The 144,179-nt window shown below is 41.0% G+C and overlaps 1 protein-coding gene and 2 pseudogenes across 5 annotated transcripts; 2 read left to right on the top strand and 1 right to left on the bottom strand.

Moving 5' to 3' along the window:
* Window positions 1-37,356: 37,356 nt before the first annotated feature.
* Window positions 37,357-130,579, bottom strand: Aadacl4fm1 (AADACL4 family member 1). Of its 5 annotated transcripts, none has more exons than XM_087548500.1 (7): window positions 130,462-130,500; window positions 61,575-61,689; window positions 58,450-58,513; window positions 46,736-46,939; window positions 44,266-44,482; window positions 41,976-42,039; window positions 37,358-38,250 (listed from the first exon to the last, which is right to left on the bottom strand). In XM_087548500.1, exons 4-7 carry the CDS (start codon window positions 46,916-46,918, stop codon window positions 37,476-37,478), a joined length of 1,239 nt encoding a protein of 412 aa, XP_087404626.1. In that variant the 5' UTR covers window positions 46,919-46,939; window positions 58,450-58,513; window positions 61,575-61,689; window positions 130,462-130,500; the 3' UTR covers window positions 37,358-37,475.
* Window positions 70,504-75,888, top strand: Pkm-ps9 (pyruvate kinase M1/2, pseudogene 9; annotated as a pseudogene).
* Window positions 71,454-72,348, top strand: Rps4x-ps4 (ribosomal protein S4, X-linked, pseudogene 4; annotated as a pseudogene).
* Window positions 130,580-144,179: the final 13,600 nt, after the last annotated feature.

Genomic DNA, 144,179 nt, shown 5'->3' with positions numbered 1-144,179 from the left:
GGATGCCAGGGTGAAGAGCTGGGAAGAAGGAGATGGGAGGTTGAGGAGCACCCTCATAAAAGCAGGGGTAGGGAGGATGGGATAGGGGGTTTCTGGAGGGGAAACTAGAAAGGGGATAACATTTGAAATCTAAATCAAGAAAATATCCAATAAAAGAAAAGGGAAAAAGAATGCCTGGTGAAATACCTTAGTGAGTAACAATGCTTGCTGCTAAGACCAAGGACCTGAGTTCAATACCCTGAACCCGCATGGTGGAAGGAAAAAACTTATTGCCACAAAGTTGTCTTCTGATCTTCACACATATGCAATGGCATCGATTACCCCTCCCTGAAATCAATAACTAATAGATAAGGAAACAACATAAAGCTTTCTTATAAAATTCTGTGCACATACATACCGTAGCATATACATGCATGCCTTGGTGACCACACAAAGAAAATGGATGTTCTGTAGAAGCTGTCTTCCTTTTCCTAGTTTGTATGTATCTACTGAGGCATACATGTTAGTTGTTCACATACAGGTTCTTCATCAGCTGTCTTGTATATGCCAAAAGAATTAGGCCTTTTACTTCTCCACAGCAAAGTGTCATAGTACTCAGACTTGCCAGTACAGGATGCTGGAGAGACACTATAAGTTGGTCCCATTATTCTCTAAGATAATAGTATCTGTTTTCAATAATCCTTAGGCTTCCTTTAAGTGCTCTCTTTGAACACTTCATCTCCCTAGGACGGACTCCTCTGACACCCCTTGCACAGCTGGTACAGAATGGTATCCTTGCTCATGACTGCCTCTGTTTCCAGAAAGCACAGGAGAGGCCCAAAGTAGATGGTGTTCACAGTTTTGTTTCTAGGCAAACCTTCTCTCTCATTAGCCACAGCAATTAATCCACGCCACACTATGGTGTAAAGCTTCCACTGATGATCTGTAACATTTACTCCTGGATTCTGTGTATAAAACTGCAAGCAGCAAGTGATGAGATGTGGCTAACCTGACCAAGTATTATAAACTGTCATTAATTATTTTCATTACGATTATTAATGCATTTATTTATTGTACAAATAAAAAGATTTTACTGTTGACATAACCATAGTCACATATACTGTCCTTCAATAATTTTCACCTTCTCTGTGACCTTCCCCAATTCTGCTCCCTCCCCATCCCATAGTCCCTTCTTATTTCCCCTTATAATTTCTCTGATTTTCCTTTATTTTGCATCTACTTATGATAGAAAACATGCACTGCTTCTGTGTCAGACTTATTTCTTTACTATTACACTATTTGCATTCACTTTCCTTCATCACTAACTCCCCACTGCCTTTGACTTAATTAGAGTTTCTGCTGCTGTGACTAAAACATAATAACCACCCGCGGATCCCGGCCCGCAGCAGCTCTCTGCTCCCACACCCCGTGGGAAAGAGACCTCACCGCCTGGTCAGGTGGGCACTCCTGAGGCTGCAGAGCAGAAGAGACCACCAACACTGCTCACCCCTGCCCACATCCCTGGCCCAAGAGGAAACTGTATAAGGCCTCTGGGCTCCCGTGGGGGAGGGCCCAGGAGCGGCAGGACCCCTGCCTGAGACACCGCCGGAACCTGAAGGAAACAGACCGGATAAACAGTTCTCTGCACCCAAATCCCATGGGAGGAAGAGCTAAACCTTCTGAGAGGCAGACAAGCCTGGGAAACCAGAAGAGACTGCTCTCTGTACATGCATCTCGGACGCCAGAGGAAAACACCAAAGGCCATCTGGAACCCTGGTGCACTGAAGCTCCCTGAAGGGGCGGCACAGGTCTTCCTGGTTGCTGCCGCCTCAAAGAGCCCGTGGGCAGCACCCCGCAAGCAAACGTGAGCATCGGGACCACAGGTATGACCAACTTGTCTGTTGCAAGAAAGCTGCCTGGTGAAATCGGGACACACAGAGGCAGAACTCCTCTAGGACCGGGCACGTCCTGTGTTTACCGGGAGTCCCACACCTGCGGATCCCGGCCCGCAGCAGCTCTCTGCTCCCAGACCCCTTGGGAAAGAGACCTCACCGCCTGGTCAGGTGGGCACTCCTGAGGCTGCATAAGCTCCCGGAAGAGGCGGCACAGGTCTTCCTGGTTGCTGCCGCCGCAGAGAGCCCTTGGGCAGCACCCCGCGAGCAAACTTGAGCCTCGGGACCACAGGTAAGACCAACTTTTCTGCTGCAAGAAAGCTGCCTGGTGAACTCAAGACACAGGCCCACAGGAACAGCTGAAGACCTGTAGAGAGGAAAAACTACACGCCCGAAAGCATAACACTCTGTCCCCATAAGTGACTGAAAGAGAGGAAAACAGGTCTACAGCACTCCTGACACACAGGCTTACAGGACAGTCTAGCCTCTGTCAGAAATAGCAGAACAAAGTAACACTAGAGATAATCTGATGGCGAGAGGCAAGAGCAGGAACACAAGCAACAGAAACCAAGACTACATGGCACCATCGGAGCCCAATTCTCCCACCAAAACAAACATGGAATATCCAAACACACCAGAAAAGCAAGATCTAGCTTCAAAATCATATTTGATCATGATGCTGGAGGACTTCAAGAAAGACGTGAAGAACTCCCTTAGGGAAACACAGGAAAACATTAATAAACAAGTAGAAGCCTACAGAGAGGAATCGCAAAAATCCCTGAAAGAATTCCAGGGAAACACAATCAAACAGTTGAAGGAATTAAAAATGGAAATAGAAGCAATCAAGAAAGAACACATGGAAACAACCCTGGATATAGAAAACCAAAAGAAGAGACAAGGAGCTGTAGATACAAGCTTCACCAACAGAATACAAGAGATGGAAGAGAGAATCTCAGGAGCAGAAGATTTCATAGAAATCATTGACTCAACTGTCAAAGATAATGTAAAGCGGAAAAAGCTACTGGTCCAAAACATACAGGAAATCCAGGACTCAATGAGAAGATCAAACCTAAGGATAATAGGTATAGAAGAGAGTGAAGATTCCCAGCTCAAAGGACCAGTAAATATCTTCAACAAAATCATAGAAGAAAACTTCCCTAACCTAAAAAAAGAGATACCCATAGACATACAAGAAGCCTACAGAACTCCAAATAGATTGTACCAGAAAAGAAACACCTCCCGTCACATAATTGTCAAAACACCAAACGCACAAAATAAAGAAAGAATATTAAAAGCGGGGGCTGGGGATTTAGCTCAGTGGTAGAGCGCTTACCTAGGAAGCGCAAGGCCCTGGGTTCGGTCCCCAGCTCCGAAAAAAAGAACCAAAAAAAAAAAAAGCAGTAAGGGAAAAAGGTCAAGTAACATATAAAGGCAGACCTATCAGAATCACACCAGACGTCTCGCCAGAAACTATGAAGGCCAGAAGATCCTGGACTGATGTCATACAGACCCTAAGAGAACACAAATGCCAGCCCAGGTTACTGTATCCTGCAAAACTCTCAATTAACATACATGGAGAAACCAAGATATTCCATGACAAAACCAAATTTACACAATATCTTTCTACAAATCCAGCACTACAAAGGATAATAAATGGTAAAGCCCAACATAAGGAGGCAAGCTATACCCTAGAAGAAGCAAGAAACTAATCGTCTTGGCAACAAAACAAAGAGAGTGAAAGCACACAAACATAACCTCACAACCAAATATGAATATAATGGGAAGCAATAATCACTATTCCTTAATATCTCTCAACATCAATGGCCTCAACTCCCCAATAAAAAGAAATAGATTAACAAACTGGATACGCAACGAGGACCCTGCATTCTGCTGCCTACAGGAAACACACCTCAGAGACAAAGACAGACACTACCTCAGAGTGAAAGGCTGGAAAACAACTTTCCAAGCAAATGGTCAGAAGAAGCAAGCTGGAGTAGCCATTCTAATATCAAATAAAATCAATTTTCAACTAAAAGTCATCAAAAAAGATAAGGAAGGACACTTCATATACATCAAAGGAAAAATTCACCAAGATGAACTCTCAATCCTAAATATCTATGCCCCAAATACAAGGGCACCTACATACGTAAAAGAAACCTTACTAAAGCTCAAAACACACATTGCACCTCACACAATAATAGTGGGAGATTTCAACACCCCACTTTCATCAATGGACAGATCATGGAAACAGAAATTAAACAGTGATGTCGACAGACTAAGAGAAGTCATGAGCCAAATGGACTTAACGGATATTTATAGAACATTCTATCCTAAAGCAAAAGGATATACCTTCTTCTCAGCTCCTCATGGTACTTTCTCCAAAATTGACCATATAATTGGTCAAAAAACGGGCCTCAACAGGTACAGAAAGATAGAAATAATCCCATGTGTGCTATCGGACCACCACGGCCTAAAACTGGTCTTCAATAACAATAAGGGAAGAATGCCCACATATACGTGGAAATTGAACAATGCTCTACTCAATGATAACCTGGTCAAGGAAGAAATAAAGAAAGAAATTAAAAACTTTTTAGAATAATGAAAATGAAGGTACAACATACCCAAACTTATGGGACACAATGAAAGCTGTGCTAAGAGGAAAACTCATAGCGCTGAGTGCCTGCAGAAAGAAACAGGAAAGAGCATATGTCAGCAGCTTGACAGCACACCTAAAAGCTCTAGAACAAAAAGAGGCAAATACACCCAGGAGGAGTAGAAGGCAGGAAATACTCAAACTCAGAGCTGAAATCAACCAAGTAGAAACAAAAAGGACCATAGAAAGAATCAACAGAACCAAAAGTTGGTTCTTTGAGAAAATCAACAAGATAGATAAACCCTTAGCCAGACTAACGAGAGGACACAGAGAGTGCGTCCAAATTAACAAAATCAGAAATGAAAAGGGAGACATAACTACAGATTCAGAGGAAATTCAAAAAATCATCAGATCTTACTATAAAAACCTATATTCAACAAAACTTGAAAATCTTCAGGAAATGGACAATTTCCTAGACAGATACCAGGTATCGAAGTTAAATCAGGAACAGATAAACCAGTTAAACAACCACATAACTCCTAAGGAAATAGAAGCAGTCATTAAAGGTCTCCCAACCAAAAAGAGCCCAGGTCCAGACGGGTTTAGTGCAGAATTCTATCAAACCTTCATAGAAGACCTCATACCAATATTATCCAAACTATTCCACAAAATTGAAACAGATGGAGCACTACCGAATACCTTCTACGAAGCCACAATTACTCTTATACCTAAACCACACAAAGACCCAACAAAGAAAGAGAACTTCAGACCAATTTCCCTTATGAATATCGACGCAAAAATACTCAATAAAATTCTGGCAAAACGAATTCAAGAGCACATCAAAACAATCATCCACCATGATCAAGTAGGCTTCATCCCAGGCATGCATGGATGGTTTAAGATACGGAAAACCATCAACGTGATCCATTATATAAACAAACTGAAAGAACAGAACCACATGATCATTTCATTAGATGCTGAGAAAGCATTTGACAAAATTCAACACCCCTTCATGATAAAAGTCCTGGAAAGAATAGGAATTCAAGGCCCATACCTAAACATGGTAAAAGCCATATACAGCAAACCAGTTGCTAACATTAAACTAAATGGAGAGAAACTTGAAGCAATCCCACTAAAATCAGGGACTAGACAAGGCTGCCCACTCTCTCCCTACTTATTCAATATAGTTCTTGAAGTTCTAGCCAGAGCAATCAGAAAACAAAAGGAGATCAAGGGGATACAGATCGGAAAAGAAGAGGTCAAAACATCACTATTTGCAGATGATATGATAGTATATTTAAGTGATCCCAAAAGTTCCACCAGAGAACTACTAAAGCTGATAAACAACTTCAGCAAAGTGGCTGGGTATAAAATTAACTCAAATAAATCAGTTGCCTTCCTCTATACAAAAGAGAAACAAGCCGAGAAAGAAATTAGGGAAACGACACCCTTCATAATAGACCCAAATAATATAAAGTACCTCAGTGTGACTTTAACCAAGCAAGTAAAAGATCTGTACAATAAGAACTTCAAGACACTGAGGAAAGAAATTGAAGAAGACCTCAGAAGATGGAAAGATCTCCCATGCTCATGTATTGGCAGGATTAATATAGTAAAAATGGCCATTTTACCAAAAGCAATCTACAGATTCAATGCAATCCCCATCAAAAATACCAATCCAATTCTTCAAAGAGTTAGACAGAACAATTTGCAAATTCATCTGGAATAACAAAAAACCCAGGATAGCTAAAGCTATCCTCAACAATAAAAGGACTTCAGGGGGAATCACTATCCCTGAACTCAAGCAGTATTACAGAGCAATAGTGATAAAAACTGCATGGTATTGGTACAGAGACAGACAGATAGACCAATGGAATAGAATTGAAGACCCAGAAATGAACCCACACACCTATGGTCACTTGATTTTTGACAAAGGAGCCAAAACCATCCAATGGAAAAAAGATAGCATTTTCAGCAAATGGTGCTGGTTCAACTGGAGGGCAACATGTAGAAGAATGCAGATCGATCCATGCTTATCACCCTGTACAAAGCTTAAGTCCAAGTGGATCAAGGACCTCCACATCAAACCAGACACACTCAAACTAATAGAAGAAAAACTAGGGAAGCATCTGGAACACATGGGCACTGGAAAAAATTTCCTGAACAAAACACCAATGGCTTACGCTCTAAGATCAAGAATCGACAAATGGGATCTCATAAAACTGCAAAGCTTCTGTAAGGCAAAGGACACTGTGTTTAGGACAAAACGGCAACCAACAGATTGGGAAAAGATCTTTACCAATCCTGCAACAGATAGAGGCCTTATATCCAAAAATATACAAAGAACTCAAGAAGTTAGACCTCAGGGAAACAAATAACCCTATTAAAAATGGGGTTCAGAGCTAAACAAAGAATTCACAGCTAAGGAATGCCGAATGGCTGAGAAACACCTAAAGAAATGTTCAACATCTTTAGTCATAAGGGAAATGCAAATCAAAACAACCCTGAGATTTCACCTCACACCAGTGAGAATGGCTAAGATCAAAAACTCAGGTGACAGCAGATGCTGGTGAGGATGTGGAGAAAGAGAAACACTCCTCCATTGTTGTTGGGATTTCAGACTGGTACAACCATTCTGGAAATCAGTCTGGAGGTTCCTCAGAAAATTGGACATTGAACTGCCTGAGGATCCAGCTATACCTCTCTTGGGCATATACCCAAAAGATGCCTCAACATATAAAAGAGACACGTGCTCCACTATGTTCATTGCAGCCTTATTTATAATAGCCAGAAACTGGAAACAACCCAGATGCCCTTCAACAGAGGAATGGATACAGAAAATGTGGTACATCTACACAATGGAATATTACTCAGCTATCAAAAACAACGAGTTTATGAAATTCGTAGGCAAATGGTTGGAACCCGAAAATATCATCTTGAGTGAGCTAACCCAATCACAGAAAGACATACATGGTATGCACTCATTGATAAGTGGCTATTAGCCCAAATGCTTGAATTACCCTAGATCCCTAGAACAAACGAAACTCAAGACTGATGATCAATATGTGAATGCTTCACTCCTTCTTTAAATGAGGAAAAAGAATACCCTTGGCAAGGAAGGGAGAGGCAAAGATTAAAACAGAGACTGAAGGAACACCCATTCAGAGTCTGCCCCACATGTGGCCCATACATATACAGCCACCCAATTAGACAAGATGGATGAAGCAAAGAAGTGCAGACAGACAGGAGCCGGATGTAGATCGCTCCTGAGAGACACAGCCAGAATACAGCAAATACAGAGGCGAATGCCAGCAGCAAACCACTGAACTGAGAATAGGTCCCCTGTTGAAGGAATCAGAGAAAGAACTGGAAGAGCTTGAAGGTGCTCGAGACCCCAAAAGTACAACAATGCCAAACAACCAGAGCTTCCAGGGACTAAGCCACTACCTAAAGACTATACATGGACTGACCCTGGACTCTGACCTCATAGGTAGCAATGAATATCCTAGTAAGAGCACCAGTGGAAGGGGAAGCCCTGGGTCCTGCTAAGACTGAACCCCCAGTGAACTAGACTATGGGGGGGAGGGCGGCAATGGGGGGAGGGTTGGGAGGGGAGCACCCATAAGGAAGGGTAGGGGGGAGGGGGATGTTTGCCCGGAAACCGGGAAAGGGAATAACACTCGAAATGTATATAAAAAATACTCAAGTTAGTAAAAAAATAAAAATAAAAAAAATAAAAAAATTTTAAAAATTAAAAAAAAAACATAATAATGAAAAGAATGTGTGGAGAAGGTTTATTTCAGCTTACAACACTCAGGTCATACTCACTCACTGGGCAGAAGCTCAAGGCAGGAACCTGAAGGCAAGAAATGAAACATCAGCCACGAAGGAACACTACTTACTGGCTTTCTCTGCACAGCTTGCTTTCTCTCAGCACCCATGACCACCAGCCCAGGGATGGTACCACCGATTGTTAGCTGCACTCTTCTATGTCAACTTTCAATCAAGAAGAGAATGTACTACAGACTTACTAACAGGACATTCTGATGGAGGCATTTTCTCAGTCGAGTGTCCTGTTTCCTGAATGACTCTATCTTGACATAGAACTGACCTTTGTTATTTCTTCTAGGATATCTTGCATTAAGCTATTGACAGCTCAGTGGATGCTGTAGTTGCCCCCTCTTCTCTTTGGAGCTCTTCATGCAGTCATAAAGGCTTTCCCTCCTGGAGTAACTTATTTGTAGCAAAAAAGGACAACTTTCAGATGCTTGATTCTGAGTGAAAATAAAGCAACTACCTTCTGCCCCCTATGCTTTGTTTATGGTAAACCTCTTGCTAACAAATTCTCCATAAGATATCTTATTCCCCATTCTTGGGGAAATTTATGAGTATAAATGATTATTTTGAAACTATTTTGAGGAATATTAAAGTAGAAGGAGTCTATGTCTCACTAGTTAGAGGAATGAAATTCTCTCTCCTTTGGTGATATGGGTTATGCAATCAACACAGTTTGTGGCATCACTTTTGGAGTTCCCTTGATGATTGTTTTGTTGCAAATCTTTAAGACACATCTATTATATATTAAACAATGAATAGAGTCGGTAAAACTAGCATTACTGATTTTAGGAGTTCAGAAAATGAATATATGCTTAATGCTCTGGGGAATCAGGAACATTCCTTAAAACCAGTCATTTACTCCAAGGGCTACAGGGCAGCTGTTGAAGCCATGCTGCCATGAGGCCATGTCCTTAAGTCCTTTCAAAGTAGATTTCAATGTTTTTAGAATTAATATACACAAAAAATAAGGCATTTGTAATAACTTAAATTTCTCCCTTTTCACCAAGAATACATGGTGAAATGAATATGGCAATGAGGTTATCAAGAACAATTCAGACAGACAGACAGACAGACAGACAGACAGACAGACAGACAGACAGAAAAAGGGGGAGAGAGAAAGAACAAATTTTTTTTTCAAAAAGCACTTTAGCTAAGGAAACCAACCCTTTCTGTGAAGCAGAAGTGATCCTGTCAGTTTCATTAGCTATTTATGACAGGCCATGATTGACAAATTTTTAATTGTGTGTCTGTGGGTTCATGTCCCCTGCTATGGCAGGGGTGTCCTGACAGAGGCATATCAACGTCCACCTTCTGGGGAGTCTCTTACCGTTAACTCTTGAGAATCATTTTAATGAAATGGGTTGATGGTTAGCTTTCAGGAACCAGAGGATAAAGAATTAGAGCCAAGTACTGCAAAAAACTAATTTCCTCAGGTCTCCACCTTTCTAAGCATGCAAAAGATATGGGGTAGATCCTTCAGGGTTCTTCCCTCAAAAAACAAAAAAACAAAAAATAAATAAGTAAACAAACAAAACAAAGAGATATCTTCATGAAGTGCAGGAGACCCCCAAGACCTCCCAAGATCCCCTAAAATTATGTAGCTTGAGGTCTGAGCCTGGGGCAGAGCACCCTGGATGGATCAAACATGCAGTCAATAACCAGTAGAGTCTGGATCTTTGGTTATAAAGGATCAGAAATTACCTTAAAAAGTTTTTGAGATTCATATTGAAGGAATCATGAACTGTGCATCCCAAATACTGAAGTTTTCATAAGCTGAGGTCAAATGAAGAATGAAGTTATCCCCCTGACAGACTTGATCTATATATTCCCAGGAGTCAGGAGTCTTGTAATGTTGTTCTTCCTCTATATAGAGGCCAGCTGAAGTATTGCTTGCAGGAAGTGGTGAGCCAAATATTGTTGAATCTACTCACATCAAGAGCTTCTGGGGATTCTGTTTAACTGTAAAACATCACATTTGTAGAACAGTGAAAGGACTTGGGATGTATAATATTGGGATGGGCACACAATCCCATCGAAAGTTATCTAACATATGTATGTATGTAGTGTATATATATATATAATATTATATATATGTGTGTGTGTGTGTGTGTGTGTGTGTGTGTGTGTGTGTCGACAAATGTACGTGTAGGTACAACATAGTATGTAGAAAGGAAAGCAAGAAAGGGAAAATATTAGGTAATGTGGAAGAACTGAGTGCAGTTCTCAAAGACACTTGAGCTAAAAATAAAGATATAAAGGTAATTTCTTTTCAACTTCAGCTCTGTTGTTGATGGGTTTTTTAAAATCTTTATTAACTTGAGTATTTCTTATTTACATTTCGATTGTTATTCCCCTTCCCAGTTTCTGGACCAACATCCCCTTAACCCCTGCCCCTCCCTTTGTACATGGGCTTCCCCTCCCCATCCTCCCCCCATTACCACATTACCCCCAACAATCACGTTCACTGGGGTTCAGTCTTGGCAGGATCAAGGGCTTCTCCTTCCACTGGTGCTCTTACTAGGCTATTCATTGCTACCTATGAGGTTGGAGCCCAGGGTCAGTCCATGTATAGTCTTTGGGTAGTGGCTTAGTCCCTGGAAGCTCTGGTTGCTTGGCATTATTGTTCCTATGGGGTCTTGAGCCCCTTCAAGCTCTGTGGATGAGGTTTTTTATTTTGGTAGTGAGTAAAACAATATATTTGATAATGAAAGTGTAAAATCCAATGTGAAGCCCCACAGCTTCAGAATAGCTACTCTTAATTGTGTAGAAGTTCATTGAAATGTATAGCCTTTGGATCTGGTTGATTTTGCTGTGTATTTTTTTCAAGTTCTTTATGGTTTTAACTACAAATAAAAACAAAGAGTCTCTGGATAGTTTGTAATTTTAGAAGACCTACTGAACAGTGCTCTTTCATAAAGAATCAAGATAAAACAAGGACAGAAAGCCCAGGATTCCAGGTGATTGCTCACTTATTTGGCAGATTGCCTCAGTGATAAGGTAAATTACCTCTTATCAATCAGATATTAAGGTTATGCCATGGAAAAGTTAATCAGTTGCAAAAACAAGGGATCAGTAGGTCATGCATTAAAAGAGATTATGGTTCAGGTAGCATATTCTATAATTTGTGATTCTTTCTGACTCAGCTAGGGTTTGACTATGACGTTCTCTTTCTTTGCCAACCTAAGGATGGATGTCTTAGTTAATTTTATATTGCTGTGGTAAGACACCATGACCAAGGCATTTTGTAGAAGATAGTTTGTTAGGACTTAGTTTCAGATGAGCATCATAGCAGCAGGCAAGTAGGCATGGCACCATAGCAATAACTGACAGCTACATCCTGAGACATCATATATTGTTACAAGAATTTTAGGAGGGCTTTTGTGGTCATCAGATGATACCAGAAAAGTTGAGCTTTCTCCTTGGAGTTCTTAGTCTCATTAATGAAAGAACTTAAAGTTGGATGTGGTGATATACACCTGTAATCCAGTACTTGGGAGACAGAAGCAAGTGGAATTTTATGAGTTTGAGGCCAGCCTAATCTGCATAATGAGTTCCCGAACAGCCAGAGCTGCAGAGGGAAACCCTGTCTCAAAACAAACAACAAAAACTCACACCAAAAAACAAACAAAAACTAAATAAATAAATTTAGTAATGGACTCATATGAAGGTTAGAGTCAATTTTACTAAAGTTTAAAAGAAAAATGAGAGCCCAGTGCAGGCAAGCAATCAAAGCAGCTTCCTGTGGGGGAGGGAGGACAAGCAGCCAAATGGTAGGAAGGAGGCTTTAGAAAAAGAATAAGCCCCAAGTGTCAGAAAAGGCACTCTTAGGTTCTGATCAGCATCAGAAAGAGTGAGAAAAAAAGAAAAATATCTTCCTGATTCCGGCTTCAGAAATGTGAGCAGACCCAGCTGAACCTCACTGTAGCTTGTGGAGATCTCACAGAGGAGCAGGAATTCTGCGATGGACAAGTACTGTGTCTCATTAAAGGAGAATTGTTCTTCTTGTCTTTTTAGCATAGATTTAAAAAAGAAGTGATTTTTTTGGCCAGGTGTTTAATCTGCTCAACTGGAAGTGTTAGGTCTCCACCCAGGTCAGAAATTCTATTGTCTTGACCAGAAAATTTCTTGATGGACCTTCATTGCTACTAGGCCAGTATTAGAAATGGTTGTGAAACAAACAATAGAGCTGGTGCTTTAAGTCTCTGGAAAGGTTTTAAAGTCAGATGGGGTTTCTAAAAATGGAGTCTAGAACTGTGACCTTGAGTTGCTGATTGAGTAGGATAGCTTTTGTTTCTAGAGCATAAGAAGTCTGATATGGGATACAAATGTCAGTCAGTACCTGCCACTCAGTGTTTTGGCCTGTTTTATTAACAAGTAAATGGCAGTTATGTCCTTGAGTTTGGTGGCCACCCCTGAGTCATTGTATATAATTTAAAACAACAAGGTAGTTGCTTTTCTCCTTGAGGGTTCCAGCATCAAAACAACTGCTATAATTCCTGGCCTTTCATGCACATAGAGACCACGTGGCTTATTTATGTTTGCCAGGCTTGAGTTTCTTAAAGGTTTGATTCAGTTAAATGTGTTTCCTGTTCTTGTAGCATCTTACAAAAAGGATTTGTGATTAACTAAGATATTCGAATTCACATGTAACAGAATCTTGCCATAACTAGGAATCTGTGCAGTTGGATTTTGGAGAATTCACTTTGTGACTGTTCATGTTTCCTGCAATGGGAAGACTATGGTCTTTAGCAGATTGTGAAACTTGGATATACTTTGTTGTTTTTCTCCAAATGGGAATAGGCTGTCCCATTTAAGAGTTCACTCGAGTGTATCCATGAATGAAAGTATGTACAACCCATTATGGAACAGTATAATCTATAGAGGTAAGTCAATTCATGAGCCCTACCCCATTGCTGATTCTGGAGCTAGGAACAAAGTGGTTATGGTGTCAAAGAGGGCAGACTAAATAATGGTCCCTGAAAGATGTCTGGTTTCCAAACACTAGCCACTACTTCAACTGGAAAAAAGGGAGGGTGCTGTTACAGATTTGATTGAATTAAGGATTTTCAAGTGAGTAGTCACCTCAGAAATAGTGCCATATAACACCTCCTCCCATGTGACATTGGAAATGTCTATTTTGGCATTCTCCCTATCTCTCAGGGGTATATCCTTACACAATCTTGAAATGGGCCTATTTGAAACATACAGATTTTGGTAGCATAAAAACAAGGTAATTACAAATGAGGAAGGCTGTGAACTCTCTGGCTGTGGGATCATCATATGATAGAGACTTGAAGAAGAAGAAGGCTGGGCATGCTGAGAAGATTGGGCAGATAGAGGCTCGGACTTTGGTGGTGCAGTGGATGACCCTATGTTCTATACTGAGGCACATATTCTATCACTTAGAATAACATCAGAGACTGATATACAAGTATTTGATCAAGAGGCTGCTCGTTCAGTCTATCAATACCTCTCTGACACAGGGTTTGCAGCCAGCATGAAGAAGAATGCTGAAGTTCAGGTTCATCAGAACAGTATCAGCACTCTCCTTCCTGTAGGGTTCACTTCTGGGAAGGATCTAAAAGGACTGAAATATGTCCCCTATTACACATTGATGTTCAATATGCTTATCCTACTCTCCAATACACTCAAGAGCCACCCGTGACCTTGACATGGGCCACCCTTGACCATCGTAGGGTGCACAAATGGGAATATTTGGAATTAGTAAGAATGTGCTAGGCCACACATTCCTAACCGATATGTGGGTAATACTGGTTCCTTGATCACAAAAGGGGAGCCAGACTAACCAAAGGAAACAGAGAGTGTGTCCAAATTAACAAAATCAGAAATGAAAAGGGAGACATAACTACAGAACCAGAGGAAATTGAAAAATCATCAGATCCTACTACAAAAGCCTACATTCAACAAAACATGAAAATCTGCAGGAAATGGACAATTTCCTAGACAGATACCAGGTACCGAAGTAAATCAAGAACAGATAAACCATTTAAACAACCCCATAACTCCTAAAGAAATTGAAGCAGTCATTAAAGGTCTCCCAACCAAAAAGAGCCCAGGTCCAGATGGGCTCAGTGCAGAATTCTATGAGACCATCATAGAAGACCTCATACCAATACTATCCAAATTTTCCACAAAATTGAAACAGATGGAGCACTACCGAATTCCTTTTATGAAGCCACAATTACTCTTATACCTAAACCACACAAAGACCCAACAAAGAAAGAGAACTTCAGACCAATTTTCCTTATGAATATTGACGCAAAAATTCTCAATAAAATTCTGGCAAACCGAATCCAAGAGCACATCAAAACAATCATCCACCATGATCAGGTAAGCTTCATCCCAGGCATGCAGAGATGGTTTAATATATGGAAAACCATCAATGTAATCTAGTATATAAACAAACTGAAAGAACAAAACCACATGACCATTTCATTAGATGCTGAGAAAGCATTTGGCAAAATTTAAAAGTCATAATAAAAGTCCCGGAATGAATAGGAAATCAAGGCCCATACCTAAACATAGTAAAAGCCATATACAGCAAACAAGTAGCTAACATTAAACTAAATGGAGAGAAACTTGAAGCAATCCCACTAAAATCAGGGACTAGGCAAGGCTGCCCACTCTCTCCCTACTTATTCAATATAGTTCTTGAAGTTCTAGCCAGAGCAATCAGACAACAAAAGGAGATCAAAGGGCTACAGATTGGAAAAGAAGAAGTCAAAATATCACTATTTGCAAATGATATAACAGTATATTTAAGCAGTCCCAAAAGTTCCACCAGAGAACTACTAAACCTGATAAACACCTTCAGCAAAGTGGCTGGGTATAAAATTAACTCAAATAAATCATTAGCCTTCCTCTACACAAAAGAGAAACAAGCCAAGAAAGAAATTAGGGAAACAACACTCTTCACAATAGACCCAAATAATATAAAATACCTCAGTGTGCCTTTAACCAAGCAAGTGAAAAGATCTGTATGATAAGAACTTCAAGCCTCTGAAGAAAGAAATTAAAGAAGACCTTAGAATATGGAAAGATCTCCCATGCTCATGTATTGGCAGGATTAATATAGTAAAGATGGCCATTTTACCAAAAGCAATCTACAGATTCAATTCAATCCTCATCAAAATACCAATCCAATTCTTCAGAGAGTTAGACAGAACAATTTGCAAATTCATCTGGAATAACAAAAAACCCAGGAGAGCTAAAACTATCCTCAACAATAAAAGGACTTCCGGGGGAATCACTATCCCTGAACTCAAGCAGTATTACAGAGCAATAGTGATAAAAACTGCATGGTATTGGTAAAGAGACAGACAGATAGACCAGTGGAATAGAATTGAAGACCCAGAAATGAACCCACACACCTATGGGCACTTGATTTTTGACGAAGGAGCCAAAACCAACCAATGGAAAAAAGATAGCATTTTCAGCAAATGGTGCTGGTACAACTGGAGGTCAGCGTGTAGAAGAATGGAGATCGATCCATGCTTATCACCCTGTACAAAGCTTAAGTCCAAGTGGATCAAGGACCTCCACTTCAAATCAGATACACTCAAACTAATAGAAGAAAAAGTGGGGAAGCATCTCGAACACATGGGCACTGGAGAAAATTTCCTGAACAAAACACCAATGGCTTATGCTCTAAAAATCAAGAATTGACAAATTGGATCTCATAAAACTACAAAGCTTCTGTAAGTCAAAGGACACTGTTGTTAGGACAAAACTGCAACCAACAGATTCAGAAAAGATGTTTACCAATCCTACAACTGATAAAGGGCTTATATCCAAACTATACAAAGAACTCAAGAAGTTAGACCACAGGGAGACAAATAACCCTACTAAAACATGGGGTTCCAAGCTAAACAAAGAATTCACAGCTGAGGAATGCTGAATGACTGAGAAACACCTAAAGAAATGTTCAACATCTTTAGTCATAAGGGAAATGTAAATCAAAACAACCCTGAGATTTCACCTCAAACCAGTGAGAATGGCTAAGATCAAAAATTCAGGTAACAGCATATGCTGGCGAGGATGTGGAGAAAGAGGAACACTCCTCCATTGTTGGTGGGATTTCAGACTGGTAAAACCATTCTGAAAATCAGTCTGGAGGTTCCTCATAAAATTGGACATTGAACTACCTAAGGACCCAGCTATACCTCTCTTGGGCATATACCCAAAAGATGCCCCAAAATATAAAAAGTCACGTGCTCCACTATGTTCATCGCAGCCTTATTTATAATAGCCAGAAGCTGGAAAGAACCCAGATGCCCTTCAACAGAGGAATGGATACAGAAAATGTGGTACATCTACACAATGGAATATTACTCAGCTATCAAAAACAATGACTTTATGAATTCAGAGGCAAATGGATGGAACTGGTAAATATCATACTGAGTGAGGTAACCCAATCACAGAAAAACACAGATAGTATGCACTCATTGATAAGTGACTATTAGCCCAAATGCTTGAATTACCCTAGATGCACAGAACACATGGAACTCAAGAAGGATGACCAAAATGTGAATGCTTCACTCCTTCTTTAAAAGGGGAACAAGAATACCCTTGGCAGGGAGTAGAGAGGCAAAGATTAAAACAGAGACAGAAGGAACACCCATTCAGAGCCTGCCCCACATGTGGCCCATACATATACAGCCACCCAATTAGATAAGATGGATGACGCAAAGAATTGCAGGCTGACAGGAACCGGATGTAGATCTCTCCTGAGAGACACAGCCAGAATACAGCAAATACATTCGTGAATGCCAGCAGCAAACCACTGAACTGGGAACAGGAACCCCGTTGAAGGAATCAGAGAAAGTACTGGAAGAGCTTGAAGGGGCTCGAGACCTCATATGAACAACAATGCCAAGCAACCAGAGCTTCCAGGGACTAAGCCACTACCCAAAGACTATACATGGACTGACCCTGGACTCCAACCTCATAGGTACCAATGAATATCCTAGTAAGAGCACCAGTGGAAGGGGAAGCCCTTGGTCCTGCCAAGACTGAACACCCAGTGAACGTGATTGTCAGGGGGAGGGCAGTAATGGGGGGAGGATGTGGAGGGAGCACCCATAGTGAAGGGGAGAGGGAGGGGTTTGGGAGCTGTATAAGAAATACTCAAGTTACCCCCAGTGAACTAGACTATGGGGGGAGGGCGGCAATGGGGGGAGGGTTGGGTGGGGAACACCCATAAGGAAGGGGAGGGGGGAGGGGGATGTTTGCCCGGAAACCGGGAAAGGGAATAACACTTGAAATGTATATAAGAAATACTCAAGTTAATAAAAAAAAAGAAATACTCAAGTTAATAAAGATGGAAAAAATAAAAAAACATACAAAATCATCAGTAAACATCCCTGATAAACATTCATCCAAAAATCCTCACTAATACTAGCAAACTGAATATAGACATACATAATAATACATATCTACCATGTTGGAGTTGGCTTTACCCCACAAATACAGTGGCATTTAAAAAAAACCCAATGATATAAATGGACTTAAATGTAAAAATTCTCCTGTTCACCTCAGTAGATTCAGAACAGGGCTTTAAGAAGATATACCATACTTTCATAATAAAAATTCAGATAAACTAGAGTTGGAAGGATACCTCAATTTAATACAAATTATATATGATGTACCCAGAGCTGATAACCATCCTATGCAGAAAAACGTGAAGCAACCACATTAAATTCAGTAATAAGGCTGGGCTATTCACTTCCCAAATCCTTTCAACATTATAGTGAGAATTCTGGAATTTTGACTCCTTCAAAAATACAGAAATATTATAAGAGCATGCTCTTATTTGAATCCCATTTGTTGGGATGTAGGGCGGGTTCGAACTGCCTGTAATACCTCAGTATAATTTGCCTTGTACTCTATCAGAAGGATGCTTTTGCCAGCTGGAGATAATTTCTGTGACTGTGTGACATTTGGAATGCTGGGAAAATTTCAGGGACTATAAATGCTGGAGCCCTAGAGGCAGGGTTGTTCTTGGTCATTGCTCCTTTAGGGAGTTTGGGTGTGATTAACTTTTTTTTTCATTTTTGTAGCTTTATTGAGATGGACTTGACATCCACTAAGCTATATGTATTTAAACAGAGAAATCTGGTGAGTGTTTACTTCATCCTCTCTACCTGTGTCCCAGTATTTCCTCCACTCAGGATAATTGTGGATCTGGTTTCTACTACTATAGGTTGGTTTTCTTTTTTCTTTTTTTTCTTGGATTTTTTTAATTTACATTTCAAATGTTATTCCCTTTCCCAGGTACCCAACCATAAGCCCCCTATCCCATTCCCCCTCCCCTTCTTCAATGAGGGGGTTTCCCCTCTCCAACCATCCCCCTTTCTCACCTCCCTCTCTGACATTCCCCTACACTGGGGGATCCAGCCTCTCCTCACATTGGTGCACAACAAGGTCATATTCTGCTACATATGAAGCTGAAGCCATGGGTCTATCCATGGGTCTTTGGGTAGTGATTTAGTCCCTGGGAGCTCTGGTTGGTTGGTATTGTTCTTAAGGGGTTGTAGACTCCTTTGATTCCTTCAATCCTTTCTCTAATTCCTGCAACGGGGACCCTATTCTCGTTTGCTGCTGTCATTCGCCTCTGTATTTGTCATGCTCTGGCTGAGCTTCTCAGGAGACAGCAATATCAGGCTCCTGTCAGCATGAACTTCTTGGCTTCATCAATACTGTCTAGGTTTGGTGGCTGTATATATATGGGCTGGATCCCCAGGTGGGGCAGTCTCTGAATGGCCATTCCTTCAGTCTCTGCTCCAAACTTTGTCTCCATATCCCCTCCTATGAAAATTTTTGTTCCCCCTCTTAAGAAGGACTGAAGCATCTGCACTTTGGTTTTCCTTCTTGAGCTTCATGTGGTCTCTGGATTGTATCTTGGGTAATTTGAGCGTTTGGGCTAATAACCACTTATCAGTGAGTGCATCCCATGTGTGTTTTCTGTGTTTGGGTTACCTCACTCAGGATGATATTTTTTACTTCCATCCATTTGCCTATGAATTTCATGAAGTCATTGTTTTTGATAGCTGAGTAGTACTCCATTGTGTAGATGTACACATTTTCTGTATCCATTCCTCTGATGAAGGACATCTGGGTTCTTTCCAGCTTCTGGCTATTATAAATAAGGCTGCTATGAACATAGTGGAGCATGTGTCTTTGTTGTATGTTGGAGCACCATTTGAGTATATGCCTAGGAGTGATATAACTGGGTCCTCAGGTAGTACTATATCAAATTTTCTGAGGAACCTGCAGACTAATTTCCAGAGTGGTTGTACAAGCTTGCAATCCCACCAACAGTGGAGGAGTGTTCTTTCTTCACATTCCTGCCAACATCTGTTGTCACCTGAGTTTTTATCTTAGCCATTCTGACTGGTGTGAGGTGGAATGTCAGAGTTGTTTTGATTTGCATTTCCCTGATGAATAAGGATGTTGAAATTTTCTTTAGGTGCTTCTCAGCCATTTGATATTTCTCAGCTGAGAATTCTTTGTTATACTCCAGATTTTATTCCCCTCCCAGTCCACCCCCTGAGGGTTCCACATCCCATACCTCCTCCCTGACCCCAAACCTCCCCATCTCCACAAGGATGTCCCCACCCCACCCACCCCACCAGACCTCTAAACTTCCTGGAGCCTCCAGTCTCTTCAGGATTAGGTGCATCTTCTCTGATTGAACACAGACCAGGGAGTCCTCTTCTGTATATGTGTTGGGGGTCTTTTCTCGGCTGGTGTATGCTGCCTGGTCAGCGATCCAGTGTCTAAGAGATCTCAGGGGTCTAGGTTAATTGAGACTGCTCATCCTCCTACAGGGTTGCCCTCCTCATTACCTTCCAGCTTTTTCTTAATTCAACTACAGGAGTCAGCAACTTCTGTTCATTGGTTGGGTGCACATATCTACATCTGCCTCTTTCAGCTGCTTGTTGGGTCTTTCAGAGGGCAGTCGTGATAGGTCCCTTTATGTGAGTGCTCCATAGCCTCAGTAATAGTGTGAAGTGTTGGGGCCTCCCCTTGAGGTGAATCCCACTTTGGACCTGTCTCTGGACCTCATTTTGCCCCTTTCATCAGACTCTTCTCCACTTTTGTCCCTGCAGTTTTTTCAGACAAGAAGAATTATGGGTCAGAGCTTTGGCTGTGGGATAGCAACCCCATCCCTCACTTGATGCCCTGTCTTTCTGCTGGAGGTGGATTCAATAAGTTCCCTCTTCCTACTGTAGGGCCCTTCATCTTTCTGTACCTCTGTTCTGCTCTGTCTGTCCCTTCCCCTTTCCTTCCATTCATGTGTTACTTTTATCACAATCAATGTTTTAAATTCTACAGTTAATAAGATCCCATTTGCATGTCTATGGCCATTGGTGTTATTGTAGTTGGTTTTAATCAGTTTTAAGTCTATTTCTATGTCTAATTCGATGGTGGTATTATTACAGTGACTTCTTTTCTGTACTCTGAGTGGTTGATTCAGAGTTGAGCCCTCAAGAGAATGTTGTGGATCAGACCAAACTGGAAGCTGTAGCTGCTCCAACAGATCTTTTTGAAAATTGCATCAAAGAAAAAAGAAAAGTGAGAAAGTGGCAACACAAGTACCCCAAACACAGCAAGTCTCCAAAGAGCAATTCCTAAGGTGCATAAATGGTTGACACAGTATAGAAGTAACCAGAAGTATAACTTTAAGAAAGATCAAGTACTTTTCCTTTGATGAATATGAAGTGTCCTTCCTTATTTTTTGATAACCTTTGTTTGAAGTTGACTTTATTTGGTATTAGTACTCCAGCTTGTTTCTTGGGACTATTTGCTTGGAAAATTGTTTTCCAGCCCAAAACAACTGGATGGAAAAAAAGAATCAAAATCCTAGTAGATTTGATGTGAAATGAAGGGAAGATAAAGAATAAATCAAAGGGACATCTGGGTTGTTTGCAGTTTCTAGCTATTACAAATAAGGTTGCTATTAATATAGTGGAGTACATGTCCTTGTGGTATGGTGGAACATCTTTTGCATATATGCCCAGAAGAAATATAGCTGGGTCTTCAGATAGAACTATTTCCAATTTTCTCAGGAACCACACATTGATTTCCAGAGTGGTTGTACCAGCTTGCGATCCCATCAGCAATGAGAAGTCTTCTTTCTCCATGTCCTTGCCAGCATGTGCTGCCACTTGAGCTTTTCATCTGGGCCATTCTGATTGTGTAAGGTGGAATCTCAGGGTTGTTTTGATTTGGATTTCCCTGATGTCTAAGGACGTTGAACATTTCTTTTTATTATCATTAAGTTATTTTATTTGTTTACATTCCAAATGTTGCATCCCCTTTCTAGTCCCCCCTCCCAGAGGTCTTCACTCCATCCCCCTCCACTTTGGTTCTGAGAGGGTGCTTTTCTCCCCACACCCACTCCTCTTCCCTCACACTCTCTCCCCACCTCACCCACTCCAAGCATCCCCCTTTCCTGGGGCAAAAAGCAGTAAACAGATGAAATGTCATTTAAAGAATTATTAGAAAGTTCTTTGAAATCCTGAAAAATCTAGAAGAAATAGGAAAATTCCTAGGCATGTCTAAACTACCAAAATTAAATTGAGGCACTATGAACAATTTACACAGAGCCCTAATTAACAATAAAATTGAATTGTTTTCATGAGATACTGATGTGGTATTCCTCCAATTAACTAACGACGGTGTTTTAGAGAAGATCAAGGACTAGTGATCCTCAAACTGCTCTATAAAACAGAAAAGATCAGTGTCAAACACTCTGCACAATATTCCCTCATGTCCAAACCAGATAAGCACAAAATAAAAACAGAATACAATAGAAAATTTTCCGCAGTGAACAACTTTGTAAAACCTCACAAAATATTTGCAAACTGAGTTAACAAATCAAAACACCCTATGAGGATCAAGTTTGGTTTCATGCCAGATGTGCAAGGATGGATAAACACATGCCATTCAATTAAAGCAACACAGCACAGAAGTAGACATGGAGATCCTATCACATTAAGAATAAATATTTCAGAGATAAATTTTTAAATCAGTGAGGGTAGAAATGGCATCATCACCTCAATAGATACAAAGAAGGACTTTGACAATGTCTACCATTCATTCATAATGAAATTCCTAAAAAAAAGTATAACCACGTGTAGTCTTCAACACACGAACTTCTACTAAACCTACAACCAGTATTTACTACACAGGGAAAAACTGAATGAATTTCTTTTGAAATAAGGGATAATGGAAACATGTCCATCCCTTCCATTCTGTTCAATGTGTTACTTATTGTCTTAATGAGAACACTAGAAGCAAAAGAGGGAGAAAATAATTGAAAAAAGATTGATTGTCCCTATTTGAAAATCCAAGCTAAGTATGGAGGTGCAGGCTTTTATGTAATCTTAGGATTCAGGATTAACTTATGTAACCAACCAGGGAGCTGATGCAGAACTACTGCAAGTTTGAGGTTGGTCTTGACTACATAGTGATAAGCCAGAGAGGGCTTGTCTGAACAAACCAAGTAAACAATCAAGCAAACAAACAAATAAACACAATTCAGAACCCCAAACCAACCCACTTGATTTTTCCACTAAGGTGCAAAGGTACCCAGCCACTTCAGTTAATGGAAGTAGAGAAATTGGGTAGGCACATATTAAAGAAAAAAAAACTTTCTCCCTCTAAACTTTTCCCTTTCTAAACAACTATCAGTTTAGTGTGGGTCAAAACCTTAAGACCAGCAGCATCAAAACTGCTTGAGCAAATGTAGAGAAAACACAAGATATAGACACACCCATGGCCTTTGAGAAGGACTCTCATATCTTGGAGAACAGCAGGAAGAACTGCTAAATGGGACTGCACAGTCTTGAAAGCTTCATGCAGTGCAGGAAATAACCAACAGTCATTAGACAGTGCGCATAATCAGAGGCAATCTTTGTCCACTATGTACTCATCAGGGGATTAAAATCAATAGTACATAGAAATCTAAAGACTGATATCCATAATCCAAATCATCCAATCAACAAATGGGAAAATGAATCAAACAATATTTTTAAAAAGTATGTCTCCAATAAATATTAAAAAACAAATCAAAGCTCTCTGCTCCCAAACCCCGTGGGAGAGAGACCTTACCGCCTGGTCAGGTGGGCACTCCTGAGGCTGCAGAGCCGAAGAGACCACCAACACTGTCCACCCCTGCCCACATCCCTGGCCCAAGAGGAAACTGTATACGGCCTCTGGGTTACTGTGGGGGAGGGCCCAGGAGCGGCAGGACTCCTGCGCCTGAGACACCTCCGGAACCTGAAGGGACAGACCGGATAAACAGTTCTCTGCACCCAAATCCCGTGGGAGGGAGAGCTAAACCTTCAGAAAGGCAGACACGCTTGGGAAACCAGAAGAGACTGCACTCTGCATACATCTCTGACACCAGAGGAAAACACCAAACGCCATCTGGAACCCTGGTGCACGGAGGCTCCCAGAAACGGCGACGCAGATCTTCCTGGTTGCTGCCGCCGTGGAGAGCTCGTAGGCAGCACCCCACGAGCAAACTTGAGCCTCGGGACCACAGGTAAGACCAACTTTTCTGCTGCAAGTGACCTGCCTGGTGAACACCAGACACAGGCCCATAGGAACAGCTGAAGACCTGTAGATAGGAAAAACTACATGCCCAAAAGCAGAACACTCTGTCCCCATAACTGGCTGAAAGAAAACAGGAAAACAGGTCTACAGCACTCCTGACACACAGGCTTATAGGACAGTCTAGCCACTGTCAGAAATAGCACAAGAAAGTAACACTAGAGATAATCTGATGGCGAGAGGCAAGCACAGGCCCCAAGCAACAGAAACCAAGACTACATGGCATCATCGGAGCCCAATTCTCCCACCAGAGCAAACACGGAATATCCAAACACACCAAAAAAGCAATATCTAGTTTCAAAATCATATTTGATCATGATGCTGGAGGTCTTCAAGAAAGACATGAAGAACTCCCTTAGAGAAACACAGGAAAACATTAATAAACAAGTAGAAGCCTACAGAGAGGAATCGCAAATATCCCTGAAAGAATTCCAGGAAAACACAATCAAGCAGTTGAAGGAATTAAAAATGGAAATAGAAGCAATCAAGAAAGAACACATGGAAACAACCCTGGATATAGAAAACCAAAAAAAGAGACAAGGAGCTGTAGATACAAGCTTCACCAACAGAATACAAGAGATGGAAGGGAGAATTTTAGGAGCAGAAGATTCCATACAAATCATTGACTCAACTGTCAAAAATAATGTAAAGCGGAAAAAGCTACTGGTCCAAAACATACAGGAAATCCAGGACTCAATGAGAAGATCAAACCTAAGGATAATAGGTATCGAAGAGAGTGAAGACTCCCAGCTCAAAGGACCAGTAAATATCTTCAACAAAATCATAGAAGAAAACTTCCCTAACCTAAAAAAAGAGATACCCATAGGCATACAAGAAGCCTACAGAACTCCAAATAGATTGGACCAGAAAAGAAACACCTCCCGTCACATAATAGTCAAAACACCAAACGCACAAAATAAAGAAAGAATATTAAAAGAAGTAAGGGAAAAAGGTCAAGTAACATATAAAGGCAGACCTATCAGAATCACACCAGACGTCTCGCCAGAAACTATGAAAGCCAGAAGATCCTGGACAGATGTCATTCAGACCCTAAGAGAACGAAAATGCCAGCCCAGGTTGCTGTATCCTGCAAAACTCTCAATAAACATAGATGAAGAAACCAAGATATTCCATGACAAAACCAAATTTACACAATATCTTTCTACAAATCCAGCACTACAAAGGATAATAAAGGGTAAAGCCCAACATAAGGAGGCAAGCTATACCCTAGAAGAAACAAGAAACTAATCGTCTTGGCAACAAAACAAAGAGAAGAAAAGCACACAAACATAACCTCACATCCAAATATGAATATAACAGGAAGCAATAATCATTATTCCTTAATATCTCTCAACATCAATGGCCTCAACTCCCCAATAAAAAGACATAGATTAACAAACTGGATAAGCAATGAGGACCCTGCATTCTGCTGCCTACAGGAAACACACCTCAGAGACAAAGACAGACACTACCTCAAAGTGAAAGGCTGGAAAACAACTTTCCAAGCAACTGGTCAGAAGAAGAAAGCTGGAGCAGCCATTCTAATATCAAATAAAATCAATTTTCAACTAAAATTCATCAAAAAAGATAAGGAAGGACACTTCATATTCATCAAAGGAAAAATCAACCAAGATGAACTCTCAATCCTAAATATCTATGCCCCAAATACAAGGGCACCTACATACGTAAAAGAAACCATACTAAAGCACAAAACACACATTGCACCTCACACAATAATAGTAGGAGACTTCAACACCCCACTCTCATCAATGGACAGATCATGGAAACAGAAATTAAACAAAGACGTAGACAGACTAAGAGAAGTCATGAGCCAAATGGACTTAACAGATATTTATAGAACATTCTACCCTAAAGCAAAAGGATATACCTTCTTCTCAGCTCCTCATGGTACTTTCTCCAAAACTGACCATATAATTGGTCAAAAAATGGGCCTCAACAGGTACAGAAAAATAGAAATAATCCCATGCGTGTTATCAGACCACCACGGCCTAAAACTGGTCTTCAATAACAATAAGGGAAGAATGCCCACATATACGTGGAAATTGAACAATGCTCTACTCAATGATAACCTGGTCAAGGAAGAAATAAAGAAAGAAATTAAAGACTTTTTAGAATTTAATGAAAATGAAGGTACAACATACCCAAACTTATGGGACACAATGAAAGCTGTGCTAAGAGGAAAACTCATAGCACTGAGTGCCTGCAGACAGAAACAGGAAAGAGCATATGTCAGCAGCTTGACAGCACACCTAAAATCTCTAGAACAAAAAGAAGCAAATACACCCAGGAGGAGTAGAAGGCAGGAAATACTCAAACTCAGAGCTGAAATCAACAAAGTAGAACCAAAAAGGACCATAGAAAGAATCAACAGAACCAAAAGTTGGTTCTTTGAGAAAATCAACAAGATAGATAAACTCTTAGCCAGACTAACGAGAGTACACAGAGAGTGTATCCAAATTAACAAAATCAGAAATGAAAAGGGAGACATAACTACAGATTCAGAGCAAATTCAAAAAATCATCAGATCTTACTATGAAAGCCTATATTCAACAAAACTTGAAAATGTGCAGGAAATGGACAATTTCCTAGACAGATACCAGGTACCAAAGTTAAATCAGGAAAAGATAAACCAGTTAAACAACCACATAACTCCTAAGGAAATAGAAGCAGTCATTAAAGATCTCCCAACCAAAAAGAGCCCAGGTCCAGACGGCTTTAGTGAAGAATTCTATCAGAGCTTCATAGAAGACCTCGTCCAATATTATCCAAACTATACCACAAAATTGAAACAGATGGAGCACTACCGAATTCCTTCTATGAAGCCACAATTACTCTTATACCTAAACCACACAAAGACCCAACAAAGAAAGAGAACTTCAGACCAATTTCCCTTATGAATATCGACACAAAAATACTCAATAAAATTCTGGCAAACCAAATCCAAGAGCACATCAAAACAATCATCCACCATGATCAAGTAGCCTTCATCCCAGGCATGCAGGGATGGTTTAATATACGGAAAACCATCAATATGATCCATTATATAAACAAACTGAAAGAACAAAACCACATGATCATTTCATTAGATGCTGAGAAAGCATTTGACAAAATTCAACACCCCTTCATGATAAAAGTCCTGGAAAGAATAGGAATTCAAGGCCCATACCTAAACATGGTAAAAGCCATATACAGCAAACCAGTTGCTAACATTAAACTAAATGGAGAGAAACTTGAAGCAATCCCACTAAAATCAGGGACTAGGCAAGGCTGCCCACTCTCTCCCTACTTATTCAATATAGTTCTTGGAAGTTCTAGCCAGAGCAATCAGACAACAAAAGGAGATCAAAGGGCTACAGATTGGAAAAGAAGAAGTCAAAATATCACTATTTGCAAATGATATAACAGTATATTTAAGCAGTCCCAAAAGTTCCACCAGAGAACTACTAAACCTGATAAACACCTTCAGCAAAGTGGCTGGGTATAAAATTAACTCAAATAAATCAGTAGCCTTCCTCTACACAAAAGAAAAAAAAAGCCGAGAAAGAAATTAGGGAAACGACACCCTTCATTATAGATCCAAATAATATAAAGTACCTCAGTGTGACTTTAACCAAGCAAGTAAAAGATCTGTACAATAAGAACTTCAAGACTCTGAAGAAAGAAATTGAAGAAGACCTCAGAAGATGGAAAGATCTCCCATGCTCATAGATTGGCAGGATTAATATAGTAAAAATGGCCATTCTACCAAAAGCAATCTACAGATTCAATGCAATCCCCATCAAAATACCAATCCAATTCTTCAAAGAGTTAGACAGAACAATTTGCAAATTCATCTGGAATAACAAAACACCCAGGATAGCTAAAACTATCCTCACCAATAAAAGGACTTCAGGAGGAATCACTATCCCTGAACTCAAGCAGTATTACAGAGCAATAGTGATAAAAACTGCATGGTATTGGTACAGAGACAGACAGATAGACCAATGGAACAGAATTGAAGACACAGAAATGAACCCACACACCTATGGTCACTTGAATATTGACAAAGGAGCCAAAACCATCCAATGGAAAAAAGATAGCATTTTCAGCAAATGGTGCTGGTTCAACTGGAGGTCAGCATGTAGAAGAATGCAGATCAATCTACTCTTATCTCCCTGTACAAAGCTTAAGTCCAAGTGGATCAAGGACCTCCACATCAAACCACATACACTCAAACTAATAGAAGAAAAACTATGGAAGCATCTGGAACACATGGGCACTGGAAAAAATTTCCTGAACAAAACACCAATGGCTTATGCTCTAAGATCAAGTATCGACAAATGGGATCTCATAAAACTACAAAGCTTCTGTAAAGCAAAGGACACGGTGGTTAAGACAAAACGGCAACCAACAGATTGGGAAAAGATCTTTACCAATCCTACAACAGATAGAGGCCTTATATCCAAAATATACAAAGAACTCAAGAAGTTAGACCGCAGGGAAACAAATAACCCTATTACAAAATGGGGTTCAGAGCTAAACAAAGAATTCACAGCTGAGGAATGCCGAATGGCTGAGAAACACCTAAAGAAATGTTCAACATCTTTAGTCATAAGGGAAATGCAAATCAAAACAACCCTGAGATTTCACCTCACACCAGTGAGAATGGCTAAGATCAAAAACTCAGGGGACAACAGATGCTGGTGAGGATGTGGAGGAAGAGGAACACTCCTCCATTGTTGGTGGGATTGCAAACTGGTACAACCATTCTGGAAATCAGTCTGGAGAATCCTCAGAAAATTGGACATTGAACTGCCTGAGGATCCAGCTATACCTCTCTTGGGCATATACCCAAAAGATGCCCCAACATATAAAAAAGACACGTGCTCCACTATGTTCATTGCAGCCTTATTTATAATAGCCAGAAGCTGGAAAGAACCCAGATGCCCTTCAACAGAGGAATGGATACAGAAAATGTGGTACATCTACACAATGGAATATTACTCAGCTATCAAAAGCAAAGACTTTATGAAATTCGTAGGCAAATGGTTGGAACTGGAAAACATCATCCTGAGTGAGCTAACCCAATCACAGAAAGACATACATGGTATGCACTCATTGATAAGTGGCTATTAGCCCAAATGCTTGAATTACCCTAGATGCCTAGAGCAAATGAAACTCAAGACGGATGATCAAAATGTGAATGCTTCACTCCTTCTTTAAAAGGGGAACAAGAATACCCTTGGCAGGGAAGAGAGAGGCAAAGATTAAAACAGAGACTGAAGGAACACCCATTCAGAGTCTGCCCCACATGTGGCCCATTCATATATAGCCACCCAATTAGACAAGATGGATGAAGCAAAGAAGTGCAGACCGACAGGAGCCGGATGTAGATCGCTCCTAAGAGACACAGCCAGAATACAGCAAATACAGAGGTGAATGCCAGCAGCAAACCACTGAACTGAGAATAGGACCCCTGTTGAAGGAATCAGAGAAAGAACTGGAAGAGCTTGAAGGGGCTCGAGACTCCATATGTACAACAATGCCAAGCAACCAGAGCTTCCAGGGACTAAGCCCCTACCCAAAGACTATACATGGACTGACCCTGGACTCTGACCTCATAGGTAGCAATGCATATCCTAGTAAGAGCACCAGTGGAAGGGGAAGCCCTGGGTCCTGCTAAGACTGAACCCCCAGTGAACTAGACTGGTGGGGGGAGGGCGGCAATGGAGGGAGGGTTGGGAGGGGAACACCCATAAGGAAGGGGAGGGGGGAGGGGGATGTTTGCCCGGATACCGGGAAAGGGAATAACACTTGAAATGTATATAAGAAATACTCAAGTTAATAAAAACAATATATATATATATATAAAAAACTGCAAAGCTTCTGTAAGGCAAAGGACACTGTGGTTAGGACAAAACGGCAACCAACAGATTGGGAAAAGATCTTTACCAATCCTACAACAGATAGAGGCCTTATATCCAAAATATACAAAGAACTCAAGAAGTTAGACCGCAGGGAGACAAATAACCCTATTAAAAAATGGGGTTCAGAGCTAAACAAAGAATTCACAGCTGAGGAATGCCGAATGGCTGAGAAACACCTAAAGAAATGTTCAACATCTTTAGTCATAAGGGAAATGCAAACCAAAACCACACTGAGATTTCACCTCACACCAGTAAGAATGGCTAAGATCAAAAACTCAGGTGACAGCAAATGCTGGCGAGGATGCAGAGAAAGAGGAACACTCCTCCATTGTTGGTGGGATTGCAGACTGGTACAACCATTCTGGAAATCAGTCTGGAGGTTCCTCAGAAAATTGGACATTGAACTGCCTGAGGATCCAGCTATACCTGTCTTGGGCATATACCCAAAAGATGCCCCAAAATATAAAAAGTCACGTGCTCCACTATGTTCATCGCAGCCTTATTTATAATAGCCAGAAGCTGGAAAGAACCCAGATGCCCGAGGATCCCAGCCCGCAGCAGCTCTCTGCTCCCAAACCCCGTGGGAGAGAGACCTCACCGCCTGATCAGGTGGGCACTCCTGAGGCTGCAGAGTGCAGGAGACCACCAACACTGCCCACCCCTGCCCACATCCCTGGCCCAAGAGGCAACTGTATAAGGCCTCTGTGTTCCCGTAGGGGAGGGCCCAGGAGCGGCAGGACCCCTGCGCCTGAGACACCGCCGGAACCTGAAGGAAAAAGACCGGATAAACAGTTCTCTGGACTCAAATCCCGTGGGAGGGAGAGCTAAACCTTCAGAGAGGCAGACACGCCTGGGAATCCAGAAGAGACTGCACTCTGTGCACATCCAGACGCCAGAGGAAAACACCAAACGCCATCTGGAACCCTGGTGAACGGAGGCTCCCAGAAAGAGCGGCGCAGATCTTCCCAGTTGCTGCCACCGCGGAGAGGACTTAGGCAGTACCCCACGAGCAAACGTGAGCCTTGGAACCGCAGGTAGGACCAACTTTTCCCCTGCAAGAAACCTGCCTGGTGAACTCAAGACACAGGCCCACAGGAACAGCTGAAGACCTGTAGAGAGGAAAAACTACACGCCCAAAAGCAGAACACTCTGTCCCCATAACTGGCTGAAAGAAAACAGGAAAACAGGTCTACAGCACTCCTGACACACAGGCTTATAGGACAGTCTAGCCATGGTCAGAAATAGCACAACAAAGTAACACTAGAGATAATCTGATGGCGAGAGGGAAGCACAGGAACCCAAGCAACAGAAACCAAGACTACATGGCATCATCGGAGCCCAATTCTCCCACCAAAGCAAACAGGGAATATCCAAACACACCAGAAAAGCAAGATCTAGTTTCAAAATCATATTTGATCATGATGCTGGAGGACTTCAAGAAAGACATAAAGAACTCCCTTAGAGAACAAGCAGAAGCCTACAGAGAGGAATTGCAAAAATCCCTGAAAGAATTCCAGGAAAACACAATCAAACAGTTGAAGGAATTAAAAATGGAAATAGAAGCAATCAAGAAAGAACACATGGAAACAACCCTGGACATAGAAAATCAAAAGAAAAGACAAGGAGCTGTAGATACAAGCTTCACCAACAGAATACAAGAGATGGAAGAGAGAATCTCGGGAGCAGAAGATTCCATAGAAATCATTGACTCAACTGTCAAAGATAATGTAAAGCAGAAAAAGCTACTGGTCCAAAACATACAGGAAATCCAGGACTCAATGAGAAGATCAAACCTAAGAATAATAGGTATAGAAGAGAGTGAAGACTCCCAGCTCAAAGGACCAGTAAATATCTTCAACAAAATCATAGAAGAAAACTTCCCTAACCTAAAAAAAAAGATACCCATAGGCATACAAGAAGCCTACAGAACTCCAAATAGATTGGACCAGAAAAGAAACACCTCCCGTCACATAATTGTCAAAACACCAAATGCACAAAATAAAGAAAGAATATTAAAAGCAGTAAGGGAAAAAGGTCAAGTAACATATAAAGGCAGACCTATCAGAATCACACCAGACTTTTCGCCAGAAACTATGAAGGCCAGAAGATCCTGGACAGATGTCATACAGACCCTAAGAGAACACAAATGCCAGCCCAGGTTACTGTATCCTGCAAAACTCTCAATTAACATAGATGGAGAAACCAAGATATTCCATGACAAAACCAAATTTACACAATATCTTTCTACAAATCCAGCACTACAAAGGATAATAAAGGGTAAAGCCCAACATAAGGAGGCAAGCTATACCCTAGAAGAAGCAAGAAACTAATCATCTTGGCAACAAAACAAAGAGAAGAAAAGCACACAAACATAACCTCACATCCAAATATGAATATAACAGGAAGCAATAATCACTATTCCTTAATATCTCTCAACATCAATGGCCTCAACTCCCCAATAAAAAGACATAGATTAACAAACGGGATATGCAATGAGGACCCTGCATTCTGCTGCCTACAGGAAACACACCTCAGAGACAAAGACAGACACTACCTCAGAGTGAAAGGCTGGAAAACAACTTTCCAAGCAAATGGTCAGAAGAAGCAAGCTGGAGTAGCCATTCTAATATCAAATAAAATCAATTTTCAATTAAAAGTCATCTAAAAAGATAAGGAAGGACACTTCATATTCATCAAAGGAAAAATCCACCAAGATGAACTCTCAATCCTAAATATCTATGCCCCAAATACAAGGGCACCTACATACGTAAAAGAAACCTTACTAAAGCTCAAAACACACATTGCACCTCACACAATAATAGTGGGAGATTTCAACACCCCACTCTCATCAATGGACAGATCATGGAAACAGAAATTAAACAGTGATGTCGACAGACTAAGAGAAGTCATGAGCCAAATGGACTTAACGGATATTTATAGAACATTCTATCCTAAAGCAAAAGGATATACCTTCTTCTCAGCTCCTCATGGTACTTTCTCCAAAATTGACCATATAATTGGTCACAAAACGGGCCTCAACAGGTACAGAAAGATAGAAATAATCCCATGTGTGCTATCGGACCACCACGGCCTAAAACTGGTCTTCAATAACAATAAGGGAAGAATGCCCACATATACGTGGAAATTGAACAATGCTCTACTCAATGATAACCTGGTCAAGGAAGAAATAAAGAAAGAAATTAAAAACTTTTTAGAATTTAATGAAAATGAAGATACAACATACTCAAACTTATGGGACACAATGAAAGCTGTGCTAAGAGGAAAACTCATAGCGCTGAGTGCCTGCAGAAAGAAACAGGAAAGAGCATATGTCAGCAGCTTGACAGCACACCTAAAAGCTCTAGAACAAAAAGAAGCAAATACACCCAGGAGGAGTAGAAGGCAGGAAATAATCAAACTCAGAGCTGAAATCAACCAAGTAGAACCAAAAAGGACCATAGAAAGAATCAACAGAACCAAAAGTTGGTTCTTTGAGAAAATCAACAAGATAGATAAACCCTTAGCCAGACTAACGAGAGGACACAGAGAGTGTGTCCAAATTAACAAAATCAGAAATGAAAAGGGAGACATAACTACAGATTCGGAGGAAATTCAAAAAATCATCAGATCTTACTATAAAAACCTATATTCAACAAAATTTGAAAATCTTCAGGAAATGGACAATTTCCTAGACAGGTACCAGGTATCGAAGTTAAATCAGGAACAGATAAACCAGTTAAACAACCCCATAACTCCTAAGGAAATAGAAGCAGTCATTAAAGGTCTCCCAACCAAAAAGAGCCCAGGTCCAGACGGGTTTAGTGCAGAATTCTATCAAACCTTCATAGAAGACCTCATACCAATATTATCCAAACTATTCCACAAAATTGAAACAGATGGAGCACTACCGAATTCCTTCTACGAAGCCACAATTACTCTTATACCTAAACCACACAAAGACACAACAAAGAAAGAGAACTTCAGACCAATTTCCCTTATGAATATCGACGCAAAAATACTCAATAAAATTCTGGCAAACCGAATCCAAGAGCATATCAAAACAATCATCCACCATGATCAAGTAGGCTTCATCCCAGGCATGCAGGGATGGTTTAATATACGGAAAACCATCAACGTGATCCATTATATAAACAAACTGAAAGAACAAAACCACATGATCATTTCATTAGATGCTGAGAAAGCATTTGACAAAATTCAACACCCCTTCATGATAAAAGTCCTGGAAAGAATAGGAATTCAAGGCCCATACCTAAACATAGTAAAAGCCATATACAGCAAACCAGTTGCTAACATTAAACTAAATGGAGAGAAACTTGAAGCAATCCCACTAAAATCAGGGACTAGAAAAGGCTGCCCACTCTCTCCCTACTTATTCAATATAGTTCTTGAAGTTCTAGCCAGAGCAATCAGACAACAAAAGGAGATCAAAGGGATACAGATCGGAAAAGAAGAGGTCAAAATATCACTATTTGCAGATGACATGATAGTATATTTAAGTGATCCCAAAAGTTCCACCAGAGAACTACTAAAGCTGATAAACAACTTCAGCAAAGTGGCTGGGTATAAAATTAACTCAAATAAATCAGTTGCCTTCCTCTATACAAAAGAGAAACAAGCCGAGAAAGAAATTAGGGAAACGACACCCTTCATAATAGACCCAAATAATATAAAGTACCTCGGTGTGACTTTAACCAAGCAAGTAAAAGATCTGTACAATAAGAACTTCAAGACACTGAGGAAAGAAATTGAAGAAGACCTCAGAAGATGGAAAGATCTCCCATGCTCATGGATTGGCAGAATTAATATAGTAAAAATGGCCATTTTACCAAAAGCAATCTACAGATTCAGTGCAATCCCCATCAAAATACCAATCCAATTCTTCAAAGAGTTAGACAGAACAATTTGCAAATTCATCTGGAATAACAAAAAACCCAGGATAGCTAAAGCTATCCTCAACAATAAAAGGACTTCAGGGGGAATCACTATCCCTGAACTCAAGCAGTATTACAGAGCAATAGTGATAAAAACTGCATGGTATTGGTACAGAGACAGACAGATAGACCAATGGAATAGAATTGAAGACCCAGAAATGAACCCACACACCTATGGTCACTTGATTTTTGACAAAGGAGCCAAAACCATCCAATGGAAAAAAGATAGCATTTTCAGCAAATGGTGCTGGTTCAACTGGAGGGCAACATGTAGAAGAATGCAGATCGATCCATGCTTATCACCCTGTACAAAGCTTAAGTCCAAGTGTATCAAGGACCTCCACATCAAACCAGACACACTCAAACTAATAGAAGAAAAACTAGGGAAGCATCTGGAACACATGGGCACTGGAAAAAATTTCTTGAACAAAACACCAATGTCTTATGCTCTAAGATCAAGAATCGACAAATGGGATCTCATAAAACTACAAAGCTTCTGTAAGGCAAAGGACACTGTGGTTAGGACAAAACGGCAACCAACAGATTGGGAAAAGATCTTTACCAATCCTACAACAGATAGAGGCCTTATATCCAAAATATACAAAGAACTCAAGAAGTTAGACCGCAGGGAAACAAATAACCCTATTAAAAAATGGGGTTCAGAGCTAAACAAAGAATTCACAGCTGAGGAATGCCGAATGGCTGAGAAACACCTAAAGAAATGTTCAAAATCTTTAGTCATAAGGGAAATGCAAGTCAAAAGAACCCTGAGATTTCACCTCACACCAGTGAGAATGGCTAAGATCAAAAACTCAGGTGACAGCAGATGCTGGCGAGGATGTGGAGAAAGAGGAACACTCCTCCATTGTTGGTGGGATTGCAGACTGGTAAAACCATTCTGGAAATCAGTCTGGAGGTTCCTCAGAAAATTGGACATTGAACTGCCTGAGGATCCAGCTATACCTCTCTTGGGCATATACCCAAAAGATGCCTCAACATATAAAAGAGACACGTGCTCCACTCTGTTCATCGCAGCCTTATTTATAATAGCCAGAAGCTGGAAAGAACCCAGATGCCCTTCAACAGAGGAATGGATACAGAAAATGTGGTACATCTACACAATGGAATATTACTCAGCTATCAAAAACAACGAGTTTATGAAATTCGTAGGCAAATGGTTGGAACTGGAAAATATCATCCTGAGTGAGCTAACCCAATCACAGAAAGACATACATGGTATGCACTCATTGATAAGTGGCTATTAGCCCAAATGCTTGAATTACCCTAGATCCCTAGAACAAACGAAACTCAAGACGGATGATCAAAATGTGAATGCTTCACTCCTTCTTTAAATGAGGAAAAAGAATACCCTTGGCAGGGAAGGGAGAGGCAAAGATTAAAACAGAGACTGAAGGAACACCCATTCAGAGCCTGCCCCACATGTGGCCCATGCATATACAGCCAGCCAATTAGACAAGATGGATGAAGCAAAGAAGTGCAGGCCAACAGGAGCCGGATGTAGATCGCTCCTGAGAGACACAGCCAGAATACAGCAAATACAGAGGCGAATGCCAGGAGCAAACCACTGAACTGAGAATAGGTCCCCTATTGAAGGAATCAGAGAAAGAACTGAAAGAGCTTGAAGGGGCTCATGACCCCAAAAGTACAACAATGCCAAGCAACCAGAGCTTCCAGGGACTAAGCCACTACCTAAAGACTATACATGGACTGACCCTGGACTCTGACCTCATAGGTAGCAATGAATATCCTAGTAAGAGCACCAGTGGAAGGGGAAGCCCTGGGTCCTGCTAAGACTGAACCCCCAGTGAACTAGTCTATGGGGGGAGGGCAGCAATGGGGGGAGGGTTGGGAGGGGAACACCCATAAGTAAGGGGAGGGGGGAGGGGGATATTTGCCCGGAAACCGGGAAAGGGAATAACACTCGAAATGTATATAAGAAATACTCAAGTTAATAAAAAAATAAATAAATAAATAAAAAATTTAAAAAAAAAAGAAATACTCAAGTTAATAAAAAAAACAAATCAACATTTTTGGTTATTAAGAAAGGACAAATCAAAACTACATTAAGATTCTATCCTACCTTAGTAAGAACCATTAGAGAATTAATGATATACTGGGCATGGCAACACACACCTGAAGGCACAAACAGAACTCTGCAAGTTTGAGGCCAGCCTGTACTACAAAGCAAATATGAGTCTCCATCTCAACACACACACACACACACACACACACACACCATGTTCGTGTGTGTGTGTATGTGTGTGTGTGTGTGTGTGTGTGTGTGTGTGTGTGTGCTTGTGACTTGAAAATAAGAGGGAATCTAAGGGTAAATTTAGAGCACATGGGGATGTTAAATAAGATGATATATACATCAAAGAAGAGCAAAGTTTGCAATAGTTGTGTATAAAATGTAACAAAATTCACTATTTTATATATTAAAAGAACAAAAGAAAGGGTTAAAAAATAAGACTCTCCCCTAACATCAGGCCATTCTCATTCAAGGCACCAGGAATACTGTCATATTTCCTATATTTTATTTCTTTATTTTAAGTTTTCGTTTTCTTTCCTGCTGTGGATTAAAGTGGGGCTTTGTACATTCTAAAACGTTACTTTACCACTGAGCAGCAGTCATTCATAAGCCCTTTATATAACTGACTACAGCATGCATTATGTTCACGGAACAGGGGAATGAGAAAAACTTCTTATCAAACAGCAACATGCATCCATGAAAACCATCCACCACATGGTGCCAGGTCACAGGGACCCCATGGTCTTCCAGGCGCTTTTTATAGAGCAAGACATCATCACGGACAATGTCCCAATGAAGGCTCACAATGAATGCCTCAGGAAGCTGAGTAATGATTTTGTCATCTGCCAGGAGGGGAGAAATGTCTACATTCATTGCATGTTTGGTTTCTAGATAAGCAGCCTCATTAAAAGGTGTAGGTGATTCCGGTGGCCGGTATTCAGTCTTGAACCTTTTAGGGATGTTTTCAGGGCTTAGCCATTTCTCATACTTCTTCCAGGCACTTGGGGAAATAGAGGCACCTGTCAACATGGTATCCTTCCAGGAGAGATCAATGGCCAAATATTTACAAACACAGGTAATAAAAAACTCTTGGGTGAGGAAAGGGATATTTATGTTCGTCAGATGTGATGGAGACTGGAAATAAAATGCCTGGAGAACTGGATAAATCAGGACCTGAGCCCGGATCTTGGGGATATCTGTTCTACTCGATAAGGTCTGAGTGACAATAGCTGCAACCGCACCTCCAATGCTGTCCCCACAGATCACGACCCGGGAGGGGTCTACCCCATAGACTTTCAGAGAGTTCAGGAAGTGAATGGAAGCATTCAGGCAATCATAGTAAAGAGAAGGATGGTGGTAATAAGGAAGTTTTCGGTACCTGCAGAAGGAAGACAGAGGACAGCACATCAGTGTGTGGGCAGGAATTACTGGAGGCTAATAGTCTACTTGATTTAATCTTCAATTTCATGACACTAACAATTGAAGACGGTCATCGCTATTTTCCCCTGCATGAATTTGAAGAAGTTGCCAAAAGTCAGAGTTGCTGAAATTCTCTACTTAAACCCATGTTTTGATCAGACATTGTTGGCATACCATGCAAGTTGGAAACTGTTGACATTGGAATAGAACAGGATCGTTAAAGGATATGTTCACAACCAAAGGCAGGAAGATAGAAAACACACTGTAATGAGAGAAAAGAGGCAACAGAAAGTTTGGCTGGTCCCACTGCTCCTGTAAGTAGAGATAGAAGAAAGAACGGTGAAATCAAGGTATGGTTGCTTTAATCTATTGAGGGGAAATGAGAGGAGAGGGGATAGATGCTAAGGGTTGAGAGGGAAGGGAGTGAAGTAAAAGAGAGAGGAGGAAAGGATAAGAGAGGACAGGGAAGGAGATAAGAAAGGAAGTAAGGGGAAGAAGGAGGGAAGAAGAAAGGGGAGGGAAGAAGAGAGAAAGCTCTCCTCATGTCCAACAAATCCCAGGCATCTCTATCAGGCCCTGTCTACTGAAGGCCCTTGACAGATGAGAGCTTTGGGTCCTGGACTGTATGAAAAAGATAGCTAAGTATGTGACTGTGAGCAATCCAGGAAACAGTATTTCTCTAAGGCCATGAGTCAAATTTTTTGCTAGAATTCCTGCCCTGTTTGTGACCTGAAAGTGAAAGTCAAATAAACCCTTTCCTCCCTAAGTTGCCTTTGGTCAGAATGCTTTATCACAAAGACAGAAAGCAAACTAGGGCAGTAGTTATTTAGCAATGCAATGAGTACCTGCAGAATCACCATCCAACAATGTCTAGAGCCTTCACTGTGATTTCCAGCCACCATTTACTGTTCTCTCATAATCCTCCAGGCCTCCTCAGTAAGAAGGGCAGTGGGTGTTTCACATTAGTCTTTTCTATCTACATTTGTCATTGAGTCTATTTACTTGGAAAACCTTTACTTTTTTAATTTTAAACAGTGTGTAAGTGTATGTGCACATGTACACATGAGACTGCAGTGCCTTATGGGAACAGATAAGGGCATTGTATTTCAGATCTCCTAGATCTCCCAGATCTGAAATACAGATAATTGAGAGTACTAGGAACTGAACTAGGGTCTCTACAAGAGTGGTACGTGCTCTTAACCACTGAGACATCCCTCCAGCCTTAAAAGAAATTCTATTGATTTTAATTAATTTTACTTCACATAGAAATTATTAAATGCTAATGTTTGAACATATTTTGCTTAATTTTATCCGACTAAGATCTCCTTATCTTGGCATACTCCCAGGGTTCTAAATGGTTATGCAATGTTTTCTAATATCACATGGTTTTGATAATCCCTTAAAAGACTTCCTTGTTCAAATCTTAGTGCCCAGGTGATTGATCTAGTCATTGAGTGATTGCCATACCATAATGCTTCCAGCATTTTAATGGTTCAATTACTGGTGGGTTTATAATTTGATTTCACTTTGTAATAGTTATGAGAACAGGAACTTGTTTGTAAGGAAGCACTTTTACTCACTGGGCCATTTTGCCAGTCCACTTAGCTGGTGATAATTAAGCAAAAAATAGAACAGAAAGAAAAATCTATAGTTTACCAGAAAAGTTTTAGGTACAGAAGATGCAGTTGTTAAATGATTTAACAACTTTAAAAATAAATCAAATGGCTAGAGAGCTAGTTTAGTGAGTAAGATGGTCATAAGATGCTGCTTGGTCATGAGGACCTGAGTCTGGATCCCAGACCAATAGTGGATGTCTTGCAACTGCCTATAGTCCCAAGGGGTCTGATGGCCTCTTCTGGCCCTTTCACACCCACAACTAGATGTATGCACGTTATCACAGAAACACACACACACACACACACACACACACACACATCTTTAAATGAATGAATGAATGAATGAATGAACGAATGATGTTTTGTGCTGGAGGAGAGGGAAAGAATCCTATTGGACAGACATCACCCATGACAGACTTCAGGATAAAACTGTAAACTCGGTAGAAAGAATTCTGCTTGACAATATAGCACTGCCTGGGTGCTCTGCCTGCAATGGTCTACCTAGAAAATTGCCTTCTCAAGGTTCATTTCCCAAAGCTAGTTGCCCAGACTCAAAGTCCAACATGGACATGTTCTAAGGAAGCTGAGCTAGTGTTACAGCTAATGGCAAGCTAGGCATCATCCACATGATGCTGAACATGCAAGCATGTGAAATAGAGTCACTTAGTTCTGGAATCTTCCACCCAGGTCCAAAGGTAAGTCTGAGAGACCAAGTAAAGTATAAGACAGTTGGGATCATGCACCATTGCCCATGAGAAAGAATATGTAAACCTGTGAAATGAAGGCTATGCTCCAATAGAGACCTGAGGAAACAGAAAATGGTAAGAATTCGAACAATGTGATGAAGAACAGAACAGACAAAGAGCAGAAAAGGGGCTGGAGAGATGGCTCAGAGGATAAGAGCACTGGCTGCTCTTCCAGAGGTCCTGAGTTCAATTCCCCGCAACCACATGGTGACTCACAACAATCTATAATGGAATCTGATGCCCTCTTCTGGTGTGTCTGAGGACAGCAACATACATAACAGTGTGTGCATACATAAAATAAATAAATAAATCTTTTTTTAAAAAAAAAAGAGCAGATGAAGGCTAAGAGGGAGGCCAAGTAGACTTTAACCAGCCCAGATCCTTTGAAAATTAAACCAGTCCATCATAAAGGAACAATGAGACTCAATTTGCCCTAGTGTGTTTTCATCTTTCTTGGACCTTGCTTTTCCTTCTATGACACCATTTTTTTTTCTGTTTGCCCTGTGCCATTTTATATTGGATGAGTGGAATTTGCTGTTTTCATTGTGTGGCAATTCACAGCTTGCAGAATTGGCCAAAATTGCAGAAGACTTTGGAACTGAATTTTGGAACTACAAGACTAGTACTATTAAACTTGGGGACTCTTGCACTAGATGCATTTTGCATTTTGAGTTGACCATTAGTCTTGAAAGTTCAGAGATGGGATGTTGTATAGATATAAATTCTCCCTCAAAAAGTCTACATTAGCAATTTGTTCCCTGGATATGGACCAAATCATTGAGATATAAGTGGACTGTAGAAGTCTGACATTACTCATGGGATAATTCATTCATTGATTTATAAGTTAATAGCATTATTGGAATGTGGAACTCATTGTAAGATATAGACCTCTCAGGGTGCATCTTTGAATGGCACCTTGTCCCTGGTCCCTTTTCTTCTTGCTTCCTGGCTACAACAAGGCGAGCACACCTGATGTATTATACCCCCTTATTTTGAGAATATTCTGCCCTATAGAATAGCAATGGAGCAAGTTGACCATAGACTGAATGAAGTTTCTGGGACTTGGAGTCAAAGTAACTTCTTCCTTTCTTGGATTATTTTGTTAGTATTTGCAATAGCATTTTTAAAAAGTGAATGAGGGTAACTAATTTTCACTATGGATAGCCCACTCAATCCCCCAATAATGAGGCCCTTTGTTCATTTGCATGATGCTATGTCCAAATGCGAGAGTTTCCTCTAGGAACAAAGACATCTAGGACTGCTACTACTTGTAGATTCCCCCTGCTTTGTGGATAAGACACCCACCATCTGACACTACTTACCCCACTGACATCAACACTGAATCTGTCTCTCGAGCCAGGAAGGCACACAGGTTGTGGTAACTGTCTGCAAAAGAAGACCAGGCTTGGAGTATTGTTTCAGAATGGCCCAGAAATCCCCACATAGTACCAGGAAAGCACTGATATGGTGACCATGGACTGTTCCTAGTCTTGCCTTTCCTGAGGACACCCAGGCAACCATGCCAGGTCAAAGTCAGACATCTACCTCCATTAAGTCAGTCTCAGACAGATGTTATCCATTTTCTCCCATTTGTGGGTGCCAGGTTTTATACAGACTTATAAAATATTTTATATATATTCATATATATATAATTATTTAAGGGGCAAATGAAACTAATAAGGTGGTGAGAAGACAGAATGAAGTGGTATACAGAGGAAGTATACTCAAAGTATATTATATAGTTGTATAATAATGACCTTAGACGATCCAGTATAATTATATAAAAACTAAAGATATTTAGAATAAGCTCCTACATTGTGTTTGTACAAGGCACTCAGCCCCATCAGTTCCTGTTTTCATATGAATTCTTTGCTTTTGTGGAATTTTCTCCCTAGTCTTTTAAAAAGAGTTACTTTTTCAATTATGTGTATATGTGAATGTGGAGGGTGTATGGACCTGAGGAGTGTGGAGGTCAGAAATTGATGTCAGGTTTCCTGGAGATGAAGTTACAAGCATTTGTGAGGTTCTAGATGTACTCATTGGGAACTAAACTAAGATCCTCTTCAAGAGAAGTGAGCACCCCTAACCTGTGACCCATCTCAGGTATAATTTTTTTATCTTAGAGGCTGACTTTCTGGAGTCTCTTGTTTTACAGTTCAGGCCTTACTAACCTCACCCAGATCTTCAGCTATGCAGCATTGACTCCTCCCATTCTTTAGTCCTCAAATCTTACTTTCTTAGAGAGACTGCCTGATTAGAAACACTGGTGTGCTATGACTCTGAGTCAGTCCCTACTCTATGCCCACATTTTCCAGTCTGAAACCATGAACCCTCCCATTTGTGTTCTGTAAGGTCCAGTCTCCTACTTTGACTGGCAGGCCAATGAGGGCAGAGACTGAATCTTGTTCTCTGGACTCTGGGAATCCACAGATAGATACAGCACACAGGTTTCTCCTGCATTCTCTTTTCCTATCCAGTGTTTGTTTCCTTGTATGGATATTGATTTTCTGATAGCATTTTTCTGTGTAACATTTTTCTGTGTAGCATTGCCTTTGTAGACCAGTCTGGCCTCAAACTTATAGTGATACACCTGCCTCTGCCTCCAGAGTGCTGGGATTAAAGGCCTGTACCACCATACTTGGTATCCCATGCACTCTTGATATTTCCATTCTATGTGGGAGCACACAAAGCCTAGGCAAAGAAACACATTGGGTATAAAAATCAACAGTGACAAAGGAAGCTCTTTGAAAAGTTCTTGTCACAAGGAAGATACCAGGAATGGATCCATTGGTCTAACGTCTGACTTCAGGGTGGCAGGGAGAATCTTTATATAAAATGTTCCCTTTCTTCTACATGCTCTCCCATATACTCATTCTTTCTCTTTAAAGTGTATGGTCTCTTCATTAAAATTGCTGTTACATACGTATATGTATATACATTCCTACATACATAAATATAAATAGCCTGTATAATGCTACTTGTATGTATGTTTTCAGAACTGACTATGTGGTGTTAGATGGCAAACAGAAGACATTCTAACCCAGACTGAGGAAAGCTCACAAGGCTTCAACCCTACACAAAGGATTGTAGGCAACTAAAGAATGCCAAGAGTGGAACAAATAGTCTTTCCCAAGGAAGAAACACTATTTGGATATCCAATACCAAATAATTAGCCCTGAACTGTATTTCTAAAGATCTCTTTAGTGTGGAGAGAAGACCAGCTATTGACAATAGAGCAGCGGGACCACTATTAGATGCAGGGCTGAAGGGGTTGAGCAAGTGATGATAGATCTGGAACTGAGAGCAATGAATTAGTTTGGGACCATTGTGGAACAAAAGGGAATAGGAGTCTGGCATTACACCTAATCATTGGAAGCCCTACTAGCCCATCCCTGTCCCTACATCAATAGAGATATCACATTGAAGAAAGCATTGTTATGAAAACAACAACTCTATTGGCTGACATGGCCTTCAGTCTTAACCGACTCCCCCTAAAAGGAGCTCCAATGATTGCTTGCTTTGACTCCCTCCCAAGATACTATCACAGAAAGTGGGTTGAGTTGTGGAGGTTGTGAGGTCCCTCTACTTCTGTACGACAGGGATGTTTCTTACCCAAGCTGCCAATCAGTGCTCCTCCTCCATGGCAGAAGATGATGCCTCTCCGGGGTTTGGAGGAGGCTGCCTTGGGATGAAAGATCCTTACAGGGATTGTGCCAAAATGCAGGTCCTTCACAAACATACCAAGGTTCTCCTTTGGTGCAAGGCTGTCTTGTACAAAGCAGACAAATTGGGACATGGAGCAAATTTTCATCTTTTCAAATATATTCCCCTGTAGAAAAGAGAGAACAGTTGGAGAGTTTCAAGATGCCTCTGTCCTTTCTACTCTTTACATGCTGCCCATACAGCTGCCCTTCTCAACTGTGGGATCTGCACAAAGCTTCCATTTGAATGTGGTGTAACTGGTTTCTCCCAAGATTTATGAATATCCAAAGTGGCTTGTGAAGATTTAGAGCATGGGAGATTTGAACAGTAAGGAAACAAGAGTCAATTTCTGGCAGTCTCTGTAGAAAAGACGTATGAGCCAAAAGCTTGGTTATATGTCTGTCTTAGCTCATTTCCCATTTCCACAGAACAGTGGAGGCTTTGTTTATCCTTTACTCCTTCCTTTAAAGAATGTGAGGAAAGCCATTCTTTCTGGTCCTAGGCCCACATGACTCTGGGTAGTCTCCTCTTTAAAGTCCACAGCAAAGTTGAGGCTTGGTAAAGAACATTCCATGGACTTGAGCCCCCCTGCACTGACTTTGCAGATATAATATCTACTTCCAGCTCTCACTGCTTCCCCAAACTTTGTACTTCAGGGAAATTGGTTATACCGTTCCTTGCAGTTCTCTCAACCACAAAATAGGGATCCACTACCATCTGTTTCAGGCTCATCTGAATGGAATAAAGGAGTATGTTTAGAAATAACCACAAATAAACTACTCAAAAGCTGGCAGCCTTTCCTTTGTTTCTTGAGCATCGACAGCATGATACTCTCCAAATGTGGAGAAGGTGGTTGATGGGGAGGATGGCATTAATAAACACGAGGTCATGACTACTGTAATTCCCAAAGGGACAAGAAGCAAGACTGGAATCTGAGAGCTATGTATGTCTCTTCATAATGAGCAGCTTAGCTCTTTGACCACTGTAGGGCTGAGACTGTGACTGGATTAATGAATTATCTGTCACCTATTAATACATTCACTGACACCGTAGGCATGGACAAAGCAAGGCATAACAGTGGACCTCATTTGCCATATTTGATTCATATTGTATTGTTATGTGCTCTCCTCTCTCAGTATGAGAAGCACTGATGACTTTAGAAGATGTTCTGGATCTTGGATGGTCCCTACACAAAGCCTCCATGACCTCTACTGGAAAGACAGCATTTGTTATTTTTTCTGAGATATTCTTAGGGTAGCAGAGTTTCTGAGTCATATTCTCTGGGAAGGTATCTCAACATATTCCTATAACAAGAAGGGAAGAACAGATTGACCTAGATTTCCATCAGTCTGTGCTGAGAGAAGGCTAGATAACTCAACAAACCCTTCTAGAATGCCTCCCATAAACTATTGATTTGTTTTTGCCACATTCAAGTCCTAAACTCCTCTGCCTTTTCTGTCTTTTTTAAATTAAAATGCATTTATTTTTATTTTATGTGAATGAGGATTTACCTACAGAGATTATTGTACCAGGTGTGTACCTGGTCCCCTTGAAGGCCAGAAGAAAGCATCAGATCTTGAAATTAAATATGGTGATGTGGGTGCTTGGAACTGAACTCAGGTCTTGAAGAGGAATAAACACTAAGCCACCTCTCTAGTTTGGTTTAAAGATCTTCTAAGCACTTAGGTTAATCACTTCTTAATAGTTTGCATATTAGAAAGCTCGTACTTCCCACCCCAGGACATATAAAGCTATTAATATATTAAGTTAATTTCAAGTTAATTTTTCTTTTGTTTAGTTTCTTGTAATCTACAATTAAATTTAAGACAGGATAAGATTTTTCTTTTGTCCTTTCCAACTCTATAAAATTTTTTTCCACTGGCAGTAACTCTTGCCTGGGAGATACTAAAATCACAGGACTCTAGCTCACAAAGGATATCCCTAACCATTCCAAACTGATGAACGACAAAATACTATGACACACCTCAGAAGACTGGGTTCACATTTTCCTAACTGAAGCTTCTTATTTTACTGATGAGGAATCAGAAGTATTTTAACCAACCAGGTAAGGACTTACTCGACCCAGCCAAAGTCACCTTTCCCCAACCAATTTCTGGCATTTGTAAGGGACTCAGACTGTTTCTCACTAGCAACCAACTTCCCATTTTTTCCCTGCAGCTTCTTCTTGTGTGAAATGAAGGAGGTGAGAGGGTACACAAAGCTTACATTGTTCATAGGGAGTCCTCAGTACTTTGCCTGACATATCACTACTGACCAGCACACATTGGCCATTGTACTATGTAGATCTTTGCAAAATGCTTTCCTCAGGCTGAAGTTCAGTCTACCCTGGCATGACATGATTTTAAGAAACAAAATTTACCCATGTGGTTGTCAGATGAAAGCCATAGTGTAGAATCCGTAACTTCACAGGGTGTAGAACAGAAGGAGGCACATCAATAGTACGGAGGTCGTCTATGAGAACCCACACATTGACTCCCAGGACCAGGAGACACATGGTAGCGAGGAGAAATCCCACCAAGTAAAGCATGGAATTCATATTCATTCAGAGGGAGCTGAGGAACACCTGTACCATGGGGAGAATTCACGGAATGTCACACACACACAAATCCAGCTGACTTATATCCTTCAAAGAAGCACCATGGCCTAACCTTACCCCTCGTCAAACCTATCTACATAGTGAAAGAATCCTCCATGTGAACTGATTGCAACAAACCACAGTTCAGAGAGGCTCCTCTCATGCCAGCAACAGTGGAGCCCTGGTACAATGTCCCCAGGGCACAATAGTCTGTCATCATACCACCCAGGGAGTCACCAATCTGATTAGGAGATGAACAGTATTGGGAAGGGGTTGTCCGGAAATTGATGCCAAGTGACAGTCAAGTCCCTTGGAACTGGAGGAAATTCACAGAAGTCACATAAGGTATTCTGTGACTCTCCTCTCAGGTGTGAAATCAGCGATTAGAAAGCTGTTGAGCCACAATGAGGAAGGGCATTGTACAATATCTAGAACAACCCATTCTATCCCATCCTCACCTTTCCTCTGACCTTACTAGCCTTATTTGCTTAATAACAGAAATTAGTTTCACAATTGTTCCTTGAACTCACCCCACTTTATGTCCCACATTCACATATTTTGAAGTCTAAGTCATGCTAATCTAAACATGTCACCCTAAACTGGAAAAGCTAATTTTGAGAGATGTTAAGCAACTTTTCTATGAGCACATTTTTGCATATCTGTGTGAGTGCACACACACAGTGTGCATGCAGCATATGCATACTCTTTTATATGTGTGTTGACATGTATGTGTATAAGTTGACATCAGGTATATTCCTCAGTTGCTTTCTACTTTATTTACCAGTGCATGGCCTTTCTCTGAATCTGGAGCTCATCAGCTCTAGCCTGCATGACCTGGGGATCCTCTGTGTCTTCCTTCCTACCTGCTTTCCTGCCACCATACCTGCCCAGATTTTAAGTGCTCTGAGCTTCAATCCTCACATTATGCTTTATAAACTGAGCCATCTTTCTAGTACACTTTTGAAAATGTAAAATGAAAAATTCAGTGCCTCAATCCACAGTCACTTCCTTTGTTGAATGTTTGATGCTAGAGTACCTTCTACCTTTCATGATCTGATATGGGTTTTTCCCTTCCTCTTGGGACTGATTGTCACTGCAAGAGTCTTCTAATCCAGTGGCTAACAAAGTTCAAAATAGTCATTAATATGCCACCTTTTAAATTACTCAGAGGATTATGGTGCAGGGTCTTTGTAAAGTTTGGGAAAACACCCTAGAGGCCCTGGATTTATTCCTACTATGAACAAGAAATCAGTCCTTCCAAGTTATTCATCCTCTGATATTAGTAATCCTTGCTGATGGGGTAGAAAAGGGAAGAGAGGAAGAGGATATTTGTGATTGTCTTGAGATATAGATAAAGAAGCACTTATGTTACACTAAGCATATTTTTCCCATCTTTATTAACTTGAGTTTTTCTTATTTACATTCCCATTGTTATTCCCCTTCCCTGTTTCCAGGCCAACATCCCCCTAACTCCTCCCTCTCCCCTTCTCAATGGGTGGTCCCCTCCCCATCCTCCCCCCATTATCACTCTCCCCCCAACAATCACGTTCACTGGGGATTCAGTCTTGGCAGGACCAAGGGCTTCCCCTTCCACTGGTGATCATACTAGGCTATTCATTGCTACCTATGAGGTTGGAGCCCAGGGTCAGTCCATGTATAGTCTTTGGGTAGTGGCTTAGTCCCTGGAAGCTCTGGTTGGTTGGCATTGTTGCTCATATGGGGTCTCGAGCCCCTTCAAGCTCTTCCAGTCCTTTCTCTGATTCCTTCAACGGGGGTTCTGTTCTCAGTTCAGTGGTTTGCTGCTGGCATTCACCTATGTATTTGCTGTATTCTGGCTGTGTCTCAGGGAGAGATTTACATCCAGTTCCTGTCAGCCTGCACTTCTTTGCTTCCTCCATCTTATCTAATTGGATGGCTATATATGTATGGGCCACACATGGGGTAGGCTCTGAATGGGTGTTCCTTCTGCCTCTGTTCTAAACTTTGCCCCCCTATTCCCTCCTGAGGGTATTCTTGTTCCCCTTTTAAAGAACAAGTGAAGAATTCCCATTTTGGTATCCTTCTTGAGTTTCATGTGTTCTGTGCATCTAGGGTAATTCAAGCATTTGGGCTAATAGCCACTTATCAATGAGTGCATACCATGTGTGGTTTTTTTTGTGATTGGGTTACCTCGCTCAGGATGGTATTTTCCAGTTCCCTCCATTTGCCTATGAATTTCATAAAGTCATTGTTTTTGATAGCTGAGTAATACTCCATTGTGTAGATGTACCACATTTTCTGTATCCATTCCTCTGTTGAAGGGCATCTGGGTTCTTTCCAGCTTCTGGCTATTATAAATGAGACTGCTATGAACATAGTGGAGCATGTGTATTTGTTATATGTTGGGGCATCTTTTGGGTATATGCCCAAGAGAGTTATAGCTGGATCCTCAGGTAGTTCAATGTCCAATTTTCTGAGGAACCTCCAGACTGATTTCCAGAATGGTTGTACCAGTCTGCAATCCCACCAACAATGGAGGAGTGTTCCTCTTTCTCCACATCCTCACCAGCATTTGCTGTCACCTGAGTTTTTGACCTTAGCCATTCTCCCTGGTGTGAGGTGAAATCTCAGGTTGTTTTGATTTGCATTTCCCTTATGACTAAAGATGTTGAACATTTCTTTAAGTGTTTCTCAGCCATTCAGCATTCCCCAGCTCTGAATTCTTTGTTTAGCTCTGAACCCCATTTTTAACAGGGTTATTTGTCTCATCGCGGTCTAACTTCTTGAGTTCTTTGTATATTTTAGATATAAGCCCTCTATCTGTTGTAGGATTGGTAAAGATCTTTTCTCAATCTCTTGGTTGACATTTTGTCCTAACAAGGGTGTCCTTTGCCTTACAGAAGCTTTGCAGTTTTATCAGATCCCATTTGTCTATTCTTGATCTTAGAGCATAAGCCATTGGTGTTTTGTTCAGGAAATTTTTTCCAGTGCCCATGTGTTCGAGATGCTTCCCTAGTTTTTCTTCTATTAGTTTGAGTGTATCTGGTTTGATGTGGAGGTCCTTGATCCACTTGGACTTAAGCTTTGTACAGGGTGATAAGCATGGATCGATCTGCATTCTTCTACATGTTGACCTCCAGTTGAACCAGCACCATTTGCTGAAAATGCTATCTTTTTTCCATTGGATGGTTTTGGCTCCTTTGTCAAAAATCAAGTGCCCATAGGTGTGTGGGTTCATTTCTGGGTCTTCAATTCTGTTTCATTGGTCTATCTGTCTGTCTCTGTACCAATACCACGCAGTTTTTATCACTATTGCTCTGTAATACTGCTTGAGTTCAGGGATAGTGATTCCCCCTGAAGTCCTTTTATTGTTGAGGATAGCTTTAGCTCTCCTGGGTTTTTTGTTATTCCAGATGAATTTGCAAATTGTTCTGTGTAACTCTCTGAAGAATTGGATTGGTATTTTGATGAAAATTGCATTGAATTTGTAGATCGACTCACCATATTTTTAAGTACCAAGCACACATGAATGGGCATGCATGTTGGCCACTGGCAGATGCTGATGCTTGTCTTCAAAAGCTGTATCACCTGTATGGCAGGTAACCGTCATTCAGGTCATGATCATTGTGTATGTGTCATCAGGCTAAGTTAGTCTAAGGATCATGAGATATGATTTCACTGTTGGAGATGGAGAGGAACACATGCGAAGATGCGTAACTTTATAAGAGAGAGAGAGAGAAAGAAGGAAACTACACACAGATGAGGAGGGAAGGCAGTTTAAAACTTAAATGGGAAGGTGATATTTCTATGAACCAAACTACACTGTATACCACAAGGAACATGATGAAGAAAGACACGGCCTTACTCGGACACTGTGCCTACATCTCCACTGCACCTCTTTGTCCCTCCTTGGACTGGCATCTTGAATGTATGTGGCAACATCCAAAAAGTTGTACTGGAAGTAGACTAGGAGGAAGACTGTGTTGGGTATTTTCTCTCCCTGCTTCTTGTCTTTCATATGGTATGCTTAGTTCTGCACATCTTTCAAGAGATGATGATAGGGAAATTCTGAAACATTGTTGCAAAGTATATCTGTTTCCTTTGGTGCACACTATTATTCCTAACATTCAGGATGTAGAGGGAAATAGTCTCTGTAAGTATGAGAACATCCAGGGCTACATAGAGAGACACTGTCTCAAAGAAAGAAAAAAGTTTCCTTTTGAGACAAGGACAGTTGAGGCTGGCCTCCAAGTATCTTCAAATGGTCTGGAGACTGCTTGGGATATGGACATGCATACCTCTTTTTATATAGAAAGAAGAGGGAACTGGCTCATCAGTAAAGAGCCTTTGCTGCTCTTCAAGACATGCAGTTCAGATTCCAGCACCCATATGCCAGTCAGTTCATAGCCATCCTTGCCTACAGTTTTAGGGGGGTCCAATGTATATGCATACATACAGGCAAACATGCATAAAAGTAAATCAATAAGGAAAAAAACTTTTTGAGAGCCCTCTGGACACAGGAACCTAGTCTCTGCCTGCACCCAGAGCTGAAAGTCAGTCACCAGGAGCACTGATACACCTCAGAGCAGAGGTAAGACCACCACTTCTGCTTGTAGGGACTGACCTGGAGCTCTCAGGACACACAAACCCAGGAGCAGTCTGGGACAAGACACTTCTGGTTTCCGCCTGCACCTGGAGCTGACCCAGTTCCACAGCTCTCTATACCTAGATAACGCTGGGAGAAGTGCTGGCACACAAGCTTACAGGAGGGTCAAGCCACTGTCAGAGACAGCAAGACCAGCTAACCAGAGACAACCAGATGGCAAGAGGTAAGCACAGGAACCTAAGCAAAAAAAAACCAAGACTACTTGGCATCATCAGAGCCCAGTTCTCCCACCAAAGAAAAGATTGGATATCCCAACACACTGGAAAAGCAAGATTTGGATTTAAATCTCATGATGATGATAGAGGACTTTAAGAAAGACATAAATAACTCCCTTAGAGAAATACATGACAATACAAGTAAAAAGGTAGAAGGCCTTAAAGAGGAAACAAAATTCCCTTAAAGAATTACAGGAAAACACAACCAAACAGTTGAATGAATTAAATAAAACCATCCATGAACTAAAAATGGGAATAGAAAATAAAGAAACCACAAAGGGGGAGAACCCTGGAGATACAATACTTAGGAAAGAGATCAGGAGTCGTAGATTCGTAGATGCAAGCATCACCAACAGAATACAATAGATAAGAGAGAATCTCAGAGGAAGAAGATACCATAGAAAATATTGACACAATAATCAAAGAAAATGTAAAATGCAGAAAGCTCCTAAACCAAAACATCCAGGAAACCCTGTACACAATGAGAAGATCAAACATAAGGATAATAGGTATAGAAGAGAGCAAAATTTCCCAACATAAAGGACAAGTAAATATCTTCAAAATAATCTGTCCGAACCTAAAGAAAGAGATGACCATAAACATATAAGAAGCCTACAGAACCCCAAATAGATTGAACCAGAAAAGAAATACCTCTCATCACATAATAGTCAAAACACAAAATGCGCAAAATAGAGTATTAAAAGCAGTAAGGTCAAGTAACATATGAAGACAGATCCATCAGAATTACACCAGACTTCTCACCAGAGACTATGAAAGCCAGAATATCCTGAGCAGATATCATACAGACTGTAAGAGAACACAAATGCCAGCCCAGGCTACTATATCCAGCAAAACTCTCAATTAACATAGATTGAGAAAACAAGATATTCTGTGAAGAAAAAAACAAATTTACACAGTATCTTTCCACAAGTCTAGCCCTACAAAGGATAATATATGGACAACTCCAAAACAAGGAGTGAAACTATACCCTAGAAAAAGCAAGAAAGTAATCTTCTAGCAATATACCCAAAAGAAGAGAGTCACACAAACATAATTCAACCTCTAACAAAAGTAACAGAAAACAGTAATCACTATTCCTTAATATCTCTTAACATCAGTGGATTCAATTCCCCAATAAAAAGACATAGACTAACAGACTGGATACAGAAAGAGTACCCAGCATTTTGCTTCATACAAGAAACACACCTCACTGACAAAGACAGACACTACCTCAGAATAAAAGGCTGGCAGACAAATTTCTAAATGGTCCCATGCAGCAAGCTGAAGTAGCAATTCTAATATCGAATAAAATTGATTTTCAATGAAAAGTCATCAAAAATGATAAGGAAGGATATTTCCTATAAATCAAAGGAAAAATCCACAAAGGTGAGTTCTTGATCCTGAATATATATGCTCCAAATGCAAGAGCACCTACATTCATAAAAGAAACTTTACTAAAGCTCAAAGCACACATTGTAACTAACACAAAAATAGTGGGAGACTTCAATGCCCCATTCTTATCAATGGACAGATAATGGGAAAAGAAACTAGACGGAGACACAGTGAAACTAACAGAAGTTATAAACCAAATGGATTTAACATATATATATATATATACATATATACATATATATATATATATATACACACACACACACATATATATGTATGTATATACACATTTCATCCTAAAACAAAAGAATATACCTTCTTCTCAGGACCTCAAGGTACCTTTTCCAAAAGTGACCATTTAATCAGTCACAAAACAGGCCTCAACAGATACAAGAAGATTAAAACAATCCTATGCATTCTGTCAGATCACGACAGACTAAGGCTTGTCTTCAATAACAACAAAAATGACAGAGAGCCCACATACACATGGAAGGTGAACAATGCTCTATTCAATAATAACATGGTCAAGGAGGAAATAAAGAAAGAAACTAAAGACTTTTTAGAATTTAATGAAAATGAAGGACAGCACATACCCAAACTTATAGGACACAGTGAAAGCAGTGTTAAGAGGAAAACTCATAGCTCTGAGCGCCTCCAAAAAGAAACTGGAGAGAACATATACTAGCAGCTTGACAGCACACCTCAAACTCTGGAGCAAAAGGAAGCAAATACACCCAAGAGAAGTAGACAGCAGAAAATAATCAAACTCAGGGCTGAAATCAGCCAAATAGAAAAAAGAACTATACAAAGAATCAACAAATGAGGAGCTGGTTCTTTGAGAAAATCAACAAGATAGACAAACCCTTAGCCAGACTAACCAGAGGGCACAGAGTATCAAAATTAATGAAATCAGAAATGAAATGGGAGACATAACAACAGAATCAGAGGAAATTCAAAAAATCATCAAATCCTACTATAAAAGTTTATACTCAACAAAAATGGAAAATCTGGATGAAATGGACAATGTTCTGGACAGATACCAGTTACCAAAGCTAAATCAGGATCAGATGAACCATCTAAACAGTCCCGTAACTCCTGAAGAAATAGAAGGAGGTATTAAAATATTAAAAGTCCCTCAATAACAACAACAACAACAACAACAACAACAACAAAAACGACAACAAAGCAGTCCAGGACCAGATGGGTTTAGTGTAGAATTCTATCAGACCTTCATAGAAGACCTAAAACCAATAATTTCCAAACTATTCCACAAAATAGAAACAGAAGGAACACTACCCAATTCCTTTTACAAAGCAACAATTATGTTTATACTTAACCACACAAAGACCAAACAAAGAAAGAGAGCTTCAGACCAATTTCCATTATGAATATCAATGTAAAAATACTCAATAAAATTCTTGCTAACCAAATCCAAGGACACATCAAAACAATCATCCATCATGATCAAGTAGGCTTCATCCCAGGGATGCAGGGATCAATACATGGAAATCCATCAATATAATCCACTATATAAACAAACGCAAAGACAAAATCACATGATCATCTCATTAGGTGCTGAGAAAGTATTTCCTAAATATAGTAAAAAGCAATATGCAGCAAACTAGTAGCCAACATAAAACTAAGTGGAAAGAAACTTGAAGCAATCCCACTAAAATCAGGAGCTAGACAAGGCTCTCCACTCTCTCTCTACTTATTCAATATAGTACTCAAATTCCTAGCCAGAGCAATCAGACAAAAAAGGAGGTCAAGGGGATACAAATTGGAAAGGAAAAAAGTCAAAATATCACTATTTGCAGACGATACGATAGTATAGTTAAGTGACACCCAAAGTTCCACCAAAGAACTACGAAGCCTGATGAACAACTTCAGCAAAAGTGGCTAGATATAAAATTAACTCAAACAAATCACTAGCCTTCCTCTACTCAAAGGATAACCAGGCTGAGAAAGAAATTAGGGAACAACCGGCACAATAGTCACAAATGACATAAAATAACTTGTGACTCTAACCAAGCAAGTATAAGTTCAGTATAGCAAGAATTTCAAGTCTCAGAAGAAAGAAATTGAAGATGGAAAAATCTCCCAGGCTCATGGATTGGCAGGATTAATATAATAAAAATGACCATTTTGCCAAAAGTGATCTGCAGATTCAGTGCAATCCCCATCAAAGTCCCAATTCAATTCTTCACAGAGTTAGGAAGAGTAATTTGCAAATTCAGTTGGAATAACAAAAATCCCAGGATATTGAAAACTATACTCAACAATAAAAGAACTTCTGGGGTAATTAGCATCCATGAGCTCAAACTGGATTACAGAGTAATGGTGATAAGAATCCATATGGCGTTGATACAGACACAGGCAGGTAAATAAATAAAATAGAATTGAAGATCCAGAAATGAACCCATACAACTATGGTCACCTGATCTTTGACAAAGGAGCTAAAACCATACAGTGGGAAAAGATAGCATTTTCAACAAATGGTGCTGGTTCAACTGGAAGTCAACATGTAGAAGAATGCAAATCAATCCATTCTCATAGCCCTGTACAAAGCTCCAGTCCAAGTGGATTAAAGACCTCCACATAAAACCAGATACACTTAAACTAGTAGAAGAAAAAGTGGGGAAGAGTTTTGAACACATGGGCACTGGGGAAATTTTTTTGAACAGAACACCAATGACTTATGCTCTAAGATCAAGAATCGACAAATGGGACCTCATAAAACTTCATAGCTTCTGGAAGAAAAAGGACAGTGTCATTAGGACAAAACAGCAACTGACAGATTGGGAAAAGATCTTTATCAATCCTACATATGATAGAGGGCTAGTATTTAATATATACAAAGAACTCAAGAAGTCAGACTCCAGAGAGTCAAGTATCCCTATTAAAAATGGGGTACAGAGCTAAACAAAGAATTCTCAGCTGAGGAATGTTGAATGTCTGAGAAGTACCTAAAGAAATGTTCAACATCCTTAGTCATCAGGGAGATGCAAATCAAAACAACCCTGAGATTCTACCTCACACCAATCAGAATGGCTAAGGTCAAAAACTCAGGTGATAGCACATGCTGGCAAAGATGTGGAGAAAGAAGAACACTCCTCCATTGTTGATGGGATTGCAAGCTGGTAGAACCACTCTGGAAATCAGTCTGGAGATTCCTCAGAAAATTGGAAATAGTACTACCCGAGGACCCAGCTATACCTCTCCTGGGCATATACCCAAATGATGCCCCAACATACAACAAGGACACAATCTCCACTATGTTTGTAGCAGCCTCATTTATAATATCCAGAAGCTGGAAAGAACCCAGGTGCCCCTCAACAGAAGAATGGATACAGAAAATGTGGTACATCTACACAGTGGAGTACTACTCAACTATCAAAAACAATGACTTCATGAATTTCATAGGCAAATGGGTTGAACTAGAAAAAATCATCCTGAGTGAGCTAACCCAAACACACAAAAAAAAGCCACACATGGTATGCACTCACTGATAAATTGACAGCCCAAACGCTCAAATTACCCAAGATACAATCCACAGACCACATGAAGCTCAAGAAGAAGGATGACCAAAGTAAGGATGCTTCAGGCCTTCTTAAAAGTGAGAACAAAAATATTCTTAGGTGAAGACAGTTTGGAGCAGAGCCTGAAGGAATGGCCATTTAGAGCCTGCCCCACCTAGGGATCCAGCCCAGACAATATTGCTGATGCCAAGAAGTACACGCTGACAGGAGCCTGATATAGCTTCTTAAGAAGCTTTCCCAGAACATGACAAAAACAGAGGCAAATGCTCACAGCCAACCATTGAACTGAGAATGGGTCCCCATCAGAGGAATTAGAGAAAGGATTGAAGAAGCTGAAGGGACTTTCAACCCCACAAGACAACAATACCAACAAAACTAAGCTCCCAGGGTCTAAAGCACCAAAGAGTGTACATGGACAAACCCATGGCTCCAGCTGCATATGAAGCAGAGGATGGCCTTGTTTGGCACCAATGGGTGAAGACCTTGGTTCTGCTAAGGCTGGACCCTCTAGTGTAGGGGAATGTCAGAGCGAGGAGGTGGGAAGGGGTGGGTGGTTGTGGGGTAACACCCTCATAGAAGAAGGGGAAGGGGGATAGGATAGGGGGTTTATGGGTGGGAAACCAGGAAAGGGGATAACATTTAAAATTTAAATAATAAATATCCAATAAAAAACACTAGATATATGGGGGGAATAAATTTCATATTCCAGATGGCCTCTAGAGCTTCCCAGAACAACCTTGGTTGTCCTGCTGAGTGGTTTTGGTTCTTAAAGAGGCATCCTTAACTATAATGGTGTGCTGTGCTGACTAGTTATATGTCAACCTGAAACACTTAGTATCTTTTTGGAGGTAGAATCCTCAAATGAGAAGATGCTTCCTTGTAAGCAAGCCTGTGGTGCATTTTCTTGTTTGAGGACTGATGTGGGAGGGTCCAGCCTATTGTGGGTGATGACACCCTTAGTTCTTAGTGCTATAAGAAAGCAGGTTGAGGGGGCTGTGGAGATGGCTCAGTGGTTAAGAGCACTGACTGCTCTCCCAGAGGTCCTGAGTTCAATTCCCAGCAACCACATGGTGGCTCACAACCATCTGTAATGAGATCTGATGACCTCTTCTGGTGTGTCTGAAGACAGCGACAGTGTTCTTACATATAATAAATAAATCTTTTAAAAATAAGGAAGCAGACTGAGCAAAACAGTAATTAAGTAACACCCCTCCATGGCCTGTGCATTTGCCTCCAGGTTCCTGAGTGTGTGAGTTTCTGTTCTCACTGCCCTCACTGCTTTGATGATGAACTGTGTGAGCAAAATAAACCCTTTCTTCCCTGAGTTGCTTTATGTCATGTTGTCACCTAACTAAGACACACTCTAGCTGATCTTCCATACATGCAAATATCTAATGAATTGGGCTTTCTTAGCATCATCCTCGTAATTGGCCCCTGAACAGTAGGCCTTCAGTAGGTAGATATTTTTTTACCCTGAAATGAAGTCCTGAGAAGTTACTACCATAGCAAAACCCAATTCCTTAACCAGTCCCTTTAGCCAGTTCAGGCTGCCTTTATCATCTTTTTTCCTTCTTCCAATATTTTGAAGAGATATTCTGAATTCTGGGCTCATCATAACTTCTATGTTATTTGCACATAGCTTTATTTGTGTCTATACTGTTTTAGAAAACACTCCTGGGGGCTGGGCTCAATTGGTAGACTGCTCACCTAGTACATAGTACTGCACAAACAAGATATGATGGTATATACCTACAATCCCAGCACTCAGGACCTGGAGTGAGGTAGAAGAGCAGAAGTTAAAGATTATATACATATACATTATATACATTATATACATCATATACATCATATACATTATATACATTATATACATCATTATATACATTATATACATTTGCCAGGAGCCATCCAGGAGAGACTAAAAATTAGCAGGTAATTTTCCTGAAATGATTTCACCATGGACTGTAAAACTACAATGGATAAGCCCTTCTAGGCAAGGCCAGAAAGAATAAGTTTTTAAAAAGATTCCTGATATTAATATGCTTTTCCTGGGGCAGGCTCTGAATGGCCATTCCTTCGGTCTCTGCTCCAAACGTTGTCTCCATATCCCCTCCTATGAATATTTTTGTTCTCCCTTTTTTTTTCTTTTCTTTTTTTTTTTGGAGCTGGGGACTGAACCCAGGCCTTGCGCTTGCTAGGCAAGCGCTCTACCACTGAGCTAAATCCCCAACCCCTTTTTCTCCCTTTTAAGAAGGACCGAAGCGTTGATTAATTGGGAGATAAACAATGGTTAGAACATTCGAAATAAATTTTTAATCTTTATTTATGTACATGTATTCCCCTCTGTGTGTGTGTGTGTGTGTGTGTGTGTGTGTGTGTGTGTGTGTGTGAGAGAGAGAGAGAGAGAGAGAGAGAGAGAGAGAGAGAGAGAGAGATGGTTGCCTATAAGAAGCCAGGAGAAAATGTCAGGTGCCCTGCCATTGAAGTTGTAGGTGGTTGCAAGCCATGCTTGTGAGTTCTGGGAACCAAACCTGAGTTCTCTGCAAGAAGTGGTCTTTACCACTGAGCCATCTCTCCAGCCCCCATGAATAATACCTTCTAAACAGTTGGTTAATACATCTAAATTTCTATATAGTATGTCTTCCTGGCCCACTGTATCAAGAACTTCTCTGTTTGTTTTGAGATAATGTTTGTCTCTGCAGCCCTGGCTGTCCCGGAACTCGCTCACTCTGTAGTCCAGCCTAGCCTCAAACTCAGAGATCCACCTGCCTCTGCCTCCCTAGTGCTGGCATTAAAGTTGTGTGCCACCACTAATTGGCTTCAAGTACTCTGACTCAGCTGTACCCAGCCCTAGCAATCAGAATTCAAAGGCAACCCAGCAGTCAATACACATCTTCTGCCCTGGTTACCTTGACCAGTTGAATCATCATGATTATAGCAAGGAGCCTATAACACATATTTTAAAAATGATACCAGATAATTCTAGTGTCAAGGGGGTCCCAGGGTAGGCATATGGGCTGTTACCACAATGGAGAGGGCAGAGGCTTAGGACACTCAGTGTCTGTGTCCAAGGTTCCTTACAAACAGTCTCAGCCTTTTGCCAACTCTTTACAATAAAGATGCCTGGCACTATCCCAGGGAAAATCGAAGCAGCCTCGGGGAGGACCTGGGCATGGGTTTAAAAGTTTATACATATTAAAAGTTAAACTCTGGGAGAGTTCAAATGTCCCCATGGAAAAGATCTCTACTAACCATGACCTGGACTCTAGACCTTGTGAACAGCCCAGCTTCAATCCCTCCTCTGTCACCCTGAGGTCTTTCTTTACCTTCCAGAGCCTCAGGTTGGTCCTGATTCAGAGTTTTGCTCCTAAGCCCCTCCCTTGTAGACTTCACAAGGCCTGGATCAAGGATGATCCTGGTATGAAGTCTCTGAGTGCTAAAGCAAGAATCTACTAGGACCTTCAGTCTTCTAGACAGGCAGTATTTTAAATTTATTTTTTATTTGTGTGTGTGTGTGTGTGTGTGTGTGTGTGTGTGTGTGTGTGTGTGTGTGTAAGTGGTTTATTCTGCATGTTATCCACATCTGAAACCACCTCTTTGTGTCCTCCTGCATGGTGCAATTTCCTCCTTTGACTCATAGGTTCATAAATCAGGGATTGGGTCTTCTTCTTCTTCAGTGTATTCCCTGAACCTGGAGAAGGGTCTGTAGCTAAGTATGTGTTCACTACATAGCTGTTGAGCCATCACTGTTCTTACCCTCCACAGGGACTGGTGGCTTGTGGTTAAATGCCATTGCTAATGGTTTTTGATGCAGGAAAATGCCCTTGGACATAGGTGGGTCCCATAAATGGGACACATTCATAGTTTCTAACTGAGAAAGGACACCATGACAACACCACCAGCTACAGAATGACCATGGATATTTTTACCACCAGGTGGCAGTAAGTGACCTTTATGAGTCTGAAAGAGGAGCAATTGCCCTCTTTGCAATTTCCCAAATTGGGAAAATTTGGACATGCATGCATGCAAGCATTTATCCACCCACCCACCCAACTAGACGCCTACTGATTCATTCACCAATGTCTCCTTTTATGCAGTATCTTATCTAAAAGTCCATTTACCCATGAATTAATTTTTCAAGAGTAAAAATGATAGCCAAGATGGTAGGAGTCTATCCCAAACCACAAATGTGCCATAACACAGGGCAGTGGAGGGAATTTAACAAAGCAACCTGAGAATGAGACAAAGGTGACCATTCAGAGACGACACCGAGGGACAAAAGAAAGGCTGAAGGAAAGGAGTGACAGGTTTCATGCTGGATCTTCAAAGATCTCTCTGAACGAACCCTAAGGAGTAAAACCGAACTGTGACACCATTACTGGGGTATGGAGTGGACGAGACAGACTTAGTGGTCCCAACCTCTAGAGTTAAGTAAAAATGGATGGATTTGGTATCATTGTGGGACAGATCAGATAAGGTGGTGACTGTGAGTGGAAGGGGAGGGTCAGGAAGGAATGGGAGGAGAAGAGAAGGAAGGGGAAGAAAGAAAATAGAAATGTGTTGTTCATACCCATTACTCTGGAAGACATGCCTGGACATTGATGTTCACCATTAAACCAAAACTATAGCATAGATATGACTCAATTTTGATCGAATCACTAGAGAAGGATCCTCAGCTATTGCTTGCTTTGACTCCATCCCGAAAAGGACCTTGTGGGAATGTAGTAGAGGTGATGCAGGCATTAGATCACACTTGCACCATGTCCAAGGGATGTTTCTTATCCAGGCTGTCTATCACTCCACCCTCTCCATGGTAGAAGATGATGCCTCACCTGGGACTGCAAGAAGCTGTGTTGGGCTGAAACAGCGCACAGGGACTTTCACAAAACATAGATGAGTCACCACCACTTTGTGGTGCCCTTTTATGGTCAATGCATCATGTAGAAACTGAAAAAAAAATGTTGGCATGGAGCAAATTATCGTCTCCAATATAGTCTCCTAGTGAAAATGTGGATAGAAGGACACAAGAAATTAAAGGGGGAGGAGAAGGGAAAAGAGAAGAGGCAAGAGGATATCTCTTTACCCTAACACTCTGATTTGTGGCTGCCTTCAGATGTTTATATAACAGGCATGATGAGAATTATTGACTTTTTAAAAATATTTATTTTTATTTTGTGTGTATGGGTGCTCTGCCTGCTTGGAGGTCTATTCATTGTCTATGTGTCTAGTGCCCACATGGCTAGACCAAAAAGGTGTTAGGTCCCCCTAGAATTGGATTTGCAGATGGGTGTAGGTGCTTGGAACTGAAGCCTGGTCCTCTGCAAGAGTAAGAAGGGCTCTTAGCCACTGAACTCTCTCTTCACTCCCTTTATGTCCCATGTTTGTTCATTTATTTGCTTGTTTGTTTTTGAAACATGTGACCTGAAACTCACAATGTAAAATAGGCTTGTCTCAGCTTGCTCCTGCCTCCTGAGTGCTGGGATTACAGGGGTACATCACCATGCCCTGCTTCGCCTAGTCGTTTTTGTTTTTATCCTATTAGTACTGCGCTCACAAATAAGCCTGTACAATTCCCCTCAACCATCACCTTAGAGTCTCATCAATGAGAAAAACTCTCCCTACCTTTCCACCTCCCATTCCTACTCCTCTACCTCCCTAACCCTTCCTCTCCACCTCCTCACAACTGCCCCTCCCCTTCCCCACCTCCATGGTTGGTAAATAAACTTAACTTTCTTTTTTTTTATTAACTTGAGTATTTCTTATAAACATTTCGAGTGTTATTCCCTTTCCCGGTTTCCGGGCAAACATCCCCCTCCCCCTCCCCTTTTTATGGGTGTTCCCCTCCCAACCCTCCGCCCATTGCCGCCCTCCCCCCAACAATCTAGTTCACTGGGAGTTCAGTCTTAGCAGGACCCAGGGCTTCCCTTCCACTGGTGCTCTTACTAGGATATTCATTGCTACCTATGAGGTCAGAGTCCAGGGTCAGTCCATGTATAGTCTTTAGGTACTGGCTTAGTCCCTGGAAGCTCTGGTTGCTTGGCATTGTTGGTCATATGGGGTCTTGAGCCCCTTCAAGCTCTTCCAGTTCTTTCTCTGATTCCATGAACGGGGGTCCTATTCTCAGTTCAGTGGTTTGCTGCTGGCATTCGCCTCTGTATTTGCTGTATTCTGGCTGTGTCTCTCAGGAGCGATCTACATCTGGCTCCTGTCAGTCTGCACTTCTTTGCTTCATCCATCTTGTCTAATTGGATGGCTGTATATGTATGGGCCACATGTGGGGCAGGCTCTGAATGGGTGTTCCTTCAGTCTCTGTTTTAATCTTTGCCTCTCTATTCCCTGCCAAGGGTTTTCTTGTTCCCCTTTTAAAGAAGGAGTGAAGCATTCACACTTTGATCATCCGTCTTGAGTTTAATTTGTTCTAGGCATCTAGGGTAATTCAAGCATTTGGGCTAATAGCCACTTATCAATGAGTGCATACAATGTGTGTTTTTCTGTGATTGGATTACCTCACTCAGGATGATATTTTCCAGTTCCAACCATTTGCCTACGAATTTCATAAAGTCATTGTTTTTGATAGCTGAGTAATATTCCATTGTGTAGATGTACCACATTTTCTGTATCCATTCCTCTCTTGAAGGGCATCTGGGTTCTTTCCAGCTTCTGGCTATTATAAATAAGGCTGCGATGAACATAGTGGAGCACGTGTCTTTTTTATATGTTGGGGCATCTTTTGGGTATATGCCCAAGAGAGTTATAGCTGGATCCTCAGGCAGTTCAATGTCCAATTTTCTGAGGAACCTCCAGACTGATTTCCAGAATGGTTGTACCAGTCTGCAATCCCACCAACAATGGAGGAGTGTTCCTCTTTCTCCACATCCTCGCCAGCATCTGCTGTCACCTGAGTTTTTGAACTTAGTCATTCTCACTGGTGTGAGGTAAAATCTCAGGGTTGTTTTGATTTGCATTTCCCTTCTGAAAAAAGATGTTGAACATTTCTTTAGGTGTTTCTCAGCCATTCGGCATTCCTCAGCTGTGAATTCTTTGTTTAGCTCTGAACCCCATTTTTAATAGGGTTATTTGACTCCCTGCGGTCTAACTTCTTGAGTTCTTTGTACATTTTGGATATAAGGCCTCTATCTGTTGTAGGATTGGTAAAGATCTTTTCCCAATCTGTTAGTTGCCGTTTTGTCCTAACCACAGTGTCCTTTACCTTACAGAAGCTTTGCAGTTTTATGAGATCCCATTTGTCAATTTTTGATCTTAGAGCATAAGCCATTGGTGTTTTGTTCAGGAAATTTTTTCCAGTGCCCATGTGTTCCAGATGCTTCCCTAGTTTTTCTTCTATTAGTTTGAGTGTGTCTGGTTTGATGTGGAGGTCCTTGATCCACTTGGACTTAAGCTTTGTACAGGGTGATAAGCATGGATCGATCTGCATTCTTCTACATGTTGACCTCCAGTTGAACCAGCACCATTTGCTGAAAATGCTATCTTTTTTCCATTGGATGGTTTTGGCTCCTTTGTCAAAAATCAAGTGCCCATAGGTGTGTGGGTTCATTTCTGGGTCTTCATTTCTGTTCCATTGGTCTATCTGTCTGTCTCTGTACCAATACCATGCAGTTTTTATCACTATTGCTCTGTATTACTGCTTGAGTTATGGGATAGTGATTCCCCCTGAAGTCCTTTTATTGTTGAGGGTAGTTTTAGTTATCCTGGGTTTTTTTGTTATTCCAGATGAATTTGCAAATTGTTCTGTCTAACTCTTTGAAGAATTGGATTGGTATTTTAATGGGGATTGCATTGAATCTGTAGATCGCTTTTGGTAAAATGGCCATTTTTACTATATTAATCCTGCCAATCCATGAGCATGGGAGATCTTTCCATCTTCTGAGGTCTTCTTCAATTTCTTTCTTCAGAGTCTTGAAGTTCTTATTGTACAAATCTTTTACTTGCTTGGTTAAAGTCACACCGAGTTACTTTATATTATTTGGGTCTATTATGAAGGGTGTCATTTCCCTAATTTCTTTCTCGGTTTGTTTCTCTTTTGTGTAGAGGAAGGCTACTGATTTATTTGAGTTAATTTTATACACAGCCACTTTGCTAAAGTTGTTTATCAGCTTTAGTAGTTCTCTGGGGGAACTTTTGGGATCACTTAAATATACTATCATATTATCTGCAAATAGTGATATTTTGACTTCTTCTTTTCCGATCTGTATCCCCTTGACCTCCTTTTGTTGTCTGATTGCTCTGGCTAGAACTTCAAGAACTATATTGAATAAGTAGGGAGAGAGTGGGCAGCCTTGTCTAGTCCCTGATTTTAGTGGGATTGCTTCAAGTTTCTCTCCATTTAGTTTAATGTTAGCTACTGGTTTGCCGTATATGGCTTTTACTATGTTTAGGTATGGGCCTTGAATTCCTATTCTTTCCAGGACTTTTATCATGAAGGGGTGCTGACTTTTGTCAAATGCTTTCTCAGCATCTAATGAAATGATCATGTGGTTTTGTTCTTTCAGTTTGTTTATATGATGGATCACGTTGATGGTTTTCTGTATATTAAACCATCCCTGCATGCCTGGGATGAAGCCTACTTGATCATGGTGGATGATTGTTTTGATGTGTTCTTGGATTCGGTTTGCCAGAATTTTATTGAGTATTTTTGCATCGATATTCATAAGGGAAATTGGTCTGAAGTTCTCTTTCTTTATTGGGTCTTTGTGTGGTTTAGGTATCAGAGTAATTGTGGCTTCATAGGAGGTATTCGGTAGTGATCCATCTGTTTCAATTTTGTGGAATAGTTTGGATAATATTGGTATGAGGTCTTCTATGAAGGTCTGATAGAATTCTGAACTAAACCCGTCTGGACCTGGGCTCTTTTTGGTTGGGAGACCTTTAATGACTGCTTCTATTTCCTTAGGAGTTATGGGGTTGTTTAACTGGTTTATCTGTTCCTGATTTAACTTCGATACCTGGTACCTGTCTAGGAAATTGTCCATTTCCTGAAGATTTTCAAGTTTTGTTGAATATAGGCTTTTATAGTAAGATCTGATGATTTTTTGAATTTCCTCTGAATCTGTAGTTATGTCTCCCTTTTCATTTCTGATTTTGTTAATTTGGACACACTCTCTGTGTCCTCTCATTAGTCTGGCTAAGGGTTTATCTATCTTGTTGATTTTCTCAAAGAACCAACTTTTGGTTCTGTTGATTCTTTCTATGGTCCTTTTTGTTTCCACTTGTTTGATTTCAGCTCTGAGTTTGATTATTTCCTGCCTTCTACTCCTCTGGGGTGTATTTGCTTCTTTTTGTTCTAGAGCTTTTAGGTGTGTTGTCAAGCAGGTGACATGTGCTTTTTTCTGTTTCTCTCTGCAGGCACTCAGCGCTATGAGTTTTCCTCTTAGCACAGCTTTCATTGTGTCCCATAAGTTTGGGTATGTTGTACCTTCATTTTCATTAAATTCTAAAAAGTCTTTAATTTCTTTCTTATTTCTTCCTTGACCAGGTTATCGTTGAGTAGAGCACTGTTCAATTTCCACGTATATGTGGTCATTCTTCCCTTATTGTTATTGAAGACCAGCTTTAGGCCGTGGTGGTCTGATAGCACGCATGGCATTATTTCTATCTTTCTGTACCTGTTGAGGCCCATTTTTTGACAAATTATATGGTCAGTTTTGGAGAAAGTACCATGAGGAGCTGAGAAGAAGGTATATCCTTTTGCTTTCTGTTAAGTCCATTTGGCTCATGACTTCTCTTAGGCTGTCTAAGTCTCTGTTTAATTTCTGTTTCCATGATCTGTCCATTGATGAGAGTGGGGTGTTGAAATCTCCTACTATTATTGTGTCAGGTGCAATGTGTGTTTTGAGCTTTAGTAAGGTTTCTTTTACGTATGTAGGTACCCTTGTATTTGGGGCATAGATATTTAGGATTGAGAGTTCATCTTGGTGGATTTGTTCCTTTGATGAATATGAAGTGTCCTTCCTTATCTTTTTTGATGACTTTTAGTTGAAAATTGATTTTATTTGATATTAGAATGGCTACTCCAGCTTGCTTCTTTGACCATTTGCTTAGAAAGTTATTTTCCAGCCTTTCACTCTGAGGTAGTGTCTGTCTTTGTCTCTGAGGTGTGTTTCCTGTAGGCAGCAGAATGCCGGGTCCTCGTTGCGTATCCAGTTTGTTAATCTATGTCTTTTTATTGGGGAGTTGAGGCCATTGATATTGAGAGATATTAAGGAATAGTGATTATTGCTTCCTGTTATATTCATATTTGGATATAGGTTATGTTTGTGTTCTTTTCTTCTCTTTGTTTTGTTGCCAAGACGATTAGTTTCTTGCTTCTTCTAGGGTATAGCTTGCCTCCTTATGTTGGGCTTTACCATTTATTATCCTCTGTTGTGCTGGATTTGTAGAAAGATATTGTGTAAATTTGGTTTTGTCATGGAATATCTTGGTTTCTCCATCTATGTGAATTGAGAGTTTTGCAGGATACAGTAACCCGGGCTGGCATTTGTGTTCTCTTAGGGTCTGTATGATATCTGTCCAGGATCTTCTGGCTTTCATAGTTTCTGGCGAAAAGTCTGGTGTGATTCTGATAGGTCTGCCTTTATATGTTACTTGACATTTTTCCCTTACTGCTTTTAATATTCTTTCTTTATTTTGTGCGTTTGGTGTTTTGACTATTATGTGACAGGAGTTGTTTCTTTTCTGGTCCAATCTATTTGGAGTTCTGTAGGATTTTTGTATGTTTATGGGCATCTCTTTCTTTAGGTTAGGGAAGTTTTCTTCTATGATTTTGTTGAAGATATTTACTGGTCTTTTGAGCTGGGAGTCTTCAATCTCTTCAATACCTATTATCCTTAGGTTTGATCTTCTCATTGAGTACTTGATTTCCTATATGTTTTGGATCAGTAGCTTTTTCTGTTTTACATTATCTTTGACCATTTTGTCGATGATTTCTATGGAATCTTCTGCTCCTGAGATTCTCTCTTCCATCTCTTGTATTCTGTTGGTGAAGCTCGTATCTACAGCTCCTTGTCTCTTCTTTTGGTTTTCTATAACCAGGGTTGTTTCCATGTGTTCTTTCTTGATTGCTTCTATTTCCATTTTTAATTCCTTCAACTGTTTGATTGTGTTTTCCTGAAATTCTTTCAGGGATTTTTGTGACTCCGCTCTATGGGCTTCTACTTGTTTATTTATGTTTTCCTGGAATTCTTCTAGGGATTTTTGCGATTCCTCTTTGTAGGCTTCTACTTGTTCTCTAAGGGAGCTCTTCATGTCTTTCTTGAAGTCCTCCAGTATCATGATCAAATATGATTTTGAAACTAGATCTTGCTTTTCTGGTGTGTTTGGATATTCCGTGTTTGCTTTGGTGGGAGAATTGGGATCCGATGATGCCATGTAGTCTTGGTTTCTGTTGCTTCGGTTCCTGCGCTTGCCTCTCGCCATCAGATTATCTCTAGTGTTACTTTGTTCTGTTATTTCTGACAGTGGCTAGACTGTCCTATAAGCCTATGTTTCAGGAGTGCTGTATACCTGTTTTCCTGTTTTCTTTCAGCCAGTTATGGGGACAGAATGTTCTGCTTTCGGGCGTGTAGTTTTTCCTATCTACATACAGGTCTTCAGCTGTTCCTGTGGGCCTGTGTCTTGAGTTCACAGGCAGGTCGCTTGCAGCAGAAAAGTTGGTCTTACCTGTGGTCCCGAGGCTCAAGTTTGCTCATGGGGTGTTGCTTATGAGCTCTCCGCAGAGGCAGCCACCATGAAGATCTGTGCTGCCCTTTCCGGGAGCTTCCGTGCACCAGGGTTCCAGATGGCATTTGGTGTTTTCCTCTGGAATCAGTAATTCCAGTTTTTCTATAAACTTGCGACACTCTCTTGCTGAGTGTTGAGGGTTTTTGCTCTGCATGCATCTTACCCCTTGACTGACAAGAGACAAATAATGCATGAAAATTGCTATGGGCCCTAGAACTAAAATCCTCCCCATTTCATTTTCCCAAAAGCAAGACATTGCCTTGGATATCTCTTTTGATTTGCATTCCTGATTGCAATGGCTGCCTTTGCTGAATTGCATACGTACCCTCAGGAAGCCTTGGCACTCTTTTTCTCTGAGCTTTAGAAAAACCATTGCCCTAGAAATGGCCCTTTCACTTTTCCAGAACAAAATATTGTATTTCTTGCAATTAACACACAGAGCATTTTGAGATCTGAGGGTTTTTTTTTTTTTTGGTTTGATGACAATCTCTTTGCAAATGACTGTATTCCCCTTAATTGAAGCACCAGGCATTTTGATATCTGAGATCCTTGACTATACCTTGCCCTACTATATTAGTACGGTACATAAGAACCAATATTGGTCATATCTCTTATCCAGTCATCCATAGGCACTGCCCATGTCTTTAATCATGTAATAATTTCATGACATTAGGTATTTGAATTTTAATATGCCAAGGTTTCTATCAACATGTGTCTTGAGGCATGGTCTGATATATTTTTGTTCATAGTTGAGGCTAGTCTTTGTAAAAACTCAGTGAATGTTTCTCCAGAGCTTAGTATCATCTTTGCAAATGAGGTAAACTTTTCCTTGGACTCCTCGACTTTGTTCCAAGCTCTTCAAGCCACTAAACAACCTTGTTCTATAATAACATCATCAAATTGAATCTGTTCTTGTATTTCAGAGCACCACCCCTTTGCCTAGCAGCCCATCTTTTACTATATCCATTTGCCTTACTCTATTTTGCCATTCAATATTCACGGCTTCTTTCCTCCACCATAATAACCATTGCAACTGTAGACCAGCATCTAGCATAACTGTTACCAATCACTTCCGGTCTTCTATTTTAGTATCTCCATTATCTGTAATTTATTTCACGTAAGGCAAATACATACCATATAAAAATCTTGTCCTCTTAAAATGCCTTTGATCTATCATTTCTATAGGATGCCATCCTATCTCCTTATAACCTTGTTCCATGCTGATGGTGAATTCATAATCCCAGACCAGCCCTCCTCCCACTCTGGTGGCAAGGTTGGTTTAAGATTAATCCTTTCTCTTGAAATGGGCTGCTTCATTCCATTACCCCCCACCCAACCCTCTTTTCAGCTTTTCTTTGACTCAATTGCCTTCTGCAACAGTTTCTTTCCCTCTTGAAACTCCAGCTCCCTTGCTCAGTCATCCAGACTGAACATTTTTGTTCTCTTCTTTTTCTGGTGCTCCTTGCCCCCGACAAACCTCCATCTCCACTTGCAACCTCTTTAGTTGCACTGTCAACTAACTCTGCAACCCTTTCAGAAAAGAGAGAATAAAAAAGTGACTTCTTTTGTTTCCCCATTTCAGCCATTTTGTTTTGTTTTTGTTTCCCAGGTCCCTCCATTTTCACAGAGCCATTCTTCCAACCTTTTTTGAAACAGAATATAGGAAGAAGAAGGGTGGCAGGAAATCCTCGGGATCAGAGTGGGGAATGTCATAGTGCTAGTAGCCACAATAATTTTTTCTTTGCCGGCATCTTGAAAACAAATAATCCATAGTTTCATCCACCGACATTTCCTCTACAGCATTTCAAGTCAAATTTCCCATTTTTACTTTAACTTTTAAGCCCCACATTTGGGTGCTACTTGTAGTTGGTCTTTGCTACTTTCTTGGTTCTTCCCCTACCCCATACCCCTGCACCTTACTCCCCTCTACCCCCGCACCCAGAACACACACACACACATACACACACACACACACACGCACACACATAAACAGCCTTCATTCAGACATAACAGTTCCACACAGTCATGGCTGACACCATCCTAGAACACATGTGCCACCTGGACATTGACTCTGGGACCATCATGGCCCACAAACAACAATGACATAATTTCTACCATTAGCCCTGCTTCCTGATCTGTGGAGATACTGAAGGAGATGATTAAGTCTGCAATGAATGTGGCTTGTCTGATTTTCTCTCATGGAATCCATGAGTATCATGCGGAGACCATCAAGAACATCCATGCAAGGGGCACATTTCCTGAACAGAACACCAATAGCTTATGTGCTAAGATCAAGAATCAACAAATGAGACCTCATAAAATTGCAAAGCTTCTGGAAGGCAAAGGATACAGTCAATAGGACAAAGCTGCAACCATCAAATTGAGAAAAGATCTTTACCAATCCTACATCTGATAGAGGGCTAATATCTAATATATACAAAGAACTCAAGAAATTAGACTCCAGAGAATCAAATAACCCTATAAAAATGGGGAACAGAGCTAAACAGAGAATTCTCAACTGACAAGTATGGAATGGCTGAGAAGCACCTAAAGAAACGGTCAATATCTTTAGTCACCAGGGAAATCAAAATAACTGCGATTCCACCTCACACTAGTGAGAATGACTAAGATCAAAAACTCAGGTGACAGCAGATGCTGGCAAGGATGTGGAGAAAGAAGAACACTCTTCCATTGTTGGTGGGATTGCAAGCCACTACAACCACTCTGGAAATCAGTCTGGAGGTTCCTCAGAAAATTTGACATAGTACTACCAACTATACCTCTCCTGAGTATATACCCAAAAGATATGCTAACATATAAGAAGGACACGTGCTCCACTATGTTCATAGCAGCCTCATTCATAATAGCCAGAAACTGGAAAGAACCCAGATGACCTTTAACAGAGGAATGGATACAGAAAATATGGTATATCTACACAATGGAGTACTACTCAGCTATTAAAAACAATGACTTCACTCTTTCCATTCCCAGTGCAGCCATGGCTTGTGGTCCCAAGAAACATCTGAAGCATGTAGGGGCTCCAAAACATTGGATGCTGGATAAGCTGACTGGGGTGTTTGCTCCTCATCCATCCACTGGTCCACACAAGCTGAGGGAATGCCTGCCTCTGATCAGTTCCCTAAGGAACAGACTTAAGTATCCCCTGACTGGAGATGAAGTAAAAAAGATTTGCATACAGAGATTCATTAAGATTGATGGGAAAGTCAGGACCGATATAACCTAACCTGCTGGGTTTATGGATGTCATCAGCATTGACAAGACTGGAAAGAACTTCTGTCTGATCTATGACACCAAGGGTCTCTTTGCTGTTCATCAAATTACACCTGAGGAGGTCAAGTACAAGTTGTGCGAAGTGAGAAAGATCTTTGTGGGCACAAAAGGAATCCCACATCTGGTGACCCAGGATGCTCGTACTATTCGATCCCCTCATCAAGGTGAATGACACCTTGATGATTTGGAAACAGGCAAAATAACTGACTTCATCAAGTTCGACACTGGGAACCTGTGTATGGTGACTGGAGGTGCTAACTTGGGGACAATTGGTGTAATCATGAATAGGGAGAGACATCCTGACCCTTTTGATGTGGCTCATGTGAAAGGTGCCAATGGCAACAGCTTTGCCACTCATCTTTCCAACATTTTTGTTATTGGCAAGGGCAACAAACCATGGATCTCTCTTCCCCAAGGAAAAAGAATCCTCCTCACCATTGCTGAAGAGAGAGAGAAGAGGCTAGCGGCCAAACAGAGCAGTGGGTGAAATGGTCTCTAGGAGACATGCTGGAGAAGTATTTGTACTCAATACAACAAGCCTTTCTAGGCAACATGCTAGATTAAACAGCATGATGAAATTAAAAAGAACAAACAAACAAAAAAAAACCCAATGACTTCATGGAATTAACAGGTAAATGGATGGGACTTGAAAATGTCATCCTGTGTGGAGAAAGAGGAACACTCCTCCATTGCTGGTGGGACTGCAAACTGGTACAACCATTCTGGAAATCAGTCTGGAGGTTCCTCAGAAAATTCGACATTGAACTACCTGAGGACCCAGATATACCTCTCTTGGGCATATACCCAAAAGATGCCCCAACATACAACAAAGACACGTGCTCCACTATGTTCATCGCAGCCTTATTTATAATAGCCAGAAGCTGGAAAGATCCCAGATGCCTTTCAACAGAGGAATGGATACAGAAAATGTGGTGCATCTACACAATGGAATATTATTCAGCTATCAAAAACAATGACTTTATGAAATTCATAGGCAAATGGATGGAACTGGAAAATATCATCCTGAGTGAGGTAACCCAATCACAGAAAAACGCACATGGTATGCACTCATTGATAAGTGGCTATTAGCCCAAATGCTTGAATTACCCTAGATGCACAGAACACATGAAACTCAAGAATGATGACCAAACGATGATGAATGCTTCACTCCTTCTTTAAAAGGGGAAAAAGAAAACCCTTGGCAGGGAATAGGGAGGCAAAGTTTAGAACAGAGGCAGAAGGAACACCCATTCAGAACCTGCCCCACATGTGGCCCATACATATACAGCCACCAATTAGACAAGATGGATGAAGCAAAGAAGTGCAGGCTGACAGGAACTGGATGTAGATCTCTCCTGAAAGAGACACACACAGAATACAGCAAATACATAGGCGAATGCCAGCAGCAATTCACTGAACAGAGATTGGGAACCCCATTGAAGGAATCAGAGGAAGGTCTGGAACAGCTTGAAGGGGCTCGAGACCCCATATGTACAACAATGCCAACCAACTAGAGCTTCCAGGGACTAAGCCACTACCCAAAGACTATACATGGACTGACCCTGGGCTCCAACTTCATAGGTAGCAATGAATAGCCTAGTAAGAGCACCAGTGGAAGGGGAAGCCCTTGGTCCTGCCAAGACTGAACCCCCAGTGAATGTGATTGTTGGGGGGAAGGTCGGTAATGGGGGTAGGGTGGGGAGGGGTAAGGGCTAGGGGGATGTTGGCCAGGAAACCGGGAAGGGGAATAATAATTGAAATGTAAATAAGAAATACTCAAGTTAATAAAGATAAAAAAATTTTTAAAAAAAGAAAGGAAAAAGGAAAAGCTAACATTTCCTGGGGAAGTTAAAATGAAGACTCTGGAGACTTAGCTCAGAAAACAACTCATTCCCAAGGTGTCTGACCACACATACCAATGCAACACAGCCACACATACACACATACATAGCCATGTGCATGTGTACATGTGTGCAGACCACTCCGTATACTCCCCATTCTTCTGCCGGCATGATTAGTACATTTATTCTCTGTGTATAATAATGTTAAAATTATTCTTCTATTTTCCTTATACTATGGCCACGTGTTCAGTAATGGCCTAGTTGACCCACTGTTTAAAGTCCCCTCAACTCCCTGGTATTTGGCTTAAGTTTTAATGAATTCATAAACTTGAAATAATCAATAAATGTTTATAGAATGAAAAAAAAAAGAAAGAAAATGTCATCCTGAGTAAGGTAACCAAATCACAAAAGAACAGACATGGTATGCACTCACTGATAAGTGAATATTAGCCCAAATGTTCAGAATACCCGAGATAAAATTCACAAACCACAAGAAGCTCAAGTAGAAGGAAGACCCAAGTGTGGATTCTTCAGTCCTTCTTAGAAGGGGGAACAAAAATGCTCACAGGAGGAAATACAGAGACAAGGTGTGGAGCAGAGACTGAAAGGCCATCCAGGGACTCCCCGACTTGGAAATGCATCCCATATATAGCCACCAAACCCAGACAATATTGTGATTGCCAAGAAGTGCATGCTGACAGAAGCCTGATACAGCTGTCTGCTGAGAGACTTTGCCAGAACTTTACAAATACAGAGGTGGATACTTGCAGCCAACCATTGAACTGAGAACAGGGTCCTCAATGGAGGAGTTACAGAAAGAACTAAAGATCTGAAAGGGTTTGCAACCCATAAGACGAACATAATATCAACCAACCAGACCCCACCCCCACCCCGCAGAGCTCCCAGGGACTAAACCACCATCCCAAGGGAACACAGGGATGAACCTATGTCTCCATCTGCATATGTAGCAGAGGATGGCCTTATGGGACATCAATGGGAAGAGAGGCCTTTGATCTTGTGAAGGAAAGATGCCCCAGTGTAGGGGAATGTCAGGGCTGGGAGGTGGGAGAGAGTAGGTGCATGGGTGACAGAGCAACCTCATAGAGGCAGGGGAGTGGAATAGCAGGTTTCTGGAGGGGAATCCAGGAAATGGGATAACATTTAAAATGTAAATAAAAAATTTAAAATAAAAAGAACGTCCGTGCAACCACAGAAAACTTTGCATCTTCTGATTCCATTCTCTCCCGTCCTGTTGCAGTGGATCTGGCCACAGTGTGACCTGAGATCTGGACGGGACTCATCAAGGGCAGTGGCATTGCAAAGGTGGAGCTGAAGAAGGGGGTCACTCTGAACACCCTGGACAATGCCTAGGTGGAAAAGTGTGATGAGAACACCAGCTGCATGGTGTGTGGGGGGCAGCAAGATCTATGTGGACAATGGGCTCATCTCACTGCAGGTGAAGGGGTGCTGACTACCTGGTGACAGAGAACGATGGCTCCTTGGGTAGCAAGGAGGGTGTGAACCTGCCCAGAGCTGCTTTGGACCTCCCCGCCATGTCAGAAAAGGACATCCAGGACCTGAAGTTTGGGGTGGAGCAGGATGTGGACATCATGTTTGCATCTTTCATTCCCAAGGCAGCGGACGTGCATGAAGTTAGGAAGGTCCTGGGAGAGAAGGGCAGGGACACCAAGATCATCAGTAAAATCGAGAACCAGGAAGGTGTCCGCAGGTTTGATGAGATTTTGGAGGCCCGTGGTGACCTGGGCTTTGAGATTACGGCAGAGAAGGTCTTCCTGGTTCAGAAGATGATGATCGGACGATGCAACCCAGCTGGGAAATCTATCATCTGAGCCACACAGATGTTGAAGAGCATGATCAAGAAGCCACACCCCACCCGTGATGTGGCCAATGCAGTCCTAGATGGAGCAGACTGCACCATGCTGTCCGGAAAAACAACCAAAGGGGACTACCCTCTGGAGGCTGTTCGCGCATGCAGCACCGAATTGCCCGAGAGGCAAAGGTTGCCATTTACCACTCACAATTATTTGAGGAACTCTGCCATCTGGCACCCATTACCAATGACACCACAGAAGCTGCAGCTGTGGGCACTGTGGAAGTCTCCTTCAAGTGCTGCGGTGGAATCACTGTTGTGTTCACCAAGTCTGACAGGAATACTCACCAAGTGTCCAGGTACTGCCCCTATCATTGCTCTGATGGGCAATCCGCAGACTGCTTGCCAGGCCCATCTGGACCGTGCCATCTTCCCTGTGCTGTGTAAGGATGCTGCACAGGATGCCTGAGTTGAGGATGTTGACCTTTGTGTAAACTTGGCCATGAATTTTGGCAAGGCCCGAGGCTTCTTCAAGAAGGGAGATGTGGTCATTGTGCTGACCGGGTGGCACCCTGGCTCTGGCTTCACCAACACCATGTGTGTAGTTCCTGTACCTTGATGGCCCTCTGGAGTCCCTCTTCTAGCTGCTGTCCCCTCCCCTCCCCTGTCCTGTCCATTAGGCCAGCAACGCTTGTAGTGCTCACTTTGGGCCATAGTGTGGTGCTGGTGAGCTCAGACGCCAGGGAAAACTAAAGCCTCTGAAACATGCAATAGAGCCCAGCTATTTTCATGACCCTACCTGAGCCAAGAGTGAGGGAGGAGTGCAGGACTCGTTTTGAAATTTGTTTTTATCATGTAAGTCAAGATCCTGATACATGTTAGTGGACTCTCTGGCAGGAACTCCTTAAGCTGCACAGACCACAACACCCAGCTTTCTTTTATAAAACCCCTGATACAGTTCTTGGGTATAGATGGAGTATGCCATCTGAGATCCTTTCAAGAACTGGTGATGCATTTCTCCTTAACCACCACTTTCCCTATAGCGTTTTCTATATCACATTCTTATGTCAGTTGGAACCATTGCTGCAAGGAATGATGTACCACTAATACTCTAAATCACTCTGATGCTTGTAAGAGAGCCACCCAAGATCTAATTGGGTTAATTTATTTGTGGATTTAATGCCTTGGAGAAGCTGACCTCGTTAAGCCACACATGTTGCATCCCAAACACATTTAGATGATCAATGATTTTAGTTCCTCTAAAAGTTGGGAAAGTTCGTGTCCTTTTTCCTGTGGTAACTAAGTTTTTCCCATCCCTCCTCTCCATCCTTACACACTAACTGCCTGTGCAAAACTCAGTTCCGCAAAGAAGGAATCTTGCCAGCATTGTATCTGGAAACCACTGTGCAAAGTTACACTTGCACGCTCAATGTTTTCTCTTGTTTCAACTCCGAAACTGCTTTACTATTATTTCGTATTTGTATTCAAATGCCTGTTTATTTACTATCCTCCCGTTTTAATTCATTTCTTTAATATCTCTTCTAAGCATATCCCAGGAAGACAATTTCCCATGTGCCCATGTGACTACAGTAACTTTTGTTGTTAAGAAAAATTTTAAGCTGGACGTAGTGCTGCATACTTTTAATACCAGCGCTTGTGAGGCAGAGTCATAAGTACCTCTGTGGTTTTGCTCTGATCTACATAGCAAGTTCCAGACCATCCAGATGTAAGTAATGATACCCTGTCTCAAAAAAAAAATTAAACAGGGGACTGGAGATAAGGCTCTGCAATTAAGAGTACTTACTGCTCTAACAGTGGGTATAAGTTTGGTTTCCAGAACCTAAATGGTAGCTCACAATCATCTATAACTCCAGTCCAGGCCTAAATGAAATTGCATTACATGGGGTGATAATGTTCCCCAAGGAGTCATGCATTGTCAAACACATATCCCAGAGCCAGGCATGGGAAATCTCCTTATAAATTATAGGCCAGGGAAGTTCTCGAGACTTCCCAAACATAAGCTATGGCTATATAAATGTAGACAATATAACATTAATGCCCATTGTCTTTGGTTGTCTTCCAGAACTTGAAGGTTAGCTCCCATCACTGAAGATATCACAGAACTTGAAGAACTGAGTTGGAAATGACCCAGAAGTTTCCTCCCCAAGAATTAACTCTCATATCAGAACATGTTATGAAAACCAATAAATGAGAAAATCAATGAGTTGTCCTATTCAACTGTAAAGCCTATAAGTCACAGCAATGACTCACCTGGCAAGATATCCAATGGCCTACTAGTGGGTCTCTTACCTTGTGAATAACCAGCGGCTGCCCAATTGGACTTAAGACTCATTCACCAGGAGGGATTTGATACTTGGTGTAAGCCTAGGCAGCTCGTCATGGTAGGAGTGGCCATAGGCCTTAGAAGAGATTCAAATAAGATAAGGAAGGACACTTCATATTCATCAAAGGAAATATCCACCAAGATGAACTCTCAATCCTAAATATCTATGCTCCAAATACGAGGGCACCTACATACATAAAAGAAACCTTGCTAAAGCTCAAAGCACACATTGCATCTCACATAACAATAGTAGGAGATTTCAACACCCCACTTTCTCAATGGACAGATCATGGAAACATAAATTAAAAAGAGGCATAGACAGACTAAGAGAAGTCATGAACCAAATCGATTTAACAGATACTTATATAACATTCTGTCCTTAAAAAAAAAAAAAAAAAAAAAAGGATATACCTTCTTCTCACCACCTCATGGTACTTTCTCCAAAATTGACCACATAATTGGTCACAAAATAGGCCTCAACAGATACAGAAAGATAGAAATAATCCCATGTGTCCTATCAGACCACCATGGGCCAAAACTGGTCTTCAATAACAGTAAGGAAAGAATGCCCACATATACATGAAAGTTGAATAATGGTCCACTCAATGATAACCTGGTCAAGGAAGAAATAAAGAAAGAAATTTAAGACTTCTTAGATTTTAATGAAAATGAAGGTACACCATACCCAAACTTATGGGACACAATGAAAGCTATGCTAAGAGGAAAACTCAGACTCTGAGTGCCTGCAGAAAGAAACAGGGCAGAGCATATATCAGCAGCTTGACAGAACACCTAAAATCTCTAGAACAAAAAGAAGCAAAAACAACCAGGAGGAGTAGAAGGCAGGAAATAATCAAATTCAGAGCTGAAATCAACCAAGTAGAAACAAAAATGACTATACAAAGAATCAAAAGAATCAAGAGCTGGTTCTTTAAGAAAATCAACAAGATAGATAAACCCTAATCCAGACTAACCACAGGACATAGAGAGTGTGTACAAATTAACAAAATCAGAAATGAAAAGGGAGACATAACTACAAAATCAGAGGAAATTCAAAAAATCACCAGATCTTAATACAAAAGCCTATATTCAACAACTTGAAAATCTGCAGGAAATGGACAATTTCCTAGACAGATACCAGGTACTAAAGTGAAATCAGAAACAAATAAGCCATTTAAACAACTCCATAACTCCTAAGGAAATAGAAGCAGTCATTAAAAGTCTCCCAACCAAAAAGAGCCCAGGTCCAGATGGGTTCAGTGCAGAATTCTATCAGACCTTCATAGAAGACCTCATACCAATACTATCCAAGCTATTCAATAAAATTGAAACAGATGGAGCGCTACTGAATTCCTTCTATGAAGCCGAAATTACTCTTATACCTAAACCACACAAAGACCCAACAAAGAAAGAGAACTTCAGACCAATTTCCCTTATGAATATCGATGCAAAGATACTCAATAAAATTCTTGCAAACCGAATCCAAGAACACATCAAAACAATCATCCATCATGATCAAGTAGGCTTCATTCCAGGGATGCAGGGACAGTTTAATATATGGAAAACCATCAACATAATCTACTATATAAACAAATGGAAAGGTAAAAACCACATGATCATTTCATTAGATGCTGAGAAAGCATTTGACAAAATTCAGCACCCCTTCATGATAAAAGTCCTGGAAAGAACAGGAATTCAAGGCCCATAACTAAACATAGTAAAAGCCATATACAGCAAACCAGTAGCTTATATTAAACTAAATGGAGAGAAACTTGAAGCAATCCCACTAAAATCAGGGATTAGACAAGACTGCCCACTCTCTCCCTACTTATTCAATATAGTTCTCGAAGTCCTAGCCAGAGCAATCAGACAACACAAGGAGATCAAAGGGATACAGATTGGAAAGGAGGAAGTCAAAATATCACTATTTGCAGATGATGTGATAGTATATTTAAGTGATCTCAAAAGTTCCACCAGAGAACTACTAAACCTGATAAACAACTTCAGCAAAGTGGCTGGGTATAAAATTAACTCAAATAAATCAGTAGCCTTCCTCACACAAAAGAGAAACAAGCCGAGAAAAAAATTAGGGAAATGACACCCTTTATAATAGTCCCAAATCATATAAAACTCCGCGGTGTGACTTTAACCAAGCAAGTGAAAGATCTGTATGATAAGAACTTCAAGCCTCTGAAGAAAGAAATTGAAGAAGATCTCAGAAGATGAAAAGATCTCGCAGGCTCATGGATTGGCAGGATTAATATAGTAAAAATGGCCATTTTACCAAAAGCGATCTACAGATTCAATGCAATCCCCATCAAAATTCCAACCCAGTTCTTCATAGAGTTACACAGAATAATTTGCAAATTCATCTGAAATAAAAAAACACCCAGAGCAGCTCTCTGCTCCCAGACCCGGTGAGAGAGAGACCCAACCGCCTGGTCAGGTGGGCACTCTTGAGGCTGCAGAGCAGAAGAGACCACCAACTCTGCTCACCCCTGCCCACATCCCTGGCCCAAGAGGAAACTGTATAAGGCCTCTGGGCTCCCGTGGGGGAGGGCCCAGGAGTGGCAGGACCCCTGCCTGAGACACCGCCCGAACCTGAAAGAAACAGACCGGATAAACAGTTCTCTGCACCCAAATCCCGTGGGAGGGAGAGCTAAACCTTCAGAGAGGCAGACAAGCCTGGGAAACCAGAAGAGACTGCTCCCTGCACACACATCTCGGACGCCAGAGGAAAAAGCCAAAGACCATCTGGAACCCTGGTGCACTGAAGCTCCCGGAAGGGGCGGCACAGGTCTTCCTGGTTGCTGCCGCTGCAGAGAGCCCGTGGGCAGCACCCCACGAGCGAACTTGAGACTCAGGACCACAGGTAAGACCAAATTTTCTGCTGCAAGAAAGCTGCCTGGTGAACTCAAGACACAGGCCCACAGGTACAGCTGAAGACCTGTAGAGAGGAAAAACTACACGCCCGAAAGCAGAACACTCTGTCCCCATAACTGACTGAAAGAGAGGAAAACAGGTCTACAGCACTCCTGACGCACAGGCTTATAGGACAGTCTAGCCACTGTCAGAAATAGCAGAACAAAGTAACACTAGAGATAATCTGATGGCGAGAGGCAAGCGCAGGAACCCAAGCAACAGAAACCAAGACAACATGGCACCATCGGAGCCCGATTCTCCCATCAAAACAAACATGGAATATCCAAACACACCAGAAAAGCAAGATCTAGTTTCAAAATCATATTTGATCATGATGCTGGAGGACTTCAAGAAAGACATGAAGAACTCCCTTAGAGAACAAGTAGAAGCCTACAGAGAGGAATCGCAAAAATGCCTGAAAGAATCGCAAAAATCCCTGAAAGAATTCCAGGAAAACATAAATAAACAAGTAGAAGCCCATAGAGAGGAGACACAAAAATCCCTGAAAGAATTCCAGGAAAACATAAATAAACAAGTAGAAGCCCATAGAGAGGAGACACAAAAATCCCTGAAAGAATTCCAGGAAAACACAATCAAACAGTTGAAGGAATTAAAAATGGAAATAGAAGCAATCAAGAAAGAACACATGGAAACAACCCTGGATATAGAAAACCAAAAGAAGAGACAAGGAGCTGTAGATACAAGCTTCACCAACAGAATACAAGAGATGGAAGAGAGAATCTCAGGAGCAGAAGATTCCATAGAAATCATTGACTCAACTGTCAAAGATAATGTAAAGCGGAAAAAGCTACTGGTCCAAAACATACAGGAAATCCAGGACTCAATGAGAAGATCAAACCTAAGGATAATAGGTATAGAAGAGAGTGAAGACTCCCAGCTCAAAGGACCAGTAAATATCGTCAACAAAATCATAGAAGAAAACTTCCCTAACCTAAAAAAAGAGATACCCATAGACATACAAGAAGCCTACAGAACTCCAAATAGATTGGACCAGAAAAGAAACACCTCCCGTCACATAATTGTCAAAACACCAAACGCACAAAATAAAGAAAGAATATTAAAAGCAGTAAGGGAAAAAGGTCAAGTAACATATAAAGGGAGACCTATCAGAATCACACCAGACTTCTCGCCAGAAACTATGAAGGCCAGAAGATCCTGGACTGATGTCATACAGACCCTAAGAGAACACAAATGCCAGCCCAGGTTACTGTATCCAGCAAAACTCTCAATTAACATTGATGGAGAAACCAAGATATTCCATGACAAAACCAAATTTACACAATATCTTTCTACAAATCCAGCACTACAAAGGATAATAAATGGTAAAGCCCAACATAAGGAGGCAAGCTATACCCTAGAAGAAGCAAGAAACTAATCGTCTTGGCAACAAAACAAAGAGAATGAAAGCACACAAACATAACCTCACATCCAAATATGAACATAAAGGGAAGCAATAATCACTATTCCTTAATATCTCTCAATATCAATGGCCTCAACTCCCCAATAAAAAGACATAGATTAACAAACTGGATACGCAACGAGGACCCTGCATTCTGCTGCCTACAGGAAACACACCTCAGAGACAAAGACAGACACTACCTCAGAGTGAAAGGCTGGAAAACAACTTTCCAAGCAAATGGTCAGAAGAAGCAAGCTGGAGTAGCCATTCTAATATCAAATAAAATCAATTTCCAACTAAAAGTCATCAAAAAAGATAAGGAAGGACACTTCATATTCATCAAAGGAAAAATCCACCAAGATGAACTCTCAATCCTAAATATCTATGCCCCAAATACAAGGGCACCTACATACGTAAAAGAAACCTTACTAAAGCTCAAAACACACATTGCACCTCACACAATAATAGTGGGAGATTTCAACACCCCCCTCTCATCAATGGACAGATCATGGAAGCAGAAATTAAACAGTGATGTCGACAGACTAACAGAAGTCATGAGCCAAATGGACTTAACAGATATTTATAGAAAATTCTATCCTAAAGCAAAAGGATATACCTTCTTCTCAGCTCCTCATGGTACTTTCTCCAAAATTGACCATATAATTGGTCAAAAAACGGGCCTCAACAGGTACAGAAAGATAGAAATAATCCCATGCGTGTTATCGGACCACCACGGCCTAAAACTGGTCTTCAATAACAATAAGGGAAGAATGCCCACATATACGTGGAAATTGAACAATGCTCTACTCAATGATAACCTGGTCAAGGAAGAAATAAAGAAAGAAATTAAAAACTTTTTAGAATTTAATGAAAATGAAGATACAACATACCCAAACTTATGGGACACAATGAAAGCTGTGCTAAGAGGAAAACTCATAGCGCTGAATGCCTGCAGAAAGAAACAGGAAAGAGCATATGTCAGCAGCTTGACAGCACACCTAAAAGCTCTAGAACAAAAAGAAGCAAATACACCCAGGAGGAGTAGAAGGCAGGAAATAATCAAACTCAGAGCTGAAATCAACCAAGTAGAAACAAAAAGGACCATAGAAAGAATCAACAGAATCAAAAGTTGGTTCTTTGAGAAAATCAACAAGAGAGATAAACCCTTAGCCAGACTAACGAGAGGACACAGAGAGTGTGTCCAAATTAACAAAATCAGAAATGAAAAGGGAGACATAACTACAGATTCAGAGGAAATTCAAAAAATCATCAGATCTTACTATAAAAACCTATATTCAACAAAATTTGAAAATCTTCAGGAAATGGACAATTTCCTAGACAGATACCAGGTATCGAAGTTAAATCAGGAACAGATAAACCAGTTAAACAACCGCATAACTCCTAAGGAAATAGAAGCAGTCATTAAAGGTCTCCCAACCAAAAAGAGCCCAGGTTCAGACAGGTTTAGTGCAGAATTCTATCAAACCTTCATAGAAGACCTCATACCAATATTATCCAAACTATTCCACAAAATTGAAACAGATGGAGCACTACCGAATTCCTTCTACGAAGCCACAATTACTCTTATACCTAAACCACACAAAGACACAACAAAGAAAGAGAACTTCAGACCAATTTCCCTTATGAATATCGACGCAAAAATACTCAATAAAATTCTGGCAAACCGAATTCAAGAGCACATCAAAACAATCATCCACCATGATCAAGTAGGCTTCATCCCAGGCATGCAGGGATGGTTTAATATACGGAAAACCATCAACGTGATCCATTATATAAACAAACTGAAAGAACAAAACCACATGATCATTTCATTAGATGCTGAGAAAGCATTTGACAAAATTCAGCACCCCTTCATGATAAAAGTCCTGGAAAGAATAGGAATTCAAGGCCCATACCTAAACATAGTAAAAGCCATATACAGCAAACCAGTAGCTTATATTAAACTAAATGGAGAGAAACTTGAAGCAATCCCACTAAAATCAGGGACTAGACAAGGCTGCCCACTCTCTCCCTACTTATTCAATATAGTTCTTGAAGTTCTAGCCAGAGCAATCAGACAACAAAAGGAGATCAAGGGGATACAGATCGGAAAAGAAGAGGTCAAAATATCACTATTTGCAGATGACATGATAGTATATTTAAGTGATCCCAAAAGTTCCACCAGAGAACTACTAAAGCTGATAAACAACTTCAGCAAAGTGGCTGGGTATAAAATTGACTCAAATAAATCAGTTGCCTTCCTCTATACAAAAGAGAAACAAGCCGAGAAAGAAATTAGGGAAACAACACCCTTCATAATAGACCCAAATAATATAAAGTACCTCGGTGTGACTTTAACCAAGCAAGTAAAAGATCTGTACAATAAGAACTTCAAGTCACTGAGGAAAGAAATTGAAGAAGACCTCAGAAGATGGAAAGATCTCCCATGCTCATGGATTGGCAGGATTAATATAGTAAAAATGGCCATTTTACCAAAAGCAATCTACAGATTCAATGCAATCCCCATCAAAATACCAATCCAATTCTTCAAAGAGTTAGACAGAACAATTTGCAAATTCATCTGGAATAACAAAAAACCCAGGATAGCTAAAGCTATCCTCAACAATAAAAGGACTTCAGGGGGAATCACTATCCCTGAACTCAAGCAGTATTACAGAGCAATAGTGATAAAAACTGCATGGTATTGGTACAGAGACAGACAGATAGACCAATGGAATAGAATTGAAGACCCAGAAATGAACCCACACACCTATGGTCCCTTGATTTTTGACAAAGGAGCCAAAACCATCCAATGGAAAAAAGATAGCATTTTCAGCAAATGGTGCTGGTTCAACTGGAGGGCAACATGTAGAAGAATGCAGATCGATCCATGCTTATCACCCTGTACAAAGCTTAAGTCCAAGTGGATCAAGGACCTCCACATCAAACCAGACACACTCAAACTAATAGAAGAAAAACTAGGGAAGCATCTGGAACACATAGGCACTGGAAAAAATTTCCTGAACAAAACACCAATGGCTTATGCTCTAAGATCAAGAATCGACAAATGGGATCTCATAAAACTGCAAAGCTTCTGTAAGGCAAAGGACACTGTGGTTAGGACAAAACGGCAACCAACAGATTGGGAAAAGATCTTTACCAATCCTACAACAGATTAAGGCCTTATATCCAAAATATACAAAGAACTCAAGAAGTTAGACCGCAGGGAAACAAATAACCCTATTAAAAAATGGGGTTCAGAGCTAAACAAAGAATTCACAGCTGAGGAATGCCGAATGGCTGAGAAACACCTAAAGAAATGTTCAACATCTTTAGTCATAAGGGAAATGCAAATCAAAACAACCCTGAGATTTCACCTCACACCAGTGAGAATGGCTAAGATCAAAAACTCAGGTGACAGCAGATGCTGGCGAGGATGTGGAGAAAGAGGAACACTCCTCCATTGTTGGTGGGATTGCAGACTGGTAAAACCATTCTGGAAATCAGTCTGGAGGTTCCTCAGAAAATTGGACATTGAACTGCCTGAGGATCCAGCTATACCTCTCTTGGGCATATACCCAAAAGATGCCTCAACATATAAAAGAGACACGTGCTCCACTATGTTCATTGCAGCCTTATTTATAATAGCCAGAAGCTGGAAAGAACCCAGATGCCCTTCAACAGAGGAATGGATACAGAAAATGTGGTACATCTACACAATGGAATATTACTCAGCTATCAAAAACAACGAGTTTATGAAATTCGTAGGCAAATGGTTGGAACTGGAAAATATCATCCTGAGTGAGCTAACCCAATCACAGAAAGACATACATGGTATGCACTCATTGATAAGTGGCTATTAGCCCAAATGCTTGAATTACACTAGATCCCTAGAACAAACAAAACTCAAGACGGATGATCAAAATGTGAATGCTTCACTCCTTCTTTAAATGAGGAAAAAGAATACCCTTGGCAGGGAAGGGAGAGGCAAAGATTAAAACAGAGACTGAAGGAACACCCATTCAGAGCCTGCCCCACATGTGGCCCATACATATACAGCCACCCAATTAGACAAGATGGATGAAGCAAAGAAGTGCAGACCGACAGGAGCCGGATGTAGATCGCTCCTGAGAGACACAGCCAGAATACAGCAAATACAGAGGCGAATGCCAGCAGCAAACCACTGAACTGAGAATAGGTCCCCTGTTGAAGGAATCAGAGAAAGAACTGGAAGAGCTTGAAGGGGCTCGAGACGCCAAAAGTACAACAATGCCAAGTAACCAGAGCTTCCAGGGACTAAGCCACTACCTAAAGACTATACATGGACTGACCCTGGACTCTGACCTCATAGGTAGCAATGAATATCCTAGTAAGAGCACCAGTGGAAGGGGAAGCCCTGGTTCCTGCTAAGACTGAACCCCCAGTGAACTAGTCTATGGGGGGAGGGCGGCAATGGGGGGAGGGTTGGGAGGGGAACACCCATAAGGAAGGGGAGGGGGGAGGGGGCTGTTTGCCCGGAAACCGGGAAAGGGAATAACACTCGAAATGTATATAAGAAATACTCAAGTTAATAAAAAAAAAAAAAAAACACCCAGGATAACTAAAACTATCCTCAACAATAAAAGGACTTCAGGGGGAATCACTATCCCTGAACTCAAGCAGTATTACAGAGAAATAGTGATGAAAACTTCATGGTATTGGTACAGAGACTGACAGATAGACTAGTGGAATAGAATTGAAGACCCAGAAATGAACCCACACACCTATGGGCACTTGATTTTTGACAAAGGAGCCAAACCAACCAATGGAAAATAGATAGCATTTTCAGCAAATGGTGCTGGTGCAACTGGAGGTCAGCATGTAGAAGAATGGAGATCGATCCATGCTTATCACCCTGTACAAAGCTTAAGTTCAAGTGGATCAAGGACCTCCACTTTAAATCAGATACACTCAAACTAATAGAAGAAAAAGTGGGGAAGCATCTCGAACACATGGGCACTGGAGAAAATTTCCTGAACAAAACACCAATGGCTTATGCTCTAAAATCAAGAATTGACAAATGGGATCTCATAAAACTACAAAGCTTCTGTAAGGCAAAGGACACTGTTGTTAGGGCAAAACTGCAACCAACAGATTCAGAAAAGATCTTTACCAATCCTACAACTGATAAAGGGCCTATATCCAAAATATACAAAGAACTCAAGAAGTTAGACCGCAGGGAGACAAATAATCCTATCCAAAAATGGGGTTCAGGGCTAAACAAGGAATTCACAGCTGAGGAATGCTGAATGGCTGAGAAACACCTAAAGAAATGTTCAACATCTTTAGTGTTGAGGGAAATGCAAATCAAAACAACCCTGAGATTTCACCTCACACCAGTCAGAATGGCTAAGATCAAAAACTCAGGTAACAGCAGATGCTGGTGAGGATGTGGAGAAAGAGGAACACTCCTCCATTGCTGGTGAGATTGCAGACTGGTATAACCATTCTGGAAATCAGTCTGGAGGTTCCTCAGAAAATTGGACATTGAATTACCTAAATACCCAGCTTTACCACTCTTGGGCATATACCCAAAAGATGCCCCAACACATAAAAAAGACATGTGCTCCACTATGTTCATAGCAGCCTTATTTATAATAGCCAGAAGCTGGAAAGAACCCAGATCCCCTTCAACAGAGGAATGGATACAGAAAATGTGGTGCATCTACACAATGGAATACTACTCAGCTATCAAAAACAATGACTTTCCAAAATTCATAGGGAAATGGATGGAACTGGAAAATATCATCCTGAGTGAGGTAACTCAATCACAGAAAAACATACATGGTATGCACTCATTAATAAATGGATATTAGCCCAAATGCTCGAATTACCCTAGATGCACAGAACACATGAAACTCAAGAAGGATGACCAAAATGTGAATGCTTCACTCCTTCTTTAAAAGGGGAAAAAGAAAACCCTTGGGAGGGAATAGGGAGGCAAAGTTTAGAACAGAGGCAGAAGGAACACCCATTCAGAGCCTGCCCCACATGTGGCCTATACATATAAAGCCACCCAATTAGATAAGATGGATGAAGCAAAGAAGTGCAGGCTGACAGGAACTGGATGTAGATCTCTCCTGAGAGACACAGCCAGAATACAGCAAATACATAGGCGAATGCCAGCAGCAATCCACTGAACTGAGAACGGGACCCCCGTTGAAGGAATCAGAGAAAGGTCTGGAAGAGCTTGAAGGGGCTCGAGACCTCATATGAAGAACAATGCCAACCAACCAGAACTTCCAGGGACTAAGCCATGACCTAAAAACTATACATGAACTGACCCTGGGCTCCAACCTCATAGGTAGCAATGGATAGCCTAGTAAGAGCACCAGTGGAAGGGGAAGCCCTTGGTCCTGCCAAGACTGAACCCCCAGTCAATGTGATTATTGGGGGGAGGGTGGTAATGGGGGAAGGATGGGGAGTGGAATACCCATATAGAAGGGGAGTAGGAAGGGTTAGGGGGATGTTGGCCTGGAAAAGGGGAAAGGGATTAACAATCGAAATGTAAATAAGAAATACCCAAGTTAATAAAGATGGAGAAAAAAATAAAGGCACATTATTTTTTGTGTATTCAAGGAATAAAAGGAAGGGTTCCTCCTTCTTTGTCATGGCACTAAAAATGGCTCAAAATAAGATTTTAGTAGTATGAGGAAATTTACACAATACTTTTGTGACAATCTTTTCAAACAGTAGGATCTCAATCTGAAAGACACACACATAAGCTCCACAGGTCCTCGTTTTGAAAAGAGTCCAGATGTATCTATTCATCTAACCATTACTTTAAGATTATTCTTAGGAGACTCCCTGTGCCTCATATAAGCAATAGATTTCCAGGGATACCTGAAAGAAAAAAATTTTTAAGCACCTCAGCCAAGTTCCCAGTAGATAAATATAATCCAGTGATCTTTTCATCCAGAAAATATCTCTTGGGTTTTTTAATATTTCTTTGAATTTCTTTGTTTTAAATATACAAACAAATTCAAGGGTAATACTAAGTTAACTATGGACAATCAACCTTATACTTATGGGAACTCATCTTTAGATTTTATGTAACTAGACTATGTTTTCCTTAGGTTTTCTATCTCCAGCGTTGTCTAACTTTGTGTCTTCTTTACTGGTTCTATTTCCATTTTTAAATCCTTGATGATTTTGTTCAAGTCCTTCATCTGCTGGGTTGTGGTTTCCTTTAACTATTTAAGGGATTTTTGTGTTTCCTCTTTAAAGGCTCCTACTTATTTACTTGTGTTGTCCTGTATTTCACTAAGGGAGTTATTTATGTCCTTCTTAAGTCCACCATCATCATCATAAAATGTGATTTTATATCTAAATCCTGTTTTTTTTCAGTGTGTTTGGATATCCAGTATTTGCTTTGGTGGGAGAACTGGGCTCTGATGATACCAAGTAGTCTTGGTTTCTGTTGCTTAGGTTTCTGTGCTTGCCTCTCGCCATCAGGTTGTCTCTGGTATTAGCCTGTCTTGCTGTCTCTGACAGTGGCTTGACTACAGAGGGCATAGATGGCACTAGGTGATTTCCTCTTGCTTCTGGAATGTGGGAAGAGAGTAGTCTCCTCTGAGTTCTCAGGAGTGTCTGCGCTTCTGAGGGTCCAGCTCTTTCCCCCATGGGATTTGAGTGCAGAGAGCTGTTGGATCAGTTCAGTTCAGTTCCAGGAACAGCCAGAAACTGGAAGTGCCCTGCCCCAGAGGCCTTCTGCCTTTGTGTGATCTGAGTCCACCCAGCAGGTCACTTAAAGCAGAAAAGTTGGTCTTGTGTCTGCTCTCAGGTATGTAGGCTCTCCTGGTGACTGGCTTTCAGCTCTCAGCAGGTAGAAACCCAAAGGGTCCTGCCCGTAACTACTCCTATGTACCTGTGCCCAGGGGGCACAGATGCATGAGGCAATTTCCTTTTGGGTGGGGAATATGGGCAGAGAGTAGTCTCCTCTGAGTTCTCAGGAGTATCTGCACTTCTGAGGGTCCAGCTCTCTCCCCCATGGGGTTTGAGTACCTACATGCCCCTTCCTTACCTATCTTTTTCCTACTCCATAGCCTGATCTTCTCATTGTCCAAGGAGAGTACACTTTCTGAGCTTGTTCTGTCTCTTATCCGTGTAGATAAAATATGGGAGGATCCAGGAATAGCGTTTTTCATCTTCTACAGCAACTCTGATACAAAGGCAGAAGCATTGAGTCCTTTGACGTTCCACACAATTATTCCTAACTCTATTGAGATAAATACTAAAGACTTTTGATTAGCTCTTTTCATCCTGTAGGTTGAGATCCTTTGAGGGATCAATTTTTTTCACAGAGGTCCCCTAAAACTATCAAAAACATTTTACATGCAAATGTATAACTAGAAAAATATAGTTATAAAGCAGCAATGAAAGTAATTTTATGGTCAGGGGTCACAACATGAGGAACTGTATTAAAGGGTTACAGCATTAGGAAAGTTGAGATCCACTGCTTAGAGAGATAACTAGCAATTCCTGAGGCTTCTCAAATGATCCTCTCCTACATGAGCTTTGAGGTATCAAAGCTGGCTGACCCTGGATTGGAGCTAAGAAGACCCTCAGAGAAAGGAATCTTGTGAAGTTCTATCCAGGATCCTACCCAAGAGAAGCAGAAAAAGACTTATTTTTGCTTTTTAAAGCTGCAAACACTGAGACTGATGTAGTGTGGGCTAAGCATTATGAATTCCCAGAGTGGAGTGTGGCCATCACAGAAACCTAATGTTGTGATTGGTGGACTTGAGCTTACACTCAGTGGGCAGCCTCCTTTTCATGAAGTTGACACTCTAGAATTTCCAAAGGCCCAGGAAATCATTAGACTTCAATTCAGACTTGTACTTCAAAGTCAGCCTTGTGATTACATCCATTACAACACTTACTCTAAACAAAGGGAAATTGATTATATATGCAGGAGTGCATTTATGTCTTAAAAACACATTCCCAGTAATTGCACTGCATTTGAGATACATGGGATGGGAGGGCACCAAGGCCTGACACTATTACTGATGCTATGATGTGCTTACAGACAGGAGCCTAGCATGGCTGTCCTCTGAGATGCCATCCCAGCAACTGATTGAGACAGACCCTGACCCTGTGAACTGGAGTCAGGAACCCTATAGTTGAATTAGGAGAAGGATTGAAGGAGCTGAAGGGGAGAATGACCCCATAGGAAGAGTAGCAGTCTCAACTTAAGGAAGCTTCCAGAGGCCAGGAGCATACACTGGCCAGTCCAAGGCCCCTGGCCAAAATATAGCAAAGGTCTGCCTAGAGAATATGTGCTTAATCCTCAAGAGACTTGACACAGCATGGAATGGGGAAGTCTGATGTCATGGGGAACACCCTCTTGGAAGCAAGGGGGAGGAGGAATAGGATGAGAAACTTTGGAAGAGAAGACGGGGGGGGGGACAACTAGAATGTAAATAAAAATAATAAAAATAAAGCCTTCCAGTATTCATAATCCAATCTGCACACCAGAGTTAACCCTGTGGCACAGTTCTCCGTACCCAAATCCTGTCCTGAAAGAGTTTGTCTACCAGGAGTACTGACAGACCTAAGATCACAGGCTCATAGGCTCAGAGGAGGGACAGGATACAGTCAGAGACAGCAAGACCAACTAACACCAGAGATACCCAGATGTCAACAGGCAAGCACAAGAAACTGAACAACAGAAATCAAGGATACATGGTGTCATCATAACCCAGTTCTCCTACTACAGCATGCCCTGGTTAAGCCAACACACCCCAAAAGAAAGATTATAATTTAAAAAATCACATCTCGGATCCCGGCCCACAGCTCACTGCTACCAAACCCCTTGGGAGACAGAAGTCACTGCCCAGACAGGTGGGCACTCCTGAGACTGCAGAGCGGGAGAGACCACCAATATTGCTAACCCCTGCCCACATCCCTGGCACAAGAGGAAACTGTATATGGCCTTTGGGAACCAGAAGATAGGGGCACTTGAGTGGCAGGTCCCCCACTGTCCAGACACCGCACGGACATGAGGGGACCCAGTCAACAGTTCTCTGCACCCAAATCCTATGGGAGGGAGAGCTAAACCTTCAGAGGGGCAGACACGAGTAGGAAGCCAGAAGAGACTACATTCTGCCCACATTTCTGACTCCAGAGGAAAACACCTAACGTCATCTGGGACCCCGGTGCACAGGGGCTCAGGGAAAAGACATCACAGGCCCTCCTGGGTGCCGCCCTCACTGAGAGCTCAAAAGCAGACACCCACGAGCAACATGAACCAGGGGGCCACAGGTTACACCAAATTTTCTGCTCCAAGCAACCTGCCGGGTGGACTAAGGACACAGGCCCACAAGAACTGCTGAAGACCTGTAGACAAGAAAGACTACACACCCAAAAGCAGAACACTCTGTTCCCATAACTGGCTGACAGAAAACAGGAAAACAGGTCTACAGTACTCCTGACACACCGGCCTATAGGACAGTCGAGCCACTGTCAGAAATAGCAGAACAAGATAACACCAGAGACAATCTGATGGTGAGAGGAAAGCGCGGAAACCCAAGCAACAGAAACCAAGACTACACGGCATCATCGGAGCCCAATTCTCCCACCAAAGCAAACACTGAATATCCAAACACACCAGAAAAGCAAGATCTAGATTTAAAATCACATTTGATCATAATGCTGGAGGACTTCAAGAAAGACATGAAGAACTCCCTTAGAGAAACACAGGACAACACAAATAAACAACTAGAAGCCTATAGAGAGGAATTACAAAAATCCCTGAAAGAATTCCAGGAAAACACACACACACACACACACACACACACACACACACACACACACACACAAAACAGGTGAAGGAGTTAAAAATGGAAATAGAGGCAATAAAGAAATGACACAGGGAAACAACCCTGGATATAGAAAACCAAAGGAAGAGACAAGGAGCCGTAGATACAAGCATCACTAACAGAATGCAAGAGATGGAAGAGAGAATCTCAGGAGCAGAAGATTCCATAGAAATCATCGACACAACGGTCAAAGATAATGTAAAACGGAAAAAGCTACTGGTCCAAAACATATAGGAAATCCAGGACTCAATGAGAAGATCCAATGTAAGGATAAAAGGTATAGAAGAGAGTAAAGACTCCCAACTCAAAGGACCAGTAAATATCTTCAACAAAATCGTAGAAGAAAACTTCCCTAACCTAAAGAAAGAAATGCCCATAAACATAAAGGAAGCCTACAAAACTCCAAATAGATTGGACCAGAAAAGAAACACCTCCCGTCACATAATAGTCAAAACACCAAACGCACAAAATAAAGAAAGAATATTAAAAGCAGTAAGGGAAAAAGGTCAAGTAACATATAAAGGCAGACCTATCAGAATCACACCAGACTTCTCACCAGAGACTATGAAAGCCAGAAGATCCTGGACAGATGTCATACAGACACTAAGGGAACACAAATGCAGGCCCAGGTTACTGTATCCTGCAAAACTCTCAATTAACATAGATGGAGAAACCAAGATATTCCATGACAAAACCAAATTTCACAATATCTTTCTACAAATCCAGCGCTACAAAGGATAATAAATGGTAAAGCCCAACATAAGGAGGCAAGCTACACCCTAGAAAAAGCAAGAAACTAATCGTCTTGGCAACAAAACAAAGACAAGAAAAGCACACAAACATAAACTCACATCCAAATATGAATATAACAGGAAGCAATAATCACTATTCCTTAATATCTCTCAACATCAATGGTCTCAACTCCCCAATAAAAAGACATAGATTAACAAACTGGATATGCAATGAGGAACCTGCACTCTGCTGCCTACAGAAAACACACCTCAGAGACAAAGACAGATACTACCTCAGAGTGAAAGGTTGGAAAACAACTTTCCAAGCAAATGGTCGGGAGAAGCAAGCTGGAGTAGCCATTCTAATATCGAATAAAATTGATTTTCAGCTAAAAGTCATCAAAAAAGATAAGGAAGGACACTTCATATTCATCAAAGGAAAAATCCACCAAGATGAACTCTCAATCCTAAATATCTATGCTCCAAATACAAGTGCACCTACATACATAAAAGAAACCTTACTAAAGCTCAAAACACATATTGCACCTCACACAATACTTAGTAGGAGATTTCAACACCCCACTAACATCAATGGACAGGTGATGTGAACAGAAATTAAACAGAGACATAGACAGACTAAGAGAATTCATGAACCAAATGGACTTAACAGATATTTATAGAGCATTCTATCCTAAAGCAAAAGGATATACATTCTTCTCACTACCTCATGGTACTTACTCCAAAATTGACCATATAATTGGTCATAAAACAGGCCTCAACAGATACAGAAAGATAGAAATAATCCCATGCATCCTATCAGACCACCACGGCCTAAAGCTGGTCTTCAACAACAATGAGGGAAGAACGCCCACATATACGTGGAAGTTGAACAATGCTCTACTCAACGATAACCTGGGCAAGGAAGAAATAAAGAAAGTGGGGAAGCATCTCGAACACATGGGCACTGGAGAAAATTTCCTGAACAAAACACCAATGGTTTATGCTCTAAGATCAAGAATCGACAAATGGGATCTCATAAAACTGCAAAGCTTCTGTAAGGCAAAGGACACTGTTGTTAAGACAAAACGACAACCAACAGGTTCTGGAAAGATCTTTACAAATTCTACAACAGAAGGAGGGCTTACACCCAAAAATATACAAAGAACTCAAGAAGTTAGACTTCAGGGAGACAAATAACCCTATTAAAAAATGAGGTTAAGAGTTAAACAAAGAATTCACAGCTGAGGAATGACAAATGAGTAAGAAACACCTAAAGAAATGTTATACAACTTTAGTCATAAGGGAAATGCAAATCAAAACAACCCTGAGATTTCACCTCACACCAGTCAGAATGACTAAGATCAAAAACTCAGGTGATAGCAAATGCTGGCGAGGATGTGGAGAAAGAGGAACGCTCCTCCATTGTTGGTGGGATTGCAGACTGGTACAACCATTCTGGAAATCAGTCTGGAGGATCCTCAGAAAATTGGACATTGAACTGCCTGAGGATCCAGCTATACCTCTCTTGGGCATATACCCAAAAGATGCCCCAACATATAAAAAAGACACATGCTCCACTATGTTCATAGCAGCCTTATTTATAATAGCCAGAAGCTGGAAAGAACCCAGATGCCCTTCAACAGAGGAATGGATACAGAAAATGTGGTACATCTACACAATGGAATATTACTCAGCTATCAAAAACAATGACTTGATGAAAATTCATAGACAAAAGGATGGAACTGGAAATTATCATCCTGAGTGAGCTAACCCAATCACAGAAAGACATACATGGTATGCACTCATTGATAAGTGGCTATCAGCCCAAATGCTTGAATTACTCTAGATGCACAGAACACATGAAACTCAAGACAGATGATCAAAATGTGAATGCTTCACTCCTTCTCTAAAAGGGGAACAAGAATACCCTTGGCAGGGAAGAGAGAGGCAAAGATTAAAACAGAGACTGAGGGAACACCCATTCAGAGCCTGCCCCACATGTGGCCCATACATATACAGCCACCCAATTAGACAAGTTGGATGAAGCAAAGTAGTGCAGGCTGACAGGAATTGGAAGTAGATCTCTCCTGAGAGACACAGCCAGAATACAGCAAATACATAGGCAAATGCCAGCAGCAAACCACTGAACTGAGAATGGAACCACCGTTGAAGGAATCAGAGAATGGTCTGGAAGAGCTTTAAGGGGCTCGAGACCCCATATGGACAACAATACCAAGCAACCAGAGCTTCCAGGGACTAAGCCACTACCTAAAGACTATACATGGACTGACCCTGGACTCTGACCTCATAGGTAACAATGAATATCCTAGTAAGAGCACCAGTGGAAGGGGAAGCCCTGGGTCCTGCTAAGACTGAACCCCCAGTGAACATGATTGTTGGGGGGAAGGTGGTAATGGGGGAAGGATGGGGAGGGGAACATCTTTATAGAAGGGGAGCGGGAGGGATAAGGGGAATGTTGGCCCGGAAACCAGGAAAGGGAATAACAATCGAAATGTCAATAAGAAATACTCAAGTTAATAAAGAAAAAAAAAGAATTAAAAAAAAAAAGGAAAAACATCAGAACACAGGTAAACAGGTAGAAGCCCTTAAAGAGAAACAAAATCCCTTAAAGAATTACAGGAATCCACAACCAAACAGGTGAAGGACTTGTAAAAAACCATCAAGGATCTAAAAATGGAAATAGAAACAATAAAGAAATAATAATGGTGGGGTTGGGGATTTAGCTCAGTGGTAGAGCACTTGCCTAGCAAGCACAAGGCCCTGGTTTCGGTCCCCAGCTCCAGAAAAAAAAAAAAAACAACCAAACAAAGCAATAATAATGGTGCAAGTATCACCAACAGAATACAAGGCATTGCAGAGAGAATCTGAGGTGCAGAAGATACCATAGAAAACATTGACACAACAGTCAAAGCAAATGCAAAATTCAAAAAGCTTGTAATCCAAAATATCCAGGAAATCCAGGACACAATGACAAGACCAAAGCTAATGATAATAGGTAGAGAAGAGAGCCAAGATTCCAAATTAAATGGCCAGTAAATATCTTCAACAAAATTACAGAAGAAAACTTCCCTATAGTAAAGAAAGAGATGCCCATAAACAGACAAGAGGCCTACAGATCTCCAAATAGATTGGACAAGAAAAGAAATTCCTCCTGCCACATAATAGTCAAAACACCAAATGCACAAAACTAATAAATAGTATTAAAAGCAGTAAGGGGAAAATGCTCAAGCAACATAGAAGGGCAGACCTGTCAGAATCACACCAGACTTCTCACCAGAGACTGTAAAAGCCAGAAGATCCTGGGAAGATGTCTTACTGATCCTATGAAAACACAAATGCCAGCTCAGGCTACTATACCCAGCAAAACTCTCAATTAACATAGATGGAGACAACAAGATAATCCATGACAAAACCAAATTTACACAATATCTTTAGACAAATCCAGTCCTATAAAGGATAATAGATGTAAATTTTCAACACAAAGAGGGAAACTATACACTAGAAAAAGCAAGAAAGTAATCTCCCAACAAACTCAAATGAAGATACCCACACAAACGTAATTCTACCTCTGACAAGAAAAATAACAGGAAGCAACAACTACTTTTTTTTAATATCTCTTAACATCAATGGACTCAATTCTCCAATAAAAAGACATAGATTAAAATATGGATAAGTGGGCTGGAGAGATGGCTCAGTGGTTAAGAGCCCCGACTGCTCTCCAGAGGTCCTGAGTTCAATTCCCAGCAACCACATGGTGGCTCACAACCATCTGTAAAGAGATCCGATGCCCTCTTCTGGTGTGTCTGAAGACAGTTATAGTGTACTTATATAATAAATAAATATTTTTTAAAAATATGGATAAGTAAAGAGGACCCAGCACTTTGCTGCATATAGGAAATGCACCTCTGTGACAAAGATAGAGCCTACCTCAGAGTAAAAGGCTGGAAAACAATTTTCCAAGCAAATCGTCACAAGAAACAAGCTGGAGTAGCCATTCTAATATCGAATAAAATCTACTTTCAACCAAAAGTTATCAAAAAAGATATAGAAGGACACTTCATATTCCTCAAAGGAAAAATCCAACAAGATGAACTCTCAATCCTAAATATCTATGCTCCAAATACAAGTGTACCTACATTCATAAAAGAAACCTTACTAAAGCTCAAAGCACGCATTGTACCTGACATAATAATACTGGAAAACTTTAACACCTCACTCTCATCAATGGACAGATCATGGAAACAGAAGCTAAAGAGAGATACAGTGTAACTAACAGAAGTTATGAAGCAATTGAATTTAACAGATATTTATAGAATATTTCATCCTAAAACTAAAGAATATATGTTCTTCTCAGCACCTTATGTTACCTTCTCCAAAACTGATAATATAATCAATCATAAACCAGCTTTGCCAAATACAAAAAGATTGAAATATTCCTGTGCATTCTATAAGTTCACCATGGATCAAGGATAGTCTTCAATAAAAACAGAAACAACAAAAAAGCCACATGCATATAGAAGCTGAACAACGCTCTACTCAATGACAATTTGATCAAGGAAAAAATAAAGATATTAAAGACTTTTAGAGTTTAATGAAAATGGAGGCACAACATACCCAAATTTATGGATACAATGTAAGCAATGCTAAGAGTAAAGCTCATAGCTCTGAGTGCCTCCATAAAGAAACTGGAGAGAGCATATGCTAGCAGCTTAATAGCACATCTGAAAGCTCTAGAACAAAAAGAAGGATAGAAACCCAACAGGAGAAAATGGAGGAAATAATCAAACTCAGGGCTGAAATCAACCAAGTAGAAAGAAAAAGAGCTATACAAAGAATCAACAAAACCAGGAGCTAGTTCTTTAAGAAAATCAACAAAATAGATAAACCCTTAGCTAGACTAACCAGAGGGCACAGAGAGAGTATCTAAATTAACAAAATTAGAATTGAAAAGGGAGACATAACAATGGAAACTGAGGAAATTCGAAAAATCACCAGTTCCTACTATAAGCCTATACTCAAGAAACCTGGAAAATGTGGATGAAATGGACAATGTTCTAGACAGATACCAGGTAACAAAGTTGTATCAGGATTAGATAAACTGTCTAAACAGTCCCATGACCCCTTAGGAAATAGTAGTCATTGAAAGTCTCTCAGCCAAAAAAAAAACCCCAGTACCAGATGGGTTCAGTGCAGAATTCTATCAGACCTTCAAGACCTAATACCAATACTCTTCAAGCGATTCCACAAAATGGAAACAAAAGGAACTCTATGCCATTTGTTCTATGAAGCCACAATTATGGTCATACTTAAACCACACAAAGACCCAACAAAAAGGAGAGTTTCAGACCCATTTTACTTCTAAATATTGATGCAAAAAATAATAAAATTCTAACAAACTGAACCCAAGAACATATCAAAATGATCATCTATCATGATCAAGTAGGCTTCATCCTCAGGATAGAAGGATGGATAAGTATATGGAAATCCAAAAATGTAATGCAGTATATAAACAAACTCAAAGAGAAAAAACCACATGATCATCTCATTAAATGCTAAGAAAGCATTTGACAAATTCAACACCCTTTTATTATAAAAGACTTGGAAAGATCAGGAATTCGAGGCCCATACCTAAACATAGTAAAAGCAATATATGGCAAACTAGTAGCCAACATCAAACTAAATAAAGACAAACTTGAAGCAGTCCCACTAAAATCAAGGACTAGACAAAGCTGTCCACTTTCTTCCTACCTATTCAATATAGTACTTGACATTCTTGCCAGAACAATTAGACAACAAAAGGAAGTCAAAGGATACAAATTGGAAATGAAGAAGTAAAAAATCACTATTTGCTGATGATACGATAATGTACTTAAGTGACCCTCAAAACTCCACCACAATCAGTCCTAAACCGGATAAACAACTTCAGTAAAGTGGTTGGATATAAAATTAACTGAAACAAATCACTAGCCTTCCTCTACTCAAAGAATAAACAGGCTGAGAAAGAAATAAGGGAAACAACACTCTTCACAATGTAAAGTACCTTAATGTGACTCTAACCAAGAAAGTGAAAGGTCTGTCTGACAAGAATTTCAAGTGTCTAAAGAAAGAAATGAAAGATCTCAGAGTGTGGAAAGATCTCCAATGCTCATGGATTGGCAGGATTAATATTGTAAAAATGACCATCTTGCCAAAAGCAATCTACAGATCCAATCCAATCCCCATCGAAATTTCAACTCAACTCTTCATAGAGTTAGAAAGAGAAATCTGCGTATTCATTTTGAATATCAAAAAACCCAGGATAGTCAAAACTACTCTCAAACATAAAGGAACTTCAAGGGAAATCACCATCCCTGACATAAAGCTGTATTAGAGAGCAACCATGATTAAAAAAAAAAAAAACTACATGGTCTCTATACAGGGATATGCACATAGATCAATGGAATAGAATTGAAGACCCAGAAATGAACCCACACTTCTAGGATTACTTGATCTTTGACAATGAAGCTAAAACCATCCAGTGGTAAAAAACGACATCTCTAGCAAATGGTGCTGGTTCAACTTATAGAAAATTTCAAATTCACCCATTCTTTTCTCCTTGTACAAAGCTCAAGTCCCAGTGGATTGAGGACCTCCACATAAAACAAGATACACTAAAACTAGTAGAATAGAAAGTAGGGAAGAGTCTTGATCACATGGGCACAGGAGAAATTTTCCTGAACAAAACTCCAATGGCTTATGGTCTAAGATCAAAAATTGACAAATGGAGCCACATAAAATTGCAAAGCTTCTGAAAGGCAAAGGGCACTGTCATTAGGCCAAAGCAGCAACCAAAATATTGGGAAAAGATCTTCACTAATTCTACATTCAATAGAGGGCTAATATCCAATATATACACAGACTCAAGATGTAAGACTCCCGAGAACCAAATAATCCTATTAAAAATGGGGTGCAGAGCTAAATGAAGAATTCTCAAAAGATGAATGTTGAATGACTTAGAAACACCTAAAGAAATGTTGAACATCCTTCATCATAAGGGAAATGCAAATCATTTGAGATTCCACCTCACACCAGTCAGAATGGCTAAGATCAAAAACTCAGGTGACAGCAGATGCTGGCAAGGATGTGGAGAAAGAGGAACACTCCTCCATTGTTGGTAGGATAGCAGACTGGTACAACCTCTCTGGAAGTCAGTCTGGCGATTTCAGTTCCTCAGAAAATTGGACATAGTACTACCTGAAGGCTCAGCTATCCCAATCCTGGGCACATACCCAAAAGATGGTCCAACATATAACAAACACATGTTCCACTATGTTCATAGCAGCCTTATTTATAATAGCCAGAGCTGGAAAGAACCCAGATGCCCTTCAACAGAGGAATGGATACAGAAAATATGGTACATTTACACAATGGAATATTACTCAGCTATTACAAACAATGACTTCATGAAATTCTTAGGCAACTGGACGGAACTAGAAAATGTCGTCCTGAGTGAAGTAACCCAGTCACAAAAGAACACACAAAGTAAGCACTCACTGATAAATGGTTATTAGCCCAAAAACTTGGAATACCTAAGATACAATTCACAGACGACATGAACCTCAAGAAGGAGGAAGACCCAACTGTGGATGCTTCAGTCCTTCTTAGAATGGGGAACAAAATACTCAAGGGAGCAAATGCAGAGACAGAGTGTGGAGAAGAGACTGAAGGAAAGCCAATTTAGAGACTATCCCATATATAGACACCAAACTCAGACACTATAGCAGATGCCAGGAAGTGCATGCTGACAGGAGCCTGATATAGCTGTCTCCGGAGAGGCTCTGCCAAAGCCTTACCAATACAAATACAGATGCTTGCAGCCAACCATCTGCCTGAGCATGGGGACCCCAATGGAGGAATTAGGCGAAGGTCTGAAAGGAACTAAAGGGATTTGCAACCCCATAAGATGAACAATAATATCAACAAACCAGAATCCACTGCCCCCCCCAAGAACTCCTAGGGACTCAAGCACCAACCAATGAGTAAACATGGAGGGACCCATGACTCCAGCCACATATGTGCAGAGGATGTCATTGTTGATCATTAATGGGAGAAGAGGCCCTTGGTTCTGTGAATTCTTGTTGCCCACATATAGGGCAATGCCAGGGATGGGAGGGGAGAGTGGATGGGTGGTGGAGGAGCATCCTCATAGAAGCAGAGGGGAGCACCTTCATAGAAGCAGGGGGAGGGACATGGGATAAGGGGTTTCCGGAGGGGAAACTGAGGAAGGGGATAAAATCTGAAATGTAAATAAATAAAATATCCATTAAAAAATAAAAATAAAAGCCCTACAAACATTGAAGAAAAATGGAACACATTTCCCTGTTTGTTCACTTACATGGTACACAAATATACATGAGAGCAAAACACCTATATACATAAAAGAAAAGAAAAAGAGAAACTGATGTAAAAGTTGGTGGCATTATTGGAATCGACAAAAAAGGAGCCGTGCGTCTCTTGTGCAATTTCCAAATCTTAGGTAATCTGAAGATATGAGCCTCTGAAATGAAAGGTCAGCTCTTTTGAGAATGGACTGTGACTCTTCCTACCGATTACATATTTAATTTACAATTACTTTACATATGGTCCTTTTAAAATAATCTATTCTTTTTTTAATTTTTTCTTTTCTTTTATTGAATATTTCTTTATTTACATCTCAAATGTAATTCCCTATCCCGGTTTTCCCTCCTGAAACCCCTATCCCATCCCCTCACACCCTGCTTCTGTGAGGGAGCTATCCCACCCATCCACCCACTCCTTCCTCCCAGCCGTGGCATTCCCCTACATGGGGGCATCACACCTTCACAGGACCAAAGGCCTCTCCTCCCATTGATGACCAACAAGGTCATCCTCTGCTACATAAGTGTCTGGAGCGATAGGTCACTCCATACCTACTTTTGGGTTGGTGTTTTAGTCCCTGGGATCTGTAGGGACCTGGTTGGTTGATATTGTTGTTCTTCCTATGAGGTTGTAAACTCCTTCAGCTCCTTCAGTCCTTTACCAAATTCCTCCACTGGGGACTCTGTTCTCAGTCCAGTGGTTGGCTGTGAACATCCATCTCTATATTTGTTAGGCTCTGGCTGAGCCTCTCAGGAGACAGCTATATCAGGATCCTGTCAGCAAGCACTTTGTGGTATCAGCATTATTGTCTGGGTTTTGTGTCTGCATATGGGATGGATCCCTAGGTAGGGCATCTCTGACTGGCCTTTCCATGTGGAGCAGTCTCTGCTCCACACTTTGTATCTGTAATACCTCCTGAGAGTATATTGTTCCCTCATCTAAGAAGGACTGAAGCATCCACACTTTGGTGTTTCTTCTTTTTGAGCTTCATGTGGTCTGTGAATTGTATCTTGGGTATTCCAAGTTTTTGGAGTAATATCTACTTACCAGTGAGTGCATATCATGTGTGGTTTTTGTGACTGGATTACTTCACTCAGGATGACATTTTCTTTCTCTTATTTTTCCTCCTTCTTTATTAACTTGGGTATTTCTTATTTACATTTCGATTGTTATTCCCCTTCCCAGTTTCCAGGCCAACATCCCCCTAAACCCTCCCCCTCCTCTTCTATATGGGTTTTCCCCTCCGTATGCTCCACCCAATACCGCCATCCCCCAACAATCACATTCACTGGGGGTTCAGTCTTGGCAGAACCAAGCGCTTCCCCTTCCACTAGTGTTCTTACTAGCCTATTCAATGCTACCTATGAAGTTTGAGCCCAGGGTCAGTCCATGTATAGTCTTTGGGTAGTGACTTAGTCCCTGGAAGCTCTGGGTGGTTGGCATTGTTGTTCATATGGGGTCTCAAGCCCCTTCAGCTCTTTTGGTCCTTTCTCTGATTCCTTCAATGGGGATCCCATTCTCAGTTCAGTGGTTTGCTGCTGGCATTCGCCTATGTATTTGCTATATTCTGGCTGTGTCTCCCAGGAGAGATCTACATCCAGTTTCTGTCAGCCTGCACCTATTTGCTTCATCCATCTTATCTAGTTTGCTGGCTGTATATGTAAGGGACACATGTGGGGCAGGCTCTGAATAGGGGTTCCTTCTTCCTCTCTTCTAAACTTTGCCTCCCTATTCCCTCCCAAGGGTATTCTTGTTCTCCTTTTAAAGAAGGAGTGAAGCATTCACATTTTGGTCATCCTTCTTGAGTTTCATGTGTTCTGGGCATCTACGGTAATCCGAGCATTTGTGTTAATAGCCACTTATCAATGAGTGCATATGGTATGCACATGCATGTGTTTTTCTGTGATTGGGTTACCTCACTCAGGATGATATTTTCCAGTTCCAACCATTTGCCTACGAATTTTGTAAAGTCATTGTTTTTGATGGCTGAGTAGTATTCCATTGTGTAGATGTACCACATTTTCTGTATCCATTCCTCTGTTGAAGGGCATCTGGGTTCTTTCCAGCTTCTGGCTATTATAATTGAGGCTGCTATGAACATAGTGGAGCATGTGTCTTTGTTATGTTGGGGCATCTTTTGGGTATATGCCAAAGAGAGGTATAGCTGGGTCCTCAGGTAATTCAATGTCCAGTTTTCTGAGGAACCTCCAGACTGATTTCCAGAATGGTTGAACCAGTCTGCAATCCCACCAACAATGGAGGAGTATTCCTCTTTCTCCACACCGACGACAGCATCGGCTGTCACCTGAGTTTTTGATCTTAGCCATTCTGACTGGTGTGAGGTGGAATCTCAGGGTTGTTTTGATTTGCATTTCTCTTATGACTAAAGATGTTGAACATTTCTTTAGGTGTTTCTCAGCCATTCGGCATTCCTCAGTTGTAAATTCCTTGTTTAGCTCTGAACCCCATTTTTAATAGAGTTATTTGTCTCCCTGCCATCTAATTTCTTGAATTCTCTCTATATCAGCCCTGTATCAGTTGTAGGATTGGTAAAGATCTTTTCCCAATCTGTTGGTTGCTGTTTTCTCCTAACCACAGTCTTCTTTGCCTTGTAAAAGCTTTGCAGTTTTATGAGATCCCATTTGTCGATTCTTGATCTTAGAGCATAAGTCATTGGTGTTTTGTTCAGGAAATTTTCTCCAGTGCCCATGTGTTCGAGGTTCTTCCCTACTTTTTCTTCTATTAGTTTGAGTGTATCTGGTTTGATGTGGAGGTCCTTGATCCACTTGGACTTAAGCTTTGTACAGGGTGATAAGAATGGGTCGATCTGCATTCTTCTGCATACTGACCTCTAGTTGAACCAGCACCATTTGCTGAAAATGCTGTCTTTTTTCCATTGGATGGTTTTGGCTCCTTTGTCAAAAATCAAGTGACCATAGGTGTGTGGGTTCATTTCTGGGTCTTCAATTCTATTCCACTGGTCTATCTGTCTGTCTCTGTACCAATTCCATGCAGTTTTTATCACTATTGTTCTGTAATACTGCTTGAGTTCAGGGATAGTGATTCCCCCAGAAGTCCTTTTATTGTTGAGGATAGTTTTAGCTACCCTGGGTTTTTGTTATTCCAGATGAATTCGCAAATTCTTCTGACTAACTCTCTGAAGAATTTTGATGGGGATTGCATTGAATCTATAGATCGCTTTTGGTAAAATGGCCATCTTTACTATATTAATCCTGCCAATCCATGGGCATGGGAAATCTTTCCATCTTCTGAGATCTTCTTCAATTTCTTTCTTCAGAGGCTTGAAGTTCTTAATGTACAGATCTTTTACTTGCTTGGTTAAAGTCACACCGAGGTATTTTATATGATTTGGGATTATTATGAAGGGTGTCATTTCCCTAATTTCTTTCTCGGCTTGTTCCTCTTTTGTGTGAGGAAGGCTACTGATTTATTTGGGTTAATTTTATACCCAGCCACTTTGCTTTTATAAACACCAACATTATCAGGTTAAGTAGTTCTCTGATGGAACTTTTTGGATCACTTAATTATACAATCATATCTTCTGTAAATAGTGAGGTTTTGACTTCTTCCTTTCCAATCTGTATCCCTTTGATCTCCTTTTGCTGTCTGGTTGCTCTGGCTAGGACTTCGAGAACTATATTGAATAAGTTGGGAGAGAGTGGGGAGCCTTGTCTAGTCCCTGATTTTAGTGGGATTGCTTCAAGTTTTTCTCCATTTAGTTTAATGTTCGCTACTGGTTTGCTGTATATGGCTTTTACTATGTTTAGGTATGGGCCTTGAATTCCTGTTCTTTCCAGGTCTTTTAACATGAAGGGATGTTGAATTTTGTCGAATGCTTTCTCAGCATCTAATGAAAGATCATGTGGTTTTAATCTTTCAGTTTGTTTACATAGTGGATTACATTGATGGTTTTCCGAATATTAAACCATCCCTGCATCCCTGGAATGAATTCTGCTTGATCATGATGGATGATTGTTTTGATATGCTCTTGGATTCGGTTTGTGAGAATTTTATTGAGTATTTTTGCATCGATATTCATAAGGGAAATTGGTCTGAAGTACTCTTTCTTTGTTGGGTCTTTGTGTGGTTTAGGTATAAGAGTAATTGTGGCTTCATGGAAGGCATTCAGTAGTGTTCCATCTGTTTCAATTTTGCGGAATAGTTAGAATAGTATTGGTATGAGATCTTCTATGAAGGTCTGATAGAATTCTGCACTGAACCCAACTGGACCTGGGCTCTTTTTGGTTGGGAGAACTTTAATGACTGCTTCTATTTCTTTAGGAGTTATGGGGTTGTTTAACTGGTTTATCTGTTCCTGATTTAACTTCGGTACCTGGTATCTCTCTAGGAAATTGTCCATTTCCTCCAGATTTTCGAGTTTTTTTTTTAATATATGCTTCTGTAGTAGGATCTGATGATTTTTTGAATTTCCTCTGCTCTGTTATTATGTCTCTCTCTTCATTTCTGACTTAGTTAATTTGGACACAGTTTCTGTGTCCTCTGGGTAGTCTGGATAAAGGTTTATCTATCATGTTGATTTTCTCAAAAAACCAACTTTTGGTTCTGTTGATTCTTTTATAGTCCTTTTTGTTTCTACTGGGTTGATTTCAGCTCTGAGTTCGTTATTTCCTGCCTCTACTCCTCCTGGGTGTATTTGCTTCTTTATATTCTAGAGCTTTTAGGTGTTCTGTCAAGATGCTGATATATGTTCTCTCCTGTTTCTTTTTGCAGGCACTCAGAGCTATGAGTTTTCCTCTTAGTATAGCTTTCATTGTGTCCCATAAGTTTGGGTATGTTGTACCTTCATTTTCATTAAATTTGAATAAGTCTTTAATTTTCTTCTTTATTTCTTCCTTGACCAGGTTATCATTGAGTAGAGCATTGTTCACCATCCCTGTATACGTGGGTATTCTTCCCTTATTGTTATTGAACACCAGATTTAGCCCGTGGTGGTCTGATACAACACATGGGTGATTTCTATCTTTCTGTATCTATTGAGGCCTGTGTTATGACCAATTATAAGGTCAATTTTAGAGAAAGTACCATTAGGTGGTGAGAAGAAGGTATATCCTTTTGTTTTAGGATAGAATGTTCTATAAATATCTGTTAAATCCATTTGGTTCATGACTTCTCTTAGTCTGGCTATGTCTCTGTTTAATTTCTGTTTACATCACCTGTACATTGATGGAGTTGAGTGTTGAAATCTACTATTATTGTGTGAGGTGCAATGTTTACTTTGAGCTTTAGTAAGGTTTCTTTTATGTATGTGGGTGCCCTTGTATTTGGAGCATAGATATTTAGGATTGAGAGTTCATCTTGGTGGATTCTTCCTTTGATGAATATGAAGTGTCCTTCCTTATCTTTTTTGATGACTTTTGTTTGAAAATTGATTTTATTCGATATTAGAATGGCTACTCCAGCTTGCTTCTCCCGACCATTTGCTTCGAAAGTTGTGTTCCAGCCTTTCACTCTGTGGTAGTGTCTGTCTTTGTCTCTGAGGTGTGTTTCCTGTAGGCAGCAGAATGCAGGGTCCTCATTGCTATCCAGTTCATTAATCTGTGTCTTTTTATTGGGGAATTGAGTCCATTGATGTTGAGAGATATTAAGGAATAGTGATTATTGCTTCCCGTTATATTCATATTTGGATGTGGGATTGTGTTTCTGTGCTTTTCTTCTCTTTCTTTTGTTGCCAAGACAATTAGTTTCTTGCTTTTTCTAGGGTGTAGCTTGCCTCCTTATGTTGGGCTTTATCATTTTTTATCCTTTGTAGTGTTGGATTTGTAGAAAGATTTTGTGTAAATTTGGTTTTGTCATGGAATATCTTGGTTTCTCCATCTATGTTAATTAGAGCTTTGCTGGATACAGTAACATAGGCTGGCATTTATGTTCTCTTAGGGTCTGTATGACATCTGTCCAGGATCTTCTGGCTTTCATAGTCTCTGGTGAGAAGTCTGGTGTAATTCTGATAGGCCTACTCTATATGTTACTTGACCTTTTTCCCTTACGACTTTTAATATTTTTTCTTTGTTTTGTGCATTTGGTGTTTTGACTATTATGTGAAAGGAGGAGTTTCTTTTCTGGTCCAATCTATTTGGAGTTCTGTGGGCTTCCTGTATGTTTATGGGTATCTCTTTCTTTAGGTTAGGGAAGTTTTCTTCTATGATTTTGTTGAAGATATTTACTGGTCCTTTGAATTGGGAGTCTTCACTCTCTTCTATACCTATTATCCTTACATTTGATCTTCTCATTGTTTCCTGGATTACCTGTATGTTTTCGGCCAGTATCTTTTTCAGTTTTACATTATCTTTGACCGCTGTGTCGATGATTTCTATGGAATCTTCTGCTCCTGATATTCTCTCTTCTATCTCTTGTATTCTGTTGGTGATGCTTGTATCTACGGTTCCTTGTCTCTTCCTTTGGTTTTCTATATCCAGGGTTGTCTCCCTTTGTGCTTTCTTTATTGCTTCTATTTCCATTTTCAGTTCCTTAACCTGTTTGATTGTGTTTTCCTGAAATTCTTTCAGGGATTTTTGTGATTCCTCTCCATAGGCTTCTGCTTGATTATTTGTGTTCTCCTGCATTTCTCTAAGGGAGTTCTTTATGTCTTTCTTTAAGTCCTCCATCATCATGATCAAATGTGATTTTAAATCTAGGTCTTGCTTTTCTGGTGTGTTTGGATATTCAGTGTTTGCTTTGATGAAAGAATTGGGCTCCGATGATGCCATGTAGTCCTGGTTTCTGTTGCTTGGGTTCGTGCACTTGCCTCTTGTCATCACGTTGTCTCTGGTGTTACCTTGTTCTGCTATTTTGACAGTGGTTAGACTGTCCTATTGTACCGTGTGTTAGGAGTGCTGTAGATCTGTTTTCCTATTGTCTTTCAGCCTGTTATGGGAACAGAGTGTTCTGCTTTCAGGCGTATAGTCATTCCTGCCTACTGGTCTTCAGGTGTTCCTGTGGGCGGGTGTGCAGAGTACACCAGGAAGGTCACTTGGAGCAGAAAAGTTGGTCTTACCTCTGGTCTCAGGACTTGAGTTGCTTCTCAGATCCGGGTTTCAGTTCTCTATGAGGGCCGCAACCGGAAGGGCCTGCCCTGCCTTCGCTCCGGACCCTGTGCACAGGGGGCCCAGGTGGCACTAGGCATTTTCCTCTAGCATCAGAAATGTGGGCAGAAAGTAGTGTCCTCTGGCTTCCCAGGCATGTCTGCCCCTCTGAAGGTCTAGCTCTCCCTCCCACAGGATTTACGTGCAGGGAGCTGTTTGACTGGGTCCCTTCAGATCCGGGCGGTGTCTCAGGATGAAATTTTCTACTTACCTCCATTTAAATACGAATTTCATGATGCCATTGTTTTTAATAGCTGAGTAGGACTCCATTGTGTAAATGTACCACATTTTCTGTATTCATTCCTTTGTTGAGGGACATCTGGGTTCTTTCCAGCTTATGGCTATTATAAATGAGGCTGTTATTACCATAGTGGAGCATGTGTTCTTATTTATGTTGGAGCATCTATTGGGTATATGCCCAGGAGTGAAATATCTGGGTCCTCAAGTAGTACTATGTCCAATTTTCTGAGGAACTGAAATCACCAGACTGATTTCCAGAGTGATTGTACCAGCTTACAATCCCAAACAACAGTGAGAAGAGTTTCTCTTTCTCTACATCTTCACAAGCATCTGCTGTTACCTGTGTTTTAGATCTTAGCCGTTCTGACTGGTATGAGGAAGAATCTCAGAGATGTTTTGATTTGCATTTCCCTGATGACTAAGGATGTTGAACCTTTCTTTTGATGCTTCTTGGCCATTCCAGATTCCTATGTTGAAAATTCTTTGCTTAGCACTGTAACCCATTTTTAATAGGGTTATTTGGTTCTCTGGAGTCTAACTTCTTGAGTTCTTTGTATATATTGGATATTAGCCCTCTATCGAATGTAGGATTAGTGAAGATCTTTTCACAATCTGTTGCCTGCCATTTTGTCCTAGTGACAGTGTTCTTTGCCTTATAGAAACATTGCAATTTTATGAGGTTCCATTTGTTGATTTTTGAACTTGGAGTGTAAGTCATTGGTGTTCTGTTCTGGAACTTTTGTCCTGTGTCCATGTGTTCCAGGCTCTTCCCCACCTTCTTTCTATTCTATTAATTTTAGTGTATCTGGTTTTATGTAGAGGTCCTTGATCCACACAGACTTGAGCTTTGTACAAGGAGGTAAGAATGGCTTGATTTGCATTCCTCTACATGCTGACTGCCAGGTTTTTTTTCAGCACTATTTGTTGCAAATGCTGTCTTTTTTCCACTAGATGGTTTTAGCTCCTTTGTCAAAGATCAAGTGACCAAAAGTGTGTGGATTCATTTCTGGGTTTTCAATTCTATTCCATTGATCTATCTGCCTGTCTCTGTACCAATGTCATGTATGTTAATCTGTCTTTTTATTGGGGAATTGTGTCCATTGATGTGAGAGATATTTAGGAACCACTGATTGTTGTTTCCTATTATTTTTGTTGTTAGATTTGGAATTATGTTTCTGTGGCTATCTTCTTCTGGGTTAGTTGAAAGAAGATTACTTTCTTGCTTTTTGTAGGGTGTAGTTTCCCTCCTTGTATTGGAGTTTTTCATCTATTATCAGTTGTAGGGCTGGATTTGTGTAAAGATATTGTGTAAATTTGTTTTTCCCCCCAATGGAATATCTTGGTTTCTCCATTTACGGTAATTCAGAGTTTTGCTGAAAGTCTCAGTCCTATCTCTGATCTCAGGTGTCTCAGCACTCCTGGGAGTCCAGCTCTCTCTCTCAACATGAACCAGATACAGAGAGCTGTGTCTCATTATCAGTTGCCAGCACAGTCAGAATCCAGAAGCAACTCATGATCTTATGTTGCCCTATACAGCATCAGAATGCTTCAGCCTCTTGGATCATTAACACATTGTATATGGTTTAAATCTTCTGCCAAATGGCTCCAAGCACACCAAAGATATACAACTGTTTGTCAAAGAAAATGACACAGAGAAAAGAAAATACTCTTTGTCAGGGACCACCTGACATCTGTTTTGAGTGAGTATTAATCCTGAGGAATAATATTGCTGCTATGGCTCCTGTATTCAGAAGGCCTTATTTTGATCAGGGTTGAGACCAAGACTTAAATTCTAGAAGGTTTCTGAGTACACAGACACATTCATTTTTGATCTTTTGTTGAGATGTGTTTTTGTAACATGTGCACTGAGAGACCCAAAGAAGTACATTGACTCTGATCAAAAATTGAGACTCATTGTGGTTAGGATGGGCCATGGAGAAGTCCCTTGGACTTTATCCCTCTTTCCAAGATACTAAAGTGGAAGTCACATTGCATCCCACAGGGTACTGTAAAACTCAGGGTGATTATAAAAGACATATCACACCCTGATTCCACTCACCCAACCGGAATGTTCAAAAGTCAAATATGTCTTTCAAAATGACTATAGATGATCTTAAAATTAGTCAGAATGTGACTACAATTGCAGCTAATCACCAGCTGTAACATATTCATTTAATCACATAAACATATCCCATGGCATATAGGAAGCAGTCATTCATCTGCCTGATGCCTTTTTTTCTCCAGACCAGTTAATTGATAAAAACAGAAACCAACTCCCTTGTACCAGTAAAAACAAGAAATCTTTGCAGCCTTACCTCAGGGTTTTCTGGTTTCTACCCTAATAAAGTGTAGTTCTCAGAAATCTAATTGCTTTGACATTACAGCGGGAAATACTATAATCTACTGTGTTTGAGTTGTTTGCTTAAAGTGCCCAGTATTTAGAGTACATAAGTGTGAAGTGCCACAGGAAGACTTATGCAAAGTGAAAGAGGTGAAGTCACCAGAAACTCTCAGGGGACAGTGACTACAGTGAGGCTTGTCATTCTACAATGTAAGCAGCATTGAGATTCATCCTCAGGGTAGAAGATGAGCCACTTCAAATGTAGTACCTCTCATAAAAATAAGTGCTGTGTGTATGTGTGTGCACATATCTTATTTTAGTGTGTGAGTGTGCACAAATTTAAGTGTGGGTACACTCATCCATGTATGTGCATGTGGGTGAGTTCAGAGGTTGGCACAAAACATCTCCCTCCATCATTTCCACCTTACTTTTTGAAACAGACTCTCTTACTGAACCAGGGACTCAGTGTTCTGGTTAGACTGGCAGTTCAGTGCAGCTATGGGATCAATCTTTCTCCTCACTGCTCTCATGACATGGTTACAGCCATGTCACTGCACCAGATTTTTTTAATGAAGGTGGTGAGGAGCTGTACTTGATCCTCTTGCTTGTATATAGCAAGCACTTCACCCAATGTGCTATCTTCCAAGCCCTCTGCTCAATGTTCTTTACACCTTTATAATACACACACAGCAGACATGTTGGCTGATTATAGACAACAACAAATTGCAGTCTTCCTGAATACTTCAAGTGGGAACCAGAGGAATAGGAGGCTCTGTGGCTAGTTCTGAATATCACAAAAGCAACATGGCTCCCTGAGAATCCTATAGTTTTCAACAAGCCAGTATACTCATTGAATGCTCTGTCAACCTCTATCATCCAAGTAATGCTATTTCCACTCTGTGGATGCCATGATCTCAAACAACATTCTTTCTATGGTCTTATATATCCCCAAGCCTCTACTGGTTGTTTGAATATGATGCTATAATATTCTGACAATATCTCTTACAACCTAAGAGCCTGGAATTTTTGCTGGACCTCACAGCCAGAGTTAATAATACATACACCTTGCAGTTATTTAAGACTTAAGTGTGTTATCCTACTGTGTACTGTTTAACCTGCCTTTAAGAGAACAATGTAACAGCAACCTTACTTGCCATGGATTTCCCATGTGGTCAACTTTTATAACCTAAGTGAATGCATAATTATAATCTCAAGTTATATACTCTTCCAAGCCCTTAACTCAGGAAATGTATTTGTATCATTTTCTGAAAGCAACATATGCAGAAGTTGGGTGCAACTTCCCAAAAACTTCCACAAAGGTTGAAAGCAACCATTCACGGATACTAGTTGTTAAACAATGATATTTGTTGAATGGGTCAGCTGGGGTCAATTGCATCCAATAACTTAACCCCTTGTAAAACTCTGTTAAAGATTTCTGTAAAAAATTTCAGCTTTGTTATATGTATTTACGTGTGTCTGGCCTTTCTTTGTGCTTTCTCTACCCATAACCCCAGTTCTGAGACTCAAGACATGGGGGTCTTGACATTTCTCCTATAAGTTAAAAAATGCTTTGAATCTAAATCTGATGCCCGTGTATTCTCCATGTAGCTGTGAGACTGCACTAGTCTAATTTGGTAGTTAGAAATCAGATAAAAGTTTCAGACTCATTTTGAGGTTCTTTGTCATTGCCTTTAAATGGTTCTCCCTTGAAATGTAGAACATTATTGAGTTTCCTCAGGAGAGGGAGCTAAAGGAATATTGGGTAGGATAAAGGAATAAGGATGGGATAGTCTTTCTGATTTGGGTGTGCTGACCCCACCAGGCACCTATACACATGATTCTATAGCACTGGAGTCCTGTTGCATTAGCTTATCCAACTTTAGGTTTCTCCAACTTTAGGTCCTACATAATTGACTCCTAGTGTTTTGCTCCTGAAACATACAGCAGACTTCACATTCAAAGTGAACAGCCTCCCTTGTTTGATGGTTAATGCTAATTATCAACTTGACAGGCTCTGGAAGCATCGAGAAATTGGGCTTCTTGGCATACCTATCTGGGGTATCTTAATTATATGAATTCATATGGGAAGACCATCATAACTATCATGTCCATTCCCCAGGGAGCAAATCCTGAACTCTGCAGAGGAAACGAGTTGCGTTATAGCATGGATATATTCATGGATCTCTGTTTCTTGGTGAAATGTGACCAACTACCTCAAGATCCTGTTGCTCTGATTTCCTCTGACCATGATGGGTTGTGCCTTGAACTGTGAGCTAAAACAAACCCTTTCTTCTTTAAGTTGCTTTTCTTAAAGTATTTATCACAATAACAAGAAAAAGTAAGATGCTTGAATATCACCTAGACAGGTTTGCTGCAAGTTAAACTACTTTTCCAAGGCACACCTAACTCTTGGTGACATGATGTTGACTTATTTATAGCCGTGCTCCATTACAAACTTTATTTCTTTTCTGAGAGTAGCCTCTGTCCCTTGTGTCCAAGAATCATCTACATATATCTTCTGTGTGGAGCCTAACTACTCTTCCATCAAAAGTAATTGCTACTTTCTATCCATATGATGGAAACCACATAAGGTCTTCAGTGCAACGAAGTGGTATGAAGTTTGGTAAAGGGTCATAATGGTTTCTCAATTTTCTCAGTTTTTCATGGGACAAAGCAGGACAGACAGACAATGTCTACAGTGGTGATTTAAGACTGCGAAGGCATGTTTCAGGCTCTGCTATGGAGAAGCAGATAGTTTTTCTCTTACTAACTGATATGGAGAAAAAGGCAGAGGGCGGGTGACCTGGTGCTTTTCCAAATACCTTGCACTATATTTACCTGACTCATTGGAGACACCACAGCTGGAGAGCAGCTGCAATCGGAATTACTGCATGAGTAACTTCAGGATCATCCTCACTCATTTCCCAAGGTCTGCCTGACTTATGAGCATTTCTAGTAGAATAGTTAAAACAAAAGGCGATGTGTGCTCTTGTAAAGTCTCGTGGTGATCTTGAGGTCTGTGGTGCTTTGTGGGATATAGCACTGATTTCCTCTTATCATCTGTGCAGAGAGAGTGAGATCCACATGACTCCCCCACAGTGACTCCCATTCTGTGACTAGAGAGTTAGTGTGCCATTCTTTGAGATTCCCACTATACCTATTGCATGAACAATACCAACAGTAGGTGAGCACACCTATGAAATCTGTCTGTTGGTCAAGAAGCCCAATTAAGGCTAGAAGTTGCCTGTCAGCCAAGCACAGTAATCTCCTACCTTGACCTCAGAAGACTCAATAGCCATGTTACTCTTCAGTATTAATAACCATTCAGAACAGATACCTAGTGGCTTCTGGCAAATGATTTTCTTTTTTCCTATGTATAGTAAGTGTCTAAATTTCTCAGGCTCTTCACCATGGAGTTTTGGAGAAGCCTGAAAACAGAGGGAGAGCTGGACAAGGAAGTCCCTACATGTACAAATATCTCCTCAGAAAGCAAAATCAAGAGATCCCTAAGTTCAAGGCCAGGTTTTAGACCCAAGTTCAAGATCATCATTGTAAAAAGTTGTCTCATATAATAAATCAGTTATTTTTTAACTCACCTGTAGGAAATTGAGTGGCTCATGGCTGAAGTGGAGACTTTGGTTTGTTTGGAAAGTCGGTTATGTAAAATGATGTTTTGCTGAGACACATAAGTGAAAGGATGTCTTGTTAAAGTAACACTTGAAACAATGTTTTCATGAAGCAGACACGGGTGAAAGGGTGTGTAACGAGGGAGTCTAAATATGACCACACAGACAGTGGGACACTAGAATTGAGCATTGGTTCGTCTTGCTTCACCTCGCTATTCTTCGCTAACAACATGCATGCATTGCTTCACCTTGCATAGCATTGTTGAACTCCACTTGTGATAATGTTGCCATTGAGAGAAACTTGCCAAAGAACTGCTTGTATGTGAGGCAGTCCTGCAGATTGCCCTCCCCATGGCTTCAGACAAGTTGGTGAGCCTTTCATTTCTTCAGGATTGAACTACTGCTGCTAGTTCATGCCTGGTATACTGGTCTGAAGCTGCTGAGTCATATTTGGTGTCTGCTATGGGACTGAACTTCTGTCAAAGGAGATTGAGCTCAACCCCAGAGAACTATTGCTAAACAGATCCATTTCCCCCATATCCTAATAACTTTTCTCTTCCACTATCTCTGTTGGATGGTAGGCAAGAAGAGGAGTTGAAGTTTATTAAAGTATGTTGCAAAAAATTTATGCCTACACATGGCACTATATTTTTTTATCATTTTTCTCTTATATCCAATGATCCTCTAAAATATGGTAACAGAGCTCATTCATGGGCACTATGGTTCCTCACTCAGTACCACAATCCCAGTTAGCAGATCATAGTGACTATTGGTACATCCTTTCTTCCAATTAGAGGTTAAATGCCTCTAATTTGCCCTAGTCACTCTCGGTTTTAGCCTTAGACCTCATCTTGTTTGCTCTCTGTAATCACTAAGAGAAAAAGATCCCATCGTGGAAACTTCAGGTTACTTGTACATATTGTTGTGAGAACAGGGACTGGGATTTTCAAAAAAGGATTAAAGTTTACTGTGGTGGTAGTTACATTTAGTTATAGCACTCATGAAGCAGAGGCAAATGGACCAGCATCCCCATGATATGGATACTATTAAGGAGCATATATTCACGTGGCATTATACTATGACTGCCCCGACTTACTAGGATGAGCACCCAAAGCACAGTTTTATTACAGATGAAGGTGTCCCAACCATTATGGTGATGCAGATTTCAAGTTTGAGGCAACCCTGGTCTAATAGAGAGTTCCAGGACAGCCACTGCTATGTACTGAGATCTTATCTCAAAACCAAACCAAAACAACAATAACAACAAAGAACCTTGTCCTTGTCAGCCTGCAGAGATGGATATTAGGCTAAGGGCAAACACTGCTCTTGCAACAGACTCAGGGTAGGTTCCCAGCATTTATATCAGATGGCTAAGAATCTCATATAATTCCAGCACCATGAGATTCTGCACCCTCTTCTCGTCTCCATGGGTGTGGCATTTCCATGCATTGGCACACATTAACGCACACACACAATCAAAAATCAAAAATTAAATACATCTTAAAAAGAACAGTGTCAGGGCTAGAGAAATGACTTAGCCGTTAAGAGCACTGACTGCTCTTCCAAAGGTCATAAGTTCAATTCCCAGCAACGACATGGTGGCTCACAACCATCTGTAATGGAATCTGATTCCCGTCTTCTGGTATGTCTGAAGATAGCAGCAGTGTACTCATAACATAAAAAATAAATTAATTTAAAAATATTTAAAAAAACCAACTGTCCCAAGGTCTCGCAGGAGTGCTGACACAACAAAGATAACAGGTGAGACCACCACTGCTGCCCGAATATTGCATCCATGTGGGACCTTCCCAGAGCCCACAGGACTCAAGAACCACAGAGCAGCCAGGTACACAATCTTTCTGATTTCCATCTGTGCCCAAGATCTGACCCTATGCCACAACTATCCATACCCCAATCCTGCTCAAAGAGAGCAGGTCTCCCAGCAGTGCTGTCACACCTAAGATCACAGGTCTCTTAGGAGTGCTGAAACAGCTAAGATCACAGGTCTCTCTGGAGTGCTGAAACAGCTAAGATCACAGAGAGAGTTTGTCTCTCATGAGTACTGACAGATCTAAGACTATAAGCTCACAGGCTCACAGGCTTACAGGAGGGACAGTCTCTAGTCAGAGAGAGCAAAATCAGCTAACACAAGAGATAGCCAGATGGCAAGAGGCAAGTGCAAGAACATAAGCAGCAGGAACCAAGGCTAGTTGGCATAACCAGAACCAAGTTCTCCCACCACAGCAAGCCCTGGTTATACTAACACACCAGAAAATCAAGATTCTGATTTAAAACTCACATCTAATGATGATGATAGAGGACATTAAGGACATAAATAACTCCCTTTAAGAAATACAGGAGAGCAGAAACAGAAAAATCCCTTAAAGAATTACATAAAAATACAATGAAACAGGTGTAGAAATTGAACAAAACCATCAAGGTTCTAAAAATGGAAATAGAAACAATAGAGAAATCACAAAGGGAGACACCCTGGAGATAGAAAATCTAGAAAAGAGATCAGGAGTCATAGGTATAATCATTACCAACAAAATACAAGAGACAAAAGAGAGAATCTGAGGTGCAGAAGATACCATAGAAAAATACTGACACAATAGTCAAAAAAATACAAAATTCACAAAGTTCCTAACCCAAAACATCCAGAATATCCAGGACACAATGACAAGACCAAACCTAAGGATAATAGGTACAGAAGAGAGCAAACATTCCCAACTTAAAGGGCCAGTAAATATCTTCAACAAAGTTATAGAAAAAAATCCCTAACCCAAAGAAAGAGATGTCCATAAACATACAAGAAGCCTACAGAACATCAAACAGACTGGACCAGAAAATAAAGTCCTCCCATCATATAAAAATCAAAACACCAAATGCACAAAACAAAGAAAGAATATTAAATGCAGTAAGAGAAAAGATCAAGTAACATATAGAGGCAGATCAATCAGAATTACACCAGACTTCTCACCAGAGACTCTAAAGGACAGAAGACCCTGGGCAGGTGTCATACAGACCCTAAGTGAACACAAATGTCAGCTCAGGCTACTATACCCAGCAAAACTCAGAATACCGTAGATAGTGACGCCGAGATATTTCATGACAAAACCAAATTTAAACAATATCTTTCCATAAATCCATTCCCTACAAAGGATAATATATGGAAAGTTCCAACAAAAGGAGGGAAACTTCTCCCAAGAAAAGCAAGAAATTAATCTTCTTTCAACAGACCCAATAAAAGAGAAACACACAAACTTAATTCCACTTCTAACAACAAGAATATCAGGAAGCAACAATCACTTTTCCTTAATATCTCCTAATATCAATGGACTCAATTTTCTAATAAAAAGACATAGATTAACAGACTGGATATGGAAAAAGGACCCAGCATTTTGCTGCATACAGGAAGCACACCTCAGTGACAAAGACAGACACTACCTCAAAGCAAAAGACTGGAAGACAATTTTCCAAGCAAATGATCCCAAGAAACAAGCTGGAGTAGCCATTCTAATGTTCAATAAAATAGACTTTCAACCAAAATAGAAAGATGAGAAAGGATATTTCATACTCATCAAAGGAAAATTCTGCCAAGATGAACTCTCAATTCTGAACATCTATACCCCAAATACAAATACAAAGACACTCACATTCATAAAAGAAACTTTTCTAAAGCTCAAAGTGCACAATGAACTCACACAATAATAGTGGGAGATTTAAACATCCCACTCTCATCAATGGACAGATCATGGAAACAGAAAGTAAACGGAGACATAGTAAAGCTAACAGAAGTTATGAACGAAATGGATTTAAAGATATCTATAGAACATCTCATGCTAAAACAAAAGGATATACCTTCTTCTCAGCACCTCCTGGTACCTTCTCTGAAATTGACCAGATAATCAGTCACATAACAAATCTCAACATATACAAAAAGATTGAAATAATTTCATGCATCCTCTCAGATCACCAAGGACTAAGGCTGGTCTTCAATAACGACAAAAACAACAGAAAGCCCACATACACATGGAAGCTGAAAAGGTCTCAATGATAATTTGGTCAGGAGTAGAAACAGAAGGAAATAATCAAACTCAGGGCTGAAATCAATCAAGTAGAAACAGAAAGAACTATACAAAGAATTAACAAAACCAGGAGCTGGTTCTTTGAGAAAATCAACAAGATAGATAAACCCTTAGCCAGACTAACCAGAGGCCATAGAGAATGTACCCAAGTTAACAAAATCAGAAATAAAATGGGAGATATAACAACAGAATCAGAGGAAATTCAAAAATCATCAGATCCTACTACAAAAGCCTATACTCAACTAAACTGGAAAATCTGGATAAAATAGACAATTTTCTAGATAGATATCAGGTACCAAAGTAAAACTAGGATCAGATAAACCATCTAAACAGTCCTATAACTCCTGAAAAAAGAGAAGCAGTTATTAAAATTCTCCCAACCAAAAAAAAAAGGACCAGAAGGATTTAATGGAAAATTCTATCAGACCTTTATAGAAGACTTAATACCAATACTATCCTAACTATTCCATAAAATAGAAACAGAAGGAACACTGCCCAGTTCCTTCTATGAAGCCAGAATTATGCTTATGTCTGAACCACACAAAGACCCAACAAAGGAAGAGAATTTCAGACCAATTTCTCTTCTGAATATCTTGCAAACTGAATCCAAGAACAAAATAAAACAATCATCCATCATGATCAAGTAGGCTCCATTCCAGGGATGCAGGGATGTTTCAATATTTAGAAATCCATCAATGTAATCCAGTATATAAACAAACTCAAAGAAAAAAAACACATGATCATCTCATTAGATGCTGAGAAAGTATTTGACAAAATTCAAAACCCAAGAACTTTTAAACTTCAGAAACAACTTCAGCAAAGTGCCTAGACATAAAATTAACTCAAAGAAATCAGTAGCTTTCCTCTACTCAAAGGATAAATGGGCTGAGAAAGAAATTAGGGAAATGACACCCTTCACAATATTCACAAAGTATATAAAATATCTTGGTGTGCCTCTAACCAAACAAATGAAAGGTCTGTATGACAAGAATTCAAGTTTCTGGGGCTGGGGATTTAGCTCAGTGGTAGAGCGCTTACCTAGGAAGCGCAAGGCCCTGGGTTCGGTCCCCAGCTCCGGAAAAAAAAAAAAAAGAATTCAAGTTTCTGAAGAAGAAATTGAAGAAGATCTCAGAGGATGGAAAGACCTCCCATGCTCATGAATGCTCAAGATTGACATAGTAAAAAAAATGGCCATCTTACTGAAAGCAATCTACAGATTCAATGCAATTCCCCATCAAAATTCCAACTCAATTCTTCACAGAGATAGAAAGAGCGATTCTCAAATTCATTGGGAACAACAAAAACCCAGGATAGTGAAAATTATCCTCAACAACAAAAGAACTTCTGGAGGAATAACCATCCTTGGCCCCAAGCTCTACCACAGAGAAATCATGATAAAAACTGCATGATATTCATACAGAGACATACAGGTAGATCAAATGAATAGAATTGAACACCCAGAAATGAACCCACACACCTACTTTCTCTTGATCTTTGACAAAGAAGGTAAAACCTTCTAGTGAAAAAAAAGAAAGCATGTTCAATAAATGGTGCTGGCTTAAGTGAAGGTAACTATGTAGAAGAATGCAAATTGGTCAATTCTTATCTCCTTGTACAAAGCTCAAGTCCAGGTAGATCAAAGACCTTGAAATAAAACCAGATACACTGAATCTATTGGGAAAGATCCTCAGCACAGGGGAAAATTTCCTGAACAGAACACTTTTGGCTCGGGCTCTCAGATCCACTAACGACAGATAGGAACTCATAAAATTGGAAAGCTTCTATAAGGCAAAGGACACCGTCAATAGGAAAGCAAGGCAACCTGCAGAATGGGAAAAGATCCTTACCAACCCTACATCCAATAGAAGGGTAATTCCAAGATATGTAAAGAACTCAAGAAGTTAGACTCCAGAGAACCAAACAACCCTATTTTAAAAATGGGGTACAGACTAAACAAAGAATTCTCAACTGAGTATTCTCTAATGGCCAAGAAGCACCTAAAAATGTTCAGCATCCTTAGTCATCAGGAAAATGCAAAATGACCCTGAGATTCCACCTCACACTAGACAAAATGGCTAAGATCAAAAACTCAAGAGACAGCAGATGCTGGTGAGTATTTGGAGAAAGAGGAACACTCCTTTATTGCTGGTGGGATTACAAGGTGGTACAAACACTTTGGGAAATCAGTCTGGTGGTTCCTCAGAAAATTAGACATAATACTACATGAGGACCCAGCTATACCAGTCCTGAGTATATACCCAAAAGATGCTCTAACACATAGCAAAGACACACATTCTACAATGTTCATAGCACCCTTATTTATAATAGCCAGAAGCTGGATACACCCAGTCATCCCTCAACAAAGGAATCAAAACAGAGAATATTGTACATTTATGCAATGGAACACTACTCAACCATTAAAAAGAATGACTTCATGAAATTCGCAGGAAAATGGATGGAACTAGAAAATATCATCTTGAGGGAGGTAACACAGTCACAAAAGAACACATATGGTATGGTTTCACTGATAAGTGAATATTAGGAAAAAGATTCAGAATATCCATAATACAACTTACAGACCATATTAAGCTCAAGATGAATGAAGACCAAAGTGTGGACACTTCAGTCCTACATAGAAGGGGAAACAAAATAATCACAGGGGGTGAAGAATAGGAGGGACTTGGGAAGAAGAAAAGAGGGGGAAAAGAAAAAAAGGAGGGCAGGATCTGGTGTGGGAGGCAACGGGGGTGATATACAGAGGGTCAGGAAATTGAACAGAAGTGTAGCACAATAGGGAATGGGGAACTAGGGGTAGGCAACAGAAAGTCCCCTGTTACTGGCTTCAGGAAAGCAAGAGGCTTCTAAGACCCAACGGGGATGACATTAGTTGAAATACCCAACAAAAGGGAGAGAGAAACTGTAGAGACCACATCTAGGGGTAGGCACAGCCCCCAATTGAGGGATGGGGCCACCCATCCTTTTCAAAATGTTAACTCAGAATTGCTCCTGTCTAAAGGAAATACAGGGAGCAGAGATTGAAGAAAAGGCCATCCAGAGACTGCCATACCTGGGGATTCGTCCTATATGCAGCCACTGAACCTAGTCACTATTGCTGATGCCAAGAAGTGCTTACTGACAGAAGCCTAATGTGGGTGTCTCCTGAGAGGCTGTGCCAGAGCCTTACAAATACCGATGTGGATACTTGTAGCCAATCATCATATTGAGCCCAGGGACCCCAATACTTCCCCAGGAGTTAAGGGAAGGATTGAAGCAGTTGCATGGGTTTGTAACCCCATAGAAAGAACAAAATCAATCAAACAGACCCCCAAGAGATCCCAGGGACTAAACCACAACAAAAGAATGTACATGAGGGATCCACAACTCCAGCTGCATGTGTAGCAGAGGACGGCCCTATCTGGCATCAATGGGAGGGGAGGCCCTTGGTCCTGTGAAGGTTCAATGCCCCAGCATAGGGGAATGCTAGTGCAGTGAGGTAGGAGTTGGTAGGTGGGAGAACAGCACCCTCATAAAAGCAGGGGCAAGGAATGGAATAGAGAGGTTTAGAGGGGATACCAGCAAGGTTAACATTTGAAATGTAAATAAATAAAATAACTAATAAAAATAAAGAGCTGTGCCATGGATAAACATAGAACAATGGCCATCTCACCAAATGCAATCCTCAAATTCAGTGCAGTCCCCATCAAAATTCCAACACAATTCTTTTCGGAACTTGGAAGAAAAATACTCAACACCATGTGGAAAAACAAAAACTCAGGATAACTAAAAACAATTCTATATAGTGAAAGAACTTCTGGAAGTATCGCTTGTTTCAAACTGTACTACAGAGCTACAGTAATAAAAATTGTATGGTATTGGCATAAAAGAAGACAGGTCAATCAATGAAGACCAGTTAGACACCCAGGTGAAAATTGACGTATATATGGACACCTGATTTTTTGATAAATTCCAACCCATTTCTTTATAGAATTAGAAAGAGCAATTTGCAGATTCATTTGGAAAATCAAAAAACCCAGGATAGTGAAAACTATCTTCAACAATAAAAGAATTTCTGGGGGAATCACCATCCCTGTCCTCAAGCTGTATTACAGAGCAATCCTGATTTTAAAAAAAAACTGCATGGTATTGGTACAGAGACAGGCAGGTAGATCAATGGAATAGAATTGAAGACCCAGAAATGAACCCACACATATTTGGTCACTTGATCTTTGACAAAGGAGCTAAAACCATCCAACGGAAAAAAAAAGACAGCATTTTCAACAAATGGTGCTTGTTCAACTGGAGGCAAGCATGTAGAAGAATGCAAATTGACCAATTCTTATTTCCTTGTACAAAGCTCAAGTCCAAGTGGATCAAAGACCTCCCCATAAAACCAGATACACTGAAACTAACAGAAAGAAGAGAAAGTGGGGAAAAGCCTGGAAAATATAGGCACAGGGGAAATATTTCTAAACAGAATACCAAGGACTTAATGCTCTAAGATCAAGAAACAGCAAATGGGATCTCATTGCTTGTTAGTAACTGTTACAGGTCTTCTTTACCACTGAGGAAAGACAGAATCCTACTAGAGGCCAGAAAGAATGTTCCAGACATGGATGGAAGGCCCTCACTTCTGCCTGTTGGATTCAATATGCCTGAAGGTAGGGAGCGCCAGGTCTGCCGCCAGGCTCCAAGGGTGGGTCTCTGAGGGGCTGGAAAATGCCCCACCAATCTGGCTAAGATAAGGAAAAGATATGAAGAGAAAATTACAGAAATTTAAAGGGTTAAAAAGAAAAAAAGAAGACAAAAAGAGCAGGAAGCTAGGGAAGAGACAAAAAGAAGAGGAAGTTAGAGAGATAAAGAGAGATAAAAGACAAAAGAGGAACATATACTGGCCACAGTAGTTAGGGAACCTAGGAAGACAGTACCTGGCAACAGAAGAGAATTCCTGGCTAAAGATCAGTGTGCCTAATGCAAAGAAAAAGGACACTGGGTCAGGGACTGCCCCAGAAAGAACAAAAGGGGCCACTGGAGAGCCTCTCGGTCCTAGAGTGCTGGCTATGCACAGAGATAGAAGGGAAGCCCACCCAGTTGTTCTGTAGATACAGGGACCCAATGCTCTGTGCTCCTATGCCCCAGTGGGCCAGTATCCAAAGACCTTGGGTACAGGGGGCTACTGGCAACAAACAATACTTATGGACTGCCCGAAGAACAGTGGACCTTGGCGTAGGCCGGGTAGTCTGACTGCCCCTATCCCTTGCTCATGAGAAATTTGCTCTCCAAAATGGCTTGCGTGGGCTGAAATGGCTGGGTGAGGCCATGTATATACACATCTACAGACTGTGTATGTGGAACTTAAGACCTGTCTCAGTACATCAGTACCTGATGCTGGGAGATGTGTGGCTTAGTGCTGTTTTGCCTGGAACACATCACTCCTGCCAGCTGGGCACTAACAATTATCACCCAATTCAGGACTTAAACTATGATAGAGTGGCTGATGTTTTGCCTTTAAATAGAACGTCCCAAAAGATGGGACCACTGGTCAGCTGACATGGACTAGATTCTCCATCTGTTGGGGGCAATCTGGTCACCTTGCTGCCCAATCCGGACCTGGAGACACCACAGCACAAGTGTCAAGCACTGACAGAAGCCCATGGATGGAGGAAAGACCTCTGCAACTGGCTGATCGACCCCTGCTGAAAGCCGAGGCTACCTTGTCTCCAGACTAGAATAGTTCTCTTCATGAAGGTCAGAGATAAGTGAGTGCTGCCATGGTGGACAACACAATGTCATCTGGAATGGCTGAACCTCAACCCCCCAGCACATCAGCGCCGCAGGTGTCTTTGCCATCTCTTGGATGCCCTGATGGAGCCAGCAACTGAATAGATAGAAGCTTTCCTCGCCAAGCAAGAGACGGCCTCGATAGTCATCAAGAAGATACTGGAAGAAATTCCCCTGGTCTGGAATGCCCAAGGTAATCTGGTCAGACAACGGCCCTACTTTTGTTGCCAAGGTAAGCCAGGGTGTGGCCAAGTATTTAGAGGTCGATTGGAAATTACATTGTATTTACAGACCTCAAAGTTCAGGACAGGTAGAGTAAATAAATAAAACTCTAAAAGAGACCCTGACCAAATTGACCATGGAGACTGGCGCAGACTGGGTGGTACTCCTTCCCTCTTGCTCTCTTCAGAGCAAGAAATACCCCTTCCAGATTCAGCCTTACCCACTTTGAGATCTTTTTTTTTTTTTTTTTTTTTTTTTTTTTGATTCTTTTTTTTCGGAGCTGGGGACCGAACCCAGGGCCTTGCGCTTCCTAGGTAAGCGCTCTACCACTGAGCTAAATCCCCAGCCCCCCACTTTGAGATCTTATATGGGGCCTCAGCTCCTCTGACTGTATTAGATGATGTTACTGAACCAATATGTCATAGTAATAATGATTTGTATGCCAGACTAAAAGACCTACAGGTGATACAGAAAGAAATCTGCTCACAGCTGGCAGCAGCCTATGCCCCAGGGACCTCCGAGACATCTCATCAGTTCCAGGTCGGAGACTGCAGCTACATACAACGACACGGAGCCCAGACACTCGAGCCTCGCTGGAAAGGACTGTACCTGGTGCTGCTGACCAGCCTGACAGCCATCAAGTCTCAGCCCTCACCAGTCACGTACTAGCTGTTGGGGCTGAGAGCTGGGACCTAGAGGGACACTCAGATCTTCAAAAAACTCCCTAGACTTGCACATCAGATAACAGAGACGTAACTGGGAGGTTGCTATAATGCTCACTTAAGGAGTGTGTTTTAGAAACAATTTCATGTTTGCCCTGGGTTCCATCGGGATAGGTGTGGGGATAGGTTTGATTTCTATTGCAAATGATGTAACATACCCTTACTATGAAGACATTATGTGCGTTACTACTTCTAACACTTCTTGGGACTGTGCCTCAGGGATCATAAATTTAGAAGTTCTAAGACAGTCATGACCTTGGTGTATAGGTTCATATAGTGTCCAGATTGGAATCCTGATGCTAACAACTTAGTAAGACACAAAAGAGAGTTGAGAATTACTTAAGGCTATCTAGGTGCTGCAAGGGCAGCACAAGGACATCTGCTGTTGCCCTGCAATGCAAGGCTTATAGAGAATTCAGAACTGCCATTGACTCAGATATAAAAAGAGTGAAAAAGACTTTTTAGCTGACCTCCAAGAATACCTAACCTCCCTCTCAGAGGTAGTCCTTCAGAATAGGAGAAGATTAGACCTGATATTCCTTAAAGAAGGAGTCTGTGTGCCGCCTTAAAAGAAGAATGTTGTTTCTATGCAGATCAGACAGGAATAGTAAAAGATAATATGGCTAAGCTCCGAGAACGCTTAGCCCAGAGACAAAAGTTGTTTGATTCCCAACAAGGGTGGTTCGAGGGGTGGTTTAACAGATCCCCTTGGTTTGCTACCCTGCTGTCCACCCTGATGGGACCCCTAATTATTCTTCTCCTAATCCTCCTTTTTGGCCCCTGCATCTTAAATAGGTTGGTACAGTTTATGAAAGACAGGCTCTCTGTTATCCAGACTCTTGTATTAACCCAGCAATATCAAAGGTTGAGACAACAAGAGACAGAGATACCTTAACCAAGTTGAGTAAAAGATTTCACTCAATGTTAAAAGAAAATGGGGGAATGAAAGACCCGCCCCCCGCCACCTTAAAAGGAAAATTATACGAGCTTAAGGTCCACAACTATAAAAGTAAAAAGTAAGTCTTAAGATTCACAGACTCAGAGCTGAAACAGGCTCGGGCAGGTCCAGGCACGCCCAGGCCCTGTGGGGCCTGCCCGGCCGTTAAAACTGACAGACCACAAAGATAAGGAAGAAGGAATGCAGAACCAGCCCGAGGTACTCATAGGCCATCTGGCAGGAAGGGATAAGCCCCTAGCCCCTGACATTCCGGACGCCCCAGCCTGCACGTACTCTTTTGCTGTGTTTTAACCTCATTTGAATATGTTTGAAATAGCCAATCATGTAACCATACCTCTGCACCTCATTTAAATATGTTTGAAATAGCCAATTGGGTGTAACCATGCATCCGCGCCTCATTTGAATCCACCAATCAAGTCCCTGTAACCATGCATCTGCTTCTGTATGTCTGCTTCTGCTCCCCAGAACCCTATAAAAACCCATCCCTGGTTCTTCTGGGCGCGCCAGTCCTTCCAAGCTGACTGAGACGCCCGCAGGTACCTGTGTATCTGGACAATAAACCCTCTTGCGGATTGCAAAAAAAAAAAAAAAAAAATGGGATCTCATAAAATTGCAAAGCTTCTGTATGCATGGTTTCTGCCTCTGAGTAAGAGACTCTGACTAGAGGCTGCCTGTGTGTGGCCAGATGACAAAGTATCAGAAAAATATACAGAGGGAGAAGGAGAGGGGGAGGGGGAGGGAAGGGGAAGAGAAGGGAGGGGGAGGAGGAGGGAGAAACTGGAGGGAGGGAGAGGGAAAGACGAGAGAGAGAGACAGACAGAGAGAGAGAGAGAGAGAGAGAGAGAGAGAGAGAGAGAGAGAGAGAGAGAGAGACTCTATTCCAGTGAAAGAAAGCAAGGAAGAAGTTCAGAAATTCACCTGAAGAGTGTGGCAAGAAACAAGACAACTGGGACAGAAAAGAAGCCAAGTCATGGGTTGGGGATTTAGCTCAGTGGTAGAGTGCTTGCCTCAGCTCCAAAAAAAGAAAAGAAAAAAAAAAAAGCCAAGTCAGACACAGTTCCAGGCCCAGGGATCCACAGCAGGTGGAGGGGGCATGGAAGTGGCAGCCTCCTCTAATAGATGCCAGGCAGCCCTGTAGAAAAGGCACTAATGGTCCTTCCTCAGGAGAAGCCAATATCCCCACAAGCCTCAAAAACAGTTGCGGGTCTTGAAACCTTGAGAGCCTGCAGCCGCTGAATGTCAACCAGACTACTTCATAGCCACACAGCATTCCCCCATCATGGTAATTAAGATTTAGAAAATCTCGAAAGGGTGAAGACAGGCAGGCCCTCCTGAGGATGGAGCTCAGTGCTGTGGCTCCTTGTTATGAAAGACCCTCAGAGAGAATCTTCCCTCAGAAGGGAGATCTTCGAGCCCAATGACCAGTCCGAGTCCACAGGCTGCAATCAGCAAGAGGATTTTTATTGATCAAGATACACAGATATCTGTGGGCGTCTCAGTCAATTCGGAAGACTGGCGCGCCTAGCAGAACCAGGGATGGGCTTTTTATAGGGTTCTGGGAAGCAGAAGCAAGCATACATAAGCAGATGCATGGTTACAGGGGTCAGCCCGGGGGCAAGTTCTCTATAGTGTCTTTTTGGAACATAGCGGCTGACTCGGCCTCCCACCAGGGTGTGGGACCTCTCCCAGGGCTTTCTACGCTTTCTACATTTCTTTTTCATTATCAGGCGCTCAACCGCAATCATCCTGTCGCCATGCTCTCCACACATATCCTGCGTGGCAGCCGCTGTATACTCAGTGTTCTGACCTTTCTCTGAACCAGTCTTCCTAAATACAGCCTTGTAAAATGGCATAACTACTGCTAGGCTGAGGTCTTTCAGTTACACTGCCATTGCATTTGAGAGGCACCCTGATGGACACCCCAGTAGAAGCAGGGAAGTCTCAGGAGGGTGAGAGACCCACTGCACAGACTACAAAGGTAAGTGTGGCTAGCAGAGGCCCCTGGCATGCAAAGAAGGAAAACCAAGTGAAGATAGCTCTTGTGAACATAGGACACTTGTCCAATAGAGTGTAAATACCACTATAAAACACGGGAAAAAGTGTCACAAATCTGACCTGCCCCAAACACTGGCAGCCTCCAGTTCTTGAAGACACAGATTCTCTCTTATGCTTCCTCTTTTAATCTCCTTTTGATTTTTCTCTCTTCATTACTCTTTCAGTGGTATATTTTCTTACCTATATATTTTTTAAAAGTCACTTTTTTCAAACTTTTTTTTTCTTTTGCAAACTGGTTGACTAGATTAAAAAACTAGATCCAAATTTATGCTGTCTATAAAAAACAGAGTTCACAACTAAAGACACCCACAGACGGAGTCAGAATATAAATGTCCACCAAGGGACTAAAAAGATTGCTCAGTAGTTAACAAGGCTGGACCAGTGTGGTAGAGCAGAGGGGTACATGCTTGAGGGCAAGGAGGTAGAGTTCTTTCTGAGGAAGATCAAAGCCTGGAAAAGCAAATAAGTTGTCATCCATAGCTCACGTAATAAAGGTGTTTCTTTTCTTATCTTTCTTTCTCTTCTTTTTTTTTTTTTTTTTTTGAAGAAAGGGAAAAAGGAGCACTGGCTACTTTTCCAAAGGATTTGGGTCAAATTCCCAGCACCTATATGATAGCCCACAACTATCTGCCACCCCAGTCCCAGAAAATTGGATGCTCTCTTCTGACTTTTGCAAACTCTGCAAAGGCATACATGCAGGCAAAACCCCCATACACATAATTCACAAGAAAATAAACCTCAAAAAAAAACAATAAGACCCTTTAAGAAGGTTCAGGATAAGATAGAATTACTGCTAAATCCTGCCAGACCTTTAAAGAAGAGCTAATGCCAAAGATCCTCAAGGCATTCCATGAAGCAGAAAGAGGAACACTACCCAGCCGTTCTACAAAGCCAGCAACACTCCATACCCAGATCAGATACAGAAACAATAATAGCAACATAAAAATCCCTACAAGACAATCTACTCAATGACCGTAGCTTAAAATAAATCAGGAAATTTCTTGCAAACCATATTTAAGATCACGTTAAAAAAAAAGTTGTACACCATGACTAAGTTGATTTCATCCCACTGATTCAAGATTGACTCAATAAATACAAATCAATAAAGGTAATGCAAAACATAAATAGGCTCAAGGGGTGAAATTATACAGTTATCCATATAGATGCAGAAAGGACCTTTGAAAATTGCAACTTACCTTTTTCTGCCCAGAGAATGATCTACATGAGATAGGTACACTCAGTTTCAAGTGACTGAGTTTATTAAGCATGAGGCAAGAAAATAGATAGCAAGTAGATAAAAACAGTTGTCAGACCACAAAACATCATCAAATAAGGTGCTTGCAACATCCACTAGAAGCAATTGGAGTAGGCTGATCAGGAGAGCAAGTGAAATCACTTTATCACATCGGACACTTATGTATCCTGTAGAAATGGCTTGGAAACTGCTGAAATGGAATGGAGTATCAGTTGAGAAATTCCCAGGCAGAGACAAACAGTTCTCCACTGATGATCCTCTGTGTTCTTATTGTCACCATTTATGTTTTCCCACAGTGGGATAAAAGACAGTAGCCTTGGTTGGAAACACTTTCTCTTTTCAGGTGTTCTCAAGGGCACAATGTTTTCACTCAAACAACTCACTCTCCTTCCATTATCAAGAGAACACTGTCTTTTTTTTTCTTCTCTCTTTTTTTTTTTTCAGAGCTGGGGACTGAACCCAGGGCCTTGCGCTTGCTAGGCAAGCGCTCTACTACTGAGCTAAATCCCCAACCCTGAGAACACTATTTTTACTCTTGAGCTGTTTTTACTTTTCTCCTTTCTTTTTACCACAAACAAGGTCAAGAGACTGCCCATTCCTAAGTAAGGATGCTTGGGAACACTAGAAGGTGTTTGGGTCTGAAATGCAAGTGTTGTGGGTCTTACCTTGAGATGTAGCTTTGTGTTGTTGTTGTTGGTTTTGTTTTTGTTTTTGTTTTTAATTTACATTTCAAATGTCATTCCCTTTCCTGGTTTCCAAGACATAAGCCCCCTATCCCATCCCCTCCCATTCTTCTATAAGGGTGTTCCCCTCCCCATCTACCCCCCTTTCCACCCCCATGACATTCCCCTACACTGGGGGTCCAACCTTGGCAGGACTTCTCCATCCACTGGTACCCAATAAGGCTATCCTCTGCTACATATGCAGTTGGAGCCATGGGTCAGTCCATGTATAGTCTTTGGGTAGTGGTTTAGTCCCTGGGAGCTCTGGTTGGTTGGCATTGTTGTTCTTATGGAGTTGGAAGCTTCTTCAGCTCTTTCAATCCTTTCTCCAATTCCTCCAACAGGAGTCCCATTCTCGGTTCGGTGGCTTGCTGCTAGCAATCGCTTCTGTATTTGACATGCTCTGTCTGTGTCTTTCAGGAGACATCTATATCCAGTTCCTGTCAGCATGCACTTCTTAGCTTCATCAATCTTATCTAGTTTTGGTGGCTGTATACCTATCAGCCACATGTGGGGCAAGCTCTGAATGGCTGTTCCTTTAGTCTCTGCTCCAAATTTTGCCTCCATATCCCTTCCTATGAATATTTTTGTTCCCCCCTTTTAAGAAGGAGTGAAGCATTCACATTTTAGTCATCCTTCTTCTTGAGTTTCATGTGGTTTGTGGATTCCTATCTTGGGTGATTCAAGCTTTTGGGCTAATATCCACTTATCAGTGAGTGCATACCATGTGTGGTTTTCTGTGATTGGGTTACCTCACTCAGGATGACATCTTTCTAGTTCAATGCACTTGCCTATGAATTTCATGAAGTCATTGTTTTTAATAGCTGAGTAGTATTCAATTGTGTAGATGTACCATGTTTTGTGTATCCATTCCTCTGTTGAAGGACGAGTTCTTTCCAGCTTCTGGCTATTATAAATAAAGCTGCTATAAACATAGTATAGCATGTGTCTTTGTTGTATGCTGGACTATCTTATGGGTATATATGCCCAGGAGAGGTATAGCTGGGTCCTCAGGTAGTGCAATGTCTGGAAATCAGTCTGGAGGTTCCTCAGATGTAGTTTTTAGTGAGCTTAAACAGTACACAGAATTTAACATACATTTTATATTACAATCTTCCTGATAAAAAGCCCCAAAGAAACTAGGGCTAGATAGATGCATCCAAGCAAACCAGAGGCTGCCTACAAGATACCTATTGCCAACATTATGCCAAATAAGAAAGAACTGACAGCATTTTATTCTAAGGAAATGCCTCATCCTTACTCAACATAATGACTAAATGACTAAAGTCTTAGCTACTGCAGTAAGACAAAGAAGCAAGGAAGCAGGGGACACATAGGAAAACAAGACACAAAAGTACTTGCGAATGATATATATGTACTTGAAAGACTCTTATGACTCCGATAGAGAGTTCTTAATCTTGATATATACTTTTGTCAAGGTAACAGAATATAAAATCAACACACAATATTAAGTAGCCATTTTATATACCAATACAAACTTGTTGAGAAATTAACTGGAAAAAAGATACCACTTACCATAGCTTAAGAAATACCTAACAGTGCTTGGTATGGTGACAAATGCCTTTAATCCCAGCACTTGGTAAGAAGAGACAGGCTTATCTCTATGAGTTTGAGGTCATCCTGGTATACATGGCAAATTACAAGCCAACTACGACTATAGACTACAAACAAAACAAATCCTTGTGATATGCCAGGCACAGTGACTCATACCTTTATCCCAGCACCTGAGAGACAGATGTAGGTGGATTGCTATATCTTCAAGGCCAAAATTAAAAAGCTTCAGGCCACACAGGGCTATAGAATGAGACCCTATCTCAAAAAGCTAAATATATACGGTGTAAAATCTCCACTAAAATTCCAATGACATTTTTTTACAGAGCCAGACAAAAAGTTCCCATAGAAGCATAAAGACCCCCAGCAGCTAAAACAATTCTAAACAGAAGGGCAATGGTGGAGCCATCACAATTCTCAATCTCAAGCTATACTACAGAGCCATGACAATAAACAGACACAGTAGCAGCAGCAGCACTAAAGAGTACTGGCACAAAATAGACATGCAGATTGTAGTTGGTCTGCCCGGAACAGCCTACAGAGAGACAGGAACCTAGCATAACTGTCCACTGAGAGGCTCTATCCAGCAGACAGTGGAAAGACATGCAGACTCACACCCAAACATTAGATGGAGTTGAGAGAGTCTTATGGAATAGTTGGGAGAAGGATTGAGGGAACCAAAGAGGACAAGGACGCCACAGAAAGTGTAAGAGTCAACTAACCTGGACCCTTTAGCTCCCAGAGAATGAATCACCAACTAAAGAGTGAACACAGGCTCGAACGCAGCCCCCCTGCATATATGTAGCAGATGAACAGCTTGGTTTTCATGCAGGTCACCCAACAACTGAAGCAGGAGCTGTCCCTGAACCTGTCGCCTGCCTGCCTGCCTGTGGACCCCAGTCCCTAAATGGATAGCCTTGTCTGGCCTTAATGGGAGGAGATACACCATGTCCTACAGCAACTTGATGTGGGGGATTCAGTGGAGGGTGGGGGTGAAAAGGAATTATGGGGGAGTGGGGAGTGAGGGATGAGTGGGGGGTGACACAGGGGGGTGACCCCTTTCAAAAGATGGAATGGGTGAGTAAAATGTTTATTATAATTATAAAAAATCATTTATGAATAATACACTGTTTCAGCATTCTGATTTTACTACAGGATACTTCTTTTATTTATAATATTTTCTATTGTATTTTTTCTCTTTACTTCATTTTCACAATTACTGATCTTTCAGTTAACATGCTTCTTCTGTACTCTAGTATCTCCCAAGATCACTTGCAACTGGAGGAAGGAATGGAGAAGCAGTGGCTACAACTCCAAGGGCGGGTCCTGTGAACCCTACTTCCCTCCTGGCGAACAATGATAGCCTCATCACCTTCACTGTAGGCCTCCCTACCTTTGCAGAAGGTAATCTCTAGTCTGAGGTGGCAGTAGGAGAGAGGGGAAAAGCCAGACCTGAGATGAGGACATTATCCTGTGTTCTCTGAATGACTGATACAATCATACAGGTCCTTCTAGGAGGGAGCTTTGAGGGTCAGAGAGGGGATGTAATGACCAAAGCAGATGACAGAATCACTGAAGGGTGGTTAATCATGAGATGAGGAACAGAGATGGACTCTTGAAGCTGAAAAAGAGAAAGATCTGAGTATGAGCATCCAGAGAGGTACTATGCCTTCTACACTGAGTCTGTGACTTCTACCTCCAGAATGGAAAGAGAATTAAGCTCCTAAGTTTGTGGTAATTTATTACAGCATCTACGGGGAACTAATACACCTCAGCCCTATTCTTCCTTCACATGAGTTTATTAATTGAGATGCATCATAAATTGTAAAGAGCTGTCAATCAAATTATCCCAGTGCTGGATATTGTCCCTCAGTCCTCTGGATATGCCCTCCACTCTCCTTTACCTTCTCTGTGACTTTGGAAACTGATTTCCGAGTCTATTTGTAAGTCTCTTTGTCCTCTGTCACCATGAAAGTTCTGGATAATGAGGAGTACAGATAAATGAGAACATTTGGGGAGGGTAAAGGGGAATGTTGGATGTGGTTATTAAGCCCAGTGAGATTGCCTTCCTTCATAACTGGGTTGAAGACTCTGATCCAGCTAGAAGCTCTCTTCACACAGTTCTGGGATCCACCTCTGTGAATGAGGTGGAATACTGCAGTTACCAGCTATACTATCCATGGTGTCTACATAGTTCCTTATGAAGCTCTTCTCAGATGATCCTACCTGAGTGACATCTATTTCCCATGCAGGCTCCAATAACATGACTGTAACATTACCCTTCCTTCCGATTAAGCCTATGAGAAGTATGTATAACTCGGACATGTGGATAGGCATTTTGCTGACATCAGGAACTTGTGCCAGGTGGCTCTGGACACTGAGCACTTACACCTGTGGCCAGGAGGAGCAAGCAGGTAATTAATTCCCCCAGGCAGCTGTGCAAGCTTGGATCATTCCCTCATAATCTTATTGAAAGAAGTCAATTTTCCCTCACAGAATAGTGAGGGTAGAGATGGGAAGAGCCTGACATCCCTCTTTGAGGGAACATTTTCTGGAGGGACTCTTCCTTTAAATGATTCCTAACTTCTGACTTTGCTTAAGTAGAGTACAAAGCAAGAAGTATTCATCATAAGAGAGTAGAATCATTTAGGGTTGATGATAAAAGATACTACTTTAAGCTAAACCTTGTCCTTTGCCCCTAATCTGTATCTAAAGTCCTAACCACCAAATGCCCTAGAATGAGACATCATTTGAAAATGAGGGCCCTAGAAAGGCTGTTCCATTAAGGCCCTGCCAACTGTGACTAGTCTACTTATCCAAAGGGGGAATCAGGACATGAAGACAAACAGAAAAACGAATGGGAGAGAACACCCTTCTCTAAGCTAGAGACTGCAGTGAATCTCTCCCTTGTAGGCCCCAGAAGGCCAATCTTGCTCCCACCTTGATCTTGCCCTGCCAGCTTCCCTGAACTGCCAGAGACTGTTTGACTGTTTAACCCTCTCAGGCTGTAGCATTTTATAAAAATATATAGTTAGAAATATATATATAAATATAGTTAGAAATTCTGGATGACTCCAAAAAAAAAGTAAGTGCATTAAGATGCACTACATGAATCTATAATGCAAGAACACTTGACCTCATGCTTCTGGACAGAGCGTGGCTGAGCCTTGGGGATTCCAACCATCATGGTGAAATTAGTGTGTGTTCTTGTGTGCCAGAGGCTGAGAGACTTTTATCTTTTCCTGTGCACAGGAGAAACAATGTGAAAGTAGAACATTCCCAGACCATATTTCTGATATGAGAGAGAGAGAGAGAGAGAGAGAGAGAGAGAGAGAGAGAGAGAGAGAGAGATTCTGCAAAGAATACTGATTTGAATAGCACTGAAATAGGGAAATAAAGCATGGGCATTACCTGAAGGGGCAGGGAAGCATTTTCAAAGGCTCAAAGCTGCTCAATCATGAAACAACAATTTGACAACATTAAGGGTGATATCAGTTCAGAGTTTGAAGATAATTACTGGGCAGCTGTTCTTGCAAGGAGAGTATTGTGCATGCCTGTGTGTATGGGGTGGGTGTCAAATTGTGGTGGCCTTTGGGCATGGAGAATCATATGCAATAGTTCCCATCACATAACCTGTGATAGGGTATCTCCTTTTATTGCCACTTGGTTTTGTTTATTTTGTTAGCATTGATACAAAGGACTTCCTTTTGATCCTGAGAACATTCAAACCTTCCAGGTTTAATTTTTGCCCTGTTGGAAACATTCCCATAAAGTAGAGAAGCTGGTCTTCCTCAGCCACAGCTGATTATTCTGCAAACAGAATATGTCATTTTACCCACAGCTTCCAGGGTTCTCCTTGAGGATTAAGAGAAAATATTGCTCTTGCAAAGAACACACATTCAGTTCCCATCACCAACATGGTGGCTCCCAAGCCCTGTAACACCAGTTCTATGAAATCCACACCCTTTTCTGGCCTCCTTGAGCACTCCATGTATATAGTACCCAGACATACATGCAAGCAAAACCCATACACATTGAGAACTAAACAGAAAAAAAAACTAAATCAAGCCTGATGAACTGGACTTGGTGCTGCAATACCAGCATTTGGACGGTGTAGCAAGAGGATCAGATTCATCCTCAGTTCTACGTCATCCCCAGCTACATAGTGAGTTGAAGGTCAAATGAAAGAATGATGATACTGTTTAATGTGTTGAAAGTACAGGAATGATGACTTCCAGTCTATTCTGGATTGCAATACAAATTGACACAGCTGTTCTGAGGGATAACGTGTCTCTATATGCCAAAAATGTGGAAGTATAACTATGCTCAACAATAAAAGAACTTCTGGGGGAATCTCCATCCCTGACCTCAAGTGGTATTACAGAACAACAGTAATAAAACTGTTTGGTATTGGTACAGAGACAGGCAGAGAGACCAATAGAATAGAATTGAAGACCCAGAAATGAACCCACACATCTATGGTCACTTGATTTTTGACAAAGGAGCCAAAACCACCCAATGGAAGAAAGAAAGCATTTTCAACAAATGGTGCTGGTTCAACTGGAGATTAGCATGTAGAAGAATGCAGATCGATCCATGCTTATCACCCTGTACAAAGCTTAAGCTCAAGTGGATCAAGGACCTCCACATCAAACCAGACACACTCAGACTAATAGAAGAAAAAGTGGGGAAGAGTCTCAAACACATGGGCACTGGAGAAAATTTCCTGAACAGAACACCAATAGCTTATGCTCTAAGATCAAGAATTGGCAAGCGGTATCTCATAAAACTGCAAAGCTTCTGTAAGGCAAAGAACACTGTCATTAGGACAAAACGGCAACCAACAAATTGGGAAAAGATCTTTGCCAATCCTACATCAAATAGAGCACTAATATCCAAAGTATACAAAGAACTCATGAAGTTAAACTCCAGAGTGCCAAATAACCCTATTAAAAATGGGGTAGAGAGCTAAACAAAGAGCTAAAGAAATGTTCAACATCCTTAGTCATCAGGGAAATGCAAATCAAAACAACCCTGAGATTCCACCTCATACCAGTGAGAATGGCTAAGATCAAAAACTGAGATGACAGCAGATGCTGTCAAGGATGTGGAGAAAGAGGAACACTCATCCATTGTTGGTGGGATTGCAAACTGGTACAACCATTCTGGAAATCAGTCTGGAGGTTCCTCAGAAAATTGGACATTGCACTGCCTGAGGACCCAACTATACCTCTCTCGGGCATATACCCAAAAGATGCTCCAACATACTACAAAGACAAATGCTCCACTGTGTTTATAGCAGCTTTATTTATAATAGCCAGAAGTTGGAAAGAACCCAGATGCCCTTCAACAGAGGAATGGATACAGAAAATGTGGTACATCTACATAATGAAGTACTTCAGCTATCAAAAACAATAACTTCATGAAATTCATAGGCAAATGAATGGACTAGGAAATATCATCCTGAGTGAGGTAACCCAATCACAGAAAAACACAAATGGTATGCACTCATTGATAAGTGCTTATTAGCCCAAATGCTCGAATTACCCAAGATGCACAGACCACAGTGAAACTCAAGAAGGATGGCCAAAATGGGGATGCTTCACTCCTTCTTTAAAAGGAGAATGAAAATATCCATAGGAGGGAATAGGGAGGCAAACTTTGGAGCAGAGACTGAAGGAATGGCCATTCAGAGCCTGCCCCTCATGTGGCCCATGTATGTACAGCCACCAAAACTAGATATGATGGATGAAGCTAAGAAGTATTTTTTTTTAATTTGTCAATCCTTACTTAGAGTTTTTTTTCTTCTACTAAGGGGCTGGAGAGATGGCTCAAAGGATAAGAGCACTGTCTGCTCTTCCAGAGGTCCTGAGTTCAATTCCCAGCAACCACATGGTGGCACACACACACACACACACACACACACACACACACACACACACACTTCTAGTTTTGGTTTGAGTTCATACAATTTTGAGGATTTTAGTTTTAAAAACTGTAAAAGTGTGGGTCTGACTTAAATTCAAAATTAAGGAAAATATTGTGGTACTTGTCAGTAATAATGACACTTGGCAGCTGAGGGTAAAAGATTGCCACAAGTTTGAAGCTACCCTGGAACATATAGTAAGTTCTAGGTCAGCCTGAGCTACTGTTGTAAGACCTTCTCTGAAAACAGTAACAATAACATTACTAATGTTAGCCAGCACATTGATACTGACTTCTTCCTTTCTTTTTCACTGTCTAGTGTAACTTTTTTTTCAATCTTATTTTTAATGATGGTTTTTAAACATGTTAACCTCTCTTTTAGCTCACCACCCACCAGAGACAGTGGACAAGAAATAATACGGAGGAAGTGGACCTGTTTAGAAAAGATTTTTTTTTGGAGAAAATCTAATCTGTATTTTCAGGAAATCAGCAGTTTAGTTTATAGGAGTTGGCCATGGCAGCTCTCTCTACTCACAAACACTTTATAGATATATCAGTAGTCTAATTTGGTAGAATCCAGTTAACAATAGCAGTGCTATGACCTAACGGGGATAGCCAGGTCTCAACCTTGACACAAGTCAACAGAAGAAACCAGAGAGGAACATCAAAAAATGTTCTTGGTTATGCCTTTCTTAGTGAAGCAAAGATCAGCGAAGACGCCAGACCAACAAATGTTGCACAGCTAGCTCTATAGTTAAGTCAAGCTCATCCTCAGTCACTGTCTATTGAGTCCTTTTTATACCCCCTTTCTCCATGGGTCTTGTCTCGGCACATGTCTTGCCTCAGCTGATATCACTCTTGTCAATTATCGGGAGTCCACAAAAGTGACGGAAGCCACAGTTTTTTTGGTATATTTTTCTTTATGGACAAATAGAGCTCAACTATGCAGTGTGAGGTAGACCAATATTTGTATGTCATTGATGAATCCTTTATTATGTATCTTTTCACATGCTTGTTTTCACAGAACATCCTTTCTCCTATCTCTGGTTTAATAAAATGTTCCTTCACCTGTCTGTCTTAGTCTTTCACCTGTGTCCACTCCAGCTAAACATTCCTTCATATGTTTGCCCAGGCAACACACCATCCAACTGACTTCCCAAAAAAAAAAAAAAAAAAAAACCCTTAAGTTTCCACTTCAGTCTTGTTTCTTTTTTTTTTCATTTTTTTTATTTAGAGAATACTTTATTAGTTTTTCTAATCAAACCCACGTATATAAGACCTTACATATTTAATACAGTGTGTTACCCCTGTACAAATGGAAAAAACTTAAGTTCAACATTTCTAGACCAATATGGCTGTTAATTTCTGTACAGTGCCAACTCAACACAGTAAACGGGGATACTTTTTTCGAAAGTTGACAGCACAGGTAAAGTTTCAAAAAATTCAAATTATATATCTGTATATATATATTTATATTTATATAAAAAGACCAATAATAGCAGTGTGTTATGCATCAACAGCAGCAACAGCTTTTCCAGGTTCTGCAGTCATCTGAACAAAACTGTAGAGACATCCAGCACACTCCATTAAAAAAAAAAAGTAAAAAAACAAAACCTGAGAAAACAGCACAGTTCTGTTACTCTTGTGGTAACTGGCACCATTTTTTTTTAAATTAGCTTCTCAATCATCATCTGGAAAGAAAACATTCTGATCAACATCATTAAAAACAGCTCTGATAAAGCACGGTCACTACTACGTATCATAAAGCAGGTACAAGCTATTTTACATCCACAGAGGTATGATACAGTACTGTCCTACATCTATAATACTAGAGGATACAATTTAAAAGGCATTATTTGAGACTTGATGCTACTTTTCCAGCAGAGGGCCCAAAGGATGGTGTGACACAGCTTTGTAAAGAAACATACTCTAGACAGGATTTCCTTTCACTAGTGGCACACTTCTAAGGATTCATTCTCTCCATGAATGTCAGCTAAAACCGTTATTAAAAAAAATGAAATATCCCTAGAACAAAACCGTATAACCACCGGATTCACATGAAGATGACCTAGTGGACACAAGCTGGACCTCACCTTACCAACAAGCTATCAAATCTGTTATGTTTAAACAGTGAGACCTCCAAGGAAGGAGATGCCAAGTAGTGCTTCAAAGCTTCGGACCACAATCAAACACAGCATCCTTTTCAACAGAAGCAGAAGCTCATCTGAATATGCTCATGGATGCTGACATCAACATTTAATCATCTCCTCACTCATCCAGGAAGAGGGGGAGATCAGTTACTACTGTACTTTATTGTGTTCAACCAAATCACCATGTTACAAAAATAGCAAGCTGCCATAATAAAAAACAAGGCTCCTCTATCCAGCACCAGATAGCATCATTTTACTTTCAAGCCTAGAAATTGCACACTTGTATATAAACCAATAGAAGATGAGGATTGAGAGTTCATCTTGGTGGATTTTTCCTTTGATGAATATGAAGTGTCCTTCCTTATCTTTTTTGATGACTTTTAATTGAAAATTGATTTTATTTGATATTAGAATGGCTACTCCAGCTTGCTTCTTCTGACCATTTGCTTGGAAAGTTGTTTTCCAGCCTTTCACTCTGAGGTAGTGTCTGTCTTTGTCTCTGAGGTGTGTTTCCTGTAGGCAGCAGAATGCAGGGTCCTCATTGCGTATCCAGTTTGTTAATCTATGTCTTTTTATTGGGGAGTTGAGGCCATTGATATTGAGAGATATTAAGGAATAGTGATTATTGCTTCCTGTTATATTCATATTTGGATGTGAGGTTATGTTTGTGTGCTTTCATTCTCCTTGTTTTGTTGCCAAGACGATTAGTTTCTTGCTTCTTCTAGGGTATAGCTTGCCTCCTTATGTTGGGCTTTACCCTTTATTATCCTTTGTAGTGCTGGATTTGTAGAAAGATATTGTGTAAATTTGGTTTTGTCATGGAATATCTTGGTTTCTCCATCTATGTTAATTGAGAGTTTTGCAGGATACAGTAACCTGGGCTGGCATTTGTGTTCTCTTAGGGTCTGTATGACATCTGTCCAGGATCTTCTGGCCTTCATAGTTTCTGGCGAAAAGTCTGGTGTGATTCTGATAGGTCTGCCTTTATATGTTACTTGACCTTTTTCCCTTACTGCTTTTAATATTCTTTCTTTATTTTGTGCGTTTGGTGTTTTGACAATTATGTGACGGGAGGTGTTTCTTTTCTGGTCCAATCTATTTGGAGTTCTGTAGGCTTCTTGTATGCCTATGGGTATCTCTTTTTTTAGGTTAGGGAAGTTTTCTTCTATGATTTTGTTGAAGATATTTACTGGTCCTTTGAGCTGGGAGTCTTCACTCTCTTCTATACCTATTATCCTTAGGTTTGATCTTCTCATTGAGTCCTGGATTTCCTGTATGTTTTGGACCAGTAGCTTTTTCCGCTTTACATTATCTTTGACAGTTGAGTCAATGATTTCTATGGAATCTTCTGCTCCCGAGATTCTCTCTTCCATCTCTTGTATTCTGTTGGTGAAGCTTGTATCTACAGCTCCTTGTCTTTTCTTTTGATTTTCTATGTCCAGGGTTATTTCCATGTGTTCTTTCTTGATTGCTTCTATTTCCATTTTTAATTCCTTCAACTGTTTGATTGTGTTTTCCTGGAATTCTTTCAGGGATTTTTGCGATTCCTCTCTGTAGGCTTCTACTTGTTCTCTAAGGGAGTTCTTTATGTCTTTCTTGAAGTCCTCCAGCATCATGATCAAATATGATTTTGAAACTAGATCTTGCTTTTCTGGTGTGTTTGGATATTCAGTGTTTGCTTTGGTGGGAGAATTGGGCTCCGATGATGCCATGTAGTCTTGGTTTCTGTTGCTTGGGTTCCTGCGCTTGCCTCTCGCCATCAGATTATCTCTAGTGTTACTTTGTTCTGCTATTTCTGACCGTGGCTAGACTGTCCTATAAGCCTGTGTGTCAGGAGTGCTGTAGACCTGTTTTCCTGTTTTCTTTCAGCCAGTTATGGGGACAGAGTGTTCTGCTTTCGGGCGTGTAGTTTTTCCTCTCTACAGGTCTTCAGCTGTTCCTGTGGGCCTGTGTCTTGAGTTCACCAGGCAGGTTTCTTGCAGGGGAAAAGTTGGTCCTACCTGTGGTTCCAAGGCTCAAGTTTGCTCGTGGGGTACTGCCTAAGTCCTCTCCGCGGCGGCAGCAACCGGGAAGATCTGCGCCGCTCTTTCCGGGAGCCTCCGTGCACCAGGGTTCCAGATGGCGTTTGGTGTTTTCCTCTGGCGTCTGGATGTGCACAGAGTGCAGTCTCTTCTGGTTTCCCAGGCGTGTCCGCCTCTCTGAAGGTTTAGCTCTCCCTCCCACGGGATTTGGGTGCAGAGAACTGTTTATCCGGTCTGTTTCCTTCAGGTTCTGGCGGTGTCTCGGGCGCAGGGATCCTGCCGCTCCTGGGCCCTCCCCTACGGGAACCCAGAGGCCTTATACAGTTGCCTCTTGGGCCAGGGATGTGGGCAGGGGTGGGCAGTGTTGGTGGTCTCCTCCGCTCTGCAGCCTCAGGAGTGCCCACCTCCAGTCTTGTTTCTTGAGATTCAATCTTGTGATGCACCCCAGGATGTCCTTGAACTTGTGGACTTCTCTTGCCTCAACTTACAGGTTCAAGCACCATGCTCAGCTCCCATTCTTTTATTGTTGTTGTTGTGGTGGTGTTGTTGTTTTTGTTGTTGTTAATTTCCTTTCCTGTATTAGTTTTTGCTTGTTTGTTACGTATTAATTTTTGTTTTTGTTTTAAATTCCATCACTCAGGAGGCAGAAGCAGGTGGACCTCTGTGAGTTTGAGGATCGCCGGGTCTACATAGTGAGTTCCAGGAAGGCTGGGGATACAGAGAGTGGGAGGGGATCCTAACTCAAAAACCATCCCGTAAAACAAACAAACAAACAAACAAGACTGCTGTAGGGACTTTGGGAATGGTTCGATAGTAGAGTGCTTGCATAGCAGCTCAGAGTCTTTACAGTTAGCCCTCAGTGCTTCGTACCTCCCACCATGGCACACACAGAGGATTTTAATGTATTTACAGTATGTGTGTGGGAATGTGAGTGTGCACATACCAAGTCTCAGGTGTGAAGATGAAAGTGTAAATAAATTTCTAGAATGGTTGTCTGCTTCCACTACGGGTCCCAGAGATGAACTCAAGATGTCAGGTTTACAGAGGCAGAAGGAACACCCATTCAGAGTCTGCCCCACATGTGGCCCATACATGTACAGCCACCCAATTAGACAAGATGGATGAAGCAAAGAAGTGCAGGCCGACAGGAGCCGGATGTAGATCTCTCCCGAGAGACACAGCCAGAATACAGCAAATACATAGGCGAACGCCAGCAGCAAACCACTGAACTGAGAACGGGACCCCCGTTGAAGGAATCAGAGAAAGGAC

This window comes from Rattus norvegicus, chromosome 5 (assembly GCF_021556685.1).
Source record: "Rattus norvegicus strain SHRSP/BbbUtx chromosome 5, alternate assembly SHRSP_T2T, whole genome shotgun sequence".
Lineage (NCBI taxonomy): Eukaryota > Metazoa > Chordata > Mammalia > Rodentia > Muridae > Rattus > Rattus norvegicus.
Note: the sequence above shows the minus strand (reverse complement) of the source record. Positions and strands in the feature narration are given on the sequence as shown.

Bases quoted from the DNA above. Each gene is read 5' to 3' on its own strand.
- Aadacl4fm1 (XM_087548497.1), bottom strand. From the start codon at position 46,918: ATGAATATGAATTCCATGCTTTACTTGGTGGGATTTCTCCTCGCTACC. The intron at 42,040-44,265 runs GTAAGAAACATC...CTTCTTTTGCAG, and splicing joins AGCACTGATTGGCAGCTTGG to ACAGTTACCACAACCTGTGT. The intron at 38,251-41,975 runs GTAAGTAGTGTC...TTCCTTCTGCAG, and splicing joins TCAGTGTTGATGTCAGTGGG to GTACCGAAAACTTCCTTATT.